Here is a 144,179-nt window from a genome sequence, read left to right as displayed (position 1 = left end):
AAAAAAAAAACAAAACAAACAAACAAAAAACCCAAAACCAGAATTAGAAGTCCCATTTGGGTCAGGTTCCATTTGACCCAGCTACTCCTCTTCTGAATATCTTCCTGGAAGAATTGGAAACATCGTATCACAGTAATATGTCATCACTCATGTTTGTAGCAGCACAGTCTATAATAGCTGAATATTGGAAACAATCTAAATGTCCATCAATTGAGGAATGAATAAAAATTTGTTTTTATTTATGGCTGAGTAGTGTATACCTATCTATTTATCTATCTATCTATCATACCTTTATACATATATCAATGCAACTTGAGACCATAATCTTAAATGAAGTACATCAGGCTTACATGTGTGAACACTACCTTGTCTCCCTGGTGTGAGAAACTAAAAGAATAAATAAGGACCAAAATTTTGTAAATAGGGAGGGGAAGGGGGCTGAAGGGAAGAGAGGATACTGGGGAGAAAAAGGAATCAAAATATATCAAGTATAGATATATGTTTAAAATGTAACAATAAACAATTTTAACAGTGGCAGCCTGGGAAGAGACTAGTGTGAGGACAAATGGTCAGACTGGAAAAGAGGCTGGACAGGTGGGGAGGAGTCTGACCCAAGCCTTCTAATGAGAAGAGAAAAGACAGATGTGGTTAAGAGGACTGGGATCCTTCTGCCACAAGTTCCTGACTTGAAGTGCTCATTGAGTTAATGAAAGTTTCTTTGAGTTAATAATACTGATGAGCAGAAAATTTTTAAAAGGGAAGGAGGAGTCAGAATTTTGGTTCAAAGTGTTTTAAACCAAAATGGTAATTTTGTTCTTTATCTTTTATTGTGTTTTAAGCAAGTTTTTTTTTTGAGTCATTTCTAGAAGAGAAAGCACACAGATAAAATTAAGAGGCACAAAACTGAGGGTCAAAATTATGTCTCCAAGAATTCTGAAAGTGGCACAAAGGAGAAGAAACTAGAGCAGCTAGAGGCTTCCCATATCTAGGGGCCTTGTCCTGTCTTGTAGTTGGATACATCCCCAAAGCCTCATGTGCTCATAGGAAGGGATGTAGTCAGTGGTTGGATCCAGAGTGTGTGATTATGAATTAAGGGTTATGTTGGTAGTGATTAATGATGACTGATGTAATCTACTGATTGGTTTAGCATAGTTCTCGGTGTGGATATTAGAAATGCCCATGCTGGGTGTGGGTGGCACCAACTAATAGGCTTGTAGCCTGGATGGGACAAAGGAGGATTATTGCTTCACATTCTCCTGCCTGCCTGCTCTGCCGTGGACCATTGCTCTCTGCCATGCTCCTCTGGCGTGCCTCTCTGCCTCAGAGCCAGCTGAATATGGACTGACACTTCTACAAACTGTGAGCTAAAATAAACCTTTCTAACTTTAACTTGTGGGTGTTGGGCATGTGAAAGTTACTAACACAGCCCTGCTATCAGGAGTTGTCCTGATCAAAGTGGTGATTTTCAAAAATATTCTATGAAGAAGTGATATTAAGAATTATTTCCCCTCCCTTCCCCACTAATTTAAATAATGCATTGTGGTTCTATATGTATTATTTTATTTCAAAAAACAGAAAAATATTCACAAGGATTTCACCAGTTTCATGTATAATCTTAATGCCCCTTCCTAATTTTCCTATGGGAAATTTCCTAGTACATTTCCTAGTTCTGAATTCTACCAAGATGGAGTGTCTGGAAACCTAAATCAAGCAATTAGAAATACGTTTGCATAAGAAGACATTCCGTAGTGCTTGGAAAAGCCTAATTTTATTCAAGATCATATTTATCCATCCTAATTCTTTCTCCTTGCAGATTTTAAATAATGGCATATAAATATAAAAGCATAGCCCAGCTAAAGCACGGTTTTTTTTTTAACTCAGAAGTAGACATGTTAGATTTTGACATAGTATTTTTGCAAATGGAAAGAGAAATTGAATATGCCAAAATTTCCTCTAAGAGTGAGTATTACATGGACATAAAAGGAATAAGAGTATAAGCTACTTTGGGGTGGTTTGTGATGGTGAAACCACGCAAACTATGACTGACTGATAATAGAATGTGGTGTTTACTAGACTAACTTCTTTAGAAGATGGAAGCTAAATACAAGGATTTATTTTAATGAGGGTTCACACTAGACTGCTGTCTTTAGATTTCTCTTTGATCTTCTCTCGTCTCATATCTCTTTTCCAAGTAAACCTAGAACAAATTTATTTAAAGTACAGATTTAGAAAAGTGGCAAGTGCTAGCATTCCTGGGATACCACATTATTATCTATATCTTAATGTCAAATTTTCTTTCCTGGAGAGAATCATTTGCTGCTGAATATTTCTTCAGCCACTCACCCCTAATATATTTTGCCTTTCATGATGTACAGGTTCTAAAGTGATCCCCTACACTGTCCCTTGCCTCCTAGTGACCAAGAGAATTATACAAGAGCACTGGCACTGTTCTATCTTTTTGAACATGAGCAGACTCTATTACTTGCCACTAAACATTTGGTAGAATGTGGTGAAAGTAACAAATGCCATTCCACGGTATTTGTTTAAGATTATTGATTTCCAGCAGTTGGAGACACACCTTGCCAACTTGAATCTAGGCAGCCCTGCCAAGAAAGTGCTTGTGATGATGAGCTTCTAAGAACTACAGTGGTGCTCATACCTAAAAGGCACTCATACATAGATGGATGTTCATATCTGAAAAAGGACAAGAGAATGAGTTCTGCCAGTGTTGGAGTTTGAAAACATTTCATTTTTTAGTAAATTTTCAGATAAAAATTCAATCCAGGTGACACTTTGATTTCAGCCTTGTTAAATATGAAGCAAAGAACCCAGATAAGAGGTGCTCGAAACTCTGCCCCACTTAAAATCTGAGCTAATAAACACGTTTCTGGTTTTAATCTACTAAATTTATCATAATTTGTTACACAGAAATAGAAACACGACTGAGGTACACAGCTAAATGAAGCTAAAGGGAAGTTGAGCAGCACTAAGTATAAGTGACAGTATTATCTTACCCGTAGCATTTGTTCTTGGTTGGAGTTTCTGGATTTAAGCAAACCATTTAGAGAGAAGGTTTGGCTTATCTAGTTGTAACTAGCTCACAAGAGCTTCTGCAGTGGGAATCATGCAATTTAGCAATATGTTTAAACAGTAAACATAGTGCATTTAATAGAAAAGTGTCAGTGAATTTGTTGATTTTTGTCATCATGAGAAACATTAATTTTTACTGAATATTGGTATGTTATTATAGTTACTACAATCAATATGAGGTAAATTGAAAATTCCAATATTGAGCCAGACTGGTACATGTTACTGGAGACATTTTTAGCATAGACTGGTCATCTTGAAAAAAAGCAAGTGAAAAAAATGCCAGTTATTCAAGTTGAAACAATATTCATAATGATACTAATTAATCTCATCTCAATTCTTTTATCTACTTTCAAATAAAGCATCAGGAGACTCTGTACATGGGCACTGTTTTAACAATGCCTCCGCCTTCAGTCCATCTCTATAAGTTTCCTTTGTGTGAAGTGTTTTTTTACTGGCTGTCGAAATGATCTTCATAAAGTTACTCTTGGTGACTAAAAGTATAGTCTTTTTGCAGCACTGAAACAGTATCTAAACTCTGTCTTTTCCCTGGATGAGAAATAAATTTGCCTGATACAAATCAAATATGAGTATGGAAGAAAATTTCAGGAAATCCCCAAATACAAGAAGGCATGATTTCTTCATTCAGTATTCTGTGTGAAACACTTTAGGAACATTAACTTTTATTCATCTACTAATTTCTCTAACAGTCCAGAATTGAACATCTAGCCAAAGAAGATAGGCAATATATTTGCAATAATGATTACATAGCTGGTAGCTTATGTTGCTGTGTGGTTTACAGGAGGGTTCATGTTAATGACTTCAAGAAATGTAAGGCTGAGATATTACATACTCTATTTGAAATTTAAAGAAAGGGAGAGAAAAAAAGAGTGTGCAAAGCCAAGATGAAAGTGGACATTGTATACTTTTTTCTTCAAGGAAACAACTGCCAAACACCTCCTTTTATTAGCCCCTTCACACATATGGGAACATAGTTCTTAGCCATCTACTATCCAGCCAGGAATACCCAGGAGATAAAGCTTGTCAAGAAGCTTGCCAGCTTGTCAAGAAATACTTGACTGTACATCAGTCAGTTTTTGCTAAGTGTAAACATTAAGAACTTATGCTTGGAAGAGTGTAATTGAATCTATAAGGAAGAAATTGGATTTCTTCCCCAAATATTGCATGTTATATCCATTAAGAATGAGAGCTGGCACAAAAAAGAAAATGCCTGTTATTTCTTGAGGTCTTCGTACAAACTCTTTTATTTCTATCATCTTTAAAGCCTTCAATAAACTTTATGAATAAGAGGACATGAGACTTGTACAGTTTAAGGTATTTGCTTATAGATGCTCAATTAATAAATGCCATATGAGAAGCATGTATGTTCAGTTCCAAAGTCCATAAAATAGACAATTTCTAGAAAGATCCTCTCTTTACTCAGTCAAAGCTCCTTTGTTTCGGGGGTATTGGGGATTGAACCCAGGGCCTTGCATTGATCCCCAACCCAGCCATTGATTGAATGACTGATTGACTGTTTTTGAGACAGATTTGTTCAGGCTGGTCTTCAATTTGTGATCCTCCCACCTCAGCCTCTAAAGAGCTGGGATTACAAGTTTGAACCACTGAGTCTGGCCATAGCTTCTTTCTTAACAATGAGAATGGACTTAAAAGTTCTAGGTCAAAGTAAAGTCAATCTAAAGATATTTTCTCAAAAGTGTTTCTCTTCCATAAATAATTAAAAAGATAGGAAATCTTGTAAAAAGAGAGGAGGGCCTCTGTCTTGTGGAGGGGCCTGTGGCCTATGAGTGTGTGTGTGTGTGTGGGGGGGGGGTTATGCATATGTGTGCACATTCACACGTGATTAGAGAGGTATAACACACGTTGGATGCCTTGTTACGTTTCGGAATGCAGCCATACTACTTTCATCTCCTGACACGTATTTGAAGTCAAGCTTTTCATTCTCTCTATATGAAGGCTTTTGGAAGCAAGGATTAAAGATGCCTGTTGGAAAATCCACAGTGCCTCGGCCTGAGTGAGTCATTTCAATCTGCAGTCATGGATCTTGAGCTTCCTTCTGTTTTCCCTTAGGAAAAGCAGTCTAAATTTACAAGCGCTAAAGGACCCTATCAAGAGAACTGAGGGTTCAGTGTGGCACAGTCCATATTTACACAGCAAATGGAAGGCTTTTCTTGGAATTTCAAGAACAGAAGGTGCAGACAGACACAATAGTCTTTCAGTCATGCTTTAATGAGCTAGGGCTTTTGGCTGAATAGATGCTTAGCAAAAGGTGCTCAGGCTTTGCTTTGGCAGGTGTCTCTAGAGCAGGGAGACATGACTCATGGCACTTGGAATAAGTCGACAACACTCTCATCATCTTTAGAAAGCAATTTGTAGGCAGAGATTTAGTCTGTTTATAAAAATTGACATGAACAGCAGCTCCAGCCTCAGGAGGCTTCACAGGGCTAGATGAAGAGGATTACCGAAGCTGAAGCTTTTGTTTAAAGAAAGATTATAGAGCATTTAGTTCAGATCAAGTCAGCTCGAAGCTTAACTACTAAAATTTGTCCCTTCTCTCCTGCTCTGTGATAAATTTTGCTCTTACATTGAGTACTTAAATATGAAGATGAAGATGAGGCTTCATTTGGAATGACCACAGATGGCTGCTTGTCTCTCCCTTCTGTTAATGTGAATTCAGGAAACATGAAGATTAGTATAGATTCTAATCAATTTGCCAACATTAATTTTTCTAGTAACAGGGCAAGTGTTTTTCTAACCACTTGAATGTGGAAAGGAAATGATACAGTTTAAATCTCTGCCCACAAATTGCTTTCCAAGGAAAGTAGGTGCAACCAGGTTAATTCCCTCAGAGGTTTTCATAAAGTTATAGTTTCTGAATTGGAAACTATCCAAAGAAAAGGCTGTCTACATTGCAGAAGTGAAAACTGTAGATTTAAAATACTCAATCTATTCCCATTTAAAACTGAATTGGAGTGACTGCATGGCTGATCCAGGAATGCAAAAACCTACACATTCAGCAGGTGATTTTAAAATACGAATTGATCAAAATCCAGCCAATTTGTCAACCATTTGTAGACTTGGCTTTTGTTCTCTGGAGATCATTCTTGAACTTTCTTAGGTCGGAGAGATGTTCTTCTTCTTTCTCTCTCTTTCTCAGTTGGAAGAAAAATGACAAAATTGCAAAGGAATTACATACAACATAAAAAATTAGATGCGTGACTATCAATTCATTCATTAATATAGTCATAATGTATGGTGCACTTAGTAGATTCCAGGCTCTTGTTAGAGCACTGGAAATTTAGTGACAAACATGACGGAGTCCCTACGCTAGGGTGATGATGTGTAGCTCAGTGGTAGAGTATTTGCTTAGTGCCTGTGAGGCCCTGGCTTCACTAATAGCACCCTCTTTTCAAAAAACTAGCCTACACTTAAACTCCTGCAACAGTAACAGAGCAAATGGTTACACAAATAAATATATACAAGGATATACTTTCAAATTATTGTATTACCAAGAAACTAAAGGGAATATAGTACAGAGAAAAAATAGAAAGGCTGTTTTAGAATGGATGTTATGGAACTTTTCTGAGGAAGTAATAGTTGAACAAAGATCTGAAGATGGGATTTGTAGAAAAAGAGTTTGGACTTGAAGAAGCTTTAAATACATGTGGACTACTACTATTAATCCTAACTCCTAACTAAAGGATCACATTTGAGTCAAGGAGTGGTCCATATGGGGAATAAAAATTGGTATAAAATCACCATGTAGATGTTATATAGAATTGTGGAATTGGTAAGGGAAATAGATCAAGAATAAAGCCAAAGCCAAGAATAGCAGTGAGAAAATATTTAGAATAAAGCAGAGAAAAAGAAAGTAGAAAATACAACTGAACAAGAATCACCGGTAAAATTAGAAAAATTTACAGAGAACAACATGAAAATAATAGTTCAAAGCTTGCTGGTTTGTTGAGTAATAGAAGTATATTAAGCTGACTGATGGATGGAATGAAATGAAGTGTTAGCAACATTGATAGAGAGTGGTCAAGGAGAAAAAGCCTCATCATAGACTTAAAAGGAAAATGGAAAGAGAAGAATCAGAGACTAAGTTTACATAACACATTCAATGAATTTTTTTCTAAAGGCAGCAGGAAAACTTGAACAAATCTGGAAGTGGATGTGAAGCCAGGAGTATTTGTTGGTTTGTTTCTTTTTAGTTTTTGTTTTTGCAACATGTTTATATAGTTTCTGGGCCAGGATAGGCTAGACTATGCTTCGGTAACAAACTACCTTCAAGACCTGGCAGGCTACAAAACACACATTTCTCACATGCTGTATGATCAAAGCGAGTCACTTGGAGATTGTGTTCCCCATAGTTTCTGTGTTGTGGTCTTATTAAGGCCTCCTGAATTATGTCCGCACCATCTTAAATACTCAGTCTTCTCAAGTTCTGTAGCAAGAAGAAAAACTAGAAAAGAATGAGAGAGATTTTCATTCTTAGCCTGAAACTGATGTATTTGTAATTGGTCAGAATATATGCAACCTGCTTAAATGCAAAAGGCATGAGAAGCATCTGGTATATAACCCAGTAGGAACTATCCCACAGGAAGAATGAATTTCATACAAGAGCCAGCCTCTTAAACAAGCCAGGAGGGATGGAAGTCAACATGCTTCTGGGAGAAAGTGGCTTTACCGGTCCTCTCTGAGCAGGAATATTTTATCCACAGTATCAGGAGAGTAAAGTTGAATATATAGATTTTGAGTCAAGTTGAAATCGGGAGATTTGAAGAGGAATAATGGGAACATTCTTTTATGAATTACTTATTTGAGGAGGCAAATAAAAATTAAGAACATTGATTAAAAAGAGTTAAGATATGTTTTGTACATGTACCAACTCCCCATGGTGAATGTAAATATTAGGTACTACAAACAATTCACTAGTAAAAAAGAATGAAGAAAAGGAAATGATAACCCATGAAAAGAAACTGTGTACAAATAATGTTTTTTTAAGTTTGGAAAATAAATGAGAGGAGACAGCAGAGGCAGCGTAGTGCACAGTGATACTGCACAGACTCTGAAGCTCTACCGTCTGGAGTAATTTACTTAGCAGCTACGGCCTTAGTCTTTTGACCTACCTAATTTTGAAAACAATAGTATTTATATCATATCACTTTTGGGATGCAGCCTGGCACTGTCAGCTATTATTGTGAGGACATCTTGATGGTGGGACAAGCTCAAGTTTACAACTCTAAAAATGAAATGCTGTAAGTTAACACAACTACTCTTGTCTCTAGCAATTGCCAAGAAACAGGTATAAAACAAACAGAGAGAGAAATTTAACTGGAACAAGATGTGTATTAAATATTGTACTGCCAGGGTCTCTTGCTTTCCTAAGTCTGGTACTGTGATATGTTTTATCCTGTCTTTTTCTGTGCTCTATGAGCTATGTCAGATTTTTCAAGGTCAAACTTTGAAGAAGCTCTTCAGAATATTAAGAGGGTTAGAAAGCCATTCAGATTAAACTAACCCTCTTCTTCAAGAAAGGACCATTTATGATTCATAAAGGTAGCTGCTACATTTGGCAGCAATCAGCCTAAGAGTCTCTCCATGAGGAACTATCACTTGGAGCCACAAAAGTCAAGTAAATTATATTCCAACCCTCTCTCATGGAAGTAAAGAGAATTATCAAATAAAGGTATATCGTTAGGATGAAACTCACTTTAATTTTCCCGCAGGTGACTGCTCTTTTTCTTTAGCTTGGAATTCCTGAGTATTTGTAACTTGATCTTTAGTGCACACCAGGGTGTGCACTTCATTTCTTTCTGCCAGTTTACACCCTGCTTTCTTAGTCACTAATAGTCTGAAGCAAATGCCATTAAGCAAAAGATGATAATTCCAAAGGAACAGAGGAGGACAACTTCACCTCCTTTCCTAACTGGGTTTTGTAAGATTACCACAATCTGTTATAATGAAATAACAATAGGCCATGTTTTCTCCACATTTTCCTTTACTTTTAGAAAAATTTGTTTTCCCCAAACTGCATCTTCTTAATAACTTAGGCTTTACAGAAATCTTTATATTTTTTGAGAGTAGATCTAATTCACTAAGATTCCCTCCATTAAAAAATTCAATTTCTGACTTTAAAAGGTCAAGAAACAATCAGTCTTGGGGCTTGGGATTTAGCTCAGCGGCATAAGCGCCTGCCTTGCAAGCAGACAGTCATGAGTTCGACAGTCATGAGTTCTATCCCCGGTACCCATAAAAAAGAAAAAGAAAAAAGAAACAATCAGTCTTCACCAAAGAATTTTCCAATGCACATTGACATCTGGTTATAAATTATATGAAGCAAGAATACAGAAACAGGAAAAGATGAAAGCTCGAGGTAAAGAAACTGAAATTGCAAAATAGCCTGATACCAAAAACCAAAGAAAAGTTGTAATATCTACATTGCTAATGAAGCAAGATGTTCTACTGCTACATTATTCTGCTCCCAAATGTAAAGTCCTAAGACCTGGACGACTAAAGTCACCAGTGCCTTGTCTATACCATCAGATCTCTGCTGCTTACTTTATTTGATCTATGGAATTGTGAGTGAGATTGATATATTTCTGCCAATTTTTTATTCCTTCTTCTATATTTTTACAATCTAAGATTAAAAAGTGAATATATATGCATATATGTGTATATAATAATATCAATTATATTTGCAAATATTTTTACTATTTTAAATATATTACTATATAATTAGAGAACAGAGGATACTGTTTTAAAAGAGTACTTTAGAGGGCTTAGGGGAAATGTATTGTTTCTATTACCTCTTATTTTAAGTTGGATTTGTGATAAAATATTTTATTTCTTACTCAGTATATTTTAATCACACAATGAAAAAGATTGTCTTTTTATTAAGAGTGAAATTAATCTAAAAATTAATTTTATTTGGCAAGCAGAATAACCAACTGATTGTTGAATGTTCATCCCACATGGGGTATATGCTTGAAATCTGTTTTAAAATGTAATCTAAGAAGTATGAAGAACTTATTAGGGTCCAGGGAGCCAGAAAAGAGCTGGAAAGTCTAGAAACTAAAACCAAAGGGAGCTGTTCATGGAATAATTTCCATAATGTGGAAAGAGTTATCTAGATAAGCTGTGTCATCAGCAAACTTTCCTTAAATTAAGAGGTGCTGTGGCATATTTGAAGACAGATGGTATCCTCAAAGACACCCAAAGCTAGAATGTGGTAGAACTTTGAAACTGCTGATTTGGAAGTACTTACATTATACAATATCATCATTGTTTTTAATTAAAAAATAGTTTACATGCATTGAAATGTATAAATCTTAAATGTCAAATTCTACTAGTCTGACAAATGCATTGACCTATGTGGCTAGGGTCCGGATTAAGCCAGAAAACTCTTTCACCATCCCACGGGGTTTGCCAAGTCTCCTTTGCAGACTATATGGTTTCTTCCCTGTTCTATGAATATACGATGTTCTGTGAATATTCTTTTTGATTGATTAGGTGTTTCCATTACTACATGTTTGGAGCACATAATAATGATATTTATTGTGAGGAGTTTGTACATTTACCAAACACATCTTAATGCATTTTTTCTCTTCTAGTCTCATACTTCCTAGCTCCCTCCATATTCTAATCCTCTTCCCATTTGGAAAAACTTTTTCCAGTTTTTTTCTTCAATTTTCTCTCTTAATCTTTTTTTCTTGCCCTCCTTCCCCTTTCTTTGTCACCCTACTTCCTGTAATCTATCTTTTATTTTGTTGTTTGGTATTTGTATGCAATGGAATACTACTCTGCCATAAAGAAGGATAAAACTGAGGCATTTTTAGGTAAATGCATTTAGACTATAATGTAAAGAGGAATAAATCAGACATACAATTTTAAATATAGTATGGTTTCACTTATATGAGAAACCTAATATATAAGTAAATATTATTTTACAATATTGTGAAAATAAACATCCACATCTGATGGGCATATGACTAAGAAAAATGTTGTATCACAGAATGTGTGTATGTTATGTTATAACTCTTTTTAGTGCAGTTAGAACAATCTACACTTATCCAGCTGGAAGAGTCACAATCCCATACATATATTTGCCAGTATTTAGAATTGTCCATATTATGCAAATTAAAATCACAGTTAGTACCCATTGCATAGGTAAATAATGAGAACTAACTATAGTTTTAATTTTTAGTGGTTAAGGTGAGCTTTTCCCCTATTTTATCAGATTTTTTTCTATTCTCTATTATGGAAGCCTGCTTGTCACTATATATATATATTTTTTTTAAATTATTATTATTATTATTATTATTATTTAATTTTTTGGTACCACTAATTGAACTCAGGACCTTGTACTTTCCAAGCAGGCACTTATTTCATTGGACTATATCTCTCATCCACAGTATATTTTATATGTCTATTTTTTGTCTATAATTTTTGCCCAGAAGCTGATCTAAGCATTCTTGAAAGGGATGTATTTAACAGAACTTTCTATTCCTGATGTTTGGCATTCTGATGTACTTCGGTGTACTGCAAATTTGAATAAAACTGGTTTTAATGAAATAGAAGAAATTATTAAAGAGCTCCTCCTGTATGCCAGATGCTTTGTATGCTTTATCTCATTTAACCCACATATTAACACCATTTACAAAACAGTAATTTGAGTCTCAGACAGCTCTAGGTACTTGGTGTGATTATAGAGCTAGAAAGTGGCTTGCATTGCTATAGTTTCAAAATAGAATTTTGCATTCAAGAATTATTCTTGCTCCACCAAACCCATCACAATGACTTTACATTAAAAACAGTTCTTCCACTGTATTCATTCTACCCGTTTACAGCCCATGATGGCAGGTGACGCAGTGCTTTTCGTCAGTCACGTTTCTCAGAAGTTCTCTGGGCGTACAGCTCACCTCCACTTCCCAGGACACCGGAAGTCAGGTTGCATCTGCGACTGCGACATGGCAGTGGGATGTGATTTGGTTTTGTTCCTGCTCTCCCTGTTCTCGCTCATAAAATCACCACATGGAATCTTCCACTCACTGTTTCTCAGGACATGATGAGTCCATGTTGAAGTTGGGGAGGTCCTAAATTCTAGTGGTGCTGAGTTGAATTATTCCTTGAATTACTATGTGGAACAAAAAAGTTCACCCCCAGTACTTCCCACCATCACATTTGCCAGTCACCACTGCACATTAAGCTTTCTCTGTGCTAGGCCACAAAGATCAGCATTCGTTATCACAGTCTAACCTGATATAACCTCTCTTTAGGTGTCAGTGATGTGGAGATGAACAGCCATCCACCTCAGGAAACTTCAGTTTGATAAACAAAATATTTTAACATAACATCACAAATGTTATAATAAAGTTACAAACCAAGTTCTATGGCAATGATAATGACAGAGCAAGACTACTTTGTAAACTTAAAGGAATATCTCATTCCTTTAAGATAATATTTTTACTTGGCTCCTGAAGTAATTGATGAAGGTAGTGGTTATTACAGGTTGTAAAAATACTGTTTCCTGTAATATATACCTAGCCAGCAAATAATCAGCCTTGAAAGTTAGAGCTTAAAAATGTCAACCCCAATCACCCTATCCTTGCCCTACCTGCCTTATAGAGTAGCCACCCAGTAGGAGAATAGTGCTCTCTCAGAAGACAAGGATAGGCTGATTGGGGCTGGCATTTTTAAACTCTAGTTATCAAGGCTGATTATTTGCTGGCTAAGTCTTATTTTCACAGAAAGAGGGGAATATGAGAAAATGTATAGAAAATTAAAAAGCACAGTGTACTCCATCCTGGAGATTTACAAAGATCTATGTGCTGGAATGCACCTCTCATAAAGAGCATTATATAATATCACAGATAGTTAAATTAGGTAGAGATGGATAGGCAGTTAGAAAAGAACCATACCCCAGACAGAGTGAGAACAGAGATGAGGCAACTCGGGCCTGTGGTGAAAGGATGAGTTGATAGAAAGTGGACCCCAACATGAAGACACAATCACTAGGCATGAGAGCCTCCCCAGCGATAAGCAGTATCTCAAAGCTGTGCTGTAACTAGCATCATGTGTTCTGTCAAGCCTGAGCAATATAATACACACAGAAACAAGGTAACCAACACTTAGCTAGATGACTGGAATCCTCTGATACTCACTCCTAATGTCTCCAGAAATGTCTTTGTTCTTTTGCTATGTACCCTTGCTGTGTACCTTGTCTTTCTATTAGAGGAATATTAGCTCAGTGACTTATAATCATATAGATTGATTATAAAAATTCCTAGATAAAAATTCCTCAAGAGCAACCCACTTTTGGGACCTCTTTCTGCCTCTCAAGAGCTTTCTCTTAATAAAATGCCTACCCCTCACCTCTTGTGCTCAAGGCCATTGTTAGGTGCTGTGAGACAGACTCAGCATATCTAACTGGTTGGGAGCTGCTTCCTTGTAACAAAAAGAGGAAAGCCCAATAAAATAGGCTGGTGGCTGAAACTGAAATGCCATTAAAAGAAATCAGAACTTTTCTTATGATTCATGCCACCTCTCATGACTTGTAGGAAGAAAAAGCTAGGAAATCATTTCAATGATCCATGTGAAACAATGGGGATCAAACCTAACACACTGTAAAGAAATCAATAGGGGATAATGCAAAAGGAATGATATTCAAACTCTTTTGTTTGTCATCTGCTATTAGAAAAGCATGTATAAATCAACTTCAAATAAATATTTGTTGTATGTAAGTTTCATTCCAGAATATATGTTACTTTTTAAAATATCAATTATGGATTTATTCCTCTAATTTTTAGAGCTTCTAAAATACATATCTATTTAAACTATTGTCATCAGTACCATTTTATAAGTAAAAAAAATCAAGTTATGATTCTGTAATCATTATTGTTTTTACGTGCTTTTCCTCAACTTACCAGTTTCTGTTTTTGTTTATGGTACCAAGAATCGAACGCAGCACCATGTGCTACATTCAACACATTTTCTTTACTTCAACCTAACACAGCTAGGCAGAAGTGTGTGTGTGTGTGTGTGTGTGTGTGTGTGTGTGTGTGTCGGTGTTTGTGTCTGTGTCTGTGTCTGTGTCTGTGTCTGTGTCTGTGTCTGTGTCTGTGTCTGTGTCTGTCTCTGTCTCTGTATGTAGGGAGTGGGGGGCAGTTTGAACGCAAAAAGACATAAAAAAGAAAGTAGTTATCTTGCATTTCTAATGTTTTCTTTGAGTCTGCTTCTAGTACTGGTCTGGAGATAAAGAGGTAAGAATTTTTATCTTTCTCTCTTTTCATTCCGGACTCTATCCTTTGTTATTTTGTTTACCTTTGCATCTCTAAACTTCATTTAATTGCTCGAATTATGTATCTCTTAATGTGGGTGGAATGTTTTCTTTTCTTTTATTACTACCTTTCCACCAGACCCTGTGGACCCTGTCATTAGGCCTCTCTGATTGCCTGCTCACAACAACTAAACTATCACAACACTATGTTTTTAGCTTAACAATAGGTGTTAATGATAAAGTATAAAGATTAATTTATAGAGAGTCTTTGTAGAAAACGAGGCCTCCTGTAGGTAGGGAAACAACAGTATGTAAAAAATGAGGTTCTCAAACACGAATCGTCTAAAACGCAGTCTATAACTACCAAGATGAAGTATTACAGGGGTTCAAAATGCTATAAAGATTCAATGAAGTTAAGGAATGAAGTTAAGGAGTTAGAAATGAAGTTTGCAGACCATACCTAGGTACATCGGTTTCAGTGATGAAGGCAGTGATGGTGATACCATGATGATTATGTGGTGGTGGTGGTGGTGATGGTGTAGGTCTGGTGATAATGAGTTGGTGGTAGTGATGGATGCAAACAAGATCAGGAAAACAAATAGTTGTATCAGCAAGTGCTGAGGTGCCTTCAGGCCCACAGCCAGGCATACCATTCATTCAGATGCAAACTGGATCTCCTGCATTAATGATTCAAACCACTGATTCTGTAATAATACTGATGATAACTGTTAGCAGAAGAGTCAATTTGTATTGTTTACTTTGCTTCTTCAGGGGATTAAAGGTAGTTTTATAAAATCACCCTTGGATTTAGAGAATAAAGTAAATACACAGGAGGAAAAATATCACCAAGGATTAAGAAAGCTTATGTACCAGCATCAGGGCAAGAGATACCCAGAAGTTTAGCAACGGGGATGAAAGAGCAGTTCCTCTTCCTCTGCCACTGAAAATATCCTCACAAACAGAATCACAAGCAAGGGGACAGGAAAAGCCACTGCACGTTGAGGAGACTTAGCGCGGAGTATAGCAAGGAGGATTTTAACTTGTTTTGGAGGATTAAACAAGGCTGATGCCAGGAACATCATGAAGCAAATTTCCCAAAGGGGAAAAATTTGGCAGGAAAGCAGAGTTGTGTGTTTAAAAATGAACATTATTCTTTTAACTTCCCAACAAACAAATAAACAAAAACTCTCTAAATTGTTCAGGCTAGAAATGAATTCTGGAAAGAAAATAATGGATGCATTTCATTCATTCATTCATTTGCTCATTCTCAAATATACATTAAATGTCTTTTGTAAACCAGACCCCGTGCTATTGTAGGGGGAAAAAAGTGTTGAGACAGTGTAATCTTCTCTAAGGAATTCATGGAGGATGATCCTCAGGTCAGGATCATACAGAATGTTTTACAAGGAAGTAGAGGGAGAGGCACAGGGAGAGGGAAAGAGAGATAGAGAGAAATAGGAACAGAGACAGAGACAGAGACACAGAGATAGAGACAAAGAACAGCCATAAGTAGATAAGCATTGCAAAGCTGTGTATGGGCTTCTCAGGAAGTGTGGAGAATGAAATTCTTTCCTTGCCTTCCTTGGGAGGTCTGGAAAGAGTTCCCAGAGGAGAAATGATCTCAAGTAGGGGTATACAGGGCAAATATTAATGACTATGAGAAAGAAATGGAATCAGCTTTTAAGGCAAAAGCAAAAAATTAAAAAAAGATCGCAAATCAGTAATCATTATTATAGGTAACAGTCACTAAAACAAGTGGCTAAGAGCTTTGGTACTGACAAAGCTTGCACAGTCTCAAAAGTATCTCCTCTGACATATGTAGCAATTATAAAAGTACACGTAGTAATCTTACAGAATAAAAACCCAAAAGAAACCAACTTCTAAAGGACAGGGTCAACATTAACAGTAATAACACACATCTACATATGAACTCTAGCTATGAAGGACACATCAGTCATGTGCTATTCCTGTCTAAAATGCATATGACTTCAGTCCAATTACAGACAAAAATGAGGAAAATCAAAACTGAGGGAACTTCAACGAAGTATCTGAAAAGTAAGACTCAAAAGTGTCAATGTTATGAATAACAAAGGAAGACTGGAGAACTGGTATAGTTTATAGGCTGCTGGGAAGAAATAACTAAATGCAAGTTGGGGTCCTGGATTTGCTATAGAACAACAACAATAACAAGTAGAAAACAGATGAAATCTGAATATGGTCTTTAATTAATTTTTTCAATTTGAATTTCTTTTATTTGATAAATATGATATAAAATATGAGGAAAGAAGAGGGAGAAATATACTGAAAGTCTCTGTATTGGTTTTTCAACATTTCTAAAAATCTATAATTGGTTCAAAATTAAAAAGTTAGGAAATAGTCTGTTTAAAATAGGACAGAGAACATACTGGTGCATAAGGACATTGATAAAATCTTAGTGTTGGATATTTGTGGGAGATGAGGTATACCAAGTCCTTCCTAAGGAATTTATGTTTAACTGTACAGTGATGACAAGATTTTGAGGAGGTGAAACAGAAGAGTACCATAATCAGGTACGTATTTATGAATGTCCCTTATGCAATAGTGTAGACAGGAAGATAAAGATGGTAGAGCCAAGGGTAGTGCAAAAGTAGCCATAAGTCCAGGGAAGCATACTAAAGGTTTCTGTCACTATAGATGCAAAGAGAATGGAATAGAATTGCAGAGTTCCACTTTCAAGAGATTAATCATCATTCCCTTGCAACACAGTTAAAGTTAAACTAGAGTTTCCTACATTCTTTCTGTATCAATCATCCACTTTCCTTATATGTAACAAGAAATAGAGACAAAGAACCTTCACTCTTCTGAAGACTAAAGTTGCCAGTTCTTCTAGCTGACCAAGACCACTAGGGCTCAAGATCCTATAAACCCTTAGCTGGAAGTAGCTTTGTTCCTCTGGGGATGAGGAGAGGTTTTAAGGAAAAAATAAGAAGGAAAAAAAAAGAGATTATTTAAAAGAATTTATCTTGAACTTCATAGGAGAGAGACAGACAGACTTCCAACCCATTGTACTTGCTTACATCTTTCCACTGTAGCACCTGAATGGGGGTTATTACTACCTTCAATATTCCAGTATGCATGTTTGCACTGGAGACTGTTTAGTTCTCCTGTGTCGTAACTTATTCTGGAGCCTCAATTTTAAAAGAAACAGAAATGGGGAAATCTCCAGATAAAAGGGTTGCACAATATATCATGCACAACCTTGACTCCATCCTGCATGCACTACTAATTTGTTGAATGCTTCCTTGAAAGTAGAGCCCAAGTAACAGTCAATTGGATACCATAATAAGGCATGTTTGATAAAAAGTTTAAATAAGAAGTTGCTTTCCCCTACGGTCTTCCATTTGCAATCCTATTCTAGGAATCTGTATCTTTTTAATTAAATATATCTCTTGTTCTCCCTAAGTGTTCTTCTGATGAAGCAAAGCCTCCTGATAAGGAAGTTTGCATTAGATTATTGCTTCACTAGTGTGTTCAATGTTATTTGATTCCTGTCCTAATTGAGTAAAACAGAGGCAAAGTCTGTATATGCTGGATGTCTTAAGTGAATGGTAGCATGGAGTCGAGGGTAGACTGTGTGTGTGTTCATGAAATTCAAGAGAAACTTTAATCACAAAGCTCTTCAGGTAAGTCATTTTATTTTTTATTTACCATATCACTAATAATCAGATGTTATCCACGTTGATTTCTCATTTGAACTGAGTGCTTTTTAAAAAATTTTTCAAATGTTGGAGTAGCCTAAATATCTGTTTTATCTTAAAAAGAAGAATAAAGAAGTGACTTCCTAGAAGTCCATTCCATGAGTCCCTGGAAAACATATCAATTCTCAGAAATAATAGTTGTGCCCCTCCCATTTCAGTTACTCCTGTGAAATGCAGATGGAATGAGTGGACAAGTTAGCAAGACAGACTGGAGAGATTCAGACCCTTCTTTTCTCTCTTTCCGCTGTATCTTTCTTCAGGGAATACATGTGTGTTTTTGTCTTGCCTTTGCCTAAACTTAGTGCCTCGTGTAATATGAGTTTGGGGGCAGTTTTGTGTATATGACTGCTGCTTTTTACTTAAATCACAAGCTCTTTCAGTTCTATAATTGAAAATATAGAGACTATGACCTCTCTATGCTCTACACATGTAAATGGAATAATACTAGTGTTCCATGTTATAGTAGGTGTCACTGATTAAATGAGCTAGTGGAAAGGTTTTAAAATATTCTATCGTGTCTGCTGTTATTGCTTTATCTTCCTCATAGAATCTGAAGAGTGGTGATGAGATATTTTATTAGGCCTCCCATGTAATCAAATAACCAGTACTAGGTACGTGTACACTTTCATGATTCTGGCTTCATATTGGTGATGAGAAGGATATCAATGAATTGATAATTGCAGCAAATATATGAATGCTATAATAAAGACATATACCATACACCCTAGGAACATGGAGCTGGAAGCAACTGGCAAAGCAAATGTTAGTGCAGTTATACTCAAGGCCAGAGCAAGAAAACTGGTAAATCAGAGCCTAATATTTTCCAGTCCCAGAGCTAACCCTTCCAGTCAGTGCTCACCACCATTTTCTACCCCATCATGATCCATGCCATTTCATCACTCTCTCTGGTTGCCCTCCTGGAGGTCCTTCCTCTGATATTCATTGCCTGATTCAATAGCACATTGGCACAGCAGTTACCTGAGACATTCATTCATGGGAGCTATCAAACCATCATCTGAGAATGGAAAAGATCTCTGAATATACAGCAAGAGAGACAAAACTGAGTTTATCATAGGTGAAGAGAACACTGAGTACCAGATGAAGTTTGCAGTTCCAAGCAATAGAAGTAAGATGAGAGCAATTAAACAGGAAAAGAAATTATTAAAAAGATATTAAAGAGACCACAGGAAAACAGAAAGCAAGCTGAAAGTTGAGTATTTGGAGAAATGCCCTTGAACTACATTGCAAACTGGTCTGTTAAGAAAAGTACACCTCAGGGCTGGGGATATAGCTTAGTAGCACAAGCACCCACCTGGCAAGCACAAGGTCCTGAGTTCAATACCAGGTACAAAAATAAATAAATAAAAGTGCACTCAACAGATACAATTTGCACAACCACCACCCTGTATGGAGAACTCACTTTTTATTAAACTGATATTGCTGACTACAACTGATCCTTATCTGACAGCAGTGAACAGCCTTGCCACTTGTGAACCTTGTATGGGCTAAAATTTTCTGCTTTAGTCTTACAACAATATGTCAGTTCTTGCCTTCTCACATTGCTTATTTTCTATCACATTTTGCAAAAGTGCATTCACATTCCCCAATTCCAACTGCAATGAAGCTGTCAAATCCTCAAAGTAGTGCTGGAAAACATAGGCAGCTAGAAAACATTACAAATGTCTAGTGACTGACAAGAATCTTAGAGGAGCAGGGAGGCACTTCAAGGGCTTGATTAATCACTGGTCCTAAATGCCTTATCAGGATTTTTCTCTCCTTTTCCAGATAATGGAGAGGTTTTGCTATGATCTGAATGCTGAGTACCCCCTCTGCCATTCATATGCTGACATCTAATCACTAGTGTGATGGTATTAGAAGGTGATAGCTTTAGAAAGAAATCAGATCAAGGATGGGTACAGTGCCTTTACAAAAGGGTCTCCAGAGAGCTCCTGCTCCTCCTATGTTGAGAATATAAGGAGAACATGCTATGTAAGAACCAGAAAGCTGTCCTCAACCAACAATGAATCCAGCAGAACCTTGGATTAGACTTCTAAGTCTCCAAAACTATGAGATATATTTTTATTTGAAAAATACCCAGTTTATAGCATTTTTATAACAACCCATGTAGATTAAGATAGTTTTATTCTTTTACACAGAACTCAGAAAGGTGAGTGAAAGGCTTTCACTGTAGATTTTTTTAGTTTACCATCCCTGACATAGTGCCTTCATTCTCCCTTAATGTTTAAAGTATACTGAAAGTAAATTAATTGAATATTCTTTGAACTATTAGTCTATGGAGGATACTTGTTTTGATATTTAATAATGTGTCACAGTAAAGATTTCTGCTCATGTCTTTTAAAATATAAGGACTCTTGCTTACATAAGGATAGTGTCAACATTGACTGATATGATAATCCACACCTTCTTCAATTTGGACTAAAATATCTTCCCATCTTCTGTTGTATTCTTTCCCTCACTAGGTGATCATCCACAGTGGATACAACAGGCCTTCTCTATGTCTATCATTCTTTTGCAAACATTATGAATTGAGGCTTTGATACAAACAGTTTCAAGTGTTGGTTCTGAATTGTGATGTACAGATACTTTGGTCAAGTTTTCCTCCCTAAAATAAAAAGCAGCAATACTATCCAATAAATATGCACAAGATATTGGTCATTACTATTGATGTCTTTTTACTTTTCTCACTGTTAATGTTCTACCTAATTCCAAGTCAACATGATATCCAGATGTTCCCCAAAAGCCATCCTGCACCTCCATTGTACCATTCTATCCTGAAACACCACTGTACTCTTGTGTCCTGGTAAACAGCCCATCTCATCCCCATGGACTGGTTTGTATTAGGGTCACATAGTCACTGTTCCCACATCTGTCAGCTGTTTCCAGAAGTCAGAATTAGCCTCATCTTTGTATTCCTCATACATAGGTAAGTTGTTTCTATGAAGCAAAATTTTAGCAAATATTTGCCAGCTTAAATATTAATTTTTATTTTTTCTCAAATCCCTTCCTTTTGTTATTCAGATACAGAAAGTTAGAGGATTTTAATAGAATCGTGAGTTATTCCTTTATTCCCATTATGTAATTTTATTTGATTAAAGAGTTATGGAGGATGACAAAGAATCTACAGTTTACTCCAGAAGCCAAGCAGGGGTCCCTGGAAGTGAGTGCAGCTCCTCAAAACAGAGTCACTTTCAGTTTCTTCTTCCCTTGAAAGATGATTGATGGGCTCTGGCCTAGTGAAAATCTGAAGTGGTGAATGTTACTAGGAGCATTCTTAGTGATTCTTTTTGATAGTACAAACCCATTGGCCACAGAGCATATAATAAACTGATTTGAAAGCTGGACTGTCCTTTCAACTTCACAGTCAAGAGGGGAACCCACCCTTTGCTCTTCCAAACTTCCTCTGTTGTCAATTAGTTTTTTTTTTTCTTTTTTAAATTTATATTTTAGAAAGAAGAAAATCAAGCAAACTAAAACAGAATAAAGCCAATCAAAACAAGATGGTGTGACGCAGGATTTCAAAACAACATAATAGGAAATCAATACTGGTTACTATAATGCCTCTTGTTGTCTTCAAAATAGTTGCCATAACTTCAGATAATTTTGGAGAGGAAACAGCTTAACAGAAAGTACGCTTGATGCTTAGGGCAAAGCAAAGGTTGAAAGGTTGTGATCTCCGGTAGTTATTTCACCTAATTTGTTTTTGTTCTGTTTGTTTTTCGTTTGTTTGTTTGTTTTAGTAGTAGTCATTGAACTTAGTGCTTTTGCACTGAGCTACATGCCAAGAATCTGCTACTTTATTTTTTTATTTTGAGAGAAATTCTCACTAAGTTGCTAAATTGTCCAAGACAGATCCTAGAATCTGTAATTCTCACCTGCCTTAACCTCCCAGAGTGCTAACCAGGATCTCTCATGAGAACCACCGTTTGGTGGTTTGGTAACAGGCCTGAAGACTCTAGAATAATGAAGGGAGAAAAATCCCATTATTTGAGCCACAGAGTCTTTGTTTTTTCTTTTGTTATAGTAGTCCTATAGACTTCTAATTTACCTTCACGCACATTCTTGAATTACCCTCCTAGCTCCCTATCCCACCCCAGAGTGTTCAATTCTCCTTCATAGTCAGCTCTCTGAATCACATCATCCTTGACTTTTCTCCTTTGCTTGTCAAATTTATTAGTAAATTAAATTACTTTAGCTTTTAAAGATTTCTAGAATTTAAACCTTTCTCATTATGTCACATATTACTGCCTGATACAGACTTGTCGGACCCGCGGGTAAGTCAGTGGAGATCCTAGAGGGGGAGTGGGGATGAGGAAGGGACAAGAAACGTGAAGAATGGAGACAAGACAGTGCTCTGGTCAAGTCTGATTTATTCAAAGGAGTAACAAATATATAGGGTATTGGGGAGGGGGTTGAGTTCTGACACGTCAGCAGGTAACTTAGCAACAGCAGAAAGTTCTAGCGAGACCCAGACCAGAGGTTATAGAGTAATTCGAATCTCCCCCACGTGGGCTCATAAGGCAGGCTAATTAGCATAATCGCTGTACAGGCTGGACCACAGGGAGATGTGACAGGCTAGGTGAGGAGAGATGGAAACTTAACTACCAAATAGAAACTTAACATTAAGATGCCTGTTGTCTTATTAACATAAGATGATGGCCAATTGCAGGGTTTCCCACACAGACTGTTATCATCCCTACCTGGAAAACTACTGCAATAGCCCTGGGATTGTTCCCACGGTATCTGACCTTCCTCTCTGCAGCAGCTTCTGTGAGGAACTCTCCTACATTATTTTGCATCTTAGAGGAAAAGGTTTTCAAAGATTAATGTCATCTGCCTTCATTTCTCTTTTCTCTCTCTTCCCTCTCTCTCTTCCTCTCCCTCTCCCCTTTCTCCTGTCTCTTTCCTCCTATAGGTGTGCTTTCTAACATGACTTTATGAGAGAGAATTTCCCTGGCTACCAACTCCCGCATTTTTTTGTATCAGAAATTGAACTCAGGGCCTTGCGCTTGCCAGGCAGGTGCTTATGCCACTGAGCAATATCCCCAGTCTCAACCTCCCTTTCTTATAAAACAACTCTCATTTTGATAACCCCTATCTCCCTTAATGTTGCTTTATTTTTTCTCCCTAACATATTGCTTATCTATTTATACTTCTGTCTCTCCTTTAAACAGAAATAACTTAAGGCATTGTATTAAATTTGCCACCCAGCACCAGCGTCTAGAACAGTACTTGGTATGCAATGGGTATAAAGTACTATTATCTCCTAAAAATATGTCTTTCCATGACTAGTTTCTTTTTCTTCTCAGTCATTCCAATTTGCCCCTAGTCTTCTAAATTCATTCATATCATTGTCTCCCATAACCTGTCTTGCTTTGAATTTTTACTTTTTATTCATACATGTTTATGGCAAATAATGATTACACGCCTCATGTAGAGTTGGTGCACATACAGAGCAGTTTTGGTTTTTTTTACATCCTCTTACCACCCTCCTTCACCTCTTGATTCTCTTCCTTTTTGCAAAATATCTATCTCCTTATTTTCTGTTATCTTTTAATTTGTTTTTTACTTATATTTTGTGTCTCATATAAGAGAAAGCAAGCAGTATTTATGCTTTTGTGTCTGGTTTATTTCAATTAATATTGCAGTCTCAAAGTGCATCTGTTTCCCTACAAATGGCTCAAACTTACCTTTTTTTATGGTGGAGCAATACTATATTATGAACATATATAACACACTTTCTTTATTAATTCATCTGTTGATGGGCATATAGGCTGTTTCTAAGATTTAACTATTGTGAATTTTGCTGCTATAGACATGGGTATGCATGTAGCACTGTAATGTGATGTCTTCAATCTTTAAGGAAGATACCTAAAAGGGAAATGGCTGGATCAAATAACTACTTCTCAGCTAGTATTTGACAACACAGATACATTAATTACCTTCTTGAACAACCCTCTCTTAGTGTCTGTGAATTTCATCTGTGTCACCGGCCGATCTTCAGTCTCACCATATTGGTACATTTCAGAAGCTTTACCCAAGCACTCTTGGTTTCTCTCACCCCACTTTCTTTCTGGGTGATCTGTTCTTCTTCCATCACTTTAAATACTCTCTGTTACTAAACATACTATACTTATCATGTCAACCAGCATTTTCTCTGAGGTATGGCCTATGTTTCCTTGAGATTCTCATTATGATATGTGCAAACTGAACGCTCTATATACTTGTCTTTGAGTGATGCCTCCACAAAATTGACTCATCGCTTTACTTAAAAAACTGGAAGTCTCTTCCCTTTGCTTTATTTCCTACACCCAAGGTATCCCTAATTCTGTCTATCTATTGTCAAAACATACCTGGCATGTGCTGCCTTTTCTTCGTCTCCACTGGCACACTTTACCCACACTGTTCCCTCCCTGGACCACTGCAACAGTTGTCTGAATAGTCTTCCCAATCTACTTTTGTCTCTCTCCTTTGTGTAATCACAACTATGTCATGTTGGTTGCTTAAACATTTCAAGTGACCTTCATCACAATTAGGCTATTTAGTCCATCATGATCTGGTCTCTCACCATTTCTTTTGCACACAATCTGATATTTCTCTTTTTCACTCATTTTCCTAAAATACATGTGCCCATTAACAGCTCTTATGTTTTGAGCACCTATTATGTGCATTGTAATATTACTTAGCCTATTTTGCCACATTATTTTCACATTTTGACTGGAGCCGCGGAAGACAGGAGGCCAAACTCGAGCAGGATCAGCTCTCAAACTTTATTGCGTACAGCGAACCGGACCTAACAATGTCCGCCACCCTCAACGTTGGTTCCTCTTCCGCCCGTTGGGGGCAGGAACAACCTTTTATAAGGGGAAGCAGTATCCAATCACAGAGAAGCGCATCTAACAAGCTGATAGGCTAGCGTCACGGGTAACTGGGCAGACATGACAATTTGGCGGGCTTGTTCAGGCCGGGAAGAACCCGGAAGCAGGAAATGGGCGCCATCATAGGCGGCTTCCCACATCTCCCCCTTTTTTATTTATTAAAATAGGATGGTCTGTGGGTCCCTCCAAGGTGTCTATGACCTTGTTGCTGTTAGACACCTAGGAGTGGGCCTACCTTGTAGGCCGAGGCATGAGAGAATGTAGAGGTCTATACCCTGCTGTGCATCACCCTGTTTTGTGCATATCCTTGCGCCAGGACCATGCTCAAGGTGAGTGGTTCATTTTTTCGCAGGGCCAGGCTTTTGTGAACCGAACCTGGATGCATATAGACATTCATTCCTGCCTTCCCCCCAACCTTTGGGGCGGATGGCACTGCAGTACCCTTGGTCTCGCATCTCAATGCCAATAATTTGACTCCGGGAGGGACCCCTGGCCTTATAGGCCATGTATATCTGAGTGGAGCCTGTCTTAGGTTGACCGGGAGGGCTTTTCCCGTCTTACCCGTCATTGGCTTGCCCACTCAGCTCTTATAGCTGATGTTCTGCAATGTGAAGGAGATATGCGGCGGCCTGCTGGCCTGATGGGCCACCTGCTGCCATTTGCATGGCTGCCATGGCTGTGATAGGTGATCTAACAAGCATTTAATAACCACAAGCCCCACTAGGATGGCCACGGCAATCAGGATCCAAGTAGTCAGGTTGGGCCAGGAGAACCAGGAGGTGACGCGTTCCCACAAACTGGCTATAACACTGCCTAAAGTTGATAAATCAAACCTGACTGGACCTAGTTGGATACCGTCCATATTGTCAAGTTCCTGACCGACTATGAGGGACAAATTGTGAAACTTAGGTAGGTAGGTGTCTTGCAGCCAAGCTGTCATATTTTTAACAGTGTTGGTCAAATTTGTGCGAACAGGGGTGATTAATAGGAACCTACAGAATAGAAAAAGCTCTAAACCAGACATTTTAGTTTGTAGATGGTCTCGGGCGCTGAGCGTCGGTCCCAGAAGGGTCGAGTTGACTTGTGTCCGCGGGCTTATCCTCCTGTGCTTTATCAGGAACTGGTGGGGAGTTTACTGCTCGCGTCAATCTTTCCGGGACCCACAGCGGTTCGCAGCCTGGTTCCTGTGGGAAGACACAAACCGCACCTCGGGTCCAACTAACCACTGGATCCGGGCCCATCCATTGTCCTGTAAGGACATCTTTCCATCTCACCAGCCCTTTGTTGGTTGGGGACGGATTGCTATGTTCCATGGCAGGGGAATGATTATTATGATTAAGGTTTAAAAAATTTATGGTAAAGAGTGCCAATGATATTCTTCCTTTGGGCGTTAGGCCGTGGCCTATCCCCTCTTTTTGCTTTTGTAAGACACCCTTGAGTGTCCGATGTGCCCGTTTAATGATGCCTTGTCCTTGAGGGTTATATGGAATGCCATGCTTAAGGACAACATCCATTTGTTGACAGAATGTTACAAAAGTTTTGCTGGTGTAAGCAGGACCATTGTCTGTTTTTAATATATTGGGCTTTCCCCAAGCAGCCCAGGCTGCCAGGCAATGATTAATAGCGTGGGTGGCCCTTTCTCCGGGTTCTGCCGAGGCAAACATAACCTGGGAGGCGGTATAATGCCAATAGATTGTTGGGGTGAAGAGATCACACAAGCTGGGCAATACCGTACAATCTCTCGTGCTTGTGCTCTCGTGATGTTGAAGCACGCCATGAGGGTGCGGGCATTAACATGGAACTGAGAATGGAATTTTTGGGCTGCTTCCAGAGGGTTGGGAAAGGTGAAGACCCATATCGGGCGCGTGGCCGAGTCTGCCAAGGCATTGCCCTCCGCCAAGGGCCCAGGTAAATTAGTATGGGCTCTGATATGTGAGATGAACACTTTTGAGGTTCTATTCCATAGCTGATGTTGAATACCTAGGAATATGGAGGCTACCGTTGAAGAGGGTTTAATGGGACCCGCCATCTCCAGAACTTGGAGAGCATTTACCACATACGGAAGGAACGTCCTCCTCCTCCCCCAGAAGGGGGCGCAGGAGGTAATCCGGGAAGTAGCTCTCCCTCTAACCAGGGCGGTGCCATAGGTTGTGGGCGCCCTCTGGCGGCCACGGGTGGAGGTGGCAGCCCAGGGAGCAACTCCTCTTCCGGCCACGGCGGTGCAGTGGGGCCTGGCGCCCTGAAGGGGGTGATCGTGGGTCGCGAACTTGCCAAAGGGCAGAAGGGCTTAAGCTCCTCCCGTAAGGCGGAGTAGCTCGAGCAGGGTGGTGTTTGGTTCCCCTTTTTATCTTCCCGAGCCCTAAGTTCCTCTTTTAACGGTGTAGGAGGGTCATGCTTAGCAAAGACGACCTCCTCTTCTGAGCCCTCCGAATCCGAATCAGAATCGGAGTCCTTGTGTTTCTCTGGAGGCCCAAAGTCAGGTGTGACTTCGAGCTCCTCTGAGCACTCGGATCGAGCTTTGTCAAGAGCCTGTCGGGCTGAGCAAAGCCTGGGGGTTCGTTCGTCCATCAGACAAGCCCTAATCAGTTCCCACAGGGGTAAAACCATGGGATCCAAGCGTCCCTCTTCTCGGGCGCATCTAAGATCCCCTCCTAACTTCTCCCATGACGGGAGGGTTAGAGAGCCCGTGGGCCAAAACCAGGGGGCAATTTCATTAACATGATCCAGAAATCTCGAAAGGGTGACCCGGTTTATGTAGATGCCTCGGGTCCGCAGCAGGACTCTTAGGGAGTCAGCGAGGGGTTTGCGAGCAGCGTTGCCCACAATGGCGAAACAAAAGCGAAACAAATGCAAAGAAAAAAAAAAAAAAAAAGACCGGCGTCCACCCGTGTGGCGCTCAAAATCTGTTAGGTGCGTCCACCCAACCCAGGCGATCCAGTACTCACCTGTCCCGGGAACCGCTGTATCTCACGTAGCTGATCAGGGTGAAGAGAAGAGGCGCTCGGGGCCTTCCGTTGTTATTGGGCCAGGTCCTCCGTCGTACCGCAGGCGACAGCAATCGCACCTCCCGGCCGAAGAGGCACGTCGCTGAGTCTTTTACCTTTTTCCCCGTACGGGCCACCAGATGACCGGAGCCGCGGAAGACAGGAGGCCAAACTCGAGCAGGATCAGCTCTCAAACTTTATTGCGTACAGCGAACCGGACCTAACAAGGTCCGCCACCCTCAACGTTGGTTCCTCTTCCGCCCGTTGGGGGCAGGAACAACCTCTTATAAGGGGAAGCAGTATCCAATCACAGAGAAGCGCGTCTAACAAGCTGATAGGCTAGCGTCACGGGTAATTGGGCAGACATGACAATTTGGCGGGCTTGTTCAGGCCGGGAAGAACCCGGAAGCAGGAAATGGGCGCCATCATAGGCGGCTTCCCACAACATTTGTCTTGCAAAATGACATGAATAATGTCCTTATATTTTAAATGAGCAAGTTATTTCTGAGGAAATCAATCCAGACACTGAAGTCATATTTGTTAACTGAATAAATGTAAGACCACAGAACTAAACACTGCAGATCTTTTTCACTACATAGAGGGAGGGAAGATTTATGATTGTTGGGATGATATATACATTATTTTTTGAAAAAGTACCAAAATATAAAATTTTAAAATAATATTGTATTTTAGAAGCTTGATTACTCTGTACACAAGAATATTTTTTAAAGGAAATTACTAAAATGCTGAATTGTCAGTGTTATAATTTAGCAGGCAAAGCTTACGTACACTAGACCTCATAGAGAACAATATAATATGACACTTACACATACCTGGAAGAATAATTGGGAAAACTCCTCTTTTGCATCCTATTGAGAAAAAGACATGAATTCTCCCAATCCACCCAGTTAACTAAGTTCACCAATAAAGTGACAAATTAAATTCAGTTTCTCATGTGTGAATTTGAATTTGGAATCCATCAACACTTAGCTTAGTCCAGAGACCATAACCAGCAAGAGTGTATCAAATCTGACCCTATAAAATAGCAACTAACAAAAGAGATTACAGACATTCTGTCTACTCTATTCCTACAACTCCACAGCCCATTATTAGTCCCTTTCTCCTTTAACTGGACTTATTTTTTCACCACCTGACATCATATATTTATTCAATCTGCTCGTTTTTATTTATTCATCATTTACCACAACTAAAATATGAGCCTCAAGAACAGGGTCTATGTTTTAAGGTCTGCCATAAGGGCTAGCATTTGGCAGTCCCTGAAGAAATACTAGTAGTGAGCTAATCACATGAGGGACTAAGTAGAGCAGAGCTCATTCCTTAATCATGTTAATGATTAGAATGACCGTCCCAACAAATCTAGCAATATCACCTAGGATGAGTTTCTAAGCCCTCTTACTAAATCTTGTAACAGCGAACACTTGGACTCCATGCCCCCCAGGTCCCCAGGTACTATGACCAATAGCACAAGCTATACCCTCTTCAAAGGCCCTCTGAGAGCTCTCATCTGAAGCTTTCCAGTGTCTCTGTGAACCTCACTTCTGACACTGCATGTGCCAAGCCAGAGTCTCGTCTCCAAATGTGACATTTATGGGGATTGATCAAGAAACCAATGAAGCCCAACACCACCTCCAATAAGCTGTGACAATGTGTTCAAAAGCTAATGCAGGTTTACTAAATTACAGAGCAAATGTCAGACTTCCTTTGTATTATCAGACACATATCTTACATATTCTCTTCACTGAGTTTTCATATCTTGAGGGGATCTTAATAGGATAAAAGGGAGGTTCGGTAGGTGCAAATGAGTGCTGTTCGACTATTTAAAGGCACATTTAATTAAACTGGATTCATTGCCTGCATGGGGCAAGTTAAAAGAAACTAAATAGATAGAGTATGATTACATATTATTAAGAAGAGAGACAACTCTGGAGACCAAATTCTTTTAACAGAACATTAAGCTAAGCTCATTTCATATGCACAGTTTAGCACTGGCCTATAAGGAGAACGTGTTTTGAGAAAATCAGCAGAATGCTTATGAGCTCTAAACAGCTTTTAATAAAATGCAATGTTTCAGGGAAGGAGCAGCTTCTAAGGTTCACTTAAATATGCTAATTAAAGAAAATGAAGTTTCCCACTGATTCCAGGTTCTCTTTCTTTTCCCTGTTTTTCTTTTTTTTTTTTAATGCTCATTTCACGCAGGCTGCTTTCTACTTTATTCTATAAACTTCAAGTAATGCCCTTACTAAAGGGTATTAGGACTCACTGTGAGTTAGGGGGAGGAAAAAAACCAAATCTGAATCCATGGAATTTGTTACTTCATTTAAATGGGTACTGGGACTAGATGTTCATAGACTAAAATTACCCCCAGCTTCTTGTTGGCACTGACTAATTTTGACAATTTTATCCCACTGACTGTAGTGGTAACAATTCCCAGCTACTAAGTCATTATTTGGGCCAGGTACTTTATAGACATCACCTAATTTGATGATCCTCATCATTGTCATTGAACAGAAGTATGAATATCCCTTTTCCACAGAAACTGAAAGGACAGGAGGGGTTCTTATGTGTTCAAGGTCACTTGAATAGTCAGTAGTTTTACTGGGACTCAAAGTCAGGTCTGATAGACTCAAAAATCCCTGTTCCTTCAGCAATGTTTGCTCAGACTTCATCCAGGGAATCATGCTCCTTGAAAAGAAAAGGATACAAAAAGGCCAGCATAATTTTTTTTTTTTTTTTTTTTTTTTTGCAAAAGAGAAAAAAACTAAATTTCCAATGATATTCCAAGCACAATTCCTTTGAAGAAAGTTTTGTAAAATCTTGGCTGCCGGACCAAGGATTAAAAAGATGTCCAGAAACATTAATCTGACTTATTCTGAGTTACATGCTTATCTGTTTCCCTTTCTTGGAATAGCAACTTGTTGGTGTAACTTTGTGGAGTCATCTATCCCTAACTGTGAATCCTGGTGGCCTGAGCACTGTTTACTTTAACTTTTAGTTACATGCATTTGTATATGCTACTGGCCTGACCCATTGAGTTCATAAAACCTCCTCTAGGAAATGAGCTGAAAGTATTAAGAAAAAGATAACCATCTAATTTTGCAGCACTGACAGAATATATAACTTACAGTCCTGGTGTTGAAATCATGAAGAATGAGACTGCCTGAGAATGAAAACCAAATGAGAGTAGAAAAGCATGGAATCCTTTGCTTTCTAGGACCTGTCACACATGAAGTTAATTCTTACCTGTGGATTTTCCTAATTCACAAGCAAATTTCATTTTATGCTAAAACCAGTCAGAATCAGTTGTGTATCACAAACATTTGAAAAAAAAAATGCCTCTCAACTCTCATGAATTTTAAAAGTCGTAGAATTTGAAGCCCAGGGAAAGACATTTTCTTAATATATATATATATATATATATTTTTTTTTACTGACACAGTAAAAAAAATCTAGAATCAAAGGCTGTTCTTCCAGTGCCACTATTATTTTCCTCTTTACCATAATTATCTAGATCTTTGATTCTCAAAGTGCAACCAGCAAACCAGTAGCATCTGTATCATTTGGATTGTTTGAAATGAAAATTGTCAAGCCCTATCTGGGCATAGGGCTAGTAATCTCTATTTTAGTTCATTTGGGTGACTCTGATGCCTGTTGATCTATTAAAATCTATGCCATATGTGAATGATTTTCAATTATTTGAAGCAGTGGAAACATTTCCTTCAAGTGAAATATTGCACATAAGTTCAATATAAATACTAGATGAGTATAAAAAAAATTAGGGCTGAGAATACAGCTCAGTGGCATAAGCACCTGTCTAGCAAATGCAAGGTATGAAATACAATTCCTGGTACAAAAAAAATTAGCAGTAGAGACCAGGAACCTAGAGATTTGCTTATTTATGAAGATCCATGGCAGTACCTGAGAAATACTATAAAAACCCTCTAAGATCCCATGTGCGTCATTTTGATGACAATCTTTCAGAAGAGTGAATTATTGATTACCCATTTCAATCTTTGTCACACTAAGATATTTTCCCTCTCTATATATTCAACTTCACTATAACCCATGAAGTTATGTTTTAGGGTGAGTTATTCAGTAATTACTACTTGAAAAAGACCTTCTAAACACTTACAGAGTTTACATTTGTTTCCGTTTGGAAAATGAGGTTGGACAAGACACAGTAACCCAGGTCTTGCTTGGGAAGTCTCAGGTCCTGTCCGAGTCTTACTCCAAATCGAAATTCAGGTATAGGAAGTGATGATTCAGGTTTAGGTGGACTCAAGGCAAACATTTGGTGTGTGGAAATGGGGTAGGAAGCTACTGACACTTCTCTCAAAATGGGTTTTTTCCAAACCTTTTGATTTCAGTAGGGTTGCTTCACAAAATTTTTTAATGGGAATATTTTATGAAATCTGGTGCTGCCTGATTGCATGCTGGCCTGTTCTCCCCTGGGGGGCTCGGTCTTTTATACAGAATTGGAGAAGTGTGATTATTATACTCATGCACATAAAGCCTCAGAGGCTTGGTATTCTAGCTCAAGGAAGGTTTTCAGGCACAGGATGCTTTTTAATAGAAGGGAGACCATCTGAAGGGAAAATATTTGACGGCAGAGAGATTTTATAGCCCTCCTAGGAACGCTGGTAACTGATTTTTGTGCCTTTGCAATGCTTAGTCATTGTCTTTAAAATGTCTTAGACCCTTCAACTCAGCCCATTTCCCAAAGCCCTTATTTGTGTTTGATAATAAGTTCAAGTATCCCCGCCCTTATAAAATGATTTCCATATCTATGTCTTCCCTGACTTTCTTGTTATCACTGATTTTTGTACACGATCTGATTATAAAAATTGTCACAATATTTTAGTATTTAGTAACAATAATGTTTTTATAATAATACACAGTATGTTTTTATACTCAGTTTTGTTCTCCAGGGAATATATTTCTTCACTAGATGGTAACAGTAGAAACTATATCTATGTGAATAAGGAGCCAAAGAAGCTTCTGTCACATCTTAGGTGCTCACAAGTATCTTTTCAATGATAAAACCCTGGGACTGGGCAACATTCTCAGGCCAAAAGGAAGGTCACATTAAGCGTATTATTTTGGTACTGTTGACTGTCTCAGGCCTCTTACTTGTCTCTGGTCTAATTGCTAGTTTTCCTGGGCAGAGACAATTCCTAGCTGCATGCTCTGTGCTTTCTCTTCCTTCTTAGTATCATCAGATTTGTAATAGACATACAACACTGCAGAATTGTTGAAAGTATTATAGAAGCGAAGCAGGAGATATTTGCATATTTATGAAAATAGTTTACCTTCCCTATGACAGTAACAAATGTTCACAATCTCAGCAATTTGTTCACTTTGTTTGAAGAAAGAAATGGGAGTGCGTTAGCAATTTAAGAAAGATTTTTTCATAGTGGATACAAAATGATTTTATTTTCCTGAAGTTATCATTTCAAGAAGTTTCAGGGGGCATAATTCTCTAGACCTGTAAGTCTCAAGAGTAATTTTTGACATTCTAAAAATCTTTCTGGCCCTATTAAACAAAGGGAGACATAAGCCTGATTCTTTTTCTAAGAAAGAATATTTGAAACAGAAAGATGACAATTATAGCACTTTTTAACAAATATCTCTGCAAGTCAGTATTTGGTCTTAGGCTATCCCACCACTTTAAAGAATTTTCAACATAGTCTAAATAAGTGAACTCACATAGAGGCAGCTGAGTGGTAGGTTAGAAATAGTAGAGGTCTTGAGTTTAGGTAGACTTGGATACAAATCCCCACTTTCTTATTTATGTGCAGTGCCCTTCAGGAAAAAATCATTAATGTTTTTGAACCCCGTTTCATTGTCTGTAAATTGGGATAGTCTTGCCCATCTTATCTGGTTCTCTAAGTTTGAAATTTAGTTCTGGGCCAATGCTGAAAAAATGATATTCATTCAATAACCTCTCTGAGATAGTGTAATTCTATCATAAGCTGCTACTTGTATAGTAGTTACTGTATAGTTTAAATACTGTAATTTATATTCATTTCCAATGAATGCTATGGCAAATTATCCAAAATTTAGTGGTTCATATAAATAAAAATTTATTTTCTCATACTTCTGGAGGCCAGAAGCTTGAGATCAAGATGCTGGCAGAGTTGTACTTGCTCTCTAAGGTTTCAGCAGGTAATCTTTTTTTTTTTTTTTTTTTTTTTTTTAATTCTCACAGTTTCTGGTGATTGTATACATGCCTTGACTTAATGCTACAGAACTCTGACTTTGTCTCTGGTTTTCACAGGGCTTTTATCTCTCATCTTCTATTTTGGTTGTGACAAAGATAATTGTCACTAGATTTAAGGTGTACCCAGGATATCTGGTATGATATTAACTCGAAAACATTAAATTAATTCCATCTTAAAATACTTTTCTTCTAAATAAAGTCATATTCATATCTTCTGAATGTTAAGATATGGACATGTATTTGGGGACGATGTTCAGCCCACTACAGTTAGCTTACTTTGAAAATACAATAAATTCACTTTTATAAGATGTATTTTCTCAGTTTCATAGGTGGGTGGAACAAAGCCTCTAGGTCAAACTAGCACCTGAATAGATTCATCATAGGTGGCAGATGTTGCCTGATAGTAGTAATAGGAAGTTATAGTCAAATACCGAAGGTAATTAATTTAGGTTATTTTGGACAACTTCGTGATAAGATTGGGTGAAGGGGATTTTAGTGGACTTTTATGTAAGAGTTGTATAAAACATTCCACTTTCTAAATATAGTTGTGTTTGCTTTAACATTAACAGCCAAATCTGGCTTGATCTGAACCACTTCTTTGCTAATCTGTAGGGAATCCAATTTTCTCAGACCACCTTTGATCTAAATATTTCTTTAAATCCTCAAACAGGGGGATAGGAATGGCAATGGCCTGGCTATCTCAGTAATTCAGTGTTGTACAATTTTAAGAACTGCTAATTAAGGGGAGAAGCAGACTTGAAACTTATTGTAATTAAGTTATTCCCAAGAAATTAGCAACTGGGTTTCTTAAGTGCTGCCTTCCATAATAATTTCCTTGGGAAAATCACTATTGCTCTCAATATTTGTGAATATTCCCTTTTGTTAGGGAATGCCTCCTATTTGTCCTCTGCCACCTTAGTCCAAGAATCCTTGTTATTGACCTTTTATAGTGAAATGATAAACTCCCTTTTAAAAATGAGGCAAAAGAATGATGCAGCATCTCTTTTACTCATAGCTTGGGCTTACAGCAAAAATAACCGAAGCACCTAATAGTTGCAACTCACTGGATGCTTACACACTAGGACAGATATTGGTGATGAGGTTCTAGAATCAACTGGCCCACTTTCCCAGATTTATAAACAGTCTACAACAATTTAGTGCTGCGTCCCATTCAAATGTTCAACCTCTTCATTCTTGATGAGAACACAATTTCTTTTCTGTAATACGATCTTCAAATACACTTTCTATTCCTCTCAGACTATCCATTACAACTATGAGTATTAATCTCTGATGGTCAGAATTCCATTGCTTGGTGCTTCATTTGCCACACCCTTACAGAAAAGATGGACATAAACAGACACAGAAAGGTTAAGTGCTGATACTCACACACTAGCAGTATTTCACCTCTGGACATGACATAACCAAAATAGCCTATTATTTTAGTACTTTACATCTTACATTTGAAACTGCACTTGTTTATACTTCTAGTTACTAACAACTCCCTTTTGTAAATTCTTTGGAAAAACATAAATCTAAGCAAATTGAACTTAAAACAAAATTCCATTTGTACATTATAAAGATAAAAACAAGTGCAGACATGTGGGTGAGGCCCAATCAGAAAGGTAATCTTTTGCTTATGTTTGTAGCCATGACTTCTTCATTGAAAGTTTTCTTCTGGAGGTCTTCGTGACAACCCTAAGGGACTTGAAACATCTCTGGCAATAAGCTGGGACATCATAATCTTTGTTGGTGGAGGGAAAAGTATGAGCCTTTTGTGATTAGAATGAAATAAATTAGGAAACTAACATCATTTATTGGCCCTATCTTTTCAAAGCAAAAACTTGGCTTCTTTGATAACATGCACCATTCGTAAGTTTTTAAAAATGCCATCTCACTCAAAGAATTTCAGGGAAGATTAATTGAGAATTGAGAGCTCTGAGCTTCACTAGGAATATTTCCTTTATACTTGGTATGAACTCCAAATTACGAATTTAACGCCTGCACTGTGCCTACCTTGGAGGATCTCTGGTATTAATCTTATACTTTTGCTTATTGCTTGTTTGCCATGAGATTCTCTGGCCTTCCATAGCTTTACTTGCTGATAAGTTACTTGTGGGGTACTTTAGATTTAAAGAAAAGTACTGTCATTTTCAGAAATCTCTGCTTAAATAAATATATAATGCCCATATTTTTTTATCATCCTTTCTAAGCAATATGATAGGATTTTTTCTAACATCCTTAAATGCTAGTTTGAGATCACTCAATTCATTTGCATGGATGACCTCGACTTGAACTCATTTTTCTGGAAATAAAAGTTTAGTGCACTACTAATTCAACTTAGAAAGTAATTGGAAGACCGGTAAATGAGGAAAATTCTCATTTTATAGGGACTAGGGACTTAATTCACATGAAAAAAGCTTCATTGATGACATGAGTTAATTGTGCAGTTAACACGAAAGAAACTTACCTAGAATTAAAAAGACTCTAAATGCATCCATTTGCAGGTATCAGTGATTGAAAGATTCTTTAAAGAAAATCACATTGTTTGAACTTTCTCCATGTTGTATATTGAGACAATCAGTGGTCATCAGAGAGTATAATAAAGTTTAATTTATTAGAATCCTATAACCTCAAAACCCAATAGAAAGGTAATGTTACTTCAGATTCCAGTACTCTCTTTACCATACTTTCAACACTCACACTGTTTTGCTGAATTCTTTATCATAGTTACTTTCTCAATACCTATCACACAACTGTAAGAATAAAAAAGTCTATTTTAGCTCAGAGTTTCTAGCGGTTTCAATTCATAGTACTCTGGCTCTAGTGATGACATGGCATGGTAAAAGGGAGAATGAGCTCATGGCATGGCAGCAGGAAGCAATCAAAGGAAGTGGGAAGGAGATAGATGCTTCTGGGCCACATGTTCAGTGACCCACCTGCCCCATCCAGGCTTCACCTCTCAAATCATATTTAGCTATAAACTCAACAGGGAACCATGTCCCCATGATCCAGTCACCTCCAAAAGCCTCCCTATGAGCATATGAGGCTTTAATGGAACACATAGATGTAAATGTTAACAACATCTACAGGTCAGGAAAAATCAGGGCTCTCTCCTATACCCTCTTGTCTGATTACAACTCTCAGACCAACCATTCCTCTGGCTGTGGATACCATTCCTACTCTATTGATGCCCAAATATGCCATCTGAGGTTGAGTCATATATTCAACCTGCCTACTGAATATCACCACATGGATGCGTAATCATATTGGAGGGAATATGTTCAAAATTAAATTCTGTCTTAGGCTGGGCTCCCTACAAGTAGCTTCATACAAGGATTCTCAAATGATTTATTACTTTGATATCATTTAAGTGATATTCAAGAGATTCATTTGGTGAATCCTCTCAGAAGAAATGGAGTGAGGAAAGCAGGAGAGGTCTGGGGAAAGAATTAAGTGAACTTCACTGTAGCATGGCTGCACAGGGAATTCTAGAAAGTAAACTATGCACAAAGCTGGTCTTATTGTGGGGCAATGAAGCTGGCCTTATCTTACCACAGGTTAGGTTCCTGTCTTTCCTGGGAGTGAAAAGCTAGAGGACATAACTTTCTAACACTGCAGCTTCTACCTTACTGGGAAGAATTCCCTGTTGATGACCAAAGTGACATTTGCAGCAGCTGCAGAGAAGTATAGCTGTCCCTAGAGAGGACAAAGATAAGGTACCAATAATATCCAAAATATCTGAGTATGTTTTTATCACTTTGTGAAATATGACAAAATTTCATGACAAGATAATAAGTAAATAGTAACAGTTGATGCACTATGCATTGTTATCTTCAAAATAATTATTCAGAGTACAAGATATTCAGTATAGATTCTTAACCAACCACAAAGTGCTGACCAACTGTATCCCCTGACATCCCTCTATCTCCTCTCTCTGTAACAAGGCAAATATATCCTCAGGTCTTTTCTGGACTAGTAAAATGATTCTGGCAGATGCTCCTATGCCTACTATTTTAGTTTAGATTTAAAATGTTCCCTACAAGCTTCATGCACTCAGAGGTAGGGTTTTCAGAACAATTCAGACCATGAGGTCTCTAATTTCATCAGCTGATTAATCAATTAATGAGATCATAATTTTATAGTGTTATTGGGAGGTACTTAGAAGGTGATGCCTAATTAGAGGAGTAGGTCATGAGCCTTTGTGCAAATGGTATTGTGTCCTTAGTCCCTTCCTCTACGGCTTTTTCCTTTGCCTTCTGCTTCTTGGCCACATGAGATGAGCTTACTCCAGCATCTCCTTTTACCGTGATGTTCTGTCTCACATCAGCTTTATAGCAATGGAATGAGATGGCCATGGACTGAAACCTCTGAAACAATGATCCAAAACAGACCCTTCCTCCTTGAAGTTGTTTCCCTTAGGTATTTGGTTACAGCAAATGAAAAGCTAATGCACTGCCCTTATTCACCAGCAATGCATTGTCTTCAGAATAGTAGAATTTTTAAAAACACTGATAGGATCATGTTAAAATTCTATAATGTGTTCCTTTTGCCTTTATTTTAAACTCAAGGCCAATACCTAAAATGTGTTTCAGAGTCAGCCCTCTGCTCCCAATGACAACTTCATCAAAGGTCTCACTCACTTGGCATTTGGTGCCCTTCATACTGATTTTTGGTAAGTCCTAGAACATTAAAAACTTTGCCTTTTTTCCCTCTTAGTTCCTCTGGTGAGAATGCCCTTGCCAAATCTATGTTTAGTTATCTCTTTCTTACCCCTCACGTATCAGATTCAAAGGCATTTGCCTAAGGAAGGCCTCTTCTAACCTGTTTAGCTTATTAAGCACACTAAGCACACCTGTGTGGTGATGTGGTGGGAGTGGGGTTTGGGTTAGGAGTGGGATTGTATTGGCAGGATGAGGTTTCTCTCTCCAGAACCCTTGACTATTGAATTAACCCAATTTGGTATATTAACGCAAAAACAAACAAACAAAACTTGCAGTTAACTTGGAACTCTACAACTTGTCATCTATATCAAATAATCCTGTACCCTCTTAAGTTCCTCACTTTTCAATTTTATGACTCATATTGTTTAAAGTTTTTAGCTCTTCTAGAGTGGGCCTTTTTCCAGCTGGAAAAATGACCCTGGACAGGGAGAACACGATCATCTTCTTTGTGATTCCTTTTTGCTGCATCCTGCACACCTCTTGAAATTTGGGAGGGAGGGTAGTGGAGGATGAAGAAATAAAAACAAGAGTCAGAAAGTGAAGGTCAGGTCGAGTCCATCTGCTAATGGGAGAAAGGACTGCCCAGCAACTTCAGCAACTTTGTTTATTGATCAGCATAGTAGGATGTTCATGGAGAATCCAAGGGAAAAGCAAAATCAGGAACAGGAAGAATAGCCAATCTTCAGCAAAACATCATGCCTTGGTGTTTGCACGGGGATTAAGAGAGGAGTTGTCTATATTATCTCAGGGGAAGGCCAAATCATGTTATGTGTTAGCAGTCTCAGCTGCATACACATCTCATGGGGCCCTGCCAAAACCATGAGAAGCAGTGACCTTGTCCTAGTTACTCAAGGTACAAACTGGTTTGCTCCCAACAGCTTTTGTCTTGATTTGCCCTCCAGGCCCAACCACCTATTCAGACTCTTTGTGTTTCTTTAGGTCTGCAGCAAGGGCAGAGCTGGATCACTAATATCCTGACATCATGGACTTGTGTGTGGCAGAACTGCTGGTCCTTTCTCAAGCTAGTGCTAATCTATGTGCAGTTTTCTGATAATTAATGTCTTAAATGCTGGATGATTATATGCTCTTGAATTCCTAGTACTCCATTATCTTCTGTCTTACACAACCTTTATAGAGTTACCTCATTTGAGAGATTTTATTCACAGTAAGGAAAATCTTTCAGCTTTTCACTGCAACGCTGGATCTACAAGGGCTTCCCATGAAAACTGCTACTAAAAGTTACACAAAGTCAGCCAGACACTGTCAGCCATAAGTAACATATCAGACCTTATGCTTTGTAGACTTCTACTTTCTGAGACTAAATTTCTGAAGACAAAAGATCCTGCTCAGGGCTGGGAATTTAGTTTAACAGGCATAAGCACCTGCCTGTCAAGCATGAGGTCATGAGTTCAATCCCCAGTACCTGCCCCCCCCCCAAAAAAAGAATGTGTAAACTAAAACAAAACATCCTGCTCCCTGATACCCTGGGCTACTCACTAACCACAATCTGTCAGTCACTATTCCCAGCTCTGTCTTAATTTGCTCTCTTTATAGCCAGAAAGTGAGTGCTGGCAGTAGCTGAAAGAGCTGAAATTCTATCCAATTTCCTCGTACAGGCAGCATAGATGATTTAACACTTTGATTCAGAATATGAGTATACTTTACAACTATCATTCTTAGCTTTAGGACCTCAGTTAAAATTCTGAAACATGGAGATAAGGAAAGCACCTGTAATACTCTGTTACTTTTCCTACCTTTGGTCTATGATCTTCACTGAGGTATATACTATAAAAGCTAAAATCTTGTCCATCTGCTTTTCTGATGAATAAATTGGTAATAAATTGGAAGACAGTATGTTCTCTCATTCTCTCACTCTCATCTATCTATCTATCTATCTATTTATCTATCTATCTATCTCCATGTAGTTTATTTTTTGTTTTTACTTGCTTCCTGTGTTTATACAATTTAATTAAAACCTGACTCAGGGTGAACAAGACAAAATATAAAGAGAAAAACATGCAGTATACAGAGAAAGAATGGGATAGTGACATTTAAATTATAACTTTTTTAAAGTATCTGAATGTCTCTGAATGTAGTCCATATCAGGGATTTACCACCAACATCTCAACTAATTTTTCCTCCGGGGGTTTAAAAATAATAATAATAATTAAAATGTTTAGTATCTTTTTTCCCACTCCAGTTCATGCCAAATTTTTCTAAAGTCATTCATCTCCCACTTCTTCATCTCAGAAGAGCTCTTTTACATGACGTGGGCAAGGCAGGAGAAGCCTTTTCTCAGATTAGATAGAAGTCTACCTTGTCAGTGCCATCTTGCTTAGCTTCCTCTGTCTCCTACTGGGAAGGTCAGGTATAAAGAGTCAGAATTCTCCTACGGTTCTTAATATTAAATGTAAGTGCCAAGTAGGATAAATTACCTGGAAATTTTTTTTCTGCTATTGGGTGACTGATACTTTACAGTTATAATCATAATTATCATTTTCATGATTATTATATGTTAACATCATCTGTGACAGAGTCTTTATTCAACAAACTCACTAGGCTATTTCACTTCATCACTTTCCTTTTTTAACAGATATTGTCACTCTAGCTATATTAGCAAACTACAGTGCATTTTCATAATTTGAATGAGCTATAGATTGGAAAAAGAAAAGGAAAAAAGAAAGTTTAGGGTCTGTTTGGAAGAACTGAGAGTGCCATCCTAGAAACTGGGCCCTCTGAGAAGCTTTTCTCAGGGCTTCTCTGTATTTCAGGTTAAGATTTTGCCAGGGTCTACACAAAGTGGAAACGCTGTGATTAGACCATTGGAGAAAGGTTAAGAGGAAAAAGTATGTGGAAATCGTAACAAGTTGAAAAGAAACACAAACAAAAAAGCAACCAAGTTTTGCTTGAACAGACAAGTTTTGAACAGGATGAAAGTAAAGCCTAGTTCTGAAATTTTTTGCCTAATTCCTCCAAAATTAATGGAAGAGGGGAGAGAGACAAGTGGTTTTTTTTTTTTAGCATTTTAAATAAAAGCTTATCAAAACTTTAAAGCAAACTACTGTTCATATGATTCATTTTTGTATCTATTATCTTCTATATGATTTTAAAAAAGAACCTAAAAAAACAAATTGGCAGCTAATTTCTAGATAAATTAAATTCCTCAAATTATTTTTTTATATCACTGCTTCAGGTCCTAGTTAAAGTTTCAATCTTTCATAATTACAGAACAGTCACTTAAATTTGGCTGGGTACACACCAAAATATGCTTTCAGTTTATTACAATATCTACATGATACTTTGGTTTGGCTTCTAGACTATTTTTATGGGTCTATTTTTAAAGACAATCATTAAAACAACACTGAAATCATAGTAGCTATTGGAGTTTCAAAAATGGACTTCTACTTTATACAACTAGTACAATGAGGGGTTTCTGCAGTTTACACGCTGACCAAAAACACAAATATAAGTTTACATTTTAATAATTTCACTTTCTCTAAAAGTTTAATTAAAGGTGAGCTCACAGCCCAGCCAGCTAACACTTCTATGGAGGCATACTGATCAAATATTCTGTTTGCATGCTTCTGGCAGACTGTGGTGTTACACTAAATCAAAGTTAAGTTCCATCCATCCAAGCTCCTGTGAGCTCAGCTGAGCACTCCACACAGGCTCCCTACCAGCCTGGCACTCTGAGTCCTCATCACAGTGCCAATCAGCCATCACTGTATGTGAACTAACCCAAAAAGCTGTGTGTCCAGCTCACTTCCCTTTAACTTAACTAAAAAAGAAAACATAGGTAACAGGATTTTAAGCTAAGAACTGATGAAGTTTGCAAAGTTTTATTCAAGTAGCTAATATTCTTTTGATCATATCAGTAATCAAGTTTTATGTCATCAGAAACTTAAATGAGAACATCTGACCACAAGCTAAAGCCTCTCACTCATTATTTTTAAATTTGGAAATTCATATTAATCATGCTGTTATTGGTTAGTCAATTTTTGTAATACCCTAAATTGAACATTCAGGCAAAGTGTATGAAGGACCTCTCTTGCGCTTTCCTATGTCTGACCTCCACCACCAAGAGCACTGCTCCCAAATGTGCTTCCTGTGGATGAACTGCGAGCGCTCCATAATGTGAACTTCCTTTCTTCTAATCTGCCTAGTGTGCCGTGGTCACTCTTGTGCTAGGACTGTCTCCTCCAGGAACAACATCTGTCTGATCAGATCCTACTTTATCAGTCTTGGCTGAGAGATCGCTGCTACCTTTTTGAAGAATCTCTGTGGCTTCAAATTCAAGTGCCTCTGATGGTGGCAAAGGTTCCAAGTGAACACTGCCCTGCTCACAAACATCTGAACTAACAGTCAGGTTCATCTCTTTTTCTCAAAAACTGGTCAATGCTAACCTTAGCTGACATTAATGGCAAATCCTTAACCTTCTTTGAAAACAGCTTAGCTTCACTGGAGTTGCACTCTTCAGTCTGATCACATGAAGCTGTATTTTCTAAACATTGGCCGGTCTTCAATTCCATTTCCTGCCCAACATGTTGCATTTCCTTTTCCTTTTCCCCTTTGTCTGCACCAATGTTTGAATCACACATGGAAAGATGAGTCTTCTGGTAAATCTACATCATATCCACTTTTTTTCTTCTGATGAACCTTCATCTTGCTTACTTTTGGCATTTGGTGTTTTGATTTCTCATTTAACTATATTAGGTCTTGCAATTTCCTTAGACACAGGTTCTTGGTCCTTAGTGGGAGCTTCATTTTTTAATTCAGAAAGATGTTCAGAAGTTGGGATATAAAACAAAATTTCTCTGTTACAAGGTGGCAAATGTGAATCGCATGTTGATTTAAGTGTGCAGCCCTATTGTCTAAGCCAGAAATATCAGTTAGGAAATCACAATTAAGGTACACTAGAGTAATGCCACTGAGATCTCCTGAATGCTTCTTAAATATACAAAATCTTTTACTAGGACAGTTACTATGAAAGCTCATCATATTTTTACACAGACTTTGATATAGCTACTGTTGTATTTGCAAAAAATACAGTAGGAAAATGATCTGCAAATCTTTTATTTCAGAACAATACTCAATGTACTTGTGAACACCCCATGAAACCTTAAGTTCCTTAAAGCCGTATTAACTTTACTCTTTTTATTGCTATTAGCCAATGTACTTTATTTGTTTTGCACATTAGAGATTTTTTATTTGTATTTAGATTTATTTCCATTAGGTTTACTTCCACTGGATTTAGATGTACTGGGTTAAATTTGTGTCTTCATAGGATATTCTGAAAGGAGCTTCTACATCAGAAAATGATGATGATCTATAATTACAAACCTGGCAGATAAATGACATTTCATCTGGCTTATGATTGTCCTTCATATGTTGTAAAAGAACATGTTCTGTTTCAAATGATAAGTCACAGATTTTACAAATGGTAGCTAATTCCTGTGAGGTGTGAGTGCTCTCAGTGCTGCATTGCAGCTAAAAGAGGGTGGGGCACTGGCTGTAGCAGTGCTGCCAGGTGGTGTGATTTTTCCAGCTCTCACTGCTCTGCTTTTCCAACTTCAAATGGTGTTTCATGTGGTTCATAAGCCAAATATTATTTTTGGGGATTTTCAAGCAACTGAAGCACTTACACATTGTATGAGTCTTCTGTTCTTCCTGGACTTCTCCTTCATGTTTTCCATAAGTCATTAAGTAACATGATCACGAAAATTTTCTTATCTCTGAATCAACAGACTTATTTGATGTGTTTGAACATTCTATTTCAGCCAGGCCCAAAAAACTACCTATCATGTCTGAACAACAATACTTCATGTGACTTTTCAGACGATCCAAAATATTGAAATGAGTATTGCACTTTGGACAAGCTCTTGGAAAAGTGTTCCATTTTTAACTGACCTGAGGAGGTATTTGCACCTTTTGATGGCATCACCTGAGAAGGTGCCTGGGATGGAGATTTAACTAAAGTTGAAGAATTTGTTCCAGAAAGATTTTCACTGGGCTTAGCTTTTTTTTTTTTTTTTTTTTTTTTTTTTTTGACTAATACTGTTTACTTCAGAAGCAGAAGGTTGTTTTAATAAAAATGAACTTCCATTGATATCTACTATAAAAAGTGTTGGTACCCCCTAGGCAATGTGATAATCCTGTATCCTGGGTCAAATCAACAGTAAATCTGAAGAATTATTAGATATGGCTTGTGATAGATTCATCACACACCCCTCTACTGAGTGTGCCATTCTTTATTTCCCTTGAATACAAGCCAGGGCTAACTCTATGCAAAATATTTGAAATTGCTGGTTTTGAACTTGGTTACTCCCCAACAAAGATTGGCTCATCATCAACAACAACAACAACTTTTTTTTACTTTCTTCTGCTATGGTTCAAGCTCTTCTTCACATTCCATAAAGAGTTCTGCCATTTTTGAATTACTTTTGGTTGCCAAAGGTTATCACCCATCAAGTTGTAGAACTGACTTTCTATGAATTGTCACCTAGGTACGTGGGACTCCAGACAAGTCAGCAAATTATGCCTAAATTTTCCTTCCTGGCGCGAGTGGGTGGGCCTGATGGCAGCCAATAAGGCCAGGCCTGGGAGCTCCTGTGGCAGCAGGCACCGCCGCATAGGTGGACTCTGGGCCAGCGCCTCGGTGTACGCCCAGTCTTTGCAGATGCCAATTCAAAGTCCTGGGCGCCAAAGGGCCTTGCAGGCTGGAGAATCGCAGGTCCCACCACACGACCTCAGGACCGCGGCCCTGGGCCGGGCTGTTCCGGACCCACGCTCCCAAGTGAAGTGTTATTTTAAAGGACATTCATAGACCATCAAGTTTACAATCAAAGTTAGAATACCAGGCTTTTTTGAAATTGCGATCCGAAAAAAAGGTAGGCAATTGCCATTATCCCATAAATACAATATAAAAATACTATAGAAGTCATTAAGTAAAATTCTGTGAGTTGTAGTAAGGCATCTAGGAATAAAGGAGACTTTGCAGTTCTAGATTTAACGCTGGCCAAGATATTTCCCTGGAAAATATATGTGGTTGATAGTCTGTATTTTGGGCCTGGAGTCACGGCTGAATTCCCACTGATGAGCAGCTTCCTCAAGGATCTCTAGCTGTGTATGAATTGAGAGATCCCTCTCACCTCTTTCTTTGCTCTGTTTCATGCCAACTTCTTGCATCTGGATTGTAGTCAAAATCAAGGTTTTGGTTTATCAATGCTAACTTCCAACTAAATGGAAAATTGTTATGAAGTAATCTGATATTAGGAGGCAAGTTATAGAAATATATGCTGATTTTGCTGGTAAATAATAAATGCAAACAGTAAACTATGTAGTTAAGCTCACAGTTCTTTTCAGAAACCTTTTGTGAAAAAGATATATATCTATTTCCCCATATTTAGAACCTACTATAAGTAATTAAACCTTTATAATATGATCTTTTAGAACTAAGTAGCCTGTTTGAATATTTATGCATCTGGGACCAGCAAACCCAGGTAATAGAAAGGAAGTTCACAAACAACTGTGAACCCTGGGAGGGGATGAACCATTGCCAGTGTCCAAGCTCCAGGTCAGTTCTTACACCTGCTGGCTCCCCTGCGGACACAGACAAGCTCTGGAGAGTGGAACTAGTCTCAAAGCAGAGGAAACTCTCCTCTCATTCCTCCTCACTATTCTAGGTTCTTGCCAGCACTCTTCCCACCAAAACCTACTACACACAGACACAAGCTGCTATTAAGGATAAGTTTGCTTTTATCTCATTTCTAGAAGGATACTTTTGGTATTGTCGTATATTCTGTGGTAGTTAGCTCCACATTGCTAAAAATGACTGAAATGACTGTGCTTGTCTGTGATCAGATTCACTTTTCTGTTTTCCCCTTTCCTGCTCTGTATCATAAATGAGAAGGCAGAGAGGAAAAGAGATTAAGCTGGTCCCGCAGTATTTTCTGAGTCTCATGCTATTATTTATGGTTGGGTTTGGCAAGGAGGGCACTGATAGAAGACTGAAGGTCAAGAGAAAAAGGAAGAATTTTCCACTTCCCTATCTAGTGTAGGATAGCCAACAGCAACTCTTTCTCCTCTGGGACTCCAGAAAATTCCACAGTGACCTACATTAGCTTCCAGTTTTTAACTGGTGACTACCAACTGAAGGATACTGGGGACAACTCTCCTCTTTTCTTCATCTAATATTAGGTGCTAGGATCTTCCTATTACTGCTTGCATCTAAAGAACCTCCTTCTGTACCAGTCAATGAAGCAGTATCCTACTTTTGGTCTATATAACTACAGGATCAACCCTCTGTGTCTTGTTTATATGCTCAGATGCTTTTGATTTTTTCTTTGGACTGAGAGTAAGAGAAGCTGATTTTAGAAAAAAATAAGGAAATGGTAGGAAGAGAGATGAATAAATTCATAGATATGGTACATAGAAGAGAGAGTAGGCTGTGAGTAATAAGGTACAGAGGAGTCATGGGTCTTCTGTGTAAAAGCACTGAGACAGAGATAGAAAGGACATCCTATTGTGTTGAGTGTGAAAGATACAAGACTTCAGGAGGAATTCAAAGTTTCTGGCCAGTGTTTCTAGGAGGATGGCATTATGATGAATTAAAATAGGGCAAATATGAGATGAGATGGAACTGAGGTTGGAAAGATAGAAAAATAATATTTAGACAGATTGCACATGATAAGCCTCCAAAACATTTCAAAGGAAGTGCCACTGAGATAATTAGAGAGAGAGAGAGAGAGAAAGAGAGAGAGAGAGAGAGAGAGAGAGAGAGAGAGAGAGAGAGAGAGAGAAAAGAGGGAAGGAAAAGAGAGCAGAGGAGAGGACAGGAGGAGAGAAAAGAAACATAAATCCTGCAGAACATCTTGGAGTAGTTAGCTAATCAAGAATACTTAAATATGGTTGGGGATGTAGCTTGGTGGTACAATGCCTGCCTGGCAAGCACGAAGCCCTCAGTTTGATGCCCAGTACGAAAACATAAAATAAAATAAAATAATAAAATAAAATAAAAACATAAATAGTATTTAGAACATCAAAGGAATAAAATTGATCATAGAAAGATCAAAGGTCAAAGAATGCATCTTTTGTATTCCAATGTTAAGACATCAAAGAGATGAAACTTGAAAAGAATCCCTAGAGGTAGTATACAGGTGACATGTGAAACAAAATATGAGAAGACAGAATGGGTATCCTGTAAGTCTAGTGATGAATGTGTTTTAAGACAGAATGTGGCAAGCAATGGTGACTGAAAGAATAAAATGATTACTAAGGGCTTACCATTGGATCTGGGGTCACTGGTTTTGCTGAAAACAGTATCAATGGAATGACATCGATATAGAATATGTCCAAGGGAGGATGCAAGCAACACAAGTGACTTTCTTTAGTTAGTTACTTTAGCTCAGTCTAATCATGGAGGGACTCATTTCTCTTTAAGGGGCAAAATGCAAAGGGATAACTATGAGCTAAGTTAAAGCTTCCCGGCACTATGGTGCTTGATGCTCACAAGATAAAGAATAAAAATTGAGTAGAAGGCTCAAGCCAGACAAATTTGTATTAAAGTGGGAAAGAGTTGTTAAATTAAGCCTGCATTAATTATGGGAATTGTCCTTCCACAGTTGACACAAGGATAAGCTATAACACCCTAGTAATATAACTTTCAAGTGTGAAGAAAGGAAGAAACTGACATATAGATTGAGTCCTTATATGAGTGATAGAAAAATCAAATTTTTATATTTTTCCAATTCAGATTTTTTTGTCACTTTCAGGTTAATTCAGACAAATATGGGATTAATCAGTCATTTTAAGTGAAACACCAAACTCAGAAGTATTTTCTTTCTTCATCCTCTCTAAGGTCAACAACTTAAAGTTGAGGAAGATTCTGATTCTTTGCTGGGGGAGAGGTGCTGCTCACGTTTGATCCGCACAAAAATGGTGCTGGGAAATCTTTGGTAGAAGCACAAGGTAACTGACACCTTGGTACTCTCTCCTGCTCCGCTCCTGCTAGTAGGCAGTTCTCTATGGCTATGAGTCCACCACACAAAGGGAAGATCTGTTGAGGACATGTGTCCACCTCTCTATTTTTGCACAACACTCATTTGAGTAGCAGGGGGCATAGTGGGTAGGGATCTTTGAACCATCTTTCTAGCTACTCTTCAGCCTATTACCTTTGGGGTGATGTTCTCTGTTGTTCTGTCTTACACATTTGACCACATTATGACAGAAGGTAGAGTTCATCTGCATTGTAGCTTCTCATGTTAGCACAAAAATTCTGCATCAAGTGTACTGTTTCCCTGCTTTATTGGGGAACTGGCCAAGATCCCCAACTGCCTATGAGAGGATAAAATAAGAAACAGACAAATTTAGTTACACATGACAGGGACTGGAAGGTCAGTGCCTCAGGATGGGCCGAGAAAAAGATCTCCAAGCCAGCCACTATTAATTAGCCAGTGTAGGGAAGGATAGTATGCTTTTCTTGGAAGAGCATAGAAACAGTGGTAGAATGGTTAAATTTCACATCATAAAGGGAACTAGCCAAGATTCATGCCAATACCTGGGTGCTAATCTCACTGACGCAGAGAGGAAGGTGATTTTCGCATTCCAAATCTGGCCACAGAGCAGGCAGGTTAAGGAGAGCCCAGGACACGCTATGTCAGTTTAGAATTTCTGGTACCCAACAGTGCTTCATCCAAGACAGAAAACTCACATATACTGTACTATCAGATCTTCAAACTTAAAATGATGTTTTTGGGTTACTTCACATTATTTGCCTTACAATTTGGCATGTATGTCTCTCCTTTCCCTCACTTCTAACAGTAAGCAAAATTTCTCTCATGTCCTATAGTCTTATTTTTCTGATTACCTTCCTTAATATTTGGACTTCAACCATCTTTTGTAGCTCATGAGAATATTGACATTTGACTAGGGCAGAGAAAATAACATTACTTATCAAAGTCATGTATGATTTATCCATGGGATAAAGCATTTTATGCCACTTAGTTCACATAAAGCAAAACCTTGATATCATGCCCTAAAACATATGGTAACTACTTACTTTTCCCTGAATTAGTTATTGTTATTTTGTGAAATGATTGACAAATAAATAATAGATACAAAGTGATAAACACTTTGGAAATAAGTGTTATATGATTTGGAATAACTTTCTATTTTTAAGAATGAAAAAGTATGAACAGATGGCCCGTTATGCTTTTGTTGGCTTTCAGGTTAATTCCAAATGGCAAACTATTCCCTGTACAAATATTTGGAATTGAAATGACCCCACATTATTTGTTGAGAATATATCAGGACTCTGTGTACTCTGCAAGTCATGCTCACTACTATTAAAAAAAAAAAAACACAAAACTTGAAAGGAAAGAAATCTGTGATTTATTAGACTACAAGAATGCAGTTTGAGGGAAAAAGCAAGTGAATGAACAGATATCCATCACCAAAAGGCAAAGATATTAACAGGAAAATAGACTCTAAGAGCATTGTGGAATTTGAGTGAAGGCAGGCACTATTTTTTATCTTGGCGTAGATAAATTCTATTTTCTTGATTTTCTTTCAGAGATCAGAACTGTTATAAAACAAAAATTGGGTGTTCGATTATCAATGCTATGCTAAATAAGTCAAAAGCTATAGTGTTAAAAAATTATGACAGAATCAATAATTTTTATAAGAAAATAACATTTCACTATTTTCTGCTTTTAAATGTCTATTTAGTGAATTTTAGAGTAGTTTTTGAAAACAAAAATAAGCACAATGATATATATCTGAAGAACATCGGTCAAATTGCTTGGGCTTAAAAAAATAAAAGCAAAGAAAGCTGAGGCATGATTGGTAATATGAACTGAATTTCAGAGGGTAGAATGCTCTAAAATATAACTCAACAGACATCTAAAGACAGGAAGAGGCGGCAGATTCTGAGCAGTCAGTTTGGGGTTTGAATTCCCACTGCATTATTCAATAGCAGTTTTATATTAGGCAAATCTTACAATTTGCCTAAATATTAGTTTCTTCTATTAAATGGTACTACTGTACCAAAATCTATTTGTAGTTTGCAGAAATACAACGAGATACATATCACTTAGCATAGTGTCTGGGCAGAGATCCAGGATTTTACATCTAGTCCCTACCAGTAAATTCTCCATGCAAAGGACTGAACCAGTGTTGTCTGGGAAATTAGATTTCTTTTTTAATACATTTGAGTATAAATTTAATAAGAGGGCACAATTGCTCTGCTTTCTTTCACTCATCAGTTAAGTAAAACTGAAAAATATTTTCCTGTTGGAAGCAGGCTAGAAGGAACCCAGGCTGTTTTCTTAGTATTTTCCTGAAGCGAAATACTTTTCCTCTGTGCTGTATTTTGGAAGTTTGCATTCTCTTATTCCTCTTTATGCAATTGGCATATCCAGCTATGATTTGTATTTGTCATGGTTAGAAGTTCGGACAAATACAATTTGCTCCACCCCACCCTAAGATAATGGTCCCTCCTGTCAGAAGAATCTAATTCATTATTCTCTTCACTTAGTGACATATTCCAGGAAAGAACCCTGCTTCCTGCAGTGGGAGAAAAGGATCGCCAAAGAAAACAAAAACAAAGTGAAATTCTTCAAGATCTTGCTCAACTGTGGCTCATTCATGAAATCTGTTTTTTCATTCTTTTAGTAAAAATTAATTGCTTTAAATTTCCTCAGATAATTTCAACAGCTCAATTCTGCACGTGTATCTCACTGTACCTTGTACTGTATTTGTGTTCTTATACTGTTAGATGAGTAACCTGGCTGAGCACCAGACCCAGCCTCTCTTAGCCTTAGCTTTTGCTCCCACTGCATCGACATCCAGCTCTGCACACAAATGGTGCCCAAACAAGGTTAGCACCCATCAATTCATTACCTTCCACAGAATCCCGAGGCTTGAGAGATTTGGTTTTTGGCATTATCTGCATAGAAATGACTGTCTTGATTTGGAATTTGGGGAGATATTTTTTTCATGCAACTGTGATTACAACCTCATTTTGAGGTAAGTAAGAAAGATGAAAATTGTAGATAGTGTATGTCATGTAATTAAAAAAAAAAAGCTTTCTGGTCCTGTTGCTTCCAGCTCCTTGGCTGAGAAATGTCACAGACTGCTGAAGCTTGTCTCCAAGCCAAAGGCACATCTATTTACACAGTTGTATTTCTGGTTCAAATTTATGTCTGCTTCTCAAATGCCCCTCTTCCTTCACAGTAATATTTTCTTGTGGCTCCATGTAAATCTTCCCATTTTTCACATTATTGCTCTGCCGGGGACAGAAACGGTGGCTCAGGCATGAACGGAAAAATTACTTGGCGTATGTAGTTGCCTTGAATGTCTGACATATATGTCTACTTCCCCTTCTGAAACTTAAATAATATCCTTTTAAGGCACAAAAATGAGACTGTTATAAACTGCTTTTAAACAGCCATAGATATTCTTGGCCAGATTTAAATATATTTTTCTTGGTGGAAAATGATGTTGTCTTACAGATCCTGCTAACACTATTGTGCTTAAGCCAGCAAACCTCTCTTCTTTCTGATTGGAAAATGTAAATCATATTTAAAAACTGTTTTGAAAAAAAAAAAAAATTCTTGAGCTGAGTCCTTGGAAGCAAAGTTGCAGCTCACTGCAGATTCTGATAGTTGAGTTACAACTCACTGAAGATCAGGGATTTAAAGCACAAGTACTGACAAACCTTCAAGCCAGGGCAGCACAAATGGTGCCTTGATAATTTATAGTCTACAGGCAGCTCTTGGGTTTATTATCACAATGACAAATGCACTGTCATTGTTAATAGGATATTTCCCAGCAAGGACTTCTTGTTATGCAAGCCAGGTTCGGTATGTCATGCAGCATGATAGCAATAAAGTCTACAAGAATTTGTAATGAACTTCAATTACTAATAGATTATGGTTAATGGGAAATATGTGCAGTAAAGATATGGGTTTTTATATGTGCCTTCTGGTATTCTATGAGGCAATGATTTATACTACAATTTATGTTAACATTTTCCACTATGAAAAGGTCCAATTTGGTAGAAAGCCACTTCATTTATAACACATATTTAAGATAATTTTGCATACTGGATAAATGAAGGTATAAAATTAGATATTAATCTATTTCATTGTAGCATTTTTATTTTTATTGAAAAGTGAGATTTTTTTCTGAATAGTGCCGTTGGTTAAAAATTCTTACTATAAAACAAAAGCGTGAGATACATCATTTCTGAGTTAAATGTAACGTATTTCATGCTAATTTCTTTGTTTAGTCCCTTTGGTAATAGGCAGTGTTAAAATTTTATATATTCCAATGTTATGTCTATGGAAGTATTATTTTAAACTAAGAAAATCCACAAGTATTCTTGTTAAATTAAGATAACAAGAAATTCACATCATGCTGCTTTTCTCTATGGAGATAGCTATGATATAAATGTAAAAGTGTAAATATAAATGATTTGTATGTGTGTGACACACCCGGATATAGACAGAAATGCACATATACACACACAAATGTAGCTTATATGCCCACAGACAAAAATTGTAAAGTGCTGACCGTAATTTAGTCAAATACAAACAAAATAATAATCAATGAAGTTAAATATAGAATTCAAGCCAGGCATAGTGGCACATGGGTATAATCCCAACATGTGTTTGGGATTACTTGAAAAGCTGAGACAGGAGGATGATAGGATCAAGGCCAGCTATTCAATTTAGAAAAAGTCTGTCTCAAATTAAAAAAAAAAAAAAAATCTAGGCATGATGGTTCATGCCTGTAATCCCAGCACTTGGAAGTCTGTAAAAGAATGATTGCTGTGAGTTCAAGGCCAGCCTGGGCCACGTAAGTGAGTTCAAGACTGGACTGCATGATGGGGTGAGATCGTTTCAAACATAAATAAAGCTGGAGAGATAGCTCAGCACTTGCAGAGTTAAATCTCCCATACAAAAAATTTAAATCAAAACATAAAAACGATTCAATAAAAAATTGTTACAAGCTTATAAATTAAAAAATAGTCTGTGTTAGAAACTTAAAAGCAATTTTACATGTGTGTGTGAAATACTAAGATAATTTATAGAAAGTTTGTTTTTTTAAACTTTAAAAAACCCACACTTTTTATTTTCTTTTTCTTCTAATTTCTAAATTCATGTTTTATTGACAAGATTATATAATTATATAACATCCTGCACATGACAAGTATAGACAAAATGAATACCTATCCAACCATAACTGTCTTTACTTTAATAGCCATTGGACCATGTATTTTTCTGAATAGTGATGGCTTTAACAATCAGAGAAGACTTGGCATCTAAGAGTTAGAATTTGGACATTAGAGAGAGACAATTCCTAAAGAGACTCAACTATACCCTTTCTTAGTTTATAGTGTGTTCAAGTTTATCTAAATTTATAAAACCTTAGGATTGCATCTAAAAAATGGCAATAGATAATAAAGACTGACTCTTTTCCATGCTAAATAAATGAAATAACCTGTCATAAATTTCAGATAGGACTTGGCACCATAATAGGTACCCAAGTCATTTTATATAGTATTTATTATTATTATTCATAGCATTTACAGAATTACGACATATATAGGTCAGTTACAATATTTACATAATTAGTACTATGTATTATTATTGTTGGAAGAGTCCTTATAAATCTCAGTATCTGGTGGGTTATGAGGCTCTGGTGAGAAAGTCAAAGGTCACCTGGTCTATTCATAAAGACAGAGTCTTGGGGACATAGGACAGATTTGAGATGTAACCATAATTTTCATATTCAAAAAGCCTCCCAGGTGATTTTTCTTTTTTATTTATTCCAGGTGATTTTTCTACTCACTGAAACTTTAAAAGCTGTACCTCAGGGCCATGTGTAGAATCTATTAATATTTACTTTTATTTTTCTGAAACAGAACTACATACCAGGATGAATGGTTATCTGTTGGGAATGTGACATATTAAACATGTCATATACAAATTCTGGCCCTATTTAACCTTATTTTTTGAACAGGCTCACTTTCTTAGCCATACTGAGACCAGTGTGTTATTTTCCACAGTATTATTATTTTCAAAAAAAATTTTTTTGATGTGGTCTTTTTATAGACTAGGAAATTATTTTGAAAAGATGTTAAAGATTTGGGTCACATCGATCTACCTATGGTAGATCATAGGTAGAGCGTAGGTAGAGTTGCTATTGGTACCAAAAGTTAACTTTGTATATGATAAGTAGAATTCTGTTTCTGTTTTATGTAATAGAGGATGAGTAGTTCATACCTAATGTGGCTACTCTCTCCATCAGGTCCAGGGACCTGGCCTCTTCCCTTTGTTATTCCACATTTCCTAGGATCTTGCTGCCCTTGTCCATGCAGTCTAAAATAACCACTATCACATTCCAACAATCCAGGAGAAAAAAAAGGGGGAAAAAGAAAATTTGTCTCTCCCTTTGGCATCCTGTCTTATACATTATTTTACTTATCATATCCTATGGAATAGAACTTATGATGATATCTGTCTTAGTTATTTTTCACATTGCTGAGATACAATACCCAACACATAAGGGAAAGGAGGAAAGATTTATTTTGTCTCATAGTTTGTAGAGATTTCAGTCCATAGTTGGCTGGCTCCGGGGCAGGGTGTCATGGCAGAGGAGCATCACAGAGGAGAAACAGTTCATGACTGGCTGGCAGAAGCCAGGAAGGAAGAAAAGCAGAAAAGTAACAAGAAGCAGGTGGACACAGCAGTCCTATTTCAGTTCCTTATATCCAAGCTATACACTTGTAGGGCAGGGAGCACTTACCCCCCAGGTGGGCCTTCCCACACTCAGAACTATGCAAGCCAGTCTGTGGAATAATTCAGGAATCACAAGCTTAATCCCAGAATTACATACTCTAGATCCAGCCTCCTCTAAAGAAGCCCCTGCTGAGACCACTTGAGGATTGGGAAAGGATATCTAGACACAAGTCATAACAATATCTAACTTGAATGGAGCAGTCATGTCTCTGGCTAGGAATTAGACATCCTATTACCACTGCGGAGAGAGGGAAATGGCTAATGGGCATTGTTTCTGTCATGATGCCTCACATATCTGGCCAGCTGAAGCTACTCAGGCCTTATCAATTGTTATAAAAAGGTTTTTTTTAAATTATAGATATTGAATAACTAAGGATGTTTTCACAAGGTGAAAACAAAAGGTCAATCCTCCAGAACTGTCCTTCCAAAACCAAGAAGCCAGACCACAGTTATGCAAGTAATGCCTTTGTTGAGCCAAAACTGATCCAATCAAATAAGATAATTATCTTTCTATCAGAGTTCCCCCAGTTGAAATCAGTTCTTAGGAACTACAATAACATTTGAAAAAATTAGTAGACAATTCCTAGATGAAATTTACAGAAGAGAAATAGGCACGTAAACTCTACAGGCATCTATATTAAAGGCAACAATATGTCATAGTTATGAAATGGTTTTGGGCATTAGCTTGTGTGTTTGAAGCAATGATTTCATTAGACGTGAGAACATGGGGAACGTTATACAACCAATTCTTAGTCTCCTTTGGAAACTAAAAGAAAAACATTACCTAATCCACTCATAAACTTGTACAAAGTTTAGTTTGCTTGATGCATATAAATATTTAAAGTAGTATGTGATATCTAATAAGTCCTCCCTAAATATTGTATTTTTTTTAATGTGAAGTCTTTAAATTTCTCTGTGGTCCACAGAATTTCTCCATGATTCACTCCTATTCAAGCTGGAAATCAACAAATTGGAGAGGCCAAAGACAGCAAAGGGAAGTAGCCCAGGTAAGGGACCAGTTTTTGCTTCTTCATTCCTAAGACACAGAGATGGGAGATGTGTGAACTGCCAAGCTTGTCTGAACAAATTCATCTCACAGGGCTTTTCCTGAAGCAATAAGCCTTGGTTTATTTACTAATAATTTTGAAACAAAGAGAATACCAAAGTCTTCTCCCAAACATTGTTGGAAAAATTTAAAAAAAAAATATTAAACACAGGAACTAAAAGTCACCACCCATTAAAAGCTACTATGGAGTAGATAAAGCATCTGCAAAAATCTGCAGAACAGCAGCAGTATCTTGATAATAAACCAAGGCTGCAATGTGCTTGTGCTGATAATAAGTAGCATGGAACAACTGCTTCTTCCACAAAACCCCTGGATTTATGTCCAGTCTCTCTGCATTGAAAACCAGAAAATTAACTCATGAAAACTATAAATCAATATGTGGAGAAAGAGGAATCACAGTATAGAAATGAAATTAGCATGAAATTAGTTAGCTCTAGGACATAAATACAAACACTGACATTTTCCTGCATCTTCTGTACCAAATGTCTTTCGAGAACTCACTGAACTTGGATTGCAGTTGATAGCCCCCGTGATTTATTTCAACATTTTCTATCCTAGGCAGTTGTTTGCAAAGTCCTTCAAGTATCATTAAGATGAATCAGGAAACACAGATAATTCTCCAAGAGAAGAAAATGATCATAGGAAGACACTACTTATATGGAATATCCACAATGTATCACTACAAGCTCCACAATAGCATATCGTTGTATTTATTAATCCATTGCCACAGTGATTACAGCAATCTGATGTGGAACTCTAATGAATTTTTGGCACATTTGGGAATTGTGACTGTCATTGCCCACAGAGTCTCCTAAATCAACCCCCTTCTTAGTGGTAGCCTTTTCCTGGTATATATCACATTGAGAAATGGATTATGTGATCCATTACTTTATCCTGCATTAGTTGATCTCATACCATGGATGTGTTTTTCACAGTATGTGAATCATAAGGGAGCTAGAATATAGTGACAGATAATTTAAACATGAAATTGGTATGCTGGGGACTAGGTAGGGGTAAAAGAGTAGAAATTCAGGCAAAAAGTCAATGCACCTGGGTGAGAGAATATAGGTGTTTGTGACCAGCTTAACACAAACATTTTAGTGAAGCGTGATATTTCACTGTTTGGGAAGATGTTTTTTTTTTTTTTTTTCATACTACTCAGATTTTTTGATTTGCATTTATGCCTTTCTGGGGACTTGGTATTTAGCTCAGCAGCATAGCTCTTGCCAGGCAAGTGCTAGGTCCTAAGTTCGACTCCTGATTAAGGAAAAAAAAAAAAAAAAAAAAAAAAATTTAATTCCGTCTGTACTTACAATCCTTTTAGTTTATAAATGGACATTTTCAGCAAAGGTGATTTGGTTCTATGAAATCTCACTCTGTATCCAAGATAAAAAGTCATAAAGTCAATTTCCCCAAATGTAAATGCAGTTTAGAGTCAGAAGGCAGAAGTTAAATTCCTGTTATTCCTGTTACTGCATTAAGAATTTCATGACATTTTTAAACTTGTATCTCATTTCCTTATCTGCTAAATAAAAGAATTAAAAAGTGATCTTTCTAACTCATTAAGTAAGAATCAAATGAGATGTTCTATTTTTTGAACTATGCATCTGGAAGGCAAGAAGTAGACACCAACATGATCCCTCTTACAAAAGGGTAACTGTTTCTGGATAGACATAGGTGGGAATTGGAAATGGCAAACATTCCTCAAGACAGAACTAATTCTCCTTGCTGCTCTGCAGACAGGGCAAGCTTCCCTCCACATTAGAATTCTTCAGATTCTTCAAATGCTTTTCTCTTTTCTCTTGGTTTGTTCCTTTACTACTGCAGTTAAATCTCTGTTCACATTTTACCCTCTTAAAGTGGCCTATGCAACTCAACTTAACGCTATGAATACACTTTATTACTCCTTTCTCTTTATTTGCTTTTATTTCATTCACAGTGCTTGTAACTAAAGCACTTTTTGTCCATTTCATCAACCAGAAAACATGTCACTAAAGTCAGGAGCTAACCTTTCTTTTTTCTTTCCTTTCTTTCTTTCTTGCTCTTTCTCTCTTTCTTTCTTTCTTGTTCTTTTTTAAATAATTTTTTAAGAGCAGAAATATTTATTGAGAGAAAGAAAGCTTCTGTCTGAGAGAGAGAGACAGAAGTGGTCCCTAGTGGCTTGCCAAGCATTCTGTGTTTTCTAGGGATTTTTATATAAAACTATGAGTTCTAAAATGGGAGGAAACTGAGAACTCACGAGGTTGATGGCATGAGGTGGGACAGAGTTATGGTCAAACAGTAAATTTAATTTTTCAGGTAAAAGTGACCAAATCAGGAACAAATGGGGAAGCCAGTCATATAACAAGTGAACATTGTTTATGGATCAGTGACTTAAGTATAATCCTAAAAGATTAAGTCTGGATCACCTTGAAAATCAGGAGTCACCAGCCCAGTCCCCGTAGTAAGAGTCACTGATCCATTTTCTTGCTTTCTTTTGTCTTTCTTCTTTCTTTCTTTTTTTCTTTCTTTCTTTCTTTCTTTCTTTCTTTCTTTCTTTCTTTCTTTCTTTCTTTCTTTCTTTCTCTTTCTTTCTTTCACCTGTCTTCCTTGGTCTCGTACCCCAGATATTCCATAAATTTGAAAGAATGCATTTCATAAGTGAGTGAGTGAACGTCCAACCATTCTAGATTTGTAATTCCAAATTTCTAAACGGAGAAATTAACAGCTCCATTTCATATTTTTAAAGGAGAATGCTCCAGTTAGTTGCTCGTTGACTTATAAATTGTTGTCCATGAGCCAGCTGCCCACCTCTTTCTGATCAGATAGTATTGAGATAGGACTACTTCACATAGCACAGAGCACTGTATTCAGAGCATCAAAGCTAAGGGAGGTGGATCCTTTACATGGGTCCAGAGTGATTCACCCCTGATGGTTCTTGGGCTTGCTGTTATACCAGTTTAGCCCACACAAACACAGAGATGCCATGTTTCTGGCTAAGAATTTTGGTTTGGAATCTCTGTTGAGTCCTCCAGATACCAGCTTCTCTATTCTCAGTCAAAATTTGCCATGATAGTAACATTTTGAAAAATTTCTCTTCATTTTAAATTAAATTACTTTGAGCAAATATTTTTTATGACTTTGGAAACAGCATATTTATATAGCTTTACTCCTGGGATCTTCAGTGAACATTTTAGGTAAGTACTAGGATTGTATTCATTTTGCATGTGAGAAAATGTGAGAATAGAGAGAAAATGAGTTAGCTGGGGTTATTTAATAAGTGAACAATGAAACAGGATTTGAACTCAGGAAGTCTTGGTTTTAGAGCTCCAATAAAACAATTAATTTTTATGCATTCATTCCACTGTGGGATCTAGCAAGAAATCTGTATTTTCTTATAAATAACATTTGCATAAGAGAGAACATGTAAATATACTTAACGACACAATATGTGATAATTATTTCATTCAATAAATATTTAACTATTTTAAATATGCATTTGGCTCTGTGTAGTTTTAGACTTAAACTCTAATATTCTTCTATGACCTTTATATTTCTTTTTATGGATACATACTACACATTACTTAAATTGTTGGCCCAGATTAGCAGAGTTAGGTTGCCAATTTTTCAAATAAACAAATATCACAAATCTAAAATGCTATACTTTAGCTTCAAACTTTGGCAGCATTTCTTAACAATAAATGCAAAGAGGTGTCTGAAATGAGTTGAAATTTACACTAATACTATGGGCAACGTATTGTTTTATTCTCTGTTTCTCTATCTCTGTCTCTGTCTCTGTCTCTGTCTGTCTCTCTGTCTCTCTCTCTCTCATAATTCAAGAGTTTTAACATAAGTCTTTGTCATGCCATGTAAGAATGCTACCACTGAACTACAACCCCAGCCCCTTTTTGGTTTTTTTTAAGCTATGTTTGCAATAACAACATGAACACACAAGGTAAAAGATTAATGCTAGAGAAGACAATAATTCATCATTGTCCTTTTCTTAGCATCTGCCATATTCAGGACACCATATTGAACACTAAGAAATGTGAAGATATATAAAGCAACTTTCTAAATTCATGCTGTATCCTCTTTTATCAGCTACAAGAACCTGAAAAATCAATATGTGACTGCTCCATATCCTTTGTAAAATCACAGAGTGTGCAAAGAAGCCAATCTCTTGAACATGCATTACTTTCTACCACTAACTGGTAGGTACTCTCCTAAAGAGAACTGTATACTTTCATTATTTTCAAACAAAGAAGGTAAGAATTATCCCTGTATTTTATAGCAAATGGTTTATATGGATGAGAAAGAAAGGCCATATTTATAAATACCAATGTGTGAACTGTTATTTTTTTCAACATTTAAATAGGATGTTGGTTCTTATTTATTTGTTTATTTATTTTGCATATATGCTCTTTACAAAAGGCCATAACTTGCTCTAATAGTCTTGATTTCTCTCCTAGAGAATTTGTACAAGGTCATTATAGCCCCATATCCATCAATCATTTGTGATTCACAGATTTCCTTTGTCAGTAGTATATATCAGGGTGATAAATGATTCAATGCTCATATTCAGGAATCTGACTGGATAACTGTCATTTGATTTGTTGGTTAAAATTTTAAAAATCATTGATAAAGTTGTCTAAGAAAAGAGATCAATGTAAGTCACTTTTCTGTATTATGAATAACAAATCTTTGTAATTTGTTACTTTAAATAGACTTGATGCATCCTCAAGTTTAAATAGACTTGATGTGTACTCTCTGAGGATATGCTAGGGGTCTCCAGAGGGGTAACACTCATTTTAAGTGGCCCTCCTACAGCATAAAGTGGTAATGCATTAGGGCAAAGATTGGGTGCTTACACGGGCACAAGTCATCTGCACTAAGAGAATGAGCACTCTTGAGCTGTTTGAAGACTTTATTTTTATTCTTTTTCTAGAAATAGTAACTATTTAGTTACTTTAAAAATATTTATTGTTAAAATATTTTTTATTTACTAAGAGATATACTATTTTTTTTTTTGCCATAGTGAGAGGGTCTTATTATTAAAAATAAAATCAGGAAATCAAATATGTTTTCAAAAATCCTTTGAAATTCTACTATTCAAAGAAAACTGTTGATACCTGAGGAGGTCTTAGTAGTCTTAGAATAAAACACTACAAAATAAATTCAAGATTTTGAGGAATTTGGTAAGTAGTAAAATGTTCACCTGGAGTTGGAGATTTTTGCTTTTTGTTCACCAGGAAATTTTTTTAATGAAATTTTGTATTACTTTTGGGAAAACAGTTTGTGCTCAGTCTGATCCTTAAGCATGTACACTTCAAAACAATTAAAAATTTTATTTTTAAAAAGTGAAAATTATTATGATTCTATGTATTAGTATTCAAAACTTTGATTTTAGAAGACTTTTTAAAACGTGTCAATAATCCAAAAATTTTTAAAAAAGAAAAATATTTTGCTAAATAAAGCAGAAAGTTCTAGCACTTCAAAAACAAACATGCAAAATATTAGTAGATCATAGATGAAATTACAAAAGAAAAGAAAATGGGGGAACTGATAACATATGACAGAGCCAATTTTGTAATCTTCTAAAAGTATTTATTTTTAATATTCAATAAAGGCAAAAATAACAACAGAATAATACACAAAGATTAATTCTTCACAAGAGGAGAAAAATCTGTTTTTTAAGCGACCAAAATAACAGTAAGTATTGACTTCAGCAGCATTTAAAGAATCCACAAAATATATTTCATTAGTATTCTAGGAAATTCTAGTACAATTAGCAAATGCAAAGGTTATTGTTCATTTATTTATTAAATCAATAAGCCAGCAGAATTTAGTGCTTGTCCTGCATATAGTCTCTCAGACACAGGTAAGAATACAAGTATTCCAGGTGATTCTATGTGGAAGTCCACAAATGTTGTAGAATTTCCTAGATTTCATAGAGATAATTTTCTAAGAGATGTAGTTATATGGAAGTAAATGATTGACAGTTGTTCACAGTGTAATTTTTTATGCCTCAATCGTTATGAAGCTCAGGGAATTATCAAAAAGAATCTTCCCCTCTTTCCTAACAATGAATTCAGGCCCCTGCAGATCTTTCATAATTTCTGCTCTGAGATCTGGAGGTGCTGTTGTGAGGAAGTTGCAGGTTTCTGTCAAAAAATCCCAAAGCAGTTCTCCATTTTCATTACCATCGATAAAACAGTCAGTAATATCCATGGTGGACAGAAGATCATAACATTGGTACTTAATACCCAGGCTGTCCAACATCTGAATGATATCAAACGATGTGACATACTGGCAGAGGTCATTCTGGGGTAGGCGGGATCGATACTTTTTCCAAAACTTGAGCCAGCCACTTTTTCCTGTACAACAGAACAAATTCCATTCAAATTCCAACAAATTTTCATTGATTCTTCCTTGCATTCCTTTTCTGTCAGCTAGCGCACGAGTTGTGTGGAATATAGTAGTGAACAAAATAATATTTTCACCTTTTGAACTCAACTCAAGGAACATGGTAGAGGGAGAAATGTAAATAAGTAAATATATCTTGTATTTAAGGATGATAAGTGCTAAGATATAAGAGTAAATGATAAAGAAGGTCAAAAACTTGAGTCACTGCTCTTTTATTTGGGGAGATTATGAATATCTCTTCAGTAAGGTGATACTTGAACAGAGATCTGACAGCAAGCTATATAGGTCTCAAAGAAGAGAAAAAGCAAAAGACCTGAAGCAGTTGCATCCTTGGCGTGTTTAAGAATTAACCAGAAAGTGTGTGCAACTGGTGTTGTGTGATCAGTGAGGGAGAATAGAGTTAGGGTTGGATAGTAGAAGAGGGCACACATGCCAGATCGCCTAAGGCAGATGGGATTTGTAGTCCTGCACTGACAAGGTTTTATGGACTTACGCAAATGTTCTACCTCGGTATTGCCCAATGTGCTAGTCACTTACTTGCTGCAGCTATGGAGCACTTAAAATGTGACTAACCTAACTGAGGAATTTAATTTTAGTTTTCATTTCATTGTAATCAATTTTTATTTCAATTTCAATAGCCAAATGTGCCTTAGATATAAGATTACACGTTGTTGACTTAATTTACATTTAACAAGACCACTCACACCATATGGATAAAAATACATTATAAGCAGATGCAACCAGGAGCAGAGAGAATAGTGAGGTGACTACTATAATAACCTGATATATGATGGTAGCTCAGACCAGAGAATTAGGAGGAAAAGAGAATGGTGAGATATATGCTAGATAGTAAGCTTCTAGAATCAGCATAGTTTTGAACAACTTAGATATAAGGAATAAGAAAAAGTTAGTGAAAGCCTCAGAGATTTCTGCCTGAGCACCTGAAAAGAAAGAACTTCCTTTATTGGAAATGAAAAGAATAAGAAAATACAGTTTCAAATGCATCAGCAAGTGCCTGGTTTGGAAATGTGAACTCAAGATATCTATTGGACATTGAGGAGGTGATGAGAGAAAGGCAGTTATTTGTGTTAATCTGTGGTTCATTGGCAGGTTATAGGAATAGTAAATTGAAATGGGAATAAAAACCACGATAAGTAAATAATACACAAACCAAAGGGATAGATTATTTTTCTACACAACATTTAAAAGATGCTGCTTTGTACTGCCATTAATTAGGCTGATTTCTACACATTTTGTTCCCAACTCTAGAAGACAATTTAGCAATATCTGTTGTATCCAACTGGAAATGCAATCCAACGTCAAAGATAAGACATGCATCATATGGATTCAGAAGTCCCCATATTTAATTCAACCCAAAGGATTATCAAGGACAGGAAATAGTAAATAATCATTTAGATAATTCATTGTTGACTAATATGTCAGAGGATAGATAACTGTAGGATATGCCCTAGGAAAAAAATGAAAAGGAGTAAGACAGAAAAAAATAAATCTCAATTGAAGAAAACAAATAGAAGGATATGAATATGTATTTAAAAATCTTTCTTTCCAAAGGTAGTGGATTGTCTCCCCAGAAAAGAAGCTGTCACCATCATTATTATTTTTTTTTTTAACCTGGGAGAAAAAAGGTTAGAAACCAAGGTTTCTAACTGCTGAAAATTCACGAGTGTCAGTGCTGTGACTTCGTGTCATTTCTGAGCTGAGCATTTATACTCTCTCTGACTGAGACATTACCATAATGGCTCTCAGTGGGCATAACATATGGTGTTACTTTTGCTTTCAACATGATATAAACTAGATCCTTTTTCCCCACCCAATTAAAAATAACACACCACGATTTGCCTACTGCCCTAGTCAAGTAAGGAGAGGAAAGTCAGAAAGCTTAGTGAATCCCTTGTGCCTCATCTCTCTGAATAGAGAAAAAACCATTTAAAACAAAATCCAACTCTTTTGTTCATATTTTTCGTTTTATACCAAATCAATCTCTTTCATCTTCATAATTAACAAATATTTACTGAGTTTGGCTGGATCTGTGATAGATTCTTAGGAATACAAAGGAAAAGTTCTTCTGCCTGTGCAAGGTGAGAGTACATAAGATACAAAAAACTCAATACATATAGTGAAAGGATAAGAATCTACTTAAAGAGGAAAAATAAAATCTCAGGGAAAATGAGGGAAAAGAAAAAGGAAGGGAAAAGAAAAAATACCTAAAATTATATAAACACATTTAGGATAGCTAAGATGATTGTGCTACAAATTCTGTAAGTTCTTGGAACAAAATAGTTAACATTTATAGGATTGGAACAATTGTGCATATTATTGCATGGTAATCTGAGGAACTCTTTAAGATTGAAGATCATTATGTAAAATAAAAACCCTAGTTATGTTCATAATACCTTGTTTTGAAGGCCTATATTGTCAGTGTTCTGGGCTCTTTGCTATTGTTTATTTGTTTTTTTGTTGCGTGTTTTTCTAGGAATTTATTTTGTTTTGTTTTGTTGTTTTTTTTTTTGTTTTGTTTTTCCCTCTAATACAAAAAGGATAGTATACATGTAGAGATTCATGCATGTGTAGAACTTTTCCAGAACAGTTTATGAGAATTGATTATGTAATGCATGATGAAATGAACAGCTACTTTGAAGAAAAAGAGACACTAAGGTACACAGTGCTGATTCCGTAGCATTGAGATGTGAAATCCAGCAATACTTTTACTCTTTGTTTGGAGTGATTTTAGTGTGTTTTTGTTTTGTTTAATTTCAACATACATGAAGGTATGAACAGCTATTTTGAAGAGAACGAGAGACATTATGGCAGCCATTGTTGACTTCCCTATTGTCCGGTTTTGAATGCCTTCATCATCCCATTCTGATCAGTTTAATATTATTTTGTCTTGTATGAATTCATTGTGTGTGAAGATATGGACAACTATTTAGAAGAAAACAAGAGACAACATGATAGATAATGAAGATCTCCTGTTGTCTTGCTTTGAAATCTGTGTCTCTTACATTGTTTTCTTCTGATTTGTTTTGTTATGTTTAATTTTACCCTCTTTAAAATAAAATTTAAAGAAAGATGTTTTCCATAAGGTTGGCCAGTAAATGTCATCACTTTGTTCTAATCTTCATTTGTCTTTCTTTTCCTAAATATTTTTATTTATTTCCCATTTATTATTTTTATTCAGTGTGTGTGTGCCTCTGTGTATCATTTTATTTGGCCTTAAATTCTATTTATTAAATGCTTTTGAATAGCAAGACCTTGGATTCTATTCCCAATGCCAAAACACAGCAAAGCATCTGAAAATATACAAACTTTCTATATTCCTTGATTTCTTGTCTATATGTACTCTATTTTAGATGAAATATATTCTCTTTGGTGGATGGAGGTTTAGAGTTAATAATAGTTCTGATATCACAGAGTAGAAATAAACAAATCATTCAGGTCCATTCAAGCATGATTTAAGTTATCTTTTATGTTCCATAAGCTTTATAAACATGTAGAAATACAGTTAAGAGGCAAAGACTTAGTCTCAAGGACTTTCCTAATCTCCTTAATTGGCTCTGATGGGAAGTGGCACACTCTTGAATGTGTTTCCTACATGAGTCCTCCTTTAAATTAAAAGTCTTTCAGGCGCCTGGCCATAGGTCTGCAGAGGAGGAGCTGGGCAGATCTGGGGTGCCCTCACTGGCCTCTCTGCGTGTCTGGAGGACTCTGGATATCTGCGCCCAGACTGCTGGAGTTCCCTCAGGCTTCCAGGTGCAGTGAAGGAGAGAGGTGGGTTTGAGGCTTCCACATCAGCCTCCCCATTCCCGGCTTCATTTGGAGACCTGCTGAGCTCCCAATAGGTGGGCTGGCCCACACTACCAGCCTAGCCCAGCCTGTTTAGCTGTCGCGCCTGGCCATAGGTCTGCAGAGGAGGAGCTGGGCAGATCTGGGGTGCCCTCACTGGCCTCTCTGCATGTCTGGAGGACTCTGGATATCTGCGCCCAGACTGCTGGAGTTCCCTCAGGCTTCCAGGTGCAGTGAAGGAGAGAGGTGGGTTTGAGGCTTCCACATCAGCCTCCCCATTCCCGGCTTCATTTGGAGACCTGCTGAGCTCCCGATAGGTGGGCTGGCCCACACTACCAGCCTAGCCCAGCCTGTTTAGCTGTCGCGCCTGGCCATAGGTCTGCAGAGGAGGAGCTGGGCAGATCTGGGGTGCCCTCACTGGCCTCTCTGCGTGTCTGGAGGACTCTGGATATCTGCGCCCAGACTGCTGGAGTTCCCTCAGGCTTCCAGGTGCAGTGAAGGAGAGAGGTGGGTTTGAGGCTTCCACATCAGCCTCCCCATTCCCGGCTTCACTTGGAGACCTGCTGAGCTCCCCATGGGTGGGCTGGCCCACACTACCAGCCTAGCCCAGCCTGTTTAGCTGCCGCGCCTGGCCATAGGCCTGCAGAGGACGAGCTGGGCAGATCTGGGGTGCCCTCACCGGCCTCTCTGTGTGTCTGGAGGACTCTGGATATCTGCACCCAGACTGCTGGAGTTCCCTTAGGCTTCCAGGTGCAGTGAAGGGGAGAGGTGGGTTTGAGGCTTCCACATCAGCCTCCCCATTCCGGCTTCACTTGGAGACCTGCTCAGCTCCCGATAGGTGGGCTGGCCCACACTACCAGCCTAGCCCAGCGTGTTTAGCTGCCGCGCCTGGCCATTGGTCTGCAGAGGAGGAGCTGGGCAGATTTGGGGTGCCTGCATCGGCCTCTCCATGTATCTGGAGGACTGTGGATATCTCTGCAACCAGGGAGGGTCCACAGGTTCCTGAAGCACTGCAGCCTGTGGTCAGTACCCTAACCCGGCTGCGATTGAAGAACTGTGGAGCTTCCAAGGGGCAGGTGGGCGCACAGTGTTCCTGAGGCCCAGCCTGTCTGGAACTGCGGAGTTCTGAGCAGGCAGAGGAGGGCCACTGGTTCTGTAGGCCTAATGGCTTGGGGTAGCGTGGCGCCAGAGTCTCAGTAGCTCCAAACATAGAAGGGGATTTTCAACAGATCCTGAGGAAGCTTTCAAATAACACTTGAAACACAGAAATATAGGAAAATGACAAAACGAAAGACCAAATTACAACCTCAAACCTCCAGCCCATCTCAAGAAACCCTAGGAGCGATGTATATAGAAGAAAATATATCCCATCCACCTCATATATCAGACACAATAGCCACTGAAATTGACAAGCAACTCCAGGAAGCTTTAAAGAAATTCAAACTCGAAATAATCTCCCAGATAAAAGAAGAAATGATAAAAGAAATGAAAGAGATTCTAAATATATCTAAAGAAAACACAGATAAAAAATTGGAGGAACTAAACAAAAAGATAGAATCCCTAGACGAGCAATATAAGAAACAAACAGAATACATAATGCAGATGCACAGAGATATACAGGAAATAAAAAACTCCACTGAAAGTTGTAAAAACCGCCTTAATGAAAGTGAAGATAGAATTTCAGACCTTGAAGACAGGATTGCAGCTAGTGAACAGGAAAGGAAAGATCTTTTGAAAATAACAAGGAACCAGGAAACAACAATTCAACAACTGCAAGACGATGCAAAGAAGAATAACATAAGAATGATAGGGATTAATGAAAGAGAGGGAGACAACATGAAGGATGTCAGGAGGATATTTAGAGAAGTAATAGCTGAAAATTTCCCAAGCATGAGATCAGAAACTGACATCAGGATCAGTGAAGCATATAGAACTCCAAACAGTAATAACCAAAATAAAACTACACCCAGACATATAATAATCACCATCCCAGAAATCCAACACAAGAATAGATTATTAAAAGCTGTCAGAGAGAAAAGACAATTCACTTATAAAGGAAAACCTATCAGAATCACAGCAGACTTCTCAGCACAAACGATAAAGTCAAGAAGAGCATGGAGTGAAGTATTCCAGATCCTAAAGCAAAATGATTTCCAACCAAGACTGATATATCCTGCAAAACTATCATTCAAAATAGATGGTGCAATACGATACTTCCATGACAAAGAACAGCTGAAGAACTTCATGAACACCAAACCAACACTGCAAAAAATATTGAAAGACAGTTTAGATACACAAAGGAAAAAACCACTAAGCAAAGCAAATAATTAAACAGAACAGAAAGATAAAGATGCAACAGCAGAGAGATAACATTCCTACAATTAACCAGCATTTAACAGTAATAACCATTAATGTAAATGGTCTCAATGCACCAATCAAAAGAAACAGACTAGCAGAATGGATCAAGAAACAAAATCCAACCATATGCTGTTTACAGGAAACCCATCTAACCCAGAAAGATACTCACAGACTGAAAGTCAAAGGATGGAAAACAATTCTTCATGCAGCAGGAATCCAAAAAAAGGCAGGAGTAGCCATTCTGTTTGCAGACAACGTGAACTTTAAACCAACAATGACCATAAAGGACAAAGAAGGTCACTACATACTCGTAAGGGGAAAACTCCAAGAGGAAGAGATAACTATCTTAAATATATACGCACCAAACTCCAGAGCACCCAGTTATATAAAACAATTATTAACAGAAATGAAAACTCAAATTATCAGTAACACAATTGTAACAGGAGACCTTAATACACCACTGACACCAAGGGACAGATCAACCAAACAGAAAATGAGCAAAGAAATAACAGAACTGAATCACACCTGGGAACAAATGGGTTTGATAGACATATACAGAATGTTCCACCCAACAACATCAGAATACACATTCTTCTCAGCAGTACATGGATCATTTTCTAAAATAGACCATATATTAGCTCACAGAACATATTTAAGCAAATGCAAAAGAGTTGAAATCATCCCTTGCATATTATCGGATCATAGCGCTCTGAAATTAGAAATTAATGACAAAGGATACTGCAAAAATTCCGCAAACACATGGAAACTAAATAACACACTCTTGAGTAGTCAGTGGGTCACAGAAGAAATTAAAGAAGAAATTAAACAATACCTAAAAGAAAATGAAAATGCAGATACAACTTACCGGAATCTGTGGGATGCAATGAAAGCCGTTCTGAGAGGAAAATTTATTGCACTGAGTTCCCACATCAGGAAAACAGAACGAATACAAATAAATAACTTGATGCTACACCTCAAACAGCTAGAAAAAGAAGAGCAAGTCAAGCCCAAAGCCAAAAGAAGAGAGGAAATTATAAAAATCAGAGCAGAAATCAATGCAATAGAGACTAAGAAAACAATCCAAAGAATCAACGAATCAAAGAGTTGGTTCTTTGAAAGAATAAATAAAATCGATAAGCCCCTAGCCAACCTTATTAAAAAAAGGAAAGAAAAAGCTCAAATTCATGCAATAAGAAATGAAAAAGGAGAAATCACTACAGACCCAATAGAAATACAGAGGATCATCAACACCTATTTCGAAAACCTCTACTCTCAAAAGTTTGATAACACAGAAGAAATAGACAGATTCTTAGAAGCATATGAAGTACCAAAGCTAGATCAAGAGGATATAAAACTGTTGAATAACCCAATCTCTGCTAATGAAATTGAGAATGTAATTGGGTCCTTGCCCACCAAGAAGAGCCCAGGCCCAGATGGATTCACTGCAGAATTCTACAAGAAATATAAAGAAGACCTAATGCCGACACTCCTCAAACTATTCAATGAAATTGAAAGGGAAGCAATCCTTCCTAAGTCATTCCTGGAAGCAAATATTACTCTAGTACCAAAACCTGAGAAAGACCCACCTATAAAAGAGAACTATAGACCGATCTCCCTAATGAACACAGATGCAAAAATTCTCAATAAAATATTGGCAAATAGGATCCAGCAAATCATCAAGAAGATTATACACCATGACCAAGTGGGATTCATCCCAGGAATGCAAGGATGGTTCAACATACGCAAATCAATAAATGTAATCCACCATATCAATAAAGCCAAAAATAAGAATCACATGATCATCTCTATAGATGCAGAAAAAGCCTTCGATAAGGTCCAACACTTATTCATGATAAGAACTTTACAGAAAATTGGAATAAATGGTCTTTACCTCAATATAATAAAGGCCATTTATGACAAACCAACAGCCAGCATCATACTAAATGGCCAAAAATTGAAAGCCTTTACTTTAAAATCGGGTACAAGACAAGGATGTCCTTTATCACCACTCCTATTTAATATAGAACTGGAAGTACTAGCCAGAGCAATTAGGCAAGAAAGAGAAATAAAAGGGGTAAAGATAGGAAAAGAAGAAGTTAAATTATCATTGTTTGCAGATGACATGATACTCTACATAGAAGACCCCCTAAACTCCATTGAAATACTCTTAGATACAATAAATAAATTCAGTAATGTGGCTGGATACAAAATCAATACTCAGAAATCAATAGCATTCCTATACACAAACAACAAAATTACAGAGAGGGAAATAAGAGAAACTGGACTATTCACATTAGCAAGCAAAAAAATGAAATATTTAGGAATTACTCTTACGAAAGAAGTGAAAGACTTATACAGTGAAAATTATAATACACTGAAAAAGGAAATTGAAGATGATCTCAGAAAATGGAAAGACATCCCTTGCTCATGGATAGGAAGAACAAACATTGTGAAGATGGCCATTCTCCCAAAACTGTTATACAGATTCAATGCAATCCCAATAGAAATACCATCAACATACCTTATAGATCTAGAGAAATCACTCCTAAATTTCATCAGGAACCAGAAGAGACCTAGAATCGCAAAGGCAATTCTAAGCAGCAAAGACAAAGCAGGAGGCATCACAATCCCTGACTTGAAGTTATACTACAAAGCAACAGTAGTAAAATCAACATGGTATTGGAATCAAAACAGAGCTGAAGATCAGTGGAATAGATTAGAAGATACAACCACAACTACGAACACACTCAACCACCTTATTTTTGATAAAGGAGCCAAGCAGGTTCACTGGAAGAACGACAGTCTCTTTAATAAATGGTGCTGGAAAAACTGGCTCTCCATTTGCCGAAAACTAAAGCTAGACCCATGTCTATCACCATGTACTAAATTAAAATCTAAATGGGTCAAAGATCTGAATATTAAAACAGAAACACTAAATCTATTGGAAGACAAAATAGGTAGAAACCTTGGAGACATAGGAGTAGGTAAAGAATTCATGAACAGGACTCAAACCGCACGGGAAATACTTCCCAGAATCAATAACTGGGACCACTTCTTATTAAAAAGTTTCTGCATGTCAAAAGAAATCTCCAGCATAGTGAAAAGAAAACCCACAAACTGGGAAAAGATTTTAGTGAACTCTCTCTCAGACAAGGGCCTCTTGTCTAAAACATATAAAGAATTAAAGAAACTCAGACCTCCGAAATTCAAAGATCCAATCCAAAAATGGGCATCTGAGATGAATATGCAATTCTCAGATGAAGAAATGCAAATGGCAAATAAATACATGAAAAAATGCTCATCATCATTGGTCATTAGAGAAATGCAAATTAAAACCACACTGAGATACCATCTCACTCCTGAAAGAATGGCCAGGATCAAGAAAACCGACAACAAATGCTGGAGAGGCTATGGGGAAAAAGGAACTCTCCTGCACTGCTGGTGGGAGTGTAGACTGGTACAGCCTTTGTGGAGATCTGTCTGGAGATTTCTCAAAAAGTTGGGACTGGAAATCCCATTTATTCCAGCTATTCCACTTCTAGGCATATTCCCAGAAGAACTGAAAGCATCATACCACAGTGATATATGTGCACCTATGTTTATAGCAGCACAATTTGTAATCGCCAGATCTTGGAAACAACCCAAGTGCCCATCAACTGAGGAATGGATAAAAAAGTTGTGGTATTTCTATACAATGGAGTATTATTCAGCTATAAAGAAGGATCACATTGAGATATTTATCAATAAATGGGCGCAGCTTGAGACCATACTCATTAGTGAAATAAATCAATCTCGCATGCGTGAATACCGAATAGTTTCCCTAATGTAAATAATGATTCAAATATATAAAAATATGTGGTAATCATGATTCCCCATTAGGTGGCCTTGAAGCCTTACAAAGTTTTCACTCATTAATTAGAAAGGCTTTATTCTGGGCTTCTTGATATGAAAATATTTGAAGCTAGAGTATATGAAGTTTTATCCAAATATTTCAAGGAAAAAGACACTATGGTAACTACTATTAAGTCAGGTTATAAGGTGGTGAATACTAGGTTGTTGAAACAGTCATGCTGTGACCTCTATTGTTATATTGTTATGTCCTGTTTTATCTCAATCTCCCCCTTATTGTTTCAAAAAAATTATTTAGTCATTTCTTATGTTTGTCTTAATTAAAGAAAAAATTCAAAAAAATTAGGATATATAAATAGTAACTCTTTTCGATTTCCTATTAACTTGTTTTGAAGTCCTGTAGTACTCCCACGATCTTGTTTTGACTGATTAGACTCTGTTCCATTCTATATGATAGTATCAAGTTTGAAGACATAGGCAACTACTTTGAAGACAATAAGATTCACTAAGATACCCATTCTGGTTTGACTATTGTCTTCTTTGAAAGTCCTGTAATGTTTACAATGCCTAAGTTTTATTGGTCTTGTTCTCTACTGTTTTGTCCAACTTTATAATATCTAATAAGATAGACAATTCTTTTTAAGGAAACAAGGGACAACGTTGATAACCATTGTTGATAAACTTGTACTCTGTTCTACACCATGTGCTATGTCTATCCTTGGTATTGACTGACAGCTTTGTTTTGCCATATTTGACTGTATTCTCCCCCCCCCAAAAAGAAAGTAATAAGCACTAAGGAGTAATAAAATCCAAGATGTGTAAATTTTGTTGTAAAAAAGAGAGGGAGAAAAAAAAAGAAAAAGAGCTCTAACGGATATAACAGCAAGTGTGTTTGGGGGTGTTAAATAGCTGACTTTATCAATGTTTTTGGAACATTGAACACAGCTGTTTGCAGTCTCCCTGTTTGAATGTCCACCTTGTGTTCTTTGATACTGTGATTTGAGGAACTATTTTCAAGAAGATAGTGTGTAATCTACTAGCAGGTGATTTCTTACTGTTATGTTTTTTTGTTTTGTTTTGTTTTGTTTTGTTTTGTTTTGTTTTGTAGTTCTGTATTGCGTGTACCCTTACGCCGCTTTGGTTTGTTTTGTGTTTTTCTCTTTTTCCTCTTAAATTAAAAAAAAATAAAAATAAAAAAAATAAAAGTCTTTCAAAGGCATAGAAGTTGTCTGTGCAGCCTTCAGAGCCTACCAGAGTCTCTCAGCAGCAGTTCAATCAGCTGAATATACCAAATCCATAGCTCATTATCTTCCATAGCAAACATAGAACTGAGAAGTCAGTGGTGTTTTAAACATGTCTGAACACACGGTGCCTTAGTGAAACTAGATACACTGTATAATTACATGTAGAAACTGACTTCATATTTTACTATCTTACTGCCTAATAAATCTCACACAAAAGTGTCGAGATGGTACTCAAATAACTAAGTACTTCATCTATTTGGTAATAGGTTAGCATCTGAATAAAATGGGAAGCTGTGACTCTGAGCTAAGTGGTATTCTTCAGATCACCCTTCACAGCAAGACATGGCTGGAGATGCACCATGAATCGAACCAGATGTGATCTTGGATAATTGAATGCTCTTAGAAATTTAATTCCAAGAATAGTTCCAGCGTAAGCTGAATCTACCTATAAGCAGTGCACTGCAGAACATTTATAAAAGAAGATGCTACATACATAGAAATATCTTTGTTGTTAGGTAATTAGAAAGTTAATTCAATTTAGAAAATAATTACAACTTAAATTTGAATACTGTCCTAAAACTCAGAATGCTTATTCTCAAATGGTTCACATTGGACTGTGTTTTGGAAAGCACTGTGGACATTTTCTAAATTGAAATGGGGTTTCAAAAGGTACAGTTTGGGCTTTGAAGACAGGCCAGGGCAATGGCTCTGAAAAGGAGGGTTGTAGATAAAGCACCTCACCTAGTGTAGTTTCTTAACTAGTTTCTTGTTCACAGATCAGTATAAAGATAGGGATTTGAAGATAATATATTCAGTTCTGTAAATTCAACCCAGAGCCTTTGCACTGAACTATATCTCCAACCATTAACTATTTTGTTTTTAGTTTTGAGAAAACATTTTTGCTAATTCACTATGTTGCTCAGGCTGGGCTCAAACTTGCGATCCTTCTGCCTCAGCTTCCCAGACTGCTGAGATTATAGGTGAATACCACCATGCCTGAGTCACTATTAGCATCAAATTACAAAAATGACTAGTAATCACATGGGTTATTCCTATACAGGTTCCTAATGGTAATCTAAAGAGATCATAAAATAAAATTGGGGGATTAAATTTGTTTCCAATGTTAGAAATGAAGCTTAATTCATTTTTTCTAAAAGCAGACCCACAAATTAGTGTACTGATACAACAAAATAATTACTGCTGTTTTTAAAAAGAAAATATCACTTCCTCATAATGAGGGTGGTTGATGGAATTTATCGCAAGCATATGCATATTTTTCAGGCAAGCTTGTAGGTACACATGCTTACGTAAGTGGTAGCAGTAGAGCAGAAGGAATTAAGTTTCTCTACCGAACAAATAAGAAGGCTGAACAGAAAGTAAAGAGCTGGCATGTTAGCACTGAGCTAATACATAGGTGGTCTGGAGTTGTAAAAGTAGACCAAACTAGGTAAACTCAATAAGCAAGACAAAGGGGAGAAAGAGACAGGCTGAGAAAATTTGTTATCTTTATTGTTTGCTTGTTTATTTTGTTTTGTTTTGTTTGGTACTGGGAATTGAACTCAGGACCTCTAGCTTGCCATGCAGGTGTTTGTGCCACTGAGGTGTATCTGTAGACCATGGCTGAGGAATCTGAATGCTAAATTTTGCTCTTTGTTTGTCTTTCTAGTCATGGGTTTCAGCATTTTGGAAAAGTAAAGAATGATGTGTGGCGAATGAAGGAAGAAGGGCTATGCCTGTACTTGGGGCAAGGTTGGACAAGATGAGAAGAAGCTGCAGCACATGCAAGATTAGGAGAGAAGGGATCAAATGTTAGACTGGGAGGAGAAACATGAAGCAAACAATTGCTAGCTACCATCAGGAACATGTAAGCTTGACCCCTAGGCATTTTTATGAATGAAATATTGTGATTAGAAAGGTGATGTTACTTGAGATGAAAGCTCCAGTCATTTGTATTATTTTTTAAGAGTTAAGTATAAATCAGTATAACTGTAGGAAATGGGAACATTCCAGCTAGATAGTAAATTGATGGCAAAAATAAATATACTTAGCAATTCTATTTCTTTTTGCAAGTAGAGTATCTTCTTTAATTACAAAATAAACTCTATTGATAAAGGTGGTTTTTAAAATTAACTTATATTTAGTTAATTTATGTAATACTTCTGATAAATACAAGTAAAAAATACTTGAGACTATTTTAGACTTAGGGGATAGAAGAAGAAAATTCAAAATAAAATAAGTAAATCTATTTTCTTCTTTTAAAAAGAAATGGATATGGCATCCCTTGTATGAGAGTGGTAAACTTCTCCTAAGAAATAAAAACTACATAAAGGAAAGAGGTCATCTGAGTCACAGTTTAATGATCTAACAATTGTTATTTGTTGCATTATGTTTAGGAACAATATCTATTAAGAGTGTTTTCCCCTTTAGGATAACAGTCTCATGTGCTATACAGTTGGAAAATGGTGAATCAAATATTTCCAACATATAAAATATACTGATTGAATATTTTGAGCCAAAACATTTTTCAAAGAAAGCTGACTAATTTTTGAGTTTTTAACTCTCTTTCGATTTTTCCCTGTGGCTGCACATCTATTTAGTACATAAGAACCCATATATGCATAGATATAATATAATGGAGGTGTGCTTGTCCACCATGAGAACCTGAATTGACTCAGAAACCAAATTCACATAGGTAGACAGTGCTTTGGCTTTCTTGCCCCATATATCATCAGATGGTTTCACTGGTTCTATTTTGCTTTCTACATTTCTTGATGCCTAAAACCGTGGATTATATTAACTTTTCAGAGTATAGTCATCATAATACAATATCCAGAAGCGCACTTATTCAATTCTCAGTTGCATGTGAAATACTTATAACACTTTTTAAACCTTAGGCTGGCTTTTCTTTATTAGTAGATACATATTCATAGAATGGTGCCTCTGGCCTGAAAATATTTAACTTCTGAAAATATTTTAAATAGGACAGTGGATGTGCTGTTGATATGAAACATATTCTGAAATCAAAGTCTTGGATGAGTTTCTGTGTAAAATTCTTCTTTTCATTTACTGATGCATATCATCAGAACAGGCTTTCCACAACGTTGTAAGTTCCTTTTCATTTCCTAAATGCAGTGCATAGTACTTTTGCCAACTGTCCTAAATTAGACAAAGGTTAGCAGGAAGAATTCGTTTTACATAATAACTTCCAAATGGGAAGCCAGACTTATCCCACATAAAGGAATACTTTTAAGTAGAGGTAAAAATAGCTTATCAAGATGTTCGCTTGGGGAGAAGGTTGTGTACAGGAGCTCTCTAATGCCAAATTCTCCCATAAATTCCAATCCAGTATTATACACAACAATCACATTTTTCATTTTTAAAACTATTGCTTATAATTGAAAACAAAAGGATTTTTTATATGATTTGGAGTAAGCATTCTGCAATATGCTTAGGAAGAGAGGGATCACTGTACATTTAGAATGAACCCATTTAGCAGGAAGATAATCAATAAAAGCTGCTGAATGGAAAAAGTAGTATAATTAATGAATGACCTCCACAAAAAAAGAACAAATTACTTCTATATCTCTGAAAGCAACACAGTGTGATCAAATGCTTTCTTTAGAAAATAAAACAATAATATAACACAAGGCAATTAGAGCATTTTTCACAGGTATTTGAGAAAAGGTGCAATTAACAATGTAGCTAATGGCATTAGAAATGCAAACTAATCAAATATGAAGGTAACTCAATAATTAAATCTTTATTATTTATTAAAAGACATTGCAGATGGAAAAGAGACACTTAAGTGGCAAAAAGTATATAAATATAAACATTTATCCTTTGTCTCATTTAAAAAATTTTATCACTTAAAATCTGTTACATAAAATAATGCATATACAGAAAACAGATTTTTCCTTAACAAAAAGGAACTAATAGAACTCCTAATAAAAATAATAGAACTCCTGAAAGAGTAATCATGAGTGACTGTCCTAACATTGAAAAATTAATTGACTATGATCAGAGGCCAAGGCAAGAATTTTATAACAAAGACCATACATATTTCTGACTTTCTCTAAATATATGAATCTATGCATACATGTACAATTGCTATTTTAAGATTCAAACTGATTGAAAATAACTCACCTGACACAAGAATAATGAGAATCTTAGCATTGGTAGCTAAGAGACTATGGAAGAATTTCAGGGTAGCTGGGATATCATCTACATAGTACAGCATCTAGATAGGAGGCAAAAGAAAAATGAGACACTTCTCTGTTCTGGAGTCTTTGTTGCTTGAACTAATACTAAAAGGTTTGAATTTCAAGCTGAGTAAAGTCTTATCCAAACCAAAATAGAAAAAAAAATGATACTTAAAGATTAAAGATATTTTTGGAAAGATAAAACAGTAACGTAAAAATAAAACATTAATATAAGAAAATATTTGAGGAAAGAGAAAACTATGAGATTTACACAACTATAGTCAAATTTTCTTTCTATTCTATAACCCAGACATTAATAGCTGCAGACACTTACAATCCATTACACATGAGAACATGATCTTATGTCTATTCTATGTTTTGTGAATTATAGTCCTTCTGGGAAAAGCACAGCACAAAAACAGACCCCATTTCATTGAACATTGCTTTAAAATTAAGTCCTTTGCACTAGCTTCTCCATATTCTCACAGATCCTATTTTTGTTTTTGTTTTTTCACAGAAAATGTGGCAGGTTTTGATGTTGACAGATTCTCTAGGATACTGGACTATGCCAAGCATAAGGTTATATACTTGGTCATAGAGTACTAAGAGCCAGACCAACAAATTTGAACAATTCTGGACCAATTCTTGGTGAAGTACAGGCCTTTCTACTCAACACATGGCACTTAATGTTACACACTGGGAGTAGTAAACTGTCCTTAGTGGTGTGCATCCTTTACTTACTAGAGAATCTATCTCTATGAGCACTTCTTATATCTCATCTTTATTCTTTTGGGTGATAAGTCAATATTCCATGTGCATGTTCACAACAGAATTTATTGCACAAAGGGAAAATAACTAAAGCTGTGACACTTCACATGAATGAATGAAGTAACATAAATCTGAACATGGTCCAATATGTCTCAGTGGCTATGTTTAGTATCAGTTCACTCCATGTCTCCCATCATAGGAACCTAAGATAGGTCCCTGAATATAGCCAACGCATAAGATGACCAACAACCTATGACATGACTTGGATAAAAAACAGAGGCAGTGGATCATAGTAGATCCCTTGTTTTTATATAAGACACTTAGATATTTGTATTGGCAGGGAATACTAAGTTGAAAAGCTGTCATGAGGGTGTAATGGTAAGCAAAAATGAGGAGGCAGGGCTCAGAAAGATATATAGTAGCTAAGGTGGGAGAACGAGGAATAGAACAGTGAGGCTGAAGGAAGAAACAGTTGATATAAGAAAGAACAAACATGGAAATCTTAGAAGAAATAGGACATAGAATCTGATTCCTGGAGCTATGATATTTCATAATGAGGAGAAGAATGTGACTCAGGACTTAGAGGAAAAACCATAGGTTACTGTAATAATATGGAAGAAAGAGATGATGACTATAAGTGTATCTACATTTGCATATTTGCAAAGTGAAAGGTAAGTTTTCATCTGATGACTTTTATTTTCTTTGTGGCGTAAAGTGAGGTCATGTGTGGGAATCAGTGGTTGGAACATTGCAGGAGATATAAAGAAATAGAGGAGTTAAGAACTAACTTGAGGAGATGGGAAAGCAAGTCTAAAAATGAAATAGTCTAGAAATGCCAGACAAGGTTAAGTATTCCTTGAGGGATGAAAGATTTTGTTAGCTAAGGAAGCATAGATATGTGTCAACCTTGGACTCCTTTCTTCCTTTGGTTTCTTACAAACTCACTTCTTTGGACTAACTATGGTGGTGGACTACAGAAGAAAAAGTACTTTATTGTTAATCAAGTGCCAAATCTAAAACGTGTACATCTTTCAACAGTAGCCAAATTCTGAACTCTCATCCTATATAGAAATACTAGTGACACCTACAGATCCAACTTCATGGCATCTACTAATCACTAGTTAGTCTGCTGATAGTAGATCATAGAAATAAAACGTTACTGAATTCCTATCCTTAAAACCTTACTGGTCTCAGGAATCACAGAACCTATGCCCTTTCTGCTATGTACATACTAGCCAGGCTATCTATGGAAGGCAAAAAGCAAGAAGTTTCAGAAAAACTCTGGTACACTGGACCTGAAACCATTCGAGCCATTCAAACTTGTTAAAAAAGGGTTAGGACATGTCACTGTATTGTCATCAAATCTATACATAAACTTTCCATTGTACAAAACTAGTTAAGACAACATTGACAAAAAAATGATGCTTACAAACGAAGACAATGAGCTTTTTAGATATTCATGAACATTGTAGCGATATCAACACCTTGATTTGGACAGATAATGTTCACTTTAAAACTAGAACTTAGAAGATTTTTATCTTTAAGAATATTAAAGTATCACACATGCATCATACATATATATGAAAAAAATCTCTTTTCTGATAGTATTTTACAATAAATATTTCTTACCTGAATCATATGAATAAAGTCCCACTTTTGAATCTCCTTTTGCTCCATCACTCTGTTTTGATATTCAGATGATGTCTCCTTATGCCAAGCAAACTTTATGTTCTCAAGATTTGATGTCTTGGCTACAAGCTCTAAAATTCAGAGAAGAGGTGGCACACCATCAATTTTAATTGCAAATGTGGAGCCCATTTCCATTTAGAATTTTAATGCAATCAATGTTATATACATAACAGATATAAAACACATTTTTCTTTTTTATGTAGCTCTGAGAAACCAGAGAACTCATCCTGATTTTTTTCCACTATTAAATGAAATTAGAGGTGAAAGAAAGAGTCAATCATAAGTAATGAGGACTTAGTCAGACAAAGGTTACATTATCTTAGTATAAATGGTGAATCAATTGGTGAATTTTATTGATGGAAAGTTGATGTGAAACAGGTGACATGCTTGTGTTGCCCAGAAGCAGACAAATCACAGGCAGGGGCTCCACCTGGCCCAACACCTATTTTCCTGTGAACTATAAGCTAAAACCAGTCAGTACTCTGCTCCCTAACTCTCTCTCTGTCATTGACGTCTCATGCTAATTATTTTGTTTTTGTTTTTGTTTTTAAGTTGGTACCAGGGATCGAACTCACGACCACACGCCATGCTAATTATTTTGCAAAAGAATTAGGAAAAAGCAAAAATATAAACTCATAATTTGCCAAATTGATATGAAATGCAAATATTGGTATTTACGAATAAAGTTTTATTAGAAAACGTGCACACTCAGTTTACATATTGGTTATGGCTGTCGCTGCGCCATCGTGTCAGAGTTGATTAGTTATAACTTTGTGAACTTGTGAATCTAAAACTTTACCATCTAACCTTTTTCAGGAAAAGTTTAACGTCTCCTCCCATAATCCATCAAACATAAGCTCTTTTAGGGCAGAGACTCCTAAATATTTCGGAGTCAATGAATCAATGAATCAATGACTCTGTCTCAAAGAATCAATTCAAAGACAATAGCTAATAATGACAGAGGAAGGGATAGAGAGTCAATGAAAGAATCTAATTATTCACTGTTTATATCTGAAGTGTTCAATCATGTCAACAAATAATTAGGTTCTTCTACCAGAAAGCTTAAAAAGAGCATAACCTGGTAACTGTACTATTAATCATAAAAAGCAAAAATATGATATGATAAGCCTTTGGGGATAAGATTTTGCATACAGCTTGGTGGGTTACAGGTACCTTTGTACTTGGTGATTTGTTCAGCACTTGGTTCAACAACTTCATTGATGATATGAACTCCTGGGTATTGAGCCTTGACTTTGGAGAGAATATGAAGATCCATTTCACCTAGAAAACAAGTATGTGGAATAGGTTACATCATTCCAGGAAGAAGCAATTAAGAACAGTTTGAAATGATTTATTTTCTGCCTTACCTTTACAAGAAAAACTAGCATGGAGAATAAAGGTTAACTATTGTACTGTCACAGTGCCTGTGATGCAGAAAAGTTAGGTTTTAAATAGCAACAATGTGTTTTGAGGAGGGGTATGGATACCACCCATCCATCCATTCACATGAACTTTAATAGCTAATACTGCATTTCACTGAATCAAAGATATCACTGACTGTAGGAAAAAAAATCCTTATTTTTGTTTCACTAAGTAAAATAGCTGTCAAATATAATTTAAAGATTTTACCAATTGGAAGATATAATTTAAGTTAGAGATATTAAAATATGAAAAATAATGTGTGTCTCTTTGAAATGAATGAGTAAGTCTAGGCTGGGAGAATTTTTAAAATGTTATTTTAAAAAAGTCACAAACATATGTTAGGCAAAGTCAGGATACAAAAATATGCCAGACATCTGCCTTCAAAAACTCCACAGTCTAGGGGAAAGGATGGACATAGCAACAATCGTGGATGTGCAGAGATGGATGAGGGGAGGGAGATACTGAAGGAGAGGACAAGAGAAGAAGCAGAGCTTTAGAAAAGCTTGGCCTCTCTCTCCAGGTGAGGTGGAGTTGGCTTTGAGACTTTAGGGACTTGAAAGACTTCAGGTAGGAGGGACAGTATGATAGAAACAAAAAGTCAGGAAAAATAAGAGTATATATGGAACTACTAGAGGTTCCAAGTCATTGGAATATTCACTAAGGCAAGACCTCCAAGAAAGAGGAGACTGCAGGCATAAACAATATGGGGTGAATGAGTATTCACTCATTCATTCATTCACTCATTCATTCATTCATCTATTAGTTAACTGCTTACCATGCGTAGTCACTGCAGTAAGCTATTTAGTAAATAATGGTAAGGACAGGTGGATCCCTTACCTGTTAGAAATTCAATCTCTAAGTGATAGCATAGAAGACAGTGGAAAGTCAGAAGGACTCAAATTCCATATCTGTCCTTTCCATATATTTAGTCAGTTTGATTTTCTTTCCTAAACTTCATTTTTATTGCCAGAAAGTTAAAAGAATAATAATAGCTAATTCATTAGTTATGAAGGTTAAATGAGGTAATACATATTAATTTCAGTGCAAAACACAGTTGTGACTGAATAAATGTTAGCTGCTAATTATCTTTATGGTTATCACAGAGTTCCTCTCTTTAAAGTATTCAAAAAAGAAAGTATCCTGTTCTCCCTACCACTGATGTCTCCAAATTAAGTTTTACATTTTATTTGATTGGGTTATGATATTGACCTGCATTAAAACAGAAACATTTGTTGGCAAGATTAGCATATGAAAATTTTGTTATTCTTTAATGTTTTGGCATAAATGCCATTAACAGAAACTTTCCAAGGTTAGACATGGAAGACAGCAAAAGCACAGGTTATAAAACCAGGAGGGTTAGGAGGAAGAAAATGAGAAAGGTAAACCAGAAACAGAAGATGCTAGGCCAGGAAGAGAGGGAAGTCAATGACAGCCCCTTATCTTGAGCATCGCTTCCTGGATCCAGAATGACAGCCCCAACTACTGCTGAGAGGACCTGAACTCTGGAGTCTGCATGGATGGAAAGGAGGAAAAATGGGAAGGAAACTGATGTGGGGGATTTTTAGTCAGGATTTATAAGGGAAAAGATTTAATACAGGTCAAATAACTTATAGGATTATTTCATAAGATTAACTGCCACATTATAGTTATTAGATATTATAGTTATTATAATATTTTAATAATATAGTTCATGATATTAATACCCAATGAGTTCAGTGCAGAAGAGTACAGGAGATCTGTCCACACTCTAGAGACATCAGTGCACCTAGAATCTAGCTGAGGGCTGGATCTCATGTAATGTCCTCCATGAGTCAAGCTGAAGACTTACAGCCCCTGGCATATCCTCCATTTGTGCAACTGGAGGCCTAGAGCTAACAACAATGTCTCATGGAAATCTGTATCAAGGATCTGCACTGGATAGGCCCAAAGGCTAGCGATGGCAACCAGAAAGTCTGCACCATCAGGATGAAGGATTTGTGCCAGCAGGCTGAGGTATCTGCACTGGATCCAGGAAGCAATGCTCAAGATAAGGACCAGAGTTCTCCCAAAAAGAACCGCAGCAATCCTCAGGGGCAGCAAGGACCCAGGTTCCTCCAAGGACTAGAAAAGATGAGTTCATATCAGGAAACAGCAAGCTTCTCCAGGAGAATCAACAGAGCGCAATCTCCTCCAGGTCTACTTTTTATGCTATTGGCAAAAATTTTCAGGTGGGCCTTCCATACTCAGCATCATGCTGATTGAGTTCAGCTAGGTGTTACAAGTTGATCATTAGTTAATCTACTACAGAGGATAAAGAATTTAATTTTTTCGAAGCCGGACGTACTATATAAAATCTTTCATCCTTTCCATAACAATGAGAGCTATCATTTACTGGCCACTGTCTATTTGCCAAACACTTGCTAGGCAATTTCCATGGAATATCTTACTTAATCCTGACAGCCAGCTCTATGATATTATTTCCAACTAGACAAGATTATTTGAATTTGCTGACACTCCAGGGATATTAATGTGACTAATGTTTAAGGCACTTCTGTCTAAATCTAAACTGTTTGTTTTTCAAACTACTGTCAAGGATTAGAAAGATACCAAAATACTAACATGACTTAAAGACTATTTATTCTTCTCTATAACAACTATTTCTGAAAGAAAAAGGGAAAGAGCTGATAAGGAAAGCTATGGGCTTAGAAATAGAGGGATCCCAGCCTTTCCCAAAGGACTACAAACACTAAATAATGAACGTTCTAGTCTTGCTTCTATCAGTCTAGCCACGATCTTCAATTAAAAGATCATTGATTGTGTATCTCTCAAACTCAGAATTTTGAAAGACATAACTGATATGCTTTTCCCCCTGTGAGGTTTGATAAAGTCTGCTTCTAAGATGGGCTCAGACATTTCAGATCTGTGTAAATAGTAGATCACAACCAGCATGGCCCCAAGTGTGTTCAGAAACAGGCATCCCTGCTCCTGGCTCACAGGTAGAAGACACAAGCCAGAACTGCACCTGAGATTTGGAAGCCCTGAGTTTAGACAGCCACATATAGAATGCAAGCCCATGTGTGCTGGGTCTCTAGCATAATCTGTGAATAACAAGAATCTGTGAATACTGAGTCTGTTGTCAGGAGGCTGACAACAGGCTATATTTTTTACTTCATAAATTTTTTGACAATATTTTTGAATTTATAAATCAGGGGACAATGCTTCCTGTTTGCCAAGAACAGTCCATTGTCCTATGTCCCATCTGATTTTATTTTGTCATAATATTTTCATTTTTAACAATATAGTATTATCATAATTTTATGTCTGAAAATAGGTTTAAAAGAACTATCCCTTAAATAGATCAGTACAATAAAACAAGAAAATTGATACATAAATACTTTATAATTTTAATTATTCTACATATTGCCCTACCTCTCACTATCAAAAGTACCCTATGTTGAGGAATCAATTATACCACTGAGCACTCTGGGTCTGGTAAAAGCCCACTTCTCCTAACAGATAGCACTATCTCATCATTTTCATATGGCAGAAGAGGCTAACTAGTTTCCTTGTGCTCTTTCATAAGGTCACTAATTCCATTCCTGAGGAGAGGGGCCTCATAATTTGATCTCATCCTAAAGGTCTCATCTCTTAATGCATTTGCATCAGGATCAATATCAGTTTTGGAGAAGCGTGAACATGTAAACAGTAGCAAACATGAAGAAGGAGCCTGAATGTAACTATGGCCTTTGAGTGGTTACTATATGTCAATGTAGATTGATTAATTTTAATAAAATGCCTGCTCCCTTGGTCTTATCTCTCACAATTTCATATTTTGAAAATCTGGTTCCAGAAACTTTCAGTCACTTCCACCTTTCTTGCCTCTCCCTATGCACCATATTCTTCAATATCTACTGGCTCCCTCACATATTTACCTTATCTGGCTAATTCCTATGCATCTTAAATCTACCACAAGTAGCTAATTATTCTGATAGGCTTTCCCACAGGGTCTGGTAGTAACCTCAGAATCCTTCAGATAATAGCTACTCAACAATTGCTGATGTCAACAGCACAGATAAAACCTACTTGTCTTCCCAAATCTGAATTTTGGTTTCCTTCATGTATTTGACTTCTTAGTAAAGGCTTGACTCCAATAAATTTGTTAAGAAGGATCAAAATGCTAGATTGAACACATGATGTGATTTGATTAACAATAACTAAAAGTCTTATGAGGGATTACCAGACCTTAGAGTACCTGATAGCAGTAAAAGAAATCCACAAAAAGAGAAAGAGATCATTTATTTGTACTCTTTCAACTAAATTCCTCTGAACAAGAGGCATACTATACAAATATGTTTCTGTATCAGGCAGTGAGCATCTTACAAATGCTTTAGAGGATGCACAAGACAAATTAATGTGTCAAAAGGATAGAAAAAATAAACTACATTTGAACTATGACATAATTCTGAAGTTCTCAGCATATTCAGGAATAAATGGAAGATATATAGAAGCCAGAAGTCTGCTCTAAGAGCAATAAGGTGATATATGTTCAATTTATGTTCTCTTTCGTATGTAAACTTCCATTACACATTACTTGATTATAATTTTGAACAATTGTAGACTACTTATTTTTTACAACCTAAGTCTCAAGGTATATATACACCAACAATTGTACATTACTAAACCTTAAACGTGACATTAGATATTTGCCCTAAAGCACCCGCAAATTTTTCTGTAACAATTGCATAAGTAGTGATAAGTAATAGCTGTATTCCAATATATCATCCTCTTTTTTCTCTTCTCCTTTTATGTGAATAGCAAAGCAAATTAATGATTTTGGAATCTGAGTGTGTTATATGATATAACACTTGATTTCCTCAGGTAATCAATATATGGAATTTGAGCAGTTAGGCAAATCCAACTGTGTGTCAGCCTAAATCAATGAGTCAAAAAACACTTAGTTTCATATACAATTATCAGAAAGATCATATTGAATTACAGTTAGTGGTTATCTCATGCTGGTAGAATTATAGATTATTTTTAGATACTACTTTTTATCTATAATCTAAATTGTTCCTCTAACAGTTTATTTGAATCATCTTGAAGTGTTTATCTACCAAATAAAAATGCTTTGAGATGGTCAATTTTATTTATCTACTCTCCTAGACCATGTTGTATCAAGATAATTGGATAAAAAATATTCTGTGTATGTTTGTGAAGGTTTTTCTGGAGGAGATTAATATTTGAATAAGATTAACACTTGAATTTAAGTGAAACATACTGCCTCTGTAGGAGGCTAAGCCTCTTCCAATCAACTGAAGACCAGATCTGAATACCCTGAACTAGGGCTTCCTACTTTGTGGTTCTCAGACTCAAACTGAAACTATAGGGTTTCCTTGAGTCTCAAGGTGAAGAAACATCACCAGCTTATCTGGGTATCTAAGTAAAGTAGAAGACTGAAGATCTGGAAATCTCTCAGTCTCCATTGTCTCATGAGAAACAATTTCTTATTTTAAATTCATATATAACCTATCAGTTCTGCTTCTCTGGAGAACTATATTATACCTATTAAGTTGTTCCTACCAATATTTTATCAAAAACTTAACACAAAACTGCAATAAGTACAAATCTGAATTGAATATATTATTTTATATGCAAATGACTATCCTAAAACTTTAGGGCTTGGAACAACTCACATTGGCAATAATTTGACATTTGGCTTAATGTCATTGTATAATCTCTCTATAAAAATTGACTCTCGACACTAGCACCGTATTTATTTATTTACTTACTTATTTTTTCCTATGACCCACCTTTTATTTTGCTCTTTAGCTATAATGTTGGGTTTCCCATGATAAGTATAATCATTATATACTGCAATGTACTAATAAATATTTTTTTTTTTCTTAATGCGGGGATCATACTGCCAGGGACCAACAGCAGCTGCCACATTTACTCGACTGGGGGTCTTTGGAAAATTACTTAACTTTCTTGACCTCAGTTTCTTCATTTATAACAGAAGGACAATATAAGATCTACATCAAAAAGTGGGAAGCAAATGACACATCGAACTTGAAAGTTTTATCGCAGTGCCAGGAAAGCACTCGGTTAATTAGCTGCTTCTGCTGTGATCCGTGGTTAGGAAGCAGGAACTCACAGCACCACAGGACTGTGATGTGGTGCCCGTGGTGGGGGGCTATAATGTCCAGGGGCAGATGTGACCACACAGGTTGGCAAGACAGCTAGATGCAAGAGACAGATGCACCTCTGCCTCCTGTTTACTAAGGAAGAAGACAGGAGAGCCGAGGAAAGCGGAAATTGGGAAAGAACATCTCCCTGAAAGCCAAGTAGCAAATGGAGGGGACCACAAAATCATGATCAGTTATAAACAAACTAAAGACATTAAGTTTGTTTTTTTTTGGGGGGGGCAGGGAATTGGTCTTTGGGGAACATAGTAAATGTGTTTTTCTTTTATAGAAGAAGAGGAAGCCAAATTGGAAGGGGGCTAGAAGCTGTTGGTGGGGACATGTAAACAGCATTTGTCCCCTGGACGCTGCAGGGCATCCCTACCTGCTGGGTGTCCGGAACAATAAAATCCTGCCACAGGAAAGTTAGGCAGGCAAATCAAAGTTTGCAGTAGGAGTGGAATAGCACCATATTTGATGCTGTTTCTAATTAAACATTTAAATATCGGATCCTTTACATTTGTCAGTTGTTCTCTCACATAGTGAAAGCATATCTTATGAAAACTAAAAATTTGATTTTATAAGGCATATCTGCCTTATAATAAATGATAATGTGTAGAAAATGTGACTATCCCTTATATAATATACGATTTTTAGTGATTCAAAAACTGCTTTTCTGAGTTACAGTTTTCCTATTCTGGGTCAATTGGCAGTATAGGAGAAGATAAAATGAAACTTTGCTTTAAAAACAGTTAAGTATGTAGATAGCTGGTGAAATGCACATATTAATGTATGGATAAATTGACAACTACTCCTCAAATATACTTTTAGATAACCAGAAGAAAAAAACAATGCAGAAGTGGGAAATCACATCTCAGAAAAATACATTTCTTAGGTACTCTGCAGTGGCAAAAAAAAAAAAAGTTTGAAAGGTAGAACATAAAGATAGCTACAAGGAAAATATCTAGCAAAAGCCCTGTCATGTCCCCTTTTTGGGGACTGAACCTAGGGGTCACTGGGTTGCCTAGGGTAGGCTTGAGGCTTGATTTTGTTATCTTTAGCTTTAGTTTATCAAGGTGCTAAGATTATAGGCCTGTGTTGTCACCTGGCTATATATTTGTAATCTGTGAGTTTTGGGGTCCTATGACACTACATATTTTGTCTGTGTGCTTTTTAGACAGGCAAGGGGTTGAAAGTCTGTTATGTATCCTCTATTGTAAATAATTCTGTTTGTTCTAAGATCACAATAATCCTTGCTTGCTACTATTCAGAAACAAAAAATAGAACTTCATGACATGATTAGTGGAATACCAACTCTTATTAATCTAATAATTATGGTAATTAACTCATCACAATGACCTTAGTCAAATGGCCCAATCTTTTTCATTTTTCCTTATAGTACTAACACATAAGTTAAGAAAGTAAATTTCTTTTGACCCAATTTTTCATCTGTGAAATGGAAAATATGACTCCCATTTGACTTATCCATAAGATAACATTTCTAAAAATTCATTTTGTAGATTTGTTTAGTATAATTTTCTTCAGCCAAGCATAAAGTCTTCAACTATAAAATCAAAGCAGCTAGCTAATTAGTTCACAATCTTAGTCCCAAAACTTATTAACCACTAAAATTTTGAGATTACAGATGAAACTACCAACAGTTATTCCATTAGAACCAAGAGTCTTTCCAATTTTGCGTGCTATAAAGCTTCACAACATGCATGTACTATGGTTCTATTATATACCAGGAAATATCCAAAGTGTTGATTTTATGAAGAATATTATTGAAGTTCATAAGGGCATTGACAATTGCCCAAACTCATTAATAATCAGAGAGATGGAAATGAAAGTAGTAATAAAATATCACTTTTATGTTTATGTACTTACAAAAAAATTAGAAAGCCACAAAATGATAAGTGCTATCAAGAATATCCAGGTAGACAAAATTTCATTGATGCTTTTGAGAACATAGACTAATGTTCTCATAGACTATTATAGATAATAATTTGTTAGTATTTATTCAAATTAAATCCAGGAATAGTGGCTGTAGTCCCAGCACTTTGGGAAGCTGGAACAAGAGTATTGTGATTTCAAGTCTTCCCTGGGGAATTTAGCAAGACCTAAAATTAAAAGTAAAAGGGGCTAATGACATAACTCAATTACAGAGTACCCTATGATTTGATTTTCACTACCAAAAAAAAAAAACACCCCAAAATTATACGTACATACACCTTAAACAAGTTGTCCTAAATTTGGAATATAATACAATATATAATCTAAAGAAATTCTCAGACAGATCTATGAGGAGCTGTCAGATCATGTCATTCATTATAGTGTTACTTGTGACACAATGGGCTGGATCAAAACTGGAAAATAATTGGGTAGAATAATTAGATAAACACATACCATTCACAATTGTGTGACACTATCATAGATTAGATGCATACCTTTGAGAAATAAAGGTACTCTTCAGAGTACAGTACTCAGTGGAAAACACACACACACGGCTTCAAAATGAGTAATATACTAAAGAAAGCAGAATATTCTACCTAAGCCTATGCCTCTTTAATGTAAAAATTATTTTTGAGCTAACGACAATCAAGAAGCAGTAAAAGGATGCAAAATTCTTCCTATTTTTCTGCTTTTCTGTCTGAAACCAAGAAACAAATTATCCCCTATTACAGACAGTTCTAGCACAGACCAGTCCAGAGACAGCGCCAGAACAGCTGCAGAAGTTCTTACTGGATTAGTTTCCTCCCACATATTTACTTTTGCATTTATTCAGGTTTCCCAGCCTTGAAAGCTTGAAAGAACTTTCCCTTGTCCTGTCTCTACCCTGCAGGTATTTCCTCTTTTGTTGAAAGTGCCTTTCTTATAATGCAGGATTTTAAGATATGTCTTTGTGTTACTTCTCAAGGAGGTTTCCTCATATAATGAGCACTGCACATGAGAACAACCCTGTTTTTCATCAGTCAGTCTTTCATTTTAGGCTTCATCCCTGCTAAGAAATCATGAGGTTGAGGGGAAAAATTAGTTTTCATTCTCACAATGTGTACCCTATGAAACATACAACAGAGAGAAGAATTTTTTTTAACCAAGTACCAATTGATAAGGGGACACACATATCACATTAAGTGTGATAAGTAACAGTAATAACATACGGAATTCATAAGCGTAGACAATGAAAATACAAAGACCAACTTACTGGCTGTTGTGAGGAAGGGAGGGAGTCAAGGGCAACAACTTCGGGCTCTCTCCCTACTGCCAATTCATTTTCAGATTTTATATCACTTATTTTAAATGCTAGAAATTTCTCTAACATAATTGCAATTGTTAGATGGTACATGATATTTGTGGCGAGATTTCATGATGAAAGGTAAACAATGGACTTTAGGGAAAGTTAGAACTGGCCTTAGACTCATGTGCATCTTAAACCCTGTTGGCCTCCAAACTTCTGAACATTAACTTTTTCAATTTTAAGTGAAGCCTTACAGAGTTGTTATGAAAATTAAATGTGATTACATATGTGCAGCACCTAGGAGTGAGCCTTGAAAATAAGAGGGCTCTAACACAGCTTAGCTCCTGTGTGATTCGGCTCTGAAATATATTGTACATAGGCAGTTTATGTTATTACAGCATATAAAGGGGGATGAAGAAATCCTTTTATTAAAAATTATTGATTGGTAAATTTTGGGAAGCTCTCTGGTCGTTAGTTCAAAAGATAATAAAATTTAGTTTAATAAAAAGTTATTTTTATAGGCCTGATATTGAAGTTTTCTTTTCTTTTCACTCTGATTTTTTTCCTACCAAACAGAATATGCTGAGTTTTTATTTGGGAAGTTTACCAAAAAAAAAAAAAAATCTTATAAACTTTTGGCAAATCTCTATCTGCCACCCTATTCAACTAATCTGTCACAAATAGAGAACAAATTCTCATGTCTCCTTTTCTGGGCTACAATGAGAGTTTTATATACTTTTAAAATTAGATTCTTTTGTAATTATAATATGTTGCTTTTGTACAAAGTATATTTTAAGGGCATCATACCTATATTTAATGAGGGATGCTTAACTAAAATCTTTGACAGTGGAATTTATAAGAATTTCAAAAACAAGCAAAAGAAGAATGCCTTGTTTCTACACAACTTTCCTTTGCTTCCTAAACTACAAGAGTCCATTTAATGTGACAACAGAGGAATGCTCCATTTGCGTTTAAAATTCAATGGCATTTAATTAACAATGGAACAAAAATATGGAGAAGAAAATGTAGGAGACTATAGAGTCAAACCTGATGTCAAATTCAATATTCACCAGAACTATCAGGTTTATTTGTTATTCTGTTCTTTCAATTGTATATCTGCAAGTTAGGGTAATATGGTCTGTGTTGTAGGATCTCAGAATAACTGCAAGAAAATTTATATGGATACAGTTTTCCACAGTTCTTGATGCAGAGTAAATATTCAATAAATTGACATTATTATTCATTAATTCAACAAATATTTTTGAATACATACTAAATGTCAGGTTCTAATCACTGGAGATAGAACAATGAATAAAACAGACAAAAACATCCAATCTTTACGGATATCAATAACTCATATGGAGAAAACTAAAACAAAAAATAAAATAGAATAAGCACTGTGGTATGAGAGCTTATTGATTTTCAAGTGAGTAGTCAAGCAAGCTCTTGGAAAAATATGACATTTACAAGAAGCCTAAAGGAGAATTGCAATGAGAAGAATGAAGATTTTCCTCTCTAAATGGGCAGCTCCATAATAACATGACAACTTAGAAGAGCATTCATCATGTATTCGTGATGCCTGGTTTGTCCTGCTGACTGAGTCTACATAAAATGAAACACAAATCCCCGCTTGAGAACCCTCGGGCTTCCCCAAAGGAGAAATATGTAGGTCAAGAAAATGGAGGATTAAAGACTGCAGAAATGTCTTGCCATTTCATTTCGGTCTGTGCTTCACTTCTCATATCAAAATATATGTGAATTCTTTAGATTATGAGCAAGAAAATTCTTATTCTGTTACATGCTGCAATAAGATTATCATCCTTGTTCCCTCTACTAAATATCGGGGAGGAAAAAAAATGTTTCAGGAGAAAAGATTGCCCAGATAACTCCATGTCTGGTGATGAAAAATAATTCCAGCTATACATTTGCAACTAAAGCAAGAACAATCTGATTGTGAGCTGCAGTGTGAAAGACAGAAGATTCTTGACAAAATTCTCCTTTCTTTCCTTTCTCTCTATCTCAGTTTTTCCCCTCTGAAGCTGGAGTGCCTTGGTATTGAAGTTGTTCTGTCAGTACAGAGGGATGAGCTTCGAATATTAAAATAGCTGTAGATCTCACACAGTGAATTATAAATAAAATTCTGAGTCAAAAGGTCATTGCCATTGGTTCCATGTGTCTTCCGGCCCTTGGCTCAGGAAATCTCTGATATGAATGCTTTGTGACTGGTGGATGCCTAGAAAAAGCCATATAACCAAATGTTCTATGAAATACAATTCCTGAAAGGTGCTCAACACTGAAGTGCAGACATACCTGACAGACATCACAGAAAAGACTAAATTATGCCTTAATTTTTAACTTACATATTTTAAACGTAGAGATATTTGAATTCTATTTCAGCACATATATAGAAAGGGGCATGAATTCTATACTACCTAAAAGTTATATTCATTTACTCTTAATGAAGTGCTTTCTCTTACCTTCTTTATGCCCAAAGAGAGAATTTTTAAAATGAAACACTTTCACTGACCAGTGCAGTCCCACATAGTCATGTGGCTGGGATTTCATCAGTACCACCCAAACCTGTCAGCTCTCTTCTTTTTCTTGAATAACCTTCACATGCTCTCATATGAGATGCACTCCATTGGCCCACTGCCATTAGTGGTGGTTAAAACACAAATCTTGCTGAAGATAATTATCAGTCATATATTTGCTAGTGTGAGGTAAGAGTCTGAGAGCCTACTGTCCTTGTATAGCAAGAAGCAGGAAATAATCAACAGAAAACATATGTAACTCAGAAAGTAAAGAACAAGCACTATCATTTCGATCTGTATTATCCTTACCACACACTTGAAGCCTGGCATAGAATCTAAGGGCACTGAAAAAAGTCTTGCTAGTGTGCTATGCAGCTGGTATTGCTCTTAAAATACTGATACAATATTGTCACAGATGAATCCAAATGCAAAGAAATTCTCATGGAAACATGCGTCTGGGCAGTGCACCTAATATGATGATTAGGCGTACCTTCATAAAATGAAGATAACAAAACTCCCTACATCAGAGGTGGATGTGTATATATTAAGTTGCAAAGTTTTATTCAACAATATGAGGCAGAAACTCATCTAGCAATTAAAAGACTACGTTCTATGTGTTACAAAAACTAGAAAGATTGAAACTTGTAATTCAAACAGTTACAATAATCATGCCATGAACTTTCAAGTAGATTGTAGATAATCAAAAACTATAAATGAGAACCTTCAATTCAAATGCTAACAAACAAAAATGAGGGTCTACTGCATTGCTGGTACTACCTGTACCATTACTGTGTTCTTATTCATTTTAAAGTTTTGCAATTGAGTTTATTTGTTTTTCTAAGTATAAAGTTATTTAATCTGCAAATAGTGATGATTTTATCTGCACTCGGTGCATTATCCCTTGTTTGTCTGCTTCAAGCGCTATTAAATTAGCCAAAACAATCTCATTCCTTCTACTTTTAATGACAATGACTCCAGCGCTGCAGCATTACATCCCATTCCCTCAGTCCTGTAATGTACTTATTTTTTAAACAATAGTTTCATGCTCGTTGAAAGCTTTAAATACAATACAATAAGGCAAAATCTTTTGGTAAAACTATATATGAAGGCCAAGCTTAGTGCTACATGCCTGTACTCCCAGCACTCAGGAGGCTGAGGAAGGATCACAGCCTGGACTACAATGTCAGTTCAAGACCAGCCTGAACATATAGTGAAACTCTTGTCTCAAAAAAAAAAAAAAAAAATCCCCTATATATTAAGAAGTATTTGTGATTTAAATACACAGTTATGTATGTTTAATGACACTTTATCTCCACAGACTCAAGCTATGCTCATCCAAAGAAATGGTCTTAAATTTTATAGACTCTATATTCATACATTCTATTCCTTCTTATAAATGAGTAACTGCTGTTGTCCTGTATGTAAGCAATGAGAACCTGGACTGAACATTGGATGCATGTGTAGACATCCCATTACAGTTCACCTCCTCAATTCAACCAAACATAGTGGTAACCATAAGACTACCTCTTTCCTAAAAGGTTATCATAAAACTATGGATTGTTAAGGACTGAAAACAACTTTAATGTTGCAAACACCAAGTGCCTGTCTTTTCTGTAAAATGTCTGAAAGGAATTTTCTCAGCCGTGCTAACACTATAATGTGATAGATGATTTTATTTTCCAAGATGTACCTCCATCTCTGGACAGGTTTGATCATGAACAAGTTGTATTTAAGCAAGAAATAACTTTGTGGAGCTTTTATTTTGCAGTTTGTTGAAAAAATATCTGAAGGTGAAAATAAGTATATTTTGGGGTTTTTTAAAATTCTGATTAATTAAAAATACCCAATTTCTCTTAACATTCCTAATCATTCCTAGTTTGTTGATTTTAGACAGTTGCATTACTCTGGGTGGCTGGAAGACATGAATCTTTGTTTCTTAGCTTTTCCTAGTTTCTAAACCTGACATCCCAGCTTTCCTAATTTAGATTCTAACTACATTCTTTCTATTGCTTCCCAAGTAGCTTCTAACATTAAACTTCTGAACAAGTCATTTATGAAAGGAAACAAGATTAAGAATCTGATAGATTTTTTCAAGTAGTTGGCAATTATTAAGTACCTATTCTTTCCTTTGCTAGGTTAATTACTAATGTTTATAACTGTTTACTAAAATGTTGCACTGGACTAAAGAGACTTGGGTTTTGTTCTAACATAATGGCATTCAGGTTTTCTATTTGGAAAGTTAAGGTGTTGATGTTCTCTAAATTCTTTTCTATTTTTTATACTCTGTAGGAATGCCAATGTATACATGTTGAAGAACAAGAAATCAACTTAACCTAATTTCAAAAGTGTTATGGTTTGATAACTAGTGGTCAGCTTAACACCAGCTGGATTACATCAGCATGCATCGAGAGAAGATGCTCCACCTGAGGAGGGTTGCTAGGATAAATAGGTGGAGAAGAAGAGAGGTGTTGGGAGGGATTGAGGTGTTAAGGAGGAATTATGGGTTCTCCTACGAGTTGCTGTCTGAGCTGTTGGTTCACCTGGAGAAGCTTTGGTCTTCACATCGAGCATTGCTTCCTGGCTCTGGAGGGGAAGACATGTGCTGCCTGGTCTCCAGGATGAACTCCTCATGCTGCTTCCTGGCACGTACCCAACTGTGCTTGTCGGAGGAGGAGCTCGGGGCCTCCGTGTCACTGAGGATAGCTGTGGTGCCTTTCAGGACAGCCCCACTCTTTGTTATGTGACTCCTCCTCGGCTCCAGTGAAAAACCCTCATCCCACTAGCACAGCTCCTTCATCCTGCTGGCATAGACTTTCTGGCTTCCACTGCTGACCCTTGGGTCTTCCTGGCACAGATCCGTAAAAGAGACTGGCATGAGTCCTTCTTGTGGGCTCTGGACTTCCAGTTGGACTCGTGAAGGCGTTGCCCTGAGCTCTGGGTTTTTATCTGGACTCATGTGGGACATTGCCCTGGAGTTTAGATTCTTGACTAAATAATATGTCTTTGGTGTTGCAGATAGATTTCCCGCATTTTCCCATGTTAACTTCCGGTGACTATTATAAAAATATTATAAACTCCATGTCCTGATCTGAATTGTTCTCTGTGTCCAACCCCTGACTACAACAAATAGATATCCATAAAATTATTACCAAAAAGATATCATGGGAGGGTTTATAACACCTAATATTTCATATGTGAGTTGAATGGATTGAAAAATACTAATAGTAACATAAAATATTAATAGTAACTTAATAATAACTTGTATATTAAGTTGCAAAGTTTATTCAGTAATATGAAGCAGAAATTCATCCAGCAGTTAAAGGACTATGTTCCAATGTGACACAAAAACTGGCAAGATAGAAACTAGAAACTAGTTGTATTCTTTGATACTGTGATTTGAGGAACTATTTTCAAGATGATAATATGTAATATACTAACAGGTGATTTCTTACTGTTATGTTTTTTTTGTTGGTTTGTTTTGGTTTTTTTTTTTTTTTGTTTTGTTTTGTTTTGCTTTGTAGTTCTGTATTACGTGTACCCTTACACCGCTTTGGTTTGTTTTGTGTTTTTCTCTTTTTCCTCTTAAATAAAAAAAAAAAAATTACAATAATCATGCATGAACTTTCAAGTAGATATATACAGTGATAATACATATTGTATGGGAATTAAGTTGGTATATAATAGGCTAATGAAAAAAGAAACAGAAAGATAGGAAATGAAATTATTTGAATTTTAGCCCTTTTTAACCCTTTAAAATTATTTAGAACTAAATAGTGACAACGATAAAAATGATTTTCATTTCAGCAGAGCCCAATCCCAAGAACTCATTGCCCTTTACTGCCTTCTGAAATATTTTTCTAGGCATAAATATACATACTGTAAATTAACAGCATTCTCCCTTACCAAAAAGAATATGGTTTCTTTTTAGTCCCCGTATAACAGCTAACATAAAAACATTATTCATTACAAGTTGGATAAAAATGAAACTCAACTAGTTTAATTTTAGGACACATCAGTGTTGAAGAATGAACCCAAAGAGCAAATTCTATGAGATTTAGAATACAATTTAATCATTCCCAAAGCCTAAAAATAATCATTGAAATTAATGTTATATAAATAAGTAGAGACCCTGAAAAACAATATTAGGAGCTCACTGTGTTTCAGAAAAGCACAAAAACTGCTTTGGGCTTTGTAAAAGCCATGTGACCTATATTTCTATTCATCATTTGTTTTCCTACCAATTCAGTCTCATATTCTCACTCCTCTCTCTCAACTTTTTTTCTTTCTTCTCCCTTCCCCTTCAGTTCATTTTATTTCTTTTACATATTTTCTTAACACACCAGAATATATAATCTATGGATAGCAGTGTTATTTACTAGTTGTATTTTTTTGATATAGAACACTACAAGAGTTTGCTATCAACAGTTTTCCTTTTGAACTGCTTTAATACCTAATAACTGCATAGCTTCTGAACTGAAATGTCAAACAACCTTATATTACAAAACTTTATGCTTTTTCATAACCTATAGAAATTCTCTCCACACAAGTATTAGCCTCTAAAAGGAAAGGCTAATAGATAGGAAGCATATGGACTCTCTTTGCTCAAGTCTCAAATCAAATAGGCACCCAAAGACCACGATCCAAAGTCATATAAAAACAGCATTTCATTTAGGAAGACTTTATTTTGTTTGTTTTGGGTATGTGTTTTTTTAATTGTGCTGGAAAAAGTAGTAGCACCACTGTGACTACAGAGAGAATGCTTGCATCAAGGCATGCAGAAAATCCTCTGCAGTTGTTTAAATAACCAAGAAGCAAACACCTATGGATAGTGGACTCAGAGATAAGCTGGTAAGCCAAGACTGAAGTGGATGTCTTGAGATGTACTATGGGAGCTGAGCAAAAAGCACATGACAAGGGCAAGAACCTAATTTGTAAGGAATTAGAGTTCAGTGATTGATTTGGAGTGACAAGCCACAGGATAATATAAAACTCTTCACTGTATGTTGTATGACATGTGGAGAGAGCATTTCTCCAAAGCAACAATAAGAAGCTCCACAGATATGATGCTTTAGACAATGACAGGCTATGCTACAGCCATCTTTAACTTGGTCAAGGTAACCGAAGTGGCGCATCCCTTCCCCTCAAAACACTGCTCTTTTATGGCAAAGAACACTGAGACCTGGGATCTGAAATGTATTACTTTTGATTACATGAAGTTGGCTTGGGTAGTTCAAGCTAAGTATCCATACTCTGAGTTTCTCTTGGGTTCTTACTTATGTTTCTGATCACTTTTTTTTATGAAGAATGACCTCAGAGGGAAATCCTAATTTCCCTAAGGCACAGCTAGTTATTAGTATGATGTTCAGGCATGGTCAGAAAAATTCCAAGTATTACCCCTCTTATCTTGATAAGTTCTCTATCTAAGCTCCTAGGTTTACCTTGATTTAAGGAATCACTATGTGGTCCAAATGTTCTTTTCTCAAGGTAGTTCATAAGCAACTGAATAAATTTGCATTAGAAATTCAATTAACTTTATATTAAAAGGTCAATTAACTGGGCCATGATAAAGATTGTTTTTAATTACTTTTCCTTGTACGGTATCTCTTCTTGTCTAAGCACAAGTGATATCATCAAATCACAGTCTCACTGTCTGCTGGTTGCTTAAACATAGTTGAAGAGCACTGGAAATGACTGAATTGGTTAAATGAACCAGCAGGGCACTCTTTAGGAAATGCATCACTGTTAAAAATCCTTTTGAGATTTTAGTATCAGTAAGCAATAGTAGAGTGCTTAACTTTCTCTAGTATTATTCATGACAATATCATTTATTATTTGTCCTTGTTAGTGTCTACTATTTGAGTATTTGATGATAATAAAGGAAAATGATTTTAGGGCTTCGTTCTTATTATACAGTGTCACAGTGTATTTTAAAATGTCTTCAAAACTAGATATTCCATTTCAGTAGAGAGATTTTAGATTTCTTTGTATTAATATGGATCAAATTACAACTCATTCATGAAGCACTGGAACATTTATACTTAGAGTAGCAGTATTGTGGCCACTGTTACTAAGAGAGACCAATTAATAGGCTAGCTCTCAGACAAAATGAAATGATATATAAATAAAGATATAAATATATAAGCAATATGTTAACATGTTTTATATATTGACATTTTAACTCAAATTCCAGGTGACTGGTAACTTAAAATTACTATTCAGTATTGACATGAGACAAAGTCTTGAAATAAAACATTATGTTTTATTTTTGCAGAGAGACACAGCCTTTAACAAACAAGAGCACTAACAATGTGTTAAACACTTTAGCAATGTTACCTAAACTATTATTTCTAGAATTTGATGAATAAAATGTATTGTTCTCATTTTATTGAATGCAAGACTTCAGCTTATGTTACAGCTAAGGTCATATAGAGATAGTTAGAGGAAGATGGAAAAAACACCACCTTTGGTCTGGTCTTTCAAAGTTTATACTTCCATCTAGGATAAAACCAATAATCATACAAGTAGGAAGAATATGAAATGTTTATAAAAAGGGATTAGGGAATGTTTTGAATGCTTACAAAGCAGTTTTGGAACTCACAGAAAAGGAATAGTTTAGGCCAGCACAATTCAACAACTGGGTTCAAAATAATGTAAAATAACTATTAAATGTTTTCTTCCCATAATAGGACCCTGTCAGTGAAGGAGGCATTAACTTACATTCTGTTGGGTGTTTATAATCTTTTGATGATCAATAACAGTTTGCAAACAAGTAACCAGTCCACAACCTATTCTGTAAGTGGCACAAGTTTAAGAAACTTCTTATGGAATTTTTCCCTTCTATGTCATTTTGGATAAAGCAAACCTCAAATTTATCCTATTTTTCTCTATATTACAGATAACAGTGAAGGGTTATGTCCTAAACCCTATAAATCTGTGTGAGGGTATTAATCTTAGTTGAAATGAAAGTAGTCCTTTCTTCCTTCCTTCCTTCCTTCCTTCTTTCCTTTTTTCTTCCCTTTTTCCCCTCCTACCTTCCTTTTCTTCCTTTTTTTTTGAATTTGGATCTTATTATGTTGTCCAGTGTGGTCTTGAATTCCTGGACTCTCCTCATCTTATAAAGTGCTAGAATACAGGTTTAAACTGTCATGTACATCTGGTATTGGTAGTTTAAATAAGCTGATCTTTTCTAAATCACAAAGGAAAGCTTTTTTAAAGAATGAACAATAGCCTTGAAATAGCATGATACTTACAGTGAATTACAAAATTTAAAAAAATATTCATACCTGCACCTCCGCCTATACTCAGAACCTTAATTTCTGATTTTGAACCTCCAATCCTGAAAAATAAAAGTATGTCATTTAAGAAAAATGTATGTGCTTTAAAAACATCTTACTATCAAGTCTACTTGAACAGAGAGACTAAATACACAACAAACAGAAGCTAGGTCAACATGAAAGGTCCCAATAATTTCAGTGGTTAACATTGCTGTCTTGAGAGTACCTTTAAAAACATAGAGTCTTTTAATTAATAACCTTGAATGGGCTTTGGGTCTCATAATACCATAAACCAAAGGCACTAGGATTGAGGATGTGGGCACTATCTGCTGTAAGTAGCTTGGATAAGATTAAGGGAGCAGAAAGATACTGTTAAAGTGCCTTGCTTGCTTTGCTACTTTATGCCCACCATGAACTGTTCTGTACAATGCCTGTCTACCATACCATTCTACCTTTGAGCCAGTAGATTACGAACTGAAACCTCTATCAACTATGAGCTAAATAAAGTTTTTGTCCTTTAACTTTGGGTGTTGGGTATTTTGTCTAGGCAATGAGAGAAAGGTAACTAAGACTAATTATACCCAAGTCATGCAGGAATCATGCGAACTCAATGACTTAATTCATCTCAATATCTTGCAAACATACTTGAACATTGCAAACATTCAACATTTATATTACAGCAATTATAATTATATGATTCTAGGTATTGCCAAGTTACCTACTTAAATTAGTTCTTTGGCTACTCTCTGAATTGGTCATAGTCACATTTCATATATCTAGTAATGATAACAAAAATTATTGAACACTGTTATAGGTTGTGTCTGGATGCCTCCCACTCAAAACCTTATGTGGTCATAGTGGTTTTTGTTTTGCTTTGGTTTGGTTTTTTTCCAGAGGTTGCTGAATCTAGAGTTTGTGATTGATCCCTAGTGCAGTGCTGGGATTAAGGGTGCTGGCATTAAGGATGGATGATTTATAGATCAGTCCACTGACTGGACTGGCAACAGCCTAATTCTAGTAGACTGGATGCAATATAAGGGACAGAAAGAGGCTTGTTTGGTGTCTCCCTCCTGTTGCTTTTGCTATCTTCCGCTGCCATGGTCTGTTTCCCCTCTGCCATGTGCCACCTTGCCTCGGAGTCAGTCTATTATGGACTGAAACCTCTACAGACTTTGAGCTAAATAAACCTTTTCTTCTCTAACTTTGGGTGTTAGGTATTTTGTCCCAGCAAAGAGAAAAGTCACTATGACAGAATTTGGTACTAGAAGTAGGGTTGTTGCTGTGACTATACCTGACCATGCGATTCAGGAGCTTTTTCAGAATGGCTTATGGAAAGAGTTTGGAAAGATTCAGAGATACTAGATGAAAAATGAGAGCTAGAATACTTAGGCAGTTCTCTATGGAAGATTCTGATCAGAGCTCAGAAGACTAAAAGGCTGATAGAAATCTTGCTGGTAAAATCAGGATCAGAAGGTTTCTGCTGGGAAGAAAGACTGCACTGGCTCTTGGATTCAGAGGTTATATGTTATAGCTTGGCAGAAAGTTTGTCTGCATTTTGCTTGTATCCAGAAATTTTATCTGAGATTACAATTAAGGGTGATAGACAAATTAATCTGGCAGAGGAAATTTCAAGGAAGTCAAATGTTGAGTCAATGGCATGGCAATTGCTGGGTGCTTTTACCCAGATTTATGTTGAGAATCAAGAGCAAAGAGTTCAGCAGATGATTTAAAATGTTGTGAGTTTGGACAGAAAGAAAGTTATGGCCTGCAAAGATAGAGCAGAGGAGATCTTGTTCACTGAGAAACTATAGGAAAATAGAAAAGATGACCTGAGGGCACCACAAGAAACAGCAGCACTCCAACATGTGTGGTCTCAAAATTGCAAAACTGAAAGACTGTTTTGAAAAGAAAGCAGCTGTAGGTCATAGTACAGAATGGTTGCAGCAGAGAGACTTTGTTCCTCAGAACTGAATTCAGTGTGCTCAGTGATCCCAGTACTTCACCTCTACAGCCAAGAGATTAGGAAGCCTGGCTCCTTCTCCAGCTAGCAGCAGACCTTGGTATCTTCCACAAGGCACTGTACTTAAATGCACACAGAATGGAAGACTTGTGTGTAGTTAGGGAGGCTTCCACATAGATTTCAGAAGAAGTTCTGGGAGGCCAGGCAGTGTGCTCCTGAGAAGGCAGTTATGAGTGTGAAGCCAAAGGTTCAATAGAGATGCCAGAATTTTGGAGAAGGCAAAAACATGAATTATCTAAAGAAAACATCAAGGAGGGAGCAAAATATGCCCAAAGAGAAGGCCATATAAGCTATACTACCAGCAGTGCTCTAGGGGCAGAGACACCCAGGCCCTTTGAAGTTCACATCTTGCCACAGATTAGTTTGGATATAGGACATGGAACTGCAGGACTTAATGTTTGTCCTGCTGGATTTTGGACTTGGCTTTGGTCCCATATCTTTGTATCCCCATGTGTAAATTTTGGAATGGAAATGTTTGTCTTGTGGAACTGAATGAAGAATATATTTTTCTTTTCATTTGGACAAGGTCTCACAGCTAAAAGTTTGCCTGAAATCTTAGAGAAGGCTTTTGATTTGGACTTTTCAGTAATGTTGAAACTGCTAGGACATTGGGAACTCTTGGAGATGAACTAAATGCCTATGCATAAATGTTTGTGCATGAGTCTTTGGCAGGCCAGAGGTGATATGTTTTGTTTTATGTCTAGACACTCCCTCAAAGCCTTATAGTACCTACCCAGAGGTTGCTGAATCTACTGTATGTGACTGATTCCTAGTGAAATGTTGGAATTAAAAGTGCTGGGATTAAGGATGGCTGATTTCTGGATCAGTCCACTGAATGGACTGGCAACAGCCTAATCCCAATAGACTAGGTACAATATAGGAGGCAGAAAGAGGCTTGTTTGGTGTCTCCCTCCTATTGCTATCTTCCACTGCCATGAATTGTTATCTCTTTTCCATGTGCAACCCTGACTTGGAGCCAGCCTATTATGGACTAAAACCTCTTCAAATTTTGAGCTAAAAAAAACCTTTCCTTCTCTAATTTTGGGTGTTAGGTATTTAGTAACTAAGAAAAACACATTATTTTTCAGGCAAGAGTCTAAATGCTTTATGTATAACAATAACATAGTTTAAAGGAGCTATAACTACCTTCCGGTCCTACATATCTACCTCCATATAGGCAAAGTGAAAATCCTTTTCTGGGGAAATAGTCCCAGTGAGATGTGTTGATGCCTGAAGATCTCCAGGGAATAGCTGAGGCAACCTTCATTTAATAAAACAAGCCACTCACTCAACAAATTCCCCCTTCCATATGAAAATAGGATCCTAACCATTTTTAGTGACTTGTTTATTTTGTATTAGGGAGACAATCATGGCTCATCAATTGGTTGGAGATCTCTTCACCCCTGAGAATGACAACTAAAACAAAAAGGGAACCAAAAAGGAAACTAGAAGAATAAATAAAGGCAGTACAGGAAAAATTAATAATAGGTAAGAGAAAGTAATACATACATATGATGAAATGGATAATAAGAAGGGTACTATAAAAAGAAACATTCTTGGAAGTTAAAAATTTTAATAGATGAACTAAAACATAAATTTGTAGAAAATCAGATTATAGAAAAACTAGGGAAGTACTATAAGAGTTTTGATGAATGATGAGTAGGTACTTTAAATGAATAAAATAGATAAGAGGAATGATTCAATACTACTTGAAATGACTCATAGAATACTCACAAAGATGACGAAAAAGACCCACCCCATGATTCAGTAATTTATAATCTCAGAAAATGAGAGATAAGGAAAAGATACTAAAATTTTTAAGGCAGGATAAGCAAACCAAATAAAAACAAATTACAAAAACGCTGTAACACAAAACTGAGGAAACTGAATGGCTTTGGATGTCTTAATAACAATATGAGTAGCTGACAGATAACAGAAAAATATCTTTACATTAGTTATATAAAATCATTTTCAGGATAGTGTTTTATACATAGTCAACTATGTAATAAAGATAAATAGAAACAAAGGGATTTTCAACATACGAAGTCCCCCAAAATTTGCTATTCATTAACACAGCTGTGTTCCACCATTAGAGACTCAAATACAGGAGATAATTTCTAAGAAATAAATTCCTTCATCAACAGTTACATAGATGATCCAAAGAAAACTTTCCTAGAGTGCAAAAAGGAATAGAGGGCCTCTGAGAAGATATTTTCACAGGGAAAGTCAAACAGATTACTTGATATGTCTAGATATACTAAGAGCACAGTAATACATCTGCTTGGGCATAAATGGAGTGATAGACACATAGAAAACTAAGAAAAGAAACTCAAATCAATAAAATTATAGTCAGCTCTCAAGAAAAAAAAATTGTACATGAAAGTAAATGTAATTATAGTATATTGCTCAAATAAGAATAATATATTCATAGGCAAAATGACATACCAATCATATTATATCACAACATTTAACATAAATACACTGACATGATAGGGGAAATGTGTATGCTTATTTAGATATTTTAATATAATAAAATCAAGAACTAGAAGAAAAGCATGACTTTTAGTCATATGAAAGAAAACTGCATAAGAAGCAAATGATTTTGAAGGGTGAAATGATTGCTTCTGCAAAGTATGAATCAGTTGGAGTGGTAGGACAAGGAACCACTATTATTTGTTGCTGTTACAATCTTTCTGGAACCACTTGATTTCTTAAAGACATGAGCATGCTCTGCTTTGATGAAAATGTTAAAGTAAGCAGGCTAAGTCCTCACCCAATCAATAGCCAAGTCCAGCTGTAGCAAGCCCCCCACTCAGCAAACCCTGCTGTCCCACCAAGGGAATTGGAACCACTTTATAACTTCTAAAGAACTTCCGGCAAGATTAAAAGACCCTTCAACTAAATCTAATTTCAAATACTTCCTTTAGGAAAAAATTATTTTTGTAATAAAAGATATTTTGATTACAATACTCCTAATTATGCATTACCATTACAAGTGCAAATTTAATTATGATTGAAAATTCATCAGTCTTTCACAAAATTTACATGGGACATTCACTCCAGCTAGTCTGGGTACACTTGGACAGGGAATGGACTAGCATTCATTATGGTTTCATTGTATCTATGTATGGTACCTCTCAGACCCAGCTGTGGGGCTGAAAACACTCCAGGATCAGGATATGCTACACAAGGAAGGCAGAAATTAACTTACTGTTTTTCATTTTCAAATGACTCCCCAAAATAGTAAACTAAATTAGTTCCTGGATCAGAAGTTATCTGTATTAGATACCTGCTTTGATTTTTGTATCACTATCTTTTTACTTATTAACTTTTTAATGTGTATACTCTAAAATGAATGTCCGAGAAGTTAACCACATAAAACAGAAAATAGGTGAAACAGAATTCCATATACACTCAACAATGTCTGCTTTGGTCCAGCAGAGGCACTGCAGTGGTAAAATAATTTCAGGCCTAAAAGAGAAAAATTCAGCAAAAGATAAAACATCAGGTTCCTTTGCTTTTGCAAATTGCATCCGAAGTCAGTCATTTCTTCTCAGTTTTCCATCATTATTTCCTGAAGCAGAGGGAGTTACAGCAATTCATCCCCAGATAGGCGATTTGATTATCTTTAGCATGTGGAATCTGTTACTCTTGTAATGCTTATCAGCTCTGGCACAAATTGAACACATTAATCACCAATAAAAGGAGTCTGTGAGAAGGATAAAAAGTAGTGACTTTCACTGATAATGGAAAAATGCTCTTTTTTAAAGGATCACATTGCTAATACTAAGTTGAAAGTAAAGCCCCCCCCCCTTTTTTTAGAATGATAATGGTAATAACGGGTAAAGACAGATGAATTTAAACAAATATTATGAGAACCAAGAAACGTACCCACTCAATCTTCAGGGACAAATAGTACTGGCAATTATTTATGTTTGATTCTAATGAGAAAAATATCACGTTCCACTTGGGGCTTTTTTTAAATATAAAACTTGGAATAGGTATGAAAGATCAGAATTCAAAAAGTGATATATCTTTTCCCAGATGAACAAGTATTTGTTCCTTCAAATGGTTAACACTTATCTCTGGGCAAATGGAAAAAGCAGCACGAATTGCAGCCTCTGTGTTTAAAGCAAACTTCTAAACCAGCCCTGCAAGAAGCAGGCAGGAAGGGGCTGCTGGGTCGGGGGAGGTGGGGAGAGGGAAAGGAGTGACTGCCCTTATCCTAACGCCCTGCCTGCCTGCGAGGCTGGGCTGGATCCATCTATCAAGGCACGCAGCAATCTGGGGCTCTGTCCCTTTGACAAGAAAGTCCCTCTTTGTTACCTTGCTATTATGCCTGGCAGCTGCTTGTCCATGAATTCCCGCATGCATTGGTATTCCGTGGAATTGTTGAGAAACCTCCGAAAAGCTTCAAAATATCTGCCGTGATCAGAAAACAAGCTCCTCATGGAAGATGCCATATTGTGTTTTCTAAGGAAGACAGGGAGGGAAACGCTTAACTTCCTCTCCTTCTCTCCCTAGTTCCCTATTTCTCTCCCCACCCCCACCAGCTGCTATTTAAAGAAGAAGAAAGAATGAGGAAAAGGAGAAGGAAAAGGGAAAGAAGGAAAAAAAAAAAAAAAAAAAACAGAAGAGGTCTTGCTTTGAATTTAGCATGTATTCAGAGCTGGTGTGCAGAGCTTAATAAATCAGTATTTGGACTGATATTTTAACGCTTGCAGTTTTTATTTTTCAAAATAAATAGAAATATTAAACTAAAATAAGTCAATCCAAAGGTGAAACTTGTTTTAAAATTCTAAAGTTCCGAAAGACATGAACGGAGATTGCATTCAAATCACTTCCTGTTTTGTTGGCAGCTACCACAAGTTAAGTTCCAAGTGGAAAAGTGGCTTTTTAAAGAGACAAAACAGTGGGGTAAACAGGGCAGCAGAAATCTATTTATCCCAGAACCATTTTTAGAAATCTATGGCTGCTGCAGTCTGACAAAAGGCTCTTACCTGCTTCCCTGCTTTTGTACAGGAGAGCACTTCATGAAGTCACATCTCTCAACTTTTGAACCTTGAACTCACTTGTTTTATTTCTTTAAATGCTATTGACTGATTGGAACCCAGAAAGTCTCTTAGGTCCAAGAGTAGCCTGAGTGGTACTAGCTAGAAGCTCATAGTGAAGAGTTATGGTTGTTTAATATATTTGCCTGAACTCTCAGGCTCCTCTATCTTGAGTATAAGGGCCAAAAGACAGGTGCCACAATTATGTTCTGTCAGGTTGCCTACAGTAGAATTTCAGTTTTTTAAACTGATTAAATATGTGATTGAACTATTCCATATTGAGATATTCTCTACTGTCAAGTATTCTACATCTTTGGTACAAGCAGCTGAGTTAAAAATATTGTAGGTACTCAGATAGGGCTGGGCCCTTGATGGAGCCAATGCAGAAGACCAGATACCTTGCAGCACTGGAGGAGACAGACAACACTGCTGAGGGCCAGATCTCAAGGCAAAAGGCAAAACAAATGCAACCACACCCAAAGTATAAACATCAGGGATTGGTATCTCAATAGGTATGGATCACTTTGAGAAAGCCCGCAGTCACCATCCCAACCCCCTACAGAAAGTCACTGCTCTTTTAAGCATGCCTGCTTGCTACTGGACTCATTTCCCCACTTGTCTCTGATTTGGTCAGTTTTACCTGAACAGTTAATCTTATTTGAATTTAGCATGTATTCAGAGCTGGTGTGCAGAGCTTAATAAATCAGTATTTGGACTGATATTTTAACGCTTGACAGTCTTTAGCAACCCCTTCTGCCTCTCTTTCAGACACAAGCTTTCTTTCCCTCAATAAATATATTATGCTGTTCACCTCCATTGATCCTAAAATTTATTCTTTGATTTTAGAGAATACGCACTGGTACTAGACATCTGGTAGGTTGGAAGCTCATTCCCCTATATCATTTTTATTAGTGGATAACTTGGTTTTACTAATGGCTCCTGTAATTCTAGTTATCAAGTACTTGCTCTGTGCCAGGAATTATGTGATTTTTTTGTCAAATACAGGATTTTTCCTTTTCAGGGACTTCATGAGGAGAAGACTGTTTCTGAGAAGTTGTACCTTGTTCAAAGATGCCCAGCTAAGAATCAGCAGGGCCAATATATAATTCCAGGCTTTTACATGCAGGACCAGTGCTTTCACTGAAGTCTTTATGTCCAGCCAAAATCTGCATCCTTTTGACTTCAAATATCACTTCTATTTCAGGTTGCCTAAGCAATGTGAAGTGCCTAAGCACTTCTTAAAATCTTTTTAAATGAACACAATATGCCAGAGGCTGCCTATTCAATGTAAGGTATTACCATTGTCTAGACTTAGGCTATTGTTTCCCAATGGTTTTTAAAAATTTTATTAGATATTTTGCAGGAATGTTTACATAGTCAGATAATTTAATAGCACAGTTTTCAGTAGATACTTCTGGATATTTATAACATGTTTAACAATTAAAGTTCTTGTTTTTGGTCACATGCTATCTTAAAATGCAGATAGATATACTCATGCCTACGTTATTTTTCTGATTAGTTTTGTAGGCTCTTGCAGAAAAAAAAGTGCTAGGCATGATAGTGCATGCCTGTAATCCCAGAATTTAGGAAGCTAAAGCAGGAGGATTGCCAAGAGTTTAAGAGAACAGCCTGGGGTACATACTGAGTCCTTGGCCATGAACTACATAGCAGTAAGATTTAAAAAAAAAAAAAAAGGAAGAAAAACAAAAAATAAATATAAAAAGAAGAAAATTCGTTACATTTGATTAAATACTGATTTCAGCAGTTACTACTTTTTCACATTTTATGTAGAACATATTATTTTTAATAATCCATGAACTAGAATTGTCCTAGGAATCAACCACTTAACTGGAATCACCAAATCTTAGGAATCCTCCTCTTTTTTGAAAATTGGAGCATAGGTTAGGATATCTGTCTCTTGCCAAGACCTCTCAAAGGTCAAAGTTATGATGTCATTATTACTTCTATAAATTTTGCAACAAAGTGGGGTACAGTAATTCTTTTAGACTTAAAAGATTATTTAATTTGTTTTCTAATTTTTTGGCCAATTTTGGTCTTTCGTTCCCTGTCACCTATTATTTATGAATCTATTATCATATCAAAGTGCCCTACATACGTCATTGTCATTTTGTGTAACACTCAGACCTCTGGGGGTAGAACTATTGATATCATCAAATGAGACTCAGACCAGAGTTTACAAGATCTTATGACTTCTAAGAAAAGAGCCTGGATCTAAATCTATGTTTGATTCTGAAGACCATTTTTAAAATTATAACATAATACTTCTCATTTTGTGGATTTCCAGTATGATAACTATTTTTCATGTTAGAAAAGACTGGAACAAAGAAAAAGTAGAGTTATTCTATATTCTTTGTACCATGTATTACTAGCATGCAATCTCTAAATCAAAACACAAAAGTGTTTCCTTTTTTGATCTTGCTGTGGGTGTGCTATACCCCCCAAAAAAGAAACAAAATAGTAAATAAGACACAAAAAGTAGCAAAATATTCAGGACCCACTTTATTATATGTAGCACTCTTCAGATATCTGGGATTTAATCTTCCAAATACTGCTTTCATTGACTCTTTATCCTTCTATATCCCATCATTTAAATACCATAAAATCTATCAATCAAATAATAGATTGATAAAGGGATACCTATATATGATAAAAGCCAAACTATTAAATCGTTTTAACTCAATAGTTCAATGAATTCTATTTTCTTGGCACGAATTGAAGGGGAAGATATTTTAAACAAATTAATTGGGTTTTTTATTTGCTGTGTCTCTCTCACACAGAAGCTTTTTTTCTTTCAATAAATATATCATGCCCTTAATCTCCATTGTCCCTAAAATTCATTCTTTGATTTTAGAGAACACAAATTCTTACTGGACATCTAGTAGGTTGGGAGTTTCTTTCTCCTATACCAATAGTAAAATACTGTAAACAAAACACGGCTACTGTGAACTATGAACATTTACTCTCAAAAGTCATTAAGATTTGTTTTATGGGTGTGGTATATAGATGGAAACACCTTTGCAGTAATCCTGGGTTTTAGTAGACCCACCCAAAGGACCGCCAATGTTTATCTGGGACTCCTTTGTAATTTTTAGAATTGGCTATGAGCAGGGGCTCCCTACCCACTTTTCCTTATATAATGGGAGGTAAGAGGTTGGGTTTGCAGATTGCCAATAGGTAACTGAAAACAGTATAAATCTTAACATCTCTGTTTCCTTTATTACCTTACAATTATAGATCACATCTCTGCTGAGCTCTGCATGCAGTTATGTTAGTCACTGAAGGGGCATCTATATAAAAAATAACATTGTAAGGTTTATTAACCCTAAATGTACTTAACCTAACTCATCTTCTTTCAATATGTAGGACACCAAGATAAGGATAACCAGGATATTATCACCATTCCCAGGGACATTCAATTCCCAGCATCTACAGGATCTTATTCCAGACCTCTGAAGCAGCATCTAAATGTTTCTAGTCATTGCCTAAACATTCAGGAACAGCAGAGCCTCACAGACAGAAGATTCCATGATGATATTATTCCCTGACTCACGCATGAACAGAAGCAAGCGCATGACAGAACTGAGGCAGCACCTTCCTCAAGTAGGAGCAATCATTGCCTGAGAACCAGATTGCCCCCATAAGCCATAATAGTCCACTGGAGGCATCTCACAAACACAGTTCTGAACTAAAAATCAGCCAGACCAGGTTGGATCCATATTATCTACCCTGTCAGCTATGCAAACTACCTCCTTCAACTAGGCAAAGTCTCAGCATTTACCTTTGTCCTCTGTTATCTAAAACCTCAACTTCTTTTGTCAATCCTTGAACACATAACATAATTCTTTCCTTTGTACTTGCCAGCATAGCTACATTGATTAAAGTTTTTTCTGGACTTTCACTTCTGCTGGTCTCTTTAATTGGTATTATGGAACAACTAGCCAGCCACGGTCCATTTGGGGTCCCCAGAACTCAGGCTTTCACCCTAAAACTGCCATGCTTTCAGGTACAGTCAGTAATTAGAGGACTATGCAAGCCCTGCTTCTACTTCTTGCTACTCCCTTTTCTCTCTGTGGAACTGACCAGTCAGTCAGTTGAATTAGGATTCAATTTCTTTGTATGGAGAGGACTGCAATCATAATCTTACTTTCAATTCTAATATTCTAAAATTATTTTGAGTTTAAGCCTTTTAAACAGAGAGGTGGCTTAGATTAAAAGTATGAGGCTACCTTGGTGCATCTGGTACTCATTCTCTTTGGTATTTCTCCTTTTCTAAAACAAATTAAAATCTATTTTTCAATTTTAAGCAAAAATTACACCATCAAGCTGCATTAACCATTCGGAAAACATAAGGAGATCATAGTAATTACCCATATGTTCACAGACAGCAGAAAATAAAGTCTGTTTATCAATATGGCATTATTTCCTATATAAGACCTTAAGAGTTGTTTTTAAATATAGCCGATATGTATTGAGCACAAGCCTCTTTCTCAGTGTATTCTGTCATCAGCCATTACAAGAGGAGATATCAGTGGGTTCAGGTAGCTGGAAGCTGACCTCCTGAAAATATAGCTGCTGTTATGTTTCAGTGTATGCATTTCATGCCACCAGAGGAATTTGTGGTCAATAAAATTATAGTTTAAAAAGAGGCATAATATACATAAAGGCATATTTAAAGCTTCTTTGTTCTGTCCAAATTAATATTTTTATTGAGACATATCTACCAACATGAAATACAGATTGGGCCCAAGACATGAACAGCATGTGGGATTAATTTCATGGCTCGAAAATTTCATTTTTGGCTATTCTGAACTGAATTGTATCTCTGAACTATCTTATCTCTGAAATTCTCCATTCCTAAAACAATGTTGGAAGGGAAAACACATGCCTAAAAATTGTATTCTATTTTATTGTCTGTTTTAAATTTGGATGTCAAGTAAAATGTTGGCTGAGATTTTAAAGTGGGTTGCAAGTTTCACAGTATGTGGCCTTCACTAGTCAAAAAAACACTGAAAAGCTCCCAAGCTTTTCATAGTATTGTTGCTAGAATCATGTTTCTAAGGTTCTTTTTTTAAAATCACCTATCTCCTGTCAAGATAAAAAATGAATGCATATTGTAATTTATTTTTTTAGTGAGTTCATTTTCCTTAATTTGGATTTAAAATATTAACTGCAATCCAGTAGAGAGAGAAGATAACTCAGACTTCTTAGTAGCTACATCCAGACTTACATAGTAAAAATGGGGCAAAAAATGATATTGATAATACTCAAGCAAATAATTTCAGAAAAACTCAAAGACCAAGCCAAACTGATACGTAAAAACTCAAATTAGAATTAGAATTCAAAGCAAGATCTCAGTGACCATAGGGTTCTGTACCTTACTGCTACATATAGACGGAAGAATAAGTGAGCTCCAGCTCTTGAGAAACTTAATTAAAAGTTATATTAAACCTGGAATTCTCCTGAAAGAATTTGTACTTACTTTAATAAAGGCTGTTTCTCCTGGAGAAGCATTTCTAATTTTACAGTAGGGTTGTAATTCTGTGCTGCAAATGGTCTTTCTATGACATCAGGTTAATTTTTTTACAAACACAATGTATCCTCCACACCTTCAGAACTCCTTTGGCTTCCTGACAAGGGAACCTGGGCCAAAACAAAGATGGGAATGCTCTGAAGACAATAGCAATTCTTCAAAATTTATTACTGTGAACCACAGCATGGCTACAATGCAGAACACAACCATTGCCGAGGTAAAAGAGAAGCTACACATATCATTTGGATGGGAAGTTTCATTTTCAATTTTTAAATTTTAACAGGACAGATCAATGATTTGCACCGGTAAGATCCAGACAGCAAAGAAGTAGCAAGGAAAAACTTCAGCTAGTTCAGTGCTGATCAGTTCACATTTATTCTTTTCACGTGGTTTAGAAAAGTCACTGCAATATGCAGCCAAGTTCAGAGGAGGACTGTATCATGAAGACCAACCCCAGAACATCAGTATCACACTACAAATCAAAACTGACATATTTTCCCTTAAAAGACAGAGAGAGATAACTCAAAATAAATATTGTTAACCATTTGTTCTGCTCCTTGTTTTGTAAATGATTCAAAAGGCTAACCAGGAAAGCGTCAAGCTATATTACTAATCAAACATAGTTTACAAGGGCCCCAATTCTTCTTGAGAAATTCCCTGAAGAACTTTGGTTGTGCTGTTTTGCAATCTTCAGTGGCATCAGTATTTCTCAAAATATTTCCAAGCATAAATAAAACTTCACATTTAGTAACATTCAAACCCTTATTTTTTATTTTGAGAGACAATCTCTCTAAATCCCTATGTTGCCCAGGTTGAACTCAAATTTGCAATCTTCCTACCTCCGTCTCTCAGAGTACTGGGGTTACAGATCGGCACCATTAAGCTTTAACTTAGACCTTTTCCTTCAAAACATTTAGTAAAACCTCTTTCATTAGGCTGAAATACCACAGCACAAGGTGCTGTATCCAGCAATGGGTGTGGCTATGTGTATCTCAGTTTATGGTGAAAAATATAGATTAGGTCAGATTGTCCAGGTTATGTGTGTAGCCATGGGCCTGAAGATCCAATCTAGATCATATTCTCTGACTTGTTAGTTGGATCATCCTGGGGAACTGCCTTGTTTCTTTTGTTCATTTGTTTGTTTTTCTGTTTGTTTTAAATGTCTTATTTCTACTGAGATTAAATTCTCATTTCTATAAGATATCATATTCTTCTGTCAATTGAGTATGGTATTTGAGGCTTAAATGATATAACTCTTTATATGCAAGATGAAATTATTATTGCTGTTAACATGAAATCTTTAGTTGGTGAATTTGTTTTCTGGATGTAAGTGAACTAAACTAGGCTATTCCAAAGAATAAGAAACTGATTCTTGTCACAAGAGGATGAACCATCTTATACCATGGCTCTGTGTTTAAATGCTGAGGTGACACTAAAATTTTAATAGTTTTAAAACCTGAGGACTTAGAGGTTTTGAATGGCTTACTTTACTATAGATATTTTATATGTAGAGAGATCAAGTACTAATAAAAATGATCCAAGAATTATTAACTTATATTTCCATGTATATGAATTTGTATATTTATAATTTTATAAAAAATGACAGTTGCATTCAGATCAGTGACTGGGATTTTAAATATTTTTTTACATTTAAGAATGTTATTCCTTTATTTTGTATATATTATTTTACTAAAACTCAGTAAAATCTGTAATTTATCAATATTAGAATTCAGCCAGACTTCTGGTAGTAATAAATGAGAATTAAAATTACAAAGCTCATCATATGGGCTTGAATTACTCTTCTCTGTTTTGTTATGTTCCTCCAATATACAACATACAGTTTTATGCTTATGTAAAAGTGGGCTGGCCTCAGCAATCATAAGCTCTGGGTATGGATCCTATGCTGTAGTTGCTAAAAAGTTTTGAACATATTTTGAGGAGATTTATAACAACAGATGCAAAGATTAATTTTATAATAACAATAACAATAACACAATAATAATAACATAATAACAAGGAAACAGGAGAAAATGAGAAATAACTCAGAAACTTCTAACTTTGGAAATTGAAAGCAAGGCCTTGGCTATACAAAACAAGGACATGGTGTCAGTAGAAATTCTGGGATATGTAAAAATTTTCTAAAAGAGGAAATTTGATTATATAGTACTCTCTTTTTTTTTCTATCAAGCCAACTTGTCTTATTTTTTATCCCTTGTTCCCTCTTTCCCTTCCTCTCCTCCTCTGCCTTGCTCCCCCTCTCATTGTCTCCTTTCCTGTCTCCCTCTCTCTCCATCCTTCCCTTTCTCTCTCTTTTCTTCTCTTCCTCCTTCCTCTTCTCTCCTTTCTTCTCTCCCTCTCTTCTGGTCTCCTTCCTTTCTTCCCTATCTCCTTCCCTTTCTCCCTTTCTCTCTGTACTATCACCTAGTGACTTATGACACTATTTCTACTGAATGAAGAAATTATGTTGACTTGATTCTGTAAACCTAAGCAGGCTAATATTAGCTCAACATACTAAACATATGAGATTTTGGAGCATAAAAGTTGAAGATCATAACATAATTAGTCCATGAATAAGCCCTCGAAACAAATACCTGTATCTTGCTTTTTTATGCAACTCTCAGCCACTACTGGAGTCCAGTAAGATTTGTGTGAGTGGTAGATGAGAAGTAAAATTGCAAAGTCTATAATGTGTGATTTTTCTAACTTCAAAGGAAAAAAAACCAATAAAAACAATGATAAAAAATTTCAAAATAAGATAGAAGTAGAGGAATAATGGTCAATACTTTGCATAATGTTATTTTCACAGTAGTTGCTCATATTACAAGATATAGGCAAGAGAAATGGATCAAAATGATGGAAATTAGTAGTATAACTGTCTTGACTATCATATATATTTTTTTCCATTTTCCTTTCTTTCATTTCTCCTTTCACCCATCACAGTTTCTCTTTTCTTTTGAACAGTTATTTTCCCATTTCACAGTATCTATTATACATTTTGGATCTTAATTACTCTTTCAACTTCTTACATTGGGGAGACAATACCATGTTTACATATGTATGTGTGATTTATTTCAGTTATGAGTATAGTCTCAAGTTGCATCCATTTATCTACAAAGTCTTATCCTTGTTTATAACTGAGTAGTATCCCATTGTGCAAAAGTATCACATCTTTTTTACTCACTCCTCAATTGATGGACATTTGAATTGTTTCCAAGATTTAGCTGCCACAAATTGTGCTGTTATAAACATGGGTGCACATATATTGCTGTGGCATGATGGTTGTAATTCTTCTGGGAAAATACTCAGAAGGGGAATAGCTGGATTGAATAGAACCTCTAATCCTAGTTTTTTTGAAGAATATCTGCACTGTTTTTTCACAGTGGTTGCACCATTCTATATTCCCATCACAGCCCTGTTAGCATTTGTTGATTTCTTGATGGTATCCTTTCTTTTTGTGGTGAGATGGAATCTCAGTGTTTTAATTTGAATTTCTTGAATGATCAGTGATGTTTAATATTTTATTCAGGTATTTATTCACTATTTGTATTTCTTCATATGAGAAATGTATATTCATCTCAGATGCCCATTTTTGTATTGGATCTTTGAATTTGGGTGTCTGATTGTTGTCAATTTTTGTATGTTCTACATAGAAATCTTTTGTCTAAGGAACAGTTTGCTAAAATGTTTTCTCACTCTGTGAGTTGTCTTTTCAGTCTGTTACTGATTTCTTTGATGTACAAAAGCTTTTTAATAAAATGAGATCCCAGTTGCTGATTCTTTGAAGTACTACCCGTGCAGTTTGAGCTTCGTTTGTGAAGTCTCTGCCTACACCTTTGGCTTCAAGATTTCTTCTTATTGTCTTTTCCAGTAGATTTAGTGTTTTTACCTTAATATGTAGATCCTTGATCTATTTTGACTTTAGTTTAATGCATAGTGATAGACATGGTTCTAGTTTTAGTCTTTGGCATGCAGAGAGCCAATTTTTCTAGCACCATTTATAAAAAAGTTATCTTTCTTCAAGTGAACATATTTGGCTCTATAGTCAAAGATAAGGTGGATGGATGTGTTTGCATTTGTTCCTGCATCTTCTAATCTGTTCCACTAATTCTAATTTTGTCCCAGTGTTATGCAAATTTTGTCACAGAAGTTTTACAGTATAATTTCAAGTCAGGGATTGTTATGCTTTCCTCTAGCCTTTGTGGCCCAGAATAAAAAGCTTTTGTTATCTTAGGTCTCTTCTGCTTCTGCATGAATTTTAGAGTTCTTTCTCTAGCTCTGTGAGGTGATCAGGTGATTTTTCTGTTTGGCTCTGTTGGCGGGGTGTATTGCGCTTATTGATTTGCGTATGTTGTACCATTCCTGCATTTCTGTGATGAATCTTACTTGGTCATGGTGTATAATCATTTTGATGATTTGCAACATTCTGTTTGCTAATATTCACTGAGGATTTTTGCATCTATGTTCATTAGGGAAATTGGTCTATATTTTTGTTGTTGTAATTCAGTCTTTCTCTAGTTTTGCTATTGGGATATTAGTTACCTCCAGTAATAAATTAGAGAGTATTGCTTCTCTTTCAATGTCATTAAAGTGTTTGAGAAGTGTTGGCATTAAATCTCTAAATTTCTTGTAGAATTTTGCAATGAAACAACCAGGACATGGACTTTTCTTTGTTGTTTTTAATGACATTTTCAATCTCCTTAACTGATATTAGATTTTATGGAATTTTTACTTTTGGCAATTCATGCTTACCTAGGAATCTGTCCATTTACTTTATATTTTCCATCTTATAATAGTAAAGATTGCAGAGTAGGTATTGATCATCTTCTGAGTTTCCCCAGGATCTATATTAATTTCATCCTTTTATTCTTCAATGCATGAATTGGAATCTTTCCTTTTTTTGAGTTTGGCTAAGGGCTTACCAATTTTATTTATTCTTTCAAATAACCTACTCTTCAATTCATTAATTCTTTGTATTGCTTTCTTGGTCTCCACTGGATTAATTTCTGCTCTGACCTTTATAAGTTTGTCCCTTTAGAGTTTGTCTTGCTATTCTTTTTCCTAGAAGTTTGACGTGTAACATGCATTTTTTTTGTGCTCATTCCATTTTCCTGACATAAGAATTCACTGCTGTAAATTTCCCTCTTAGAACTGCTTTTACCGCATAAATTCCAGTATGTTGTAGCTTCATTCATCTTTAGTTACAGATATTGTTTAAAGTCTTCCTTTACTTCATCTATGACAAATTGGTGGTTTAGGAGGGAATTATTTGATTTTCATGTGTGTATGAAGTTTTTTTTGCCATTAGTTTCCAATGTCGTTGCAATATTATTAGACAATACGCATGAGATAATTTCAGTTCCTTTACATTTAGTTAATATGGGCTAGTATATGGTCCGTTGAGAGCATGACCCAAGTGCAGCTGAGAAGACTGTGTATTCTAATATTGTTGGTGGGACCACTCTGTAAACATCTATCAACTCCATTTGTTCACATATTTGATTTGGTTCTGTTATTTTTGGGTTTTTTTTTTTTTTTTTTTTTTTTTTTTTTTTTTTTTTTTTGTCCAGTTGATCTCTTTGTGACAGCGACATGTTAAAGTCTCCTGTTTCAACTGTGTTATTGCTTATTTGATTTTTCATGTCTATGTATATTTGTCTTATGCTTCCATATTTGGTGCATATATATATATGTATGCTTGTTATTGCTTCCTCTTGTTGTTTTCCTAAGAAGTATGTAGTAACCTTCTTTATCTCTTTTGAATATTCCTGATTTGAATCTCACATCATATGCAAACAGAGTAGTTATCTGTTTTTTTTCTGGTTTCCTGTTGCATGGAAGATTGTTTTCCATTATTTGAGACTATGAATTTATTTTTGAGTTATATGTGTTTCTTATATACAATGTATTGTTGGGTCTTGTTTTTTCATCTATTATGCCAGTCTGCCTCTTTTGATTGGTGAGTTGAGGTAATTTACATTGATGGTTATAACTGATATGTATTGACTTATTTTTGCCATGATATTTTCTTGATGTTGGTTCCCTAATTTTCCCATCTGTTTAATTGCTTGCCCTATCTGGTGGTTTATTTCTATTGTTTTTCTTGGAATTACGGTCATTTTTATCTCTGTCTAGTATGACTGTTTATCTCTGTCTAAAATGACTTTCAATAATAGGTTTGGTGTTCATGAATGTCTTCAGTTGTTCTTTGTCATGAAAAAAATCTTAGTTCTCCATTAATTTTTAAAGATAATTTTGCACAGCACATCAGTCTGGGATGGAAGCTGTTTTCTTTCAGCGCTCGATATTTCACTCTACACTTTTTTTTTTTTTTTTTTTTTGTCTTTTTCCTTTTTACCGGTACCGAGGATGGAACTCACGACTGCCTGCTTGCAAGGCAGGCGCTTATGCTGCTGAGCTAAATCCCCAGGCCCTCTACACTTTTCTTGACTTCAATGTTTGTGTTGAGATATCTTCTATGACTCTAGTGGATTTTCCTTTATAGGTGGTCTGTTTCTTTCTTCTAAAAGCTTTTAATATTCTATTCTTCTGCTAAATTTCTGGAATCTTGATTATTATGTCTTCTTGTAGTTTTATTTTAGTAATGGCTGTTTGGAGCCCTACATGCTTCATTTATTCATGTCAAATTCTTTATCCAGATTTGAGAAGTTTTCTGCTATTATTTCTGTGAAGATTTTTTTTTTTTTTGACATTTGCTCTGTCTTCAGCTTTCTCATTGACCCCTGTCAATCTTATGTTATTTTTCTTTGCTTTATCTGCTAGCAGTTGGGTTGATTTTTCATAGTCTATTGCTATTTTTAGGATATCTTTCTTTTCATGATCACTAGCAGCAATTCTGTCTTCCAGATCTGAAATTGTATCCTGTTACTCAATCTGTTACATGTAGTTTCAGTGGAGGTTTTTTTCTCTTGGGTTTCTATTTGGATCTGTCTTATGAATTCCATTTATTTCCTATGTTGAGCATTTTTTGTTTCCATCATTTTGCTAAGCTCATCTATTCTTTTATCTGTGTGTTCTCTAATATATTTGGTTTTAAACTTCATATCTTTTGTACCTGAAAGATTATTTTCTCTATAGCCTTTTCCTCTTGCTTTTTTTTTTTTTAATTCTGTTGTTATTATTTCAGAAAATTCCAATGTTTAACTTCAAAGTTTTTCCATCTCGTTGAGTTTTGGTCTTGCTCTAGATGGGCTGGGGATCTGTATTGCATTTTACTTTTGCATCTTGTCATTTTCTGTTTTCTCTTTTCATTTTATTTTATTTTCCATGTTCATGATTGCTAATTTCTTATGATACATAATCACTAGTTCTAAGGTTTTCCTAGGAGATGTCTGTTTCTCAGATATGTCCTCTAGATGTATGCTAATCTTTACAACTATCCCAAAAACCTAACTTCCCAATTTGAAAGGATGCAGAGTTACTATTTAGCTCATACTCAGTCCTTTGGTACAGGTCTTCGGCAATGATTATGACCCAGTACACTCACTATGTTATCATACAAAAAAAAAAAAAAAAAAAAAAGAAAGAAAACAAAGGCAAAAATCCTGATTATACCACATATGACACCCTAGCTAAAGTAGTACACTTAATAACAATTGTTTCAAATACATCTTGACTGCTGACAAACTATGGTAACCATTGACCTGGTTACCTCTGACTACAAGAGCAAACTCTAAAGTTGTATAACAAAATCAAACATAAAGCATGGACTTGTATTCAGTGATTTTCCCCTTAGTAGAACAAGGTTACTCTTCTGTACAGAGTGGAGGGGAGGTGTTAAAGAGACAGAATAAAGAGGACAGGATAGGTAAAGGACAGGAGAAAGTGATTAATGAGGTCAAATGTAGTAAAATCAAGATGAGATAAAAGGATGATAATCTGAGTTTTGGGAAACTGGAGGGCACAGCAATAAAGAATGAAATAAAATATGAAGGATCAATCAGAAAGGAAAGTTTACTCATTTGGAATTTTAAATTCAGGAATAGTTGAAGAAAGAGAGAAAGAAGATCAATAGAAGAAAATGAAAATAAAGGTAAGATACGTAAGCAGTATAAAAAAGAGGGAAGAAAGAAAAGGAGAACCAAAGAGAGAATAAAAAAAGAAAGAGGAAAAAAAGGAAACCAGAGAAAAATCCGAGAGAGACAAAAAAATCCCCAAAACAAAAATACCACAAAATGCAAAACAAAACAATATAATATACAACTAGATAGGAAAAGGATAGCCAATCAAAACAATACAAAGGAGAAAAAAAGTAGTAAAATACTACTGGTGTTTACAGTTCAGTGATAGTGTTCATGTTAGATCCCAGAAATGTCCTGAGTATGGAGTCGATCTTGGCCTCTGGATGTGGGGGCTGGGACTAGCCTTATACTGGTGGAGTTTTCAAGGGCTCAACTGCTGGTCTCTTGCCTCTGCTTCAGACACTTCCACTTTGCTGGTCTGCTGAATGCTTTGCCATCCAAAAGAGTGCACACACACATGTGTCTGGGGCCTGGCTGTCTTGGGTCTCAGTATGTCGGGCAGACTACCTTCCAAAAGTGTGTGTGAGCCCACGTGCCCGGGACCCAGTTGTCCGGACCCTCAGAGTTCTGATTGGTCAGCCCACCAAAGATGTATGTCTCACCATGTATGTTTGAATTACTATTCTCTGTTTCCTTCTCATTCAGCAAATATTGCATCTGTTGTTCTATTTCAGTTTTGGGCTGCTAAATCCATCTCTCTCAGTTACTGAGTAATGAAAGATAGGGCAAGCGCAGTCATTAAGGAAAAGGGAAGCAACAGGTGGACAGACAGAGTCACTGTAAAAAACATAAGAAGAATGGACAACCCGATACATTTCAGATAAGTGAATACATTTTTGTGAAGCACCAATCTGCTGTGGATATATAATAGCTACTGATCTTGATTATGAGAATGAACCTTTCTTCTGAAGGCCAGCATTGTACTACCTGCAACTTCTTACCATTTCCCAAAACAGTAGGACATTTTAAAGATTCCTTTATGCCTATCTTAATGTCTCAGCTGGTTAAGAATTCTACCCTGTCACGGAAACATATTTTAATATTCTTCAAAAAGTTTCCCTATGGTAAAAAGCCTTCCAAAAACTCTCCCCAAGCAGTGACAACATGCCTGTCCCCTGTGTCACCAATAGCATTTTGTTTTTACTACATTGTACTTTTCTTGACTCTTAGTAGTACTTGTATAATCTTTTTAAGCTGCTATAACAAAATATCATATACTGGATATCATACAAACAAATTTATATCTCACAACTCTGGAGTCTGGTGAGTATGAGGTGAAAACACAGGCATATTCAGTATCTGATGAAGGCCTGCTTTCTCCTGAATGGTTCCTTCTCACCATTCTGAACACAAGAAAGAAGGAAAAGGAAGTCTTTGGAGTCTCTTCTTTAAGAGCAAAAAGTCCATTCATGAGAGTTCTGCCTAAACTAACCTCCTCTCAAAAACCCCCATCTCCTAATACTGTCATTTTGGCAGATATGATTTCAGCATATGAGTTTGGCTTATGGGGAACACAAATGTACAACTCATAACATGCTCTTTATCTGTTTAAATGTGTAATAGTACCACCGTATTTGGATCTTCTTTAGTGTCAGACACTGGGTCTTTCAATTCTGTACTCCAAATATGTCTATGAATGCTATAGACAACCTCTCCTACCAGGTGATGGCTCTGAGGAAATATTAAATAAGCATGTGCTAGATCTTGAGCACACCAGTTTCTATGAGGATTAGAGAATAAATGTAGCACATGTGAAAGTTTACAAAGGTAGTCTGAAGAAAATAAGAAACATTCAAAAGCAAAATAATAGTAGCATCAACACCAGGGTACTATGACAAAATAAAAATAAAATTTCAAAAGCCAACGTAAATTTAATGAGAAGATTAGAAGATAAAACTAAGGATCTCCCTTTAAAAACAGACCAAGGGCAGAAAAGAAAAAGTGGAAAAAACTTTCAGAAGAAATAGAACTAGAGAGTTGGCATCTTGAAAAAATTTGATGAGAAGGGCCTATTAGCCAAGGAATGTGGGCAGCTTCTACAAGCTGACAAAGATGGGAAAACAGATTAGCACCTCCAGAAGCATGGCCCTGCCATTTCCTTGATTTCAGCCTTGTGAGATATACTTTGCACCTCAGACTTATCACCTAACAAATTTATATTGGTTTGAACACTAAGTTTGCGGTAATTTGTTCCAGCAGCCACAGTAATCTTTTAAAAAGACCATATTGCTTCTATCATTTATTCCCTTCCCTGATTGCTTTAGGACACTTGTTCAGGTCCTGCTTCATTTGTTTCTCATTTCTGATACCTAGGACTCTGTTTCCACAGGATATGATCTCTGCTCTGCTATGTTTAGCCATTTCTGGTCACTGCTATCACAGCTCCTGGCTGGTATCCCATGTCTTTCCCTAGGTCACAAAGTGTCACTGAGTTATGTCAGCCTCTGGTTGTCCTAGTTTATTGCCACCCTGAACCCCTGATAGACAGTAATGACAAGAACATCCTCTGAGCTTTTCTGGCCTTATCACATGATAAAGAGGGTTCTGTCTTTCCTCTTCTCTGTGGGGCCCAAATGTATACAGTTCAATTAGTAATCTTGATTGAGTTCTCCATGAAGTTTTTAAAAGCACAAAAACTGCCTTCACTTCTGTAGGTCCTCTTTTGCTATTATATTTTCTTTTTTGTTTGTTTGTTTGTTTGTTTTTTAATTAGTCAGGAAAGCAGTGCTACTGGGATCTAGATCTTGTGAAGCCACAAATAATTATTAAGGAAAGGTCTTTAATTTTATAGTTGCGTAGGATTGCAAAGACCACTGAAAACTGAGTTATTTAGTCAAATGTTTGAGGGCAAATGATGGAAAGATCCCAAAGAAGGTGCAAAGAACAAAGCAAAGTCATCAGCAGTAGGTAGACACTAAAAGTGGTGATATGAAAGATGTAGCAGAGGCAGGAAACCTGCAGGGCAAGTCAGCTCCTCTGAGTTTAGAATTTAAGTCATGTGAGAAAGTACCTGAACTGATACTAATTTACCTCAATCACATATTTTCTTCTTACCCAATTCTAGAATCAAATTACACTCAAGTCAATATGATAGGAAGCCAGGCAGGAGTTTAATGTCCACAACCACTACCTGATCTTACGACTGAGTGCTGGGAGGTAGCCTGCAAATGTAAACAAAACTTGCAACAAGGATTTTGCTAGAGGTTTGTAAAATGTTATTTTAGAACACAACTACACTGTTGAGAATAAATAACAGATTCTCCTGTATTCTATGATTTTTCCAAGGTCATTTTTTATTAAAGTGGAAATATCTGAGGCTTTATTCAGGCCTCCTATATTGATGAAAGTTCTGCCTCACCAGCAACAGACCTATAATTGTCTCTTCTTGTTCCTGAACTCAGCACTTGGCTGTTTGTTAATTAATGCTGCACCCATGAACTTAACATTTCCAAACTGTGGGCTTCCAAACAAGACCTTGGTGGATGTGGTATTGCCATTCCTGTACTTCTAATTATAATTTGATTCATTTCCCATTTGGCACATCTGTACTGAATTTCTAGTACAATAAGCTACTTTATTAGATGCTATAGAGGATGGAGTCAGTGCCTGAAGGAATCAAGAGCTGGCAGCTCAGATAACCTCTAGGATGAATGTAGACTATGTGGCCACCACTTTGGGTTAACAATACAAATCCCAAATTATTTCTCTTTACTCTTTACTTCTATTTTTGCTATCAATAAAAGTTTTTTTTTCTTAATCATTTTAGTTGCAAAATAGATTTAAGAAACAAAGAAATGACATTTCTATGCAAACAAGCCATCCTAAGTGACAAACCATGGTAAGTAACTTAAGACTGACCACTTCCGGTGGACCCATAGTATCGGTCCAACAAAACCTACATGATAGCTGGGATCACTACTCTACAAAAATGAGAAAATCTGGATGCTGAGTTAATGAGTCGTCAAAGACACATCTTTGTATGAAACAGACCAGATAGCATCGTGTAATTTGACCTAAAGTCTCATATATTATCTCACTTGTGTATGATACAACTTTATTTCAGAATCATGCAGATGAGTTTCCTTTGGCAGATGAGCTGCAATAGTAGCAACTGGGTGCTAGGTTAGGAGAGAAGGTTGGGGAAAAGTCAAGGCTTGAGGGAAGTCTACTGAGATCAAAGGGAAACTTCTGAGGAGAGCAGCCACAAGTTCACAGCGTGCAACCCCAAAGAGCGGACAGTACCAGGCATGGGTGTCACTACCTGTCTAGGATAACTAGTTGATCTAGTGTGCTCTACCTTAATCATTAGATCAGAAGCAGAAATCCAGACAATACTCAGTTGTCCACTCTATGTTAAGTGCATGTACCGTTGTTTAGTAGCTTTTAAATATTCATACAATATTCTCCTCAATGCCTGTAAGATTCTTTTGGACAAAAAAAGCATCTTGCTCTTGGGCACTGGTATTGCCTTTGACATACTACAGGACTAGTAGATTTTGTTGTTTTGAATTTTAAAGAGAATGGAAATTTGACTATCATCAAACAAACAAATCTTTCACAAAATAGGACCAGTGTCCTTCTAGAATGCAAATCTCATCCACTTTACTAAGATGAGAAATCTTACAGTCATTGGTGTGTTAAGTTCAGTCTTCCATTTGTCCTATTTGAACATCAGTGGATGCAATTTCACATTTTCTTTTTCTTTCCCCACCCCAGAATTAAATCACATGCTAGTCTTTTGGATAAAGTGCTCATCTACTGCAGTTAAAATATCACTTCTGGGGAAGCCATGATCTCAGAAACTTAGGTATTTCACTTTTTCTGAGGCAGTGCATATTCCGTCTCCCTTACTTTGGACGTTGACTGAACCATATATTATTTCTGCTGATATCCTTGTCTTTTTACTCTTGGCTCCTTTCTCATCCTCAAGCTAGAGCTGCAAATTGCATAGGTGTTCTAACTGAACCATTTCCTCTAACCTAGACATTTCCATGAGCTTCAGATACCCAGAAGAACTCAGTTCCTCTTCACCAGTCAAATTGATGTATACCATTTGCAGGAACTATTTCTTATCATCGGTAATTTTAAAGCAATACACCTCCTCCGGCTCTTAAATATGTCATTCTAAGTGCTAATATTTCTCTTTCACCCATCTCCATCATTATCCATGCATTAGACCTGCCCCAGGGCTGCTGGGCATCTGCTGCTTACCAGTGGGCTCTTCCTCTTCCCCAGTGTTCTGGTGAAGCCCACTAACTGAGCAATGAATTACTAGAAACAAAAGAGTCCACCAAGAATACAATCTAAAATATTTCAGTTTCCAGGTTAGCAAAAATGAGTACTAAATTAATTGAAGATTTGCTCAGCAAATTACTAACCTCATAATTAATAATAAAAATAAAATTAAATAACTTCTATAGGAATTAAAAATGCACTGCTTAGCACGAAAGAATGATTTTGTTTTGTAAAGGTTATTTGCTAAACTCTTTTGGAGATCAGATGGACAAGATGTTTTATATAATTCTGGTGATATTTTGACAAATACAGCATCTGCAAACCAAGGTCCTAGACTTTTGGGGGAGATAATCATATGACATGATAAAAACAGCAGATACTATGCAATAGTAATTCTGCTTACTGATAGAAGTCCCTTGGTGCACCATAATTGTTTGAAAAATGAAAAAAGCATTCTCTGGAAACAAATCTTACCATAATTGAGACTTTAAGAGTCTGAATAGTTGCTGTCTCTTAAAAGATGAAATTGAGAGAAAGATAAAAAAATTGTTAATTCTGTTATCCTCTGCCTTGTATGTATTATTAGCACACTCTGGAAAATCTGTAATGACTGGTTCTTCAGAATTTATTACATCTAGTGAATTCGACGGGTCATGCCCCACATAATTCTGATGCATTTCTTGTTTAAGGCACTATAATAGACTGGACAGACATTTCCTGATGATTTTTGATCAACTGGGAAAGCTTAAGTCTTAAAGTAAAGCTGTGAAAATATGTGGTTAATGTTTAAAGAAAAGGTAGTTAAATTATTTTTTCACAACTTGATCAACCAAAACTTGAAAAGGCACATAGTGTTGATTAACAAGCTGCATTTACAGTTTTGATTCTTTTCCTTGTCACTAAAAGCCACCCACAAATAGACAAGAAGAAGCACATGTCCTGAGTGTGATAATTCTTTTGCATTACGTATTTGGAATACACATTAATTGAGGATATTTTCTAAGAACTATTTCCAGTTAGCACTGGAATTGGTATCATCATTTATAGGTAGAGAGCTTTGTGGGGTAAACATCACAAAGTGTTTACAAAGATCTTTCTGTAATCGATGTAGGTTTAGCTGAATTCTATCTACAGATGGTGAAATGGGCAAGATGAGAATTTTGACTATAAAATGTCTTGGATTTACCAATTCAAATTGTAACACTTGAAATTTTCACAGAAATTACCCTATAGTATGTTTTTAACCTATATCAAATACAGGCTTTATATCAACTTTTCCCAGAATAATATCAATATTTTCAAGACACATTCTTAAGTTCTTATGAATGGCTAATTCTTTCCTTGCACTACCATCTTATGGCTAAACTATGAGACCAAACTCCTAAAAGAAGTTAGGAATATAAAACAAATGGTACAAGTTGAGTTGTATTCAGACAGGAAGGGAAAATAAAAGCAAAGCTATCCCTTCCTTCAGAGGAATAGTGAAAAAAGAAGAAAGGTGGAAGTGGGCCAAATGGGTTCTTTTTTCCAGCTATACTATCAGACACCACATGCAGAGGTCTTTGGAACTTGGAAGTATTTGTGGGGCAGCTACAGATACTGGAGAGGACAGATGTTTGGGGGGATGCAGGCTCTCAGAAAAGCTTATGAACATCATGTGATTTACTCATAGATTCACAGTTGGCTGTATAAGGTGAGTTAGAATGTAGATCAGTGTGAATGCACAATCCATGGTCTTCCCATGATCATTCATGATTTTCTCACCCACTGAACTTAGAAGTTTATAGTGCTTGTATGTGAAGAAAGGTAAATATATTTTTCCTTTCTTTTTTTCCTTTTTTTTTGTACTGGGGAATAGAACTCATGATCTTGCATTTGCCAGGAAGGTACTTTTATCACTGAGTTGAATGATGATTATACAAGTGTCTTTTGTCACCAGGGACTCTTCTTGCAACCCATAGAGAAATAAGAAGGAAGCAAAATTGCCTTCTAATATGTTTGTAAGTCAAAGTAACATAACAGGGTGGGGGAAGGTTGCAGTCAATCCTTCAAGAGGCAACAAGGTAGAAGGCTGATTGTCACATCTTTGGAGCTATTGTTGGAGAAATGAGGAAACAGAAAAATCTTCCCTGCCAAATACCATGAGGACACACATGAGCAATTCAATGCAACCAATAATATTTAAGCCCTACAATACATGGCTTAACCTGAGAAGATGATCTATAGACCATAACAGTAAACAGGATATAATACAAGACAATACATTGAAATGTATTTTTCCCTTTGTTTAAAGCAGCTTCTTTTTAGCTCTAATCTTTATAAAACTAGAGGCAAACTCTTACCTGTGTGAAGGAGATATGGCACAGCACTCTCGAGCAGGCTTGAACAACTTAATAAATTCTCAGCCCTTTCACCTTGTCACAGTCTCACTCTGCACTGCAATATCCGGGGCCTCTATCACATACTATGCTTCTATTATTTTCTTTATATCCTTATCCAGTTTATCCTTATTTGCCAGCCCTCATGTAACCCACAGAAGCAGAATTCTCCTTGGACTCTTCAGCTGAAATTGAAAAACAGGAACTTGGGCAGGGTCCCGTTGGACACATTTCAGTGTACTCATTTCCCACCCAGCTAAGTCAGAGAGGCGAATTTGTTTCTACCGATGGCCTGAAGACAAAGATACCTCAGGGTTATTAAAAAGGCATAATTTGAAAGTTCATTAAAGGCAGTTGTAGAAGGTCAACAAAGGCAATGGAATTTTATTGCTTTTAGGAAACAAAAATTAACATTTTAGACTAGTAAACCTTGATTTCTGGGAAAAAATTGAGTTTTCATTTTTATCCTTTAATTAAGTGCAAAAAATAGGTTTAATTTTAAAAAACTCAGAGAACAGGACAATCTTGTGGTTTCTGTGGTATTGGAAATTACTAGACCTGAGCAATAATTGTGCTGATGGTAGTTCCTGAGGTCTCCAGGGACTTCCTTGCTGAAGAGATAAATGTATCTAAACTATGGCTTTGCCATGTGTTCAAAGTCTACACCGGGTTTCCTGAATAGTAAAGGGGAGCTGTTGTTGTCTTTTTCTGGGGCCTTCCTCCAGATCTCTTGCATTTCATTCCTACCAAGACAGAAGACTTGGAGCATACACAAGGGTGTTTTCATGGCACACCCAGTTATCATTCACAAACCTGCTGACTGGATGTGAAGGCTTCAAGACCTCTGACATGTTCAAGGTAAAGTAAACCCTTTCCCACTCTACGCATCTGTCTTAAGCTGACTTGTGCTGGCTCTTGCTTTGCTCTGTAATCTTAAAACAGAAGTTCTATGTGACTTCACACTCCTGTCTCTTTATACAGCCACACTGCCATATACTGCAACAGCAAGCAGAAACACCAAAATGACACCCAGGATTTAAAGGCAGCTTTATTTTATGTCGATGGGCACTGACGGGGATCATTCCTAAAGTATCAGGCCTCGAAGGTGCAGGGAGGGAGATTTTGTGGGGGCTGAAAGCAAGAAGTAGAGTACTTGGCTATTTTTTATTGTTTTTTACAATATGAAGCACAGCGACCAATCATTTCTACAAGACAGTAGTAATAGACAAACAGGAACTGTTTGTTGCCTGGGCGACTAATGGGGGAATTTTCTGTGCTAGCACTCCCTGAGTTATGTAACTCCACAGACAATAGAAACTATAAAACCTTGGGAAAAGAACACAATAGCATGAATTTGAGAACATTCTGGAAAAACTAAGGAAAGGTGAATTTTTTTCCCTTCCATGTTTAGGAGGATAAGGCCTGTAAGAGAGGATATTTGTTGTCTAAATCCCTTTCCTTTCCCCCTGCCCCAGTCCAAGGAACACTGTACACATGTCCCAATCCCTCTTTTAGGTGGTGCATCTGGCCAGCGGAACATGAGCAGAAACAGTTACCGCCCTTGGCCCTTTAGTTTCCTGTGCACTATTTTCTTTCTGTTTCCTTGTTGCTAGGTATTGAATCAGAGAGACTCTGGAACCTCTCCACAGGGAAGATAACAGATCCTCTCCTCTTTCAGCTCTTCTTTTAGCCTAGATCTAAGCAGACTGTGTAGGCTATTGTTATGGATGGTATTCTTTCTATCTCTGTCTCAGTCTCTGTCTCTGTCTCTCTCTCTTTCTGTCTCCCTTTCTTCTCCCCCCTCTCCTTTTCCTCCCTTCCTCTCTCCCTCCCTCCACTTCACAACTACTTAAGAGGACACTGTGAGAAATAAATATATATGCCGGGAAAAAAGCCCTCACCAGAAACTGACTCTAATGGTACTTTGGTCTTGGACCTCTGACTTCCAGAACCGTGAGACAATAAATTCCTGGTGTTTATTCCACACAGTCTGTGGTACCACATTATGACAACCAGGATTCATAAATGCAACCATAGACACCACTCTTGTCCCACATCTAAAGATTGAATCATATATGTTGAAAAAGAATTATTTAAGCCACCAAGATTTCATACTTTATCTCTTACAACAGCTAATGTTTACATTTCTAATACAAAGTCCAAGCATATCTAATCAAATGTGTGATAGCCCTTTTCTCAAGGTGTACAAGCTGGATTTTTATACGCAAATCTTACCTTAGTGGTAAAAGTCCCTTTTTTGAATGATATTAAAAAAAAAAAAACAGCATGTATTTAAACCAATTAATTGTTTCAAATGTTTAATGAATATTGGCTTGTTTCACCCTTATAGAAGTCAGTGAGGTAGAATTAATGTGTGTTTCACAAATGAGAACACTGAGCGAAGGAGAGGTTCTGTGGCCTACCCAAGGTTGAATAGATATGGAACAGTAGGTCAGGGTTAGAAAACAGTCTTTCCAATTCCAGAGTCCATGCTCTCAAACAATACCCACAGCAACTCACTTATCTTTGTAGGCTACGTTTTATTTATTTTAACCATCCTACATTAAAACCATGGTTTTACACAATCTGGGGATGAGTTAAGAATATTACAAAAACTGGAAAATGTTATTCAGAAGACAATTGTACTTTATTTAACTCTAACTCCAAAAATGATCAGACCTCAAGGAATCTCAGTCATTCATTGCCTACACTGTGCTCTGTGGATTTGTGACAAGAGGAAAGTGGCCTAGAGTCTCAGAGCATTCTCTCTATGTACTAACAACTATTCAATTTGGTGACACAACTTAGAAAATCTAGAATAGAATCTTGAATTTTATGCATAAGAGACCATAAAAAAATTCTTATTGAAAAGTTTATTTTATATTTTTAATCCCAAATTGATAAAACTTGTCCAAACATATTTCTTTTGAAATAATCTAATCCCTTTACTCCATATCTTTTCCCACCTAAGGTTTATGTGACTTACTTTATATTATTTTGCCTTTCAATGTAGTAGTCAATCTTTTGTAACAACATTTTAATATGCTTTAGTTCTCAACAGTCTTATTCTCTAGGCTCAATTTCTAGATTGAAAGTGATAAAAAATCTACTTCCCAAGATTATTTAAAGGACAATTAGCATTGTTTGAGAACACATCGTTCTAATGTTTAAAATGATGTTAAGAAAAGATACCCATCAAAGTTTCCAGAAGTTTTATTGTAACTTGTAGTTTTTTTGTTCAACAGAGGCAAATAATTTGGGGAAAATATAACCCACCACTTATATATAGCTTTGCAAGATATTATCCAACTTTGTACATACCCTAAAATATTTTAGTAGAGAATGACTTTATTAAATTTTCTATAGATACCTAGCTCCTCAACTATTCTTTGGATTTGTCTTTTCATTTAATTGTGCCCTCATTAATTAATGATTTGAACAAAATTCATGACATATATTAATCTTAAATGTACATAAGCATCCTAATTTTAACCTTTTTGAAATAATACTTTAACACCAGGAAGCAAAGTCATAGTCAAAATATTAACACTTACCATAAGAATGATTATATTAGTTAAGAGTTGAGTCAAAAAGTTAGTTGTTCTAGAAAATTCAAATAAAATAGGTTTAAAAAAACAGGTTTAATGCAATGGTGGAGAAGCTGATTGGAAGATGGAAGAAACTGCATTCAAGGAAGCCACAGTGGACAACTTTGGCCTTTACCATGAATTGAGTATTCTCTGCTTATTGTCCACAATTTTGAACTTCAACTGCCATCGTCTGCAATAATGAGGGGAGCAGTTTTCCAAAGAAGCATCTCTGACCCTCACATTTGACTCAGTTCTTCTTATAATCACTTTTAGAAAATGATACACAAGACAAGATTAAATAACCTCTAAACAGTTTTCACAAGGCTGAGAAATCCCAAAGACAATGTTTTCCAATCTGATTTGGCAGATAAACACTGAATCGGAAGCCAAGGAATATGAGTTACCAATTCCAGCTCACCCTATGCATCTGAATAATAACTTAGGGCAGTCACTTCACCAGGATGGAATGGTTTTATCTTCAATAAAACAAGAAAAACCATGACATGACTCAGAGAGTCACCCTAAGACTAATATGTGAAAATATTTTAAAGTATGTGGAAATACCATTCACATGTAGATCCTTACATCTGTGTAAAATCCTAATACATTCTCAGCTTTGTCTGAAGGGGGTTCCAGCCTAATCCAGGTTGGATTAGGAACCAAGAAAAATGAAAAATCAAAGAGCAGAGCGGGAGTACTTAGAGTCCACATAACTTTCTTCAGAAACAGTCTAGAAAAGTTAGAGCTATCTGTCAAATATTTGTAAATAAAAATCATATTTTGAATGAAGTGAGTAGAGTGATGAAAGAGTATCTAATAACAGATTACTAATAACAGACTACTAACAGGGAAAAATAGAGAAAAGATAAGAATTAGAAGAATTAAAGGAAAATATATGTATTTGAGAAAAAGTAAAATAAATATAATACTCAGATGCAGGATAATAAAATTTCAACCTAATATAGTTTGCAACAATAAACATAAAGTAAGTGTTTATGTATATCAATGATTATAAAGTGAATGAAGTTTGGGAGGGAGGGAGTTGCCTATTGAAAACCCTTGCAAATTTAATATATTTTGCATTTTCTAAATATGAGTATCATAAACATGGTTAAAACCACCTGAGAAAATAGAGCTTAAGGTATTTGACCTTTGACATAATGGATTATGTATCCTTCGATAAATCCCATAACTACTTGCGCCTCAAATTACTCACCTGTAGAATGAGGATGTGATAAAATGGTTTATGTATAAGACACATGTAAGTGCTTATGGATAATACAAACTTATATTCAATTATTTCAAGATTTTTAGTTATGTTATAAATATGATAAAACAAATGAAGTAAAGCATTTTACTTTCATGATAACTAGTACATTCTAGTATCACCTGTCTTAGAGTAGTACTGTTGGTAGTTTCTGAAGTCTAGATTATTTTTCTTGAAAAATAACAGTACTGATCAGAAATTTTTGGTGTATTTATCTTTTTAATAAATGAGAATGAGATGATTAAGGATGGAAAAGAGGGGTAGTTGCTTTTAAGTTTAACTGTAATCAACAGCCACTTCCTTAGAATGACTACATTTCCAAAATATTACTGGTATTTCTGGAAGATATAAAAAAATGGCACATGTAAGTCAACCCAAAAGCCTCACCTCTAGTATATCATTGGCCCAAGAAAAGGTAAGACTCAAAATTCAAAATAAGATTTTGTTTGAGTGCATGTCAGTTTGGCATCATCATAAAGTAAAAATCCACAAATCAAATCATTGTAAGTCACAGACTATCTCTAGTCAAATTTATGAAAACAAATAAAATGGTGATTTTTCAGTGGTTGGGGGTAAGAAAGAAATGTGGAGTTTATTGGGCATAGAAGTTCCAGATATTGTGCAATAATGTGAATATATTTAATACCACTGAACTGTATGCTTATAGGTAGTTAAGCTGTTAAACTTCACATCAAATAAAAAATATACATTTTTATCATTTTAAAATTAATTTTTACAAATAGCAGAATTTTACTTCTAACCATAACTTCTCACTACTAATCTTGAGGGAGCATTATGTTTTGGATATTATATGTCTCCAAAGGGATAACTATGTTAAAGTCTTAGTTGTTGATTGGCTTTTGAGAGGTGATTTGACCATCAGTAACAGAGTGATCCATTGAAAAGATCATAATTCTATGGAATTACTGAAAAGTGATGCAAATTTAAGAGGTATGGTGTAGTTGAAGGGAGTAGATCTTCAAGACATGACCTTGGGATTTACATCTAGTTCCTGACCACGTCCTCTCTGGTTCTTTCTTCCTTCTCTATCTCCCGCCTGCCATGAGACGAGATTTGCTATATCACCCTTTTTCACTATGATATTTTGCTTCAGTTCAGACCAACAACAGTGGAAAAGCCACTCATGGATTGAAATCTTTTAAACTATGAGCCAAAATAAGTCTTTCCTCCTTTATTTTTCTTTTATCAAGTATTTGGTCACCGTAATGAAAGTAATGACTATAATGACAAATCTGGCAGGGATTATTGTGAAAATTTATGTGATGTACATTGTTAGTTTTTATCTCATTATAGATTTATTTTCTCACTGAAAGGGAAGAAAATAAAAGAGGTTGGAAGAGTATCTTGTTAAGTCACTTCCAGGGGATAAACTACAAAAGGATCCAAAAAACCTTGACTTTGACAAGATCTATAAAAACTTCCCATGACCTCACAGACAGCCTGATGCTGAAAAGGGGCAAAGGGAGATTAAGAAAAAGCTACAAGCACATATTAAAAAGAAAATTAGGACCGACTCGCGACTGACTTGCCTGATGGAGTGGCAGCAACAACCCAACGTGGTCTACCTCTTTTTTATATATGGTAAAAAGGGGAAGTGCTTAGTGGAGTTAAAAGTGCAAGGCCTCAATGTTTTCCTGAAAACACTAAAAGTGAAACAACCTCAAAGCTATTTGAGTTGCAGTTAACAAGGAAGAACATTAAGGCCAGACACCTGTTGAACTGGACTTGTTCCAGTCTCAGCAACTTGTTTACATGGCTCACCTCTGGAGCTCCATGTTCTTGGGGCTGGCCTTGCACTGGCCTTGAATGTGTGGTCAGTCTCCACCTCAGCAATTCTCCACATCTTCCCATTTTCTATTTCTTAGTGTTAAGTGGTAGGTGATCAGTTGAAGTTGGAGGAACTGTTTGGCAGGCTCTGTAGAACTTTTATCTTGAAGGAGACTTTTCTTTTTCACTCTTTTCCAGGCATCCATGGTGAAGTTTCTTTCTGTAAAGGTTTTTCATCTTGAACCCTTTCTACTACAAGTGGACTTATTCATTTAGGGTAAAAATTCTCAGTCCAAAGGTTTCAGGTCCCTATATTTAGCAACTTAACCCTATATAGCTCGTTGCCCATAACAATGGTCAGTTACCAGTGTAGATGGAAATTGTTAGAAAATGTGATTTAATAGAGTTTCTTTTAATAGTTATCTTAGTACTCTGGCATTGCTTTATACATCTTGTGGTTACACTTTTCTGCTGAATGGTCAAGATAAAGTTAAAGTGAGATCTATATTAACTAAAATGTAATCTTTTTTTATCTCTCAATGTCAGTTAAGTCTCAGGATTTTCCTTGAACCATGTACAGTGCCTCTCAGTTCTTCTGTCAGTGTCAGCTGTCTAGATGAGTCACAGCCATTGTTTGACAAAATTGCTTTCCATGAAAGCTTGTGAGACTTTTCCCTCCTGGTGGCTTTCCCTAGGCACACTATAAAGTGTTGATCTCTTGCTTCTGGGTTCAACAAACTTCTTGGTCAGGAGATCATGTTACTCACCAGAGTTGTAGGATGTTGCAAAAAAGTTCCCTTATGCTCTGGGTTTTCATTGACCTTGGAGGGGCTAGTCCAAGATATTGGCTGCCATTTTAGCCCATCTATCTTTCTAGTTTTTGGTCTCTAAGCCTCAGCTGTTGAACACCTATAATAGATGGGTAATGACATTACATTGTAATGGGAGCAAAGAGCTTAATTATTATAGTTGTAATACGAGTATTATAGTTTTAATACAAAGTATAGCCAGAGAACTGTTATTTCTTACCAACTGATGTTCTAATAGTTGAATCCCTATAGAATGTTAACAGGAAACAATTATATAGTTCCACAGAGAAAATTTGAGACTGATAGCCATAAATAAGCTTTTAGCATGAAAATCATGATGACATTTTTGTAATACACTTAAATCTCCATTTTGGTAACCTTGGTAGCTTTTTTAGTCAGTCATCTCTATCTAGTACATAAGAAGCTATCATCTAATCTGCTGACCTTTAAGGGGATGTCACTGAAGTGTGACATTTTTCCAGATTGCTTAATATCCAAACATTTCTAAGTATAGCGGCACATGCAAAGCATACATATCACGTAAGTTTTTGTTAAACTATTATTATTGAGTAGTGATCTCATGTTGGCTTGTCAGGAACTTCCATTCACAAGTATCTGAAGTGTAAGAGAAAATCAGATGTGTAAAGCTATAAGAAAATGTTTATCACCATGAACAATCGCAGTTTCATACTTCAAAAGACTGAAAAGCATAAATACATTTAATATACTATGAGATTAGCAATAATGAACTGCCATAACCATAGGAAAACATTTGTTTCTTAATATAGTCTTGTACCAACAGCATTTTTAATGAGAAGAACGTATTGTCTTATTTCCAGAAAACTTAACCTTTGACAATTACCAATGCAAACATATCCCAATAATATATTTTGAGCAACATTTTTGGTGTGTCTCCTATAGGAGTATAGAGATTATTGGGGCCTCCTATTAATCAACAAGAACTAGAGAAATTTCTGGCAACTGATTTCTTATTCATCAATTGAAGTCCTGTCCAATAGTTTCTCCCCAGCCCAAGGGATTTTTAATTATCTTAGCAAATTTTTTGATGACTTACCAGATGATAACACTTAATACATTATTTTTGAACAATGAGAGATTCTAGTCATAATACATAAATAGACACATGCATTACATTTATAAAACCAAACTTAGCATCATTTTGATCAGGTGGAAACTTTGGTGAAAGCGTATCAGATAAATACCAAAATACAAAACAAAAAAAAAAGTGAAACTCAAAACAGCTATTTATAGATTGGAAACTCAGAAAAACAAACAAACAAACATACATACGTAGGACAAGTCTGTTTATAATATCAGCGTGCACTCAAATATATTTTTGACCAAACTGTATTATAATAACCCTTACAACTTAGAAGTTTGTAATTATAAATAGACTAGTCAGAATTACTCATAGATTGATTAGCAGATATCTCTTTTAAGAAGAATTTGAAAGTAATAAAAGCTCCTATCTATAACTGTTTTTGTATTTGATTTTGCATTTAAGAATTGTGGCAACTTCTGTGTCCTTTACTTTCCTGTAGCTTTCAGCTCAGTTATCTCCACACACTCTGTCACGTACTCGGACCTTTCCATCTAGTAGCATTCTCTATAAGAATTAATATAATTTAGGTTAATATTATCACTTATATAGAATCCTTTTGGTTGTGCCTGATTTATCTTTTGTAGGAACAACACCTTGCCCCCTTGCCCCTGGGTTGCTATGACTATGCCCAAACATTTCTCTACCAACTGAAAACTGCAGCTATTTAATGTAAGAGTGGGTACATGCCGGAGAAAGAGTAAGTGCCAGTGTTCTGCACTGACTGAGGCTATAAATGGTAACCTGTGGCTATCCAATTGGCTCTTGGACAAAGGTGCAGTTGCCACTGGGTGTCCCAAGCAAGGACATTCAGCCCATGCTTCCCCAGCCCATGCTTCAGCTGACACAACACAAAACAGGTATTTCAGTTTCTTCCACCTTCCTTATCTGGGTCAGGCTACAGGCTCAGAGGCGTAGCTCCTTGATTCCCACCTCCTGCTGCTGACTTTCACCCAGAGGCCCCATTCCCTCCCTCACCTGGGGATCTGTGAGAAGTGGTGAGAGGAGTGGAAAGTAATGATTTATTCCTGTAAAATAATGCTTTAAAAGTCTATAGAGGTCTAGATATATTTGTGCTAGTTTTCTTTTTCTATAACCTTGCTCTTAGTTGCATTCCTACCTTTTCCCAAGCAGGTAAATTTACAGTTGCTTCTTCTGGAAACAAATAAATAAAATTAAAAAATTTAGCAAGTTATGCGATGTTAATAGGTGTCCCTTTACCCTTAAAGCTTTAAGCATTTTAATATACAAAGAATGAGAACTAGGTCCTGAATTCTCCATTGTTTTACACCCGTGAGTACTCAGTGCATCCATACCTTCGTCCTCCTGTGTTGCATGTACACCTGGAGCATCTCCTCATCTTGAGTACCTCCATGTTCAGGGTTCATGTTTCAGCTTCACTTGACACGACCCACACAGCAAGGAAAGTCCTGAGAGGTGGCAAAGGGACATTGAGAAAAAACTATAGACACATACTAAAAGGAAAGCTGGGACCGGATGGGATCTGACCTGACTCATGGTCAGAGGGGCAACAGCAACCCAGCAAAAGGTCTACCTCTTTATTTATACATGCTAAAAAGGGGTAAATGCATGATGGAGTCAACAGTACAAGGTCTCGGTGTTTTCCTGAGAACACTAAAAGTGAAACATCCTCAAAACTATCTGTGTTGCAGTTAAGAAGGAATAACATCAAGGCCAGGCATCTGCTGAACTGGCCTTGTTCTAATCTCAACTTGTTCACACAGCTTGCCTCTGGAGCTCCATGTTCCAGCCCTGAATGTGTGATCGATCTCCACCTCAGCTGTTCCTAAAACTATGCTATGGACAATTATGCTGCCTTTTCTTCTCACTTGGTCCAGTCTCCCATGCCCTTTGGGGTGGGGGGAGATAGAAAACATAGAGAAATACTTCCAATTATTCTATTATACTATCTAAAATTAGTAAAAGAATTATTATATTTCAGTCTGAAAATATTCTATTTGACCTTGGATTATAAAAGATTGTTTACCTGTACAATATCTGGCAAAAATGCACTTTGTAATTTTGTTTTCAATAGATAGGCAGTGTTTGCCCATCTGGAGCTCAAGCAAACAGGTTTAAGCATATTGTGAGAGAAGAAATACAACACCCATCTCTGACACAGGACAAGGACTGGTTTAGTACCAGATTCTGCCATTCGCTAGCTTTTTGGTGCTAATTCAGATAACTTCTCTGATCTTCATTATTTTCCTAAGTTAAGTTATGATATTAAAAACAACGTCTGTAAAATGAAATGTAGGTCAAAAGGATAGTCCTACATGTTTTATTGAGTTAAATATTCCCTGGATTCCAATTAATGTTGCTGATGATTTTATCTCTAGGGCTTCCAGGAGCAATCTAGAGACAGAAATTCTCAAGAATATAAGAATATTTTCCCAGGATGGTAAATCAAAAACTGATCTTCCTTTTTTTTTTTTTTTTTTTTTTTTTTTTTTTTTTTTTTTTTGTCTTTTTGAGACAGGGTCTCTATGCAGTTCAAGGTGGTCTTGAACTCTCTTTGTAGCCCAGGCTGGTCTCGAACTTGCAGTGATCCTCCTGCCTCAGCCTCCTGAGAACTGGGATTACAGGCGTGAGCCACCATGCCAGGCAAAAGTGATCTTCTAAAGGAAAGCTTCAGAATGTTTCCCCCCATAGCCTATAGCTTGATAGAGTGATGAGATAAAATCTTGCAAACTTTAGGGTTTTTAATTGATTCTATTATACTATTTAGGCCCTAACAGAAGAGTCTAGTGATATGTATTTTAGGAATTACTTCAATTTTTTAAATTAATTTATTTAAATTAGCATTTATTTCATTGCAAACATCTTGAATATGAAAATGACAATGTGTTAACCTTCTACTAATCAGAATATCCTCAAGACTACCTGTGTTGTAGTTAACAAGGAAGGATGCAGTCAGATAATTGCTGATAAGGTAGAGTTCAAAGGAATCTCACATATTCTGTCCCTTACTAAGTTTAAATACAATTAGAGTGTGGTACATAAAACTTGCTTATGTAAACTACATACAGTTTTCTATAGCTACAAGTGCTGATTTTTCACTGATAAGAGTTTTTCAATGAGGTGCTATCTTTGTGGAAACTATCTTTGCGGATTCTAACTTCCTACTTAACACAGTATCTTGCACTATGTCAACATAAAATCCCCATATTCATTGTCTAGAGGTGATAAAAGAAAATACCACAAAATGGGTAGCTTAAATCACAGAAAATTATTCTCTCACAGATGTAGAGGTTAGAAGCGAAATCAAGTTTTGTAGGGATGGATTACCTCGAAAGGTTCTAATGGATCTGTGGCTTTTTGTAGGGTCTGTCAGTTCCCTACATTTCTTTGTTTATTGCAACACCACTCTGTTTTCTTCTGCTTTTCTCTCAAAATCACTTTATTCTTCATGTTGCTGTGGCTTTCACTCTTCTAATAAAGACAACAGTTATGGGATCATGGGTGTACCCTAAGGCCAGAATGTTTTCATTTCAAGGTCCATTTTTATCCCAATATATCTGTAAAGATTCTACCTTTAAATGAATTTACATTCTGATTTTCCAGGTTGCTTAGGTCTGAACGTTTGTGTCTCCTTTAAATTGGTATGCTGGAGTCCAATCCCAAATATGATAGTATTAAGGTATGAGGCTCAAATTACAATGTTCTGAGCATGTGAATGGGAGCTGTGGCCTTAAAAAAGAGGCACAAGGGAGCTTGGTTACCTTTCTTTTTTTTTTTTTTTTTTTTTTTTGTCTTTTTCTTTTTTTATCGGTACCGGGGATCGAACTCATGACCACCTGCTTGCAAGGCAGGTGCTTATGCCGCTGAGCTAAATCCCCAGCCCCTTGGTTACCTTTCTTGCCATGTGAAGACAGAGCAAAAAGGAACAATCTATGAAGCTTAGAGCAAGCCCCTACAAGACACCAGTTCTGGTAGCACTTTGATCTGGGACTTCTCAGCCTTTAGATCTGTGAATAATAAATTCCTGTCATTTATTAATTACATTCTATGATACTTTTTGTTGCAATTTAAAAGGGCTGAGACACAGATGTTCATAAATTCTGAGGCAAATTAGTCAAAATTATAATCCTCCTTTTCACTAATTTCTATTTAATTAATAACCCCTACATCTCACTTAGTTATAAGAACATCTATGGTAAATAGATGAGATTCTTATTAGAGAGGTCACTAGCTGCCAACAAGAAGCATGGGTCCAGAGTACAGAGCAATAGATCTCCTACCTCATCCTCATGTTAAAGGACAGAGAAAATAAAAAAATATACAAGACATAGAGACATAAAATAATACATTGTTGGTTTTGTTTTCATAGGCCTTGCATGTATTGTAATATTTTATTTTTAGTTTTCTTCATATTGTATTTTTAAATTTTAGTATCATTGAATATTTTATTACCTTCAGTTTACCACTATTATTTTTTACACCAATTGTTTTTCTGTGTATCTGTGGTACTGAAGCCCTTTTCCCATCTACCTCATGGTTTGGGAAATTTATATTTGTAATCTCACGGAAACATTATTTGAATCCCAGTGAGTTAATTCCAATGCATCACCTTCAGTGTAAACCATGGTGAGAATAAAAACACTAAGATATATTTGTAACTGAGAGGCCAAGGGGGCCTGAGTGTGGTCCAGGTGAGGATTCAAGCAACGAAAGCAAGACCCAGGGCCTCACTCAGAATTTAGTAATTCACAAAGAAGGGAGTGGCTCAAGGATGAGTGATGCTGAGAATGATGTGAATTACATGATTCTGTGAGCTAGGCTTATGTAGGAGACCAGAAAGCACCTCTGCAATATGCAGAAATAGGGATATGCAGAAAGACCAATCTGCATAACTCAATTAGGGTAGGATTTAAATGTTTAGGAGGTCATTGCTTCAGGTTCTGATACACAAACTTTTGTGTCCTGGAAGTCATAGCTTACACCCAGTTGACTTTCCTGGAGCTATGTGGCTCTGCCATCCCACTGGGCAGTCCTTTCTAGAGAAACAAGAGGCAAGGAAACAGGAAACTGTTAGGTAGCTTTTAAAAATTACACATCAATACCACCACTGGCCCTATTTACATTGCTTAGAGCCAATTGAAGGGAGAAGGAGATAGCTTAGCCAACTCTCTACATATCAGTACATGGGAAGAGGAATAGCTTTAACTTCCCTTACAGAGGTAATGGATCTTTATTCAAAAGTGCCATCCAAGTGGTCTTCTCTAATACTGGGGTGTTAGTTGATTTTAGTTTTCTGAGTTGTATGCATGTTTATAATTTAAAAAAAATTTAGTCTTTTTTTATGAAGGAAAATCATTATAATTTTGAAATGAGAATAACAGACCTCCTTTATTAAATGCCTTTTATGTGTCTATGTATGAAACTCAGAAATAAAAGCAATGATGAGTAAAGTCTACCCTTGAGTTCAAAATGTTCATGGACTACAAAGCAATCCACAGCCTGGCAGCAAGACAAATGAGCAAGCATGCACCAGGAAGCGTAGTTCACTCTACATATGTCTCCCAACTTCACCAGCAGTGG

At 36.4% G+C, this 144,179-nt stretch overlaps 1 protein-coding gene, 1 long non-coding RNA gene and 1 pseudogene across 3 annotated transcripts; 1 reads left to right on the top strand and 2 right to left on the bottom strand.

Annotated features, from left to right (window-relative positions):
• Positions 1 to 44,212: 44,212 nt before the first annotated feature.
• LOC134478238 (zinc finger protein 280D-like) lies at positions 44,213 to 45,389 on the bottom strand (annotated as a pseudogene).
• A 6,255-nt stretch (positions 45,390 to 51,644) lies between these two features.
• On the top strand, positions 51,645 to 62,519 carry LOC134478274 (uncharacterized). The gene is made up of 4 exons (XR_010050779.1): positions 51,645 to 51,985; positions 56,691 to 56,771; positions 60,911 to 61,020; positions 62,436 to 62,519. It is a non-coding gene; the product is annotated as an uncharacterized LOC134478274 (long non-coding RNA).
• On the bottom strand, positions 62,392 to 108,807 carry Hnmt (histamine N-methyltransferase). 2 transcript variants are annotated; one of them, XM_063258711.1, is made up of 7 exons: positions 108,790 to 108,807; positions 108,116 to 108,262; positions 101,779 to 101,831; positions 82,317 to 82,424; positions 81,084 to 81,214; positions 78,631 to 78,724; positions 62,392 to 63,183 (listed from the first exon to the last, which is right to left on the bottom strand). In XM_063258711.1, the coding sequence occupies exons 2-7, from the start codon at positions 108,250 to 108,252 to the stop codon at positions 62,828 to 62,830; spliced, it is 879 nt and encodes a 292-aa protein (XP_063114781.1). In that variant the 5' UTR covers positions 108,253 to 108,262; positions 108,790 to 108,807; the 3' UTR covers positions 62,392 to 62,827.
• Between the last annotated feature and the right edge of the window lie 35,372 nt (positions 108,808 to 144,179).

This window comes from Cavia porcellus, unplaced genomic scaffold (genome assembly GCF_034190915.1).
Source record: "Cavia porcellus strain 051 isolate PalLab524CR breed Dunkin Hartley unplaced genomic scaffold, mCavPor4.1 scaffold_12, whole genome shotgun sequence".
Classification (NCBI taxonomy): domain Eukaryota; kingdom Metazoa; phylum Chordata; class Mammalia; order Rodentia; family Caviidae; genus Cavia; species Cavia porcellus.
This window is presented reverse-complemented; position numbering and strand designations above follow the sequence as displayed.

Bases quoted from the DNA above. Each gene is read 5' to 3' on its own strand.
- Hnmt (XM_063258711.1), bottom strand. From the start codon at position 108,252: ATGGCATCTTCCATGAGGAGCTTGTTTTCTGATCACGGCAGATATTTT. The intron at 82,425-101,778 runs GTATGAATATTT...CTTGTTTTCTAG, and splicing joins GAGTATAGGCGGAGGTGCAG to GTGAAATGGATCTTCATATT. The intron at 63,184-78,630 runs GTGAGTTATTTT...TCTGTTGTACAG, and splicing joins TCTCATTATTCTTGTGTCAG to GAAAAAGTGGCTGGCTCAAG.